The 144,179-nt window shown below is 41.9% G+C and overlaps 6 protein-coding genes across 13 annotated transcripts in view; 3 read left to right on the forward strand and 3 right to left on the reverse strand.

The window, feature by feature from the left end:
* Positions 1-5,936: 5,936 nt before the first annotated feature.
* Positions 5,937-74,060, reverse strand: satb2 (SATB homeobox 2). Of its 7 annotated transcripts, XM_061723187.1 has the most exons (15): positions 73,820-74,060; positions 67,000-67,138; positions 53,226-53,444; positions 46,333-46,518; positions 35,944-36,070; positions 32,504-32,627; positions 31,126-31,228; positions 30,561-30,614; positions 29,909-30,489; positions 27,294-27,506; positions 27,088-27,174; positions 26,262-26,414; positions 22,032-22,226; positions 9,126-9,332; positions 5,937-8,289 (listed from the first exon to the last, which is right to left on the reverse strand). In XM_061723187.1, exons 3-15 carry the CDS (start codon positions 53,398-53,400, stop codon positions 7,801-7,803), a joined length of 2,694 nt encoding a protein of 897 aa, XP_061579171.1. In that variant the 5' UTR covers positions 53,401-53,444; positions 67,000-67,138; positions 73,820-74,060; the 3' UTR covers positions 5,937-7,800. The 7 variants fall into 7 exon arrangements, with proteins under 7 accessions (XP_061579171.1, XP_061579172.1, XP_061579174.1 ...); XM_061723188.1 differs by lacking the exon at positions 67,000-67,138; XM_061723190.1 differs by lacking the exon at positions 73,820-74,060 and having other exon boundaries at positions 9,126-9,311; positions 67,000-67,646.
* A 27,680-nt stretch (positions 74,061-101,740) lies between these two features.
* On the reverse strand, positions 101,741-110,479 carry dnajb11 (DnaJ heat shock protein family (Hsp40) member B11). Its single transcript, XM_061723194.1, has 10 exons — positions 110,308-110,479; positions 109,780-109,936; positions 108,022-108,119; positions 107,047-107,179; positions 106,771-106,913; positions 104,823-104,905; positions 104,698-104,755; positions 104,479-104,590; positions 104,147-104,306; positions 101,741-102,698 (listed from the first exon to the last, which is right to left on the reverse strand). Exons 1-10 carry the CDS (start codon positions 110,379-110,381, stop codon positions 102,634-102,636), a joined length of 1,083 nt encoding a protein of 360 aa, XP_061579178.1. The 5' UTR covers positions 110,382-110,479; the 3' UTR covers positions 101,741-102,633.
* A 2,350-nt stretch (positions 110,480-112,829) lies between these two features.
* tbccd1 (TBCC domain containing 1) lies at positions 112,830-121,154 on the forward strand. Its single transcript, XM_061723210.1, has 9 exons — positions 112,830-112,970; positions 116,309-116,373; positions 116,461-116,727; positions 116,965-117,123; positions 117,304-117,420; positions 118,614-118,863; positions 118,955-119,141; positions 119,226-119,756; positions 119,840-121,154. The coding sequence occupies exons 2-9, from the start codon at positions 116,311-116,313 to the stop codon at positions 120,048-120,050; spliced, it is 1,785 nt and encodes a 594-aa protein (XP_061579194.1). The 5' UTR covers positions 112,830-112,970; positions 116,309-116,310; the 3' UTR covers positions 120,051-121,154.
* Positions 121,155-122,195: 1,041 nt separating this feature from the next.
* Positions 122,196-123,700, forward strand: crygs2 (crystallin, gamma S2). The gene is made up of 3 exons (XM_061723218.1): positions 122,196-122,306; positions 122,500-122,742; positions 123,289-123,700. The coding sequence occupies exons 1-3, from the start codon at positions 122,298-122,300 to the stop codon at positions 123,559-123,561; spliced, it is 525 nt and encodes a 174-aa protein (XP_061579202.1). The 5' UTR covers positions 122,196-122,297; the 3' UTR covers positions 123,562-123,700.
* A 4,079-nt stretch (positions 123,701-127,779) lies between these two features.
* Positions 127,780-137,709, reverse strand: lcmt2 (leucine carboxyl methyltransferase 2). Of its 2 annotated transcripts, XM_061723208.1 has the most exons (14): positions 137,550-137,709; positions 136,401-136,525; positions 136,197-136,278; positions 135,928-136,108; positions 134,085-134,241; positions 133,739-133,928; positions 131,479-131,586; positions 131,312-131,399; positions 131,016-131,243; positions 130,704-130,916; positions 130,003-130,100; positions 129,665-129,852; positions 128,389-128,524; positions 127,780-128,260 (listed from the first exon to the last, which is right to left on the reverse strand). In XM_061723208.1, the coding sequence occupies exons 1-14, from the start codon at positions 137,595-137,597 to the stop codon at positions 128,096-128,098; spliced, it is 2,007 nt and encodes a 668-aa protein (XP_061579192.1). In that variant the 5' UTR covers positions 137,598-137,709; the 3' UTR covers positions 127,780-128,095. The 2 variants fall into 2 exon arrangements, with proteins under 2 accessions (XP_061579192.1, XP_061579193.1); XM_061723209.1 differs by lacking the exon at positions 137,550-137,709 and having other exon boundaries at positions 135,928-136,056.
* A 1,659-nt stretch (positions 137,710-139,368) lies between these two features.
* The window catches only part of rab5b (RAB5B, member RAS oncogene family), a 7,211-nt gene continuing 2,400 nt past the window's right edge, over positions 139,369-144,179 (forward strand). Inside the window, exons 1-3 of the mRNA XM_061723225.1 lie at positions 139,369-139,488; positions 142,403-142,698; positions 142,802-142,953. Of these exons, the coding sequence (XP_061579209.1) occupies positions 142,533-142,698; positions 142,802-142,953 (318 nt within the window). The 5' untranslated portion in view covers positions 139,369-139,488; positions 142,403-142,532. The remainder of the gene's footprint in view (positions 139,489-142,402; positions 142,699-142,801; positions 142,954-144,179) is intronic.

Genomic DNA, 144,179 nt, shown 5'->3' on the forward strand with positions numbered 1-144,179 from the left:
ACGATAGCAGAAGCTGCAGGACATGACCTTGACTGGCTTTATTTTCAGCCTCTTAGTCTTTGTTGTCTTTAAAGACTAAATATCTGTCTAAAACAATTAACTTGTAGGTCCTGCTTTGATTATTTTTACCTTAAAAGTTGTTTAAATTTCTGTCTTTAGGTAGTCTTTAACCACAGTGGAAAAACCTCAACAACAAAGATGTGTCGACATGATGTAGCAGCTGATAAGGACAATAGACCTTATCAGTTGTTGAAGACCTCTCAGTACCTTTTTGACAGACCAGCTATCAGCACCATTTGAGCAAAAAGCAGCCGATTCAAATCAACAGCTGATTGATTGGTGGAACGCTGTTAAGTAGCTGTAAAGATCCACAAAACTGCGTTTGTAGTGTTCGTTGCTGCAGTAGGTGGCCCCTGAACTGCATTTAGTCTTGATCACAAATGTTCTGTAAAAAACTGTTGTGTAGAGTCGAGTTCAAGATCTGCAAAATGTGTAAATCTATGGGAAGGTGTGAAGAATTACATTTCCTGTCCTCACACCTGCCGGCGGAGGACAGATCCCCTTCAAAATGAATCAAAAATCATTTGAATTTCCTCACAGACATCCCATAAGGACTCTCCCGGGTGCCTGCAGCCAGCATATGAGAGAACCACAGGCCTCTGGGTGGTCTGCCTCCTTCATTACCGTCTGCCTGTCTGCATGTCTGTCCTCCGCGCAGAGCCGACTCCCATCCAGAACTTCTAATGCAGCCACTGCTCGACACGAGGAGACTGATAAAAGTGCAGCAACACCCCGCAGGCTCCTCTGGCCTTTTATGACACGGCACATGTGTGAGAGGGAATCTAGACCTGCTGCCACCCTCCCCGCCCCGCTCCGTCACAAATGCTGCTAATGACTACCAGTTCTATAAGACCCCAGGCAGGAGGGGTTAAAGCCCACCAATTGAGCGAATAATGACTTGAATTATGAGATTTAGGGATGAAGTGGAAGGATAAGAGGATGGGTGGTGTTGAATGAAAACCAGAGGTGCTCACCGCAGAGTTGCAGAGCAGACATGCTCTTGTGCCGGGGAAGGAAGATGCATCCGTCCCTTAATGCCTTCAGCGATTTGCATTTCAGTCATGAGAAGAGAAGGAGAAGCAGTGACAGGCCCACAAATATTATTACTGGAACAAATCACTGACAGGAAATAACATTTTAATCACAACACTGCTGAAAGCTCATGTGGTTGAGAAAAGCATTTCCATTCAGATTAAGTTGCTGTCTCTTTAAAAAGCCTTCTTTTGCATAATGTTTCCTGCTGCGTTTCAGGCTGACGAGTTTGGAGCATTAAAAGGAAAATATGCTTCCCAGTGTTTATCAGTTTTGGCGATAGCAGGCGACAGTTTGATGATGTTTATCCTTAGTAATTTCATTTCAAGTTGAGTTAGCCTGCAGAGGAATTGGCGGATTTGAATAACATTACCATCCAGATTGAACTGTTGGCCACTTATTAGCTTTATTTTGCATGATATTGCATTTTATTTAGTGAGATTAGCTCCCTCGTTTGGGTTGTTTATCTGAAAACTCGGTCCAGGCTATGTCTCGTCAAAGTTTGGCTTTTTAATTTCTTGGAACAACCATCACACCCTTCTTCAGTAATAGTGATTTTAAAAGCATATTCTTTTACTATATAAACAGGAGGCTCTATTGTCATCTGCAGTTTCCAGGAAATGTACCCAGAACGTCCTCTGGGGCTGTATTTTTTTTTCCATCACTGGTTTTTCTTTGATTGTGTACAAATGAAGCAATATTTGGTTCCTGCGGCCACATAGCGGACTCAGCCCGGACTGCCCCCCCCACCCGAGGGCCGAGCCCTCTTCAAGTCTATACACAATGCACAACATTGTTCAAAAGACAAAGCGCTGCGAAGCCTTTGAACATCATCAAACGAGTCATTCTGGGGTTAACTTGGACAGCCGAACATAAACTCAGAGAGGAGTGATTCATGCTGAAATGGATAACAGGCTTTGGATTCACTTTTTTATGAAAATGTTGATCAAATGAACGCTGAAGGGAACCTGAAAAGCTGCTGCGTCTCAAAACTCCTTTTTTTATTTTCTTCTTTGGATATCTTGGTTAGCTCAGTTCTGGTCTTGTCAGCCTACAGCAGGGCGATGTGCTCTTCAGGGAAGAGAGAGAGGGCCGCGTATCTCAGCAGGCATAATTATCCTGCAGAGGCACTCAAACTGTGAGGCGATTGTCTTCAGTCGGGGAAGACGAACTCAGTGGCGTTGCTTTTAGAGGAAAACCCCCACCCTCCCCCTCATCAACTATACTTAGGCACTATTGTTTACTTAAAGAGTCTTGATCCAGCTGCTGGTGGAAGGTTAAACATCAGCATTGTTCTGATTTTCAGCCTCATCAGACCAGAAACTCATTAAAGTTGATTGTCAGGAACCCGGATAGCTGCCAGGCTGTTGTTCCGGCACCTGTCTGCTTTTTGAGTTAAAACTCACCATCGTATCTCTTTTTAAGTCCCCTACCAGTTACCTTTGATGTCTCAAGGTAAAAAATACAAAAGCATCAGTGTTGATACTCATTTTCATGCATATGTTTGATGCAGATCATGAAGTTGTGCATCACAGAAGGTCAATGAAAAGAGCATAATTCAAAAAGGGTCTAACATATTTCTGTCCATTTGGATTCTCTGTTTTAATAGAAAAACATTGTATGTGTTGTCCAATAAGATTCTATATTACAGATGGGCAGAGCCGCCTGGGAGATTTGCGAGGCCCTGTGCGAAATGGTGGGGGGGGGGCCTCGCGCAAAATTTTTGGGTTTTTCGGGTCGGATTGAGTGTCTATATGTGCAATTTTAACTCTCCAATTAGCAAAATACTGGATACCTTCCCCTGCCTCATCATCATCTCTTGCCTCGACGCGGGGCCCCGCGGCTGCTTGAGACCCGGTCGGATCTGTGATTTTTCTCAAATTTATTCTTTAAAATTATTAAATTTTTTCAAATTTATCAAACGAGCCTTTCAGAGAGGCATTAAACTCCTCCATTTTCTTTAGTTTTTTTCTTTTTTCATGGATGGAAATTTTCTGAATCTGTCTCGTCTCGTTCTCTCGACATTGTGTGGCAGTTTGTTCCAACTCCACACGTCTGGATCAGAGCAGCTTGTGTCTGCGCTTGGTCTGATCAGTTGTATTGAAAAACAGACATGCGCATCATTGCACATATATTTATTGATATGCACAGACTAGTACACATTTAGGTCTGTAATGGAACGTGTCTGTTGATATTTATAAGGGAAAAAACGAAAAACAAAAACGAAAAAAAAAAAAAAAAAACGGCCCATAGCGCGAGGCCCCGTGCGGTCGCACGGTTCGCACACCCCTTGCGGCGGCCCTGCAGACGGGAATCAGGTTGATCTCAATTCAAATTCAGATGGATTGTGAATAAAAGATAACCGTAGGTGCTAATTTCAAAGTCAGGATCCAAAAAGCTGATTCTTTAAGGCGCAACACACACAACTAGCCACCCGCTCTCGGCTCCAAAAAACCTCCACACTAAATAGTGCTGAGAAATGAAAGGAAGGCAAACACATTAAGATATAATCGTTATGAAAAAAGTCTCTTGACTTTTCCTTTTTTGGAAACAAAATCAATCCTTCTGTGGACCAACAATTGTGCCGCTTACCTTTAACAAACGCCAGTACTGACCAGGGAAATGTACAAGGATAAAACTATGTGGAGTTGTACCACTATCTCCTTAGTTTGATGTCAAATATGTGGCGTATAAGTGTATCGTTGCTCAAACACTGTCATGCATAATGGAGGCATCAGAACGTGGCTCCAGGCATCTGTTGTTGCCTTGAATTAAACATATAAATCACCCACAGCTTTACACTGAATCATGTGTTTTCTATTTTTAACTGTTAACTTGCTGCCAAATCAGTGGCTGAAAACAGTGTTTAACAAGTTTTGCAGTTAGGGTTAAGTTTTTCATAAACGGCATTGTTTTTTAGTTTAACGATAATAGTTATTAATATTAGGATTATTGAAATGAATGGTTTTGGGAGACGGCCATTGGTTAATCCCACTAACTCTGTCCTACTGTTGCAAACGCCACCACAGTAAATGTGTCGGAGAAAAAAAAAACATTGGTACAAAGGTTGGTATCAACTGATAAACTGGTGCTGGTTTTTGATTGGTCAGTACCAAAGTACAGCTTAAGCTCGGCAAAAAGTGAAGTGTAGGTACTCGTGTCAATTAATTCATGTGCTGGTACAATTATTTATCACAGTATTTCATTTTGGACCCAACATCCTCATAAATTCTCTCTTTCTTTTCTGTTAGCTGGTGTGAAATCCAAACTCCTGTCGAGGAATTCATTACTAGTGTTTGCAGAATTAAATGATTTCAGCATAAATTAGCCATGTTTTGCATGTCCAAGTATGTACAGTATGTACACTCATGTGTCTTTCCTTGGCCCTGGCTGGAGGGAATCTGCAACTTCTTGGGGGAACCAGCTCCTTAAGTGGATTTCTGTCCAGGTTCTGTTACGGTTTGAGGGTGGAGGCCAGCGAGTTCATGACTGGCGTTCTAAACGTGATCACACCTACATGGATGTCTTCCTTGACTTTGATTAAAAGATAACATTACAGGAAGTCCAAAAGGACAGTATCTGATGAAGAAGACACAGCAACAGCAGCGCACTCATTGACCTCCACCTCAGTCAGATTCATTTAAGCACAAATCCAGTGTGCGACCGTAGCAACACGCAGATACTCTCCAGCGGCGCTTGGCTCTTAACTTAGACATGCCTGCAGAGATGTTTCACATTGCAAAGCAGGTTATGTTTCACATGTGACTGATTCTTGTTCTTGAGCCACTTTATTCTGCAAATCACAGGTGATGAATTTGTCCTCAGCAATAATTAATGTGACACCATTAATAACCGAAAATCAATAATGAATCAGTGGATTGATTATCATAGAAGCGTGTTTACATGCTTCACTTGAGTTTTGACCTCCTGAGTGTGGGAGAACTTCATTAAATGTGATCTAAATGCAATTTTCATGTTGATTCTGATTATTTTCAGCTCTTTCATGTTTGTTCCATAAACCTATGCATAGGTCAACAATAAATACTGTACACCTGTCCCTGTTTAGCATTAAAGGAATATTCCAGAATTAAATCCATTCTTGTTTTTTCTTATCGGATGGTGAGGTGCGTAAATGTCCGAGTCAAAGTTTTGTAGGAGAACAGAATGTTTCTGCAGCAACATGCCAATTAAAGATCACACGTTGAGGTAACCAACGGTATAGGCTCTTTAAAGCCTCTGATGAGGCAAAAAGAGTGCAGTTTAACTGGGTGTTAGTGTGGATAGGGCCCCTACAGACAAACCAATGTCATTTTCAGTTTGTAAGTGCACAGAAGTGTATAAAAATGACTGTACAGGCATCTCCGCCTGGTTACTGCCACCTTGTCGTGAGTCGACAACTTCAGTCAATAGATGCAAAGTGAGGAGAGTTCATGCCCTCTGCTTCCAACACTTCACCTGTTTTGTCGTACATGTTTAATTACTTATGCAGCGCTATGCAGGCAGAGGCCGATAACTCTCATATTTGTGTGTCCTTTTGGCAGCAGTTTGCATGAGAACGGCAGTTGACTTGTATGGACCAGAGGCAGATCTGCTGCACAGTCCATTTCATGCACTTTTTGTACGTATGCAAAGTTAAAACGACCTTGCTTTGTCTACAGGGACCCTTTTCTCACACGCCATCTGGTCAGAGTAACTAAAATGTAAAAAATCACAAGGTGTATTGCTTCAGAACAGTATTTATTCACTCCAAATACACCAGTTAGAAGTCTCTCAAGCCACACATCATGATTCTGTTTAAAATAACCAGTAAAGTGAATGTGGTGAGTTAAATAAAAACAAACTAATTTTGAATTCACAAATTTTAATTCACTTCAACACTGATGAACTAAGATTTCGTTGGAACTGCGTTTTGAGAATAACCCTGATTCCTGTCACACAGAAAAGCACAATATCATCATACGGAGTAATCATTGAAAAGGCAGGTCATCTGTTCGAGTGTAGCAGCTGATCAGGACGGTCACGCGGGACGCGGTCCCTGCTCAGGTATCGTTTCAAAACATACTGTACATTTACACGACTGCACCAGACGCTGGACGAAAAAGTAGGAACGCCGTTTCTTAAATAGTCTTGTGTTTGAATTTCTCATCGAATCGTCCCGGCCCCCCCCCCCCCCTCCACTGGCTCAAACTTTTGAAGTCACGCAGCAAAAACGAAAGTACAACAATTACAACAGATCCCGTGTCGGGTTATTTACACACATAAAAGTGAAGAACAGAGTCGAACTTTTCTTTCATGGCTCAAAAAGTAGATTGTCATCAACTGCAGCAAAAAGAAACACACATTTTGCTCTCGGAACTATTTCTCTCTTTTCTTTTTTTTTCGGGGGGGGGGGGGGAACAGAGCAATAAAAAAAAAAGGCATAATACAACAGGACAGGTCAGGTTTTAACACTCAGTAACTGCTTCTCTTTATTTTCCTTCGCCTCTGCTGCTTCCTCCTCGCTCAGGGCAGAGCACTTTGTCCTCTCCAAACAACCGCCCAAATCTGAAAACCAATATTTCAAACCATGGAAATAAAAGCTAAAAATAGCACGCCATGACAGCAATTCTAACCATAATAACAACAATAATAACAATAATGATAATAATAATCATGGATAAAGATAGCAATAAATAGGGTTGGTGAAGTTTAAGTGCGGGTAGGTGTGGTGAAACACAAGACTGTGGGCACCAGTTAGACAGAGGGAGGGGGGGTGGAAGGGGTGGACTACCGCACATAAAGTGACAGATTGTTTGGTTGCTGAATCTCTGCGCTGTCTTTCCCGCCTTGACATTTTTTTTAATTTTTTTTTTTTTTTTCCCCCCTCACCACACATTCGTGGGCGGTGCCGGGAAGGGTTCAGGCCCGAGCGTCCCTCCTCGCCACATCCTCTCGATCTGCCGGCCGCCGCTCTTCTCAGGGCCTCGCTTTTAATACTTGCACGCCTCGAGAGGAGGGAGGGAGGAAAGGCGAGGGGTTCATCACATCCATGAAATATCAGTCTCTGTGAACAGTAAGTGCTAGACAGGGTGTCAACGTGAGGCTGGGGCGGGATGCGGGGCAGCCACTGGCCTTTCTTTTTTCTTTTCTTTTCTCTTTTCAATGAAATAAAGCTTATAGATACACCAGCGTGCGTCTTCTACCTGCGTCCTCCGGCGGGCAAAAGCAACGTCAGTGTGTCTCCTGAGGAATTTGAGGGTTTTGTGAGTCTCTGAAGGCCCCAGGTCCTCTCCGCCCGACGGTTTGGGAGTGCGTCCTGTGTGACTGTGCTCAGACTTCATCGGGGTGTCGTTTGTGGTTGATGAGAGGAAGGTCATTTGATTGTTTCTGCTTGTAAATCGAAGGCATGAGCAGCAAAAACTCTTATCTGCTAGTTCAAATCAGGGTGACGTATTAAAACACTTTTGGGGAAAACAGTCTACGACCGCTCGCGTAAACCTGCCGTCTCTACTGAGGTAAATTCACTCCACAAGTTGAAAACTGTCCCAACAAACCTAGTATTTCAGTTGATTTGTTTCTCGGTCGATGTGCCTGCATAGACGTTCGTGTCTCATACAGCTTTTCTTTTTCTTCCATCCTCCGTGTGTTCAGGACGAGATCCCCATTAGTGTTTCCTGTTTTTCCTCCGTTTCTCTTTCGCTCTCTCCTCGACTCTCTGTCCGTCAGTCTCTACCTCTGGTAGTCAGTCTGATCTCGGGGACTGGACGAGGAGCTCCCGGGGGCCAGAGGGCCACCGAGCCGCCCGTGGCCCTGGTCCTTGCCGTCCTCCTGAGCCGCGTTGGTCCCTGAGGACGACTGGCTGGAGCTGGAGGACGACGGAGGCGGGTTCAGTCCCCCCGTGCTCCCGGCGCTGGCCTCTGTGGGCGGGTAGATCTCCTCGGCTCCGTCCTCGCTGGACTCGGGGTCCTCCGAGCCGGAGAGGAGCTCTTCCTCTCTGTACTCGCTGACGTCCACTCCTCCGCTGGCGGCGGCGCCCTCGCCCAGCTCCTTAAGGCGGCCGTGGTGCTTGACGTGGTAGCGCTGGTTCTGGAAGAACTTGATGATGGTGTGTTTGGGGAGGTCCAGCTGTGCAGACAAGGTGTGGATGGCCTCCTGGTCGGGGTACAGGCCCACGTCCTGGATGAAGCTCTGCAGGATGCCCAGGGCTTCCAGGGAAATCTGGGATTCACGTAGGAATCGAAAAACAGACGAAGAGAGTTTGTTAAAGCCACGCGACTCATATAAAATCGATTTCCCAATTCTAAATCGATTCTCATATTAATTCCTAAAAATCGATTCATATGTCTAAAGATCAATTATTTTTTTTTGGGGGGGGGGGGGGGGTTTCTTTTCTTTTTTTTTGTATTTTTTTTTTCATCATCACATTACAACTTTTGGTTATTTTTTTGTTTATCCCCAAAAAAGGAATGTTTTGTTGGACACGAGAATAACTGGTGCCATATTTTTGCCTTTAAATATGTTTAAAGGTATGAAAACATTAAAGTGTTAGGTTATAATTGCATAAATTGTCTATATTTCATTACTTGAGGTTACATTTGCAAAAAATGCTAAAAACCAAATGCTCAAAAATTAAAAACCAAAATAGACGGAAAATGGAACAAATAAAAACGGAATGTGGGAAAAAATAAAACCGATTTCATCCGTCTCTGTTTCCTCCCTGGATCTGTTTGATAATTCTGACCCACATGATGTTTCTGAAAGCAGTTCTATCAGCACTCTGGGAGCTGATTGGTCCTTACAGCATCATTAGCTGCCAATACTTGCTGTTTAATCTCAATATAATACTAGTAGTAATATTTTGCATAACTACAGTCATATAATTCATGCAACAGCTGAAAAAACTGTTTTAATAACACTAACCTAAATAAATATCTGAATCGAATCGGATCGAATCAATTCTTGATAATCGATTCTGAATCTTAAGAATCTCGATCCCCAGCCCTATGTGAAAGTGCAGAAGGACCCACGAGAGAGGAAAGAAGAGCTAACTCTACCTTAGTGCGCGACCGTGGCTTCTTGTTGCTCCCGGCGCTGCCGACGGCAGCAGGAGGACATCCGCCCGTCGCCCCCGCTGCCGTGTTCTGCGACCTGTCCTCGTTCACGGCGGCAGGTAGCGGCTCTTCACGCATCGGAGACAGACGGTGCTCCTTCATGGGCGTCTGAGCCGGCCTGTGAAGCGCCTGGCGAGAAAGACAGTAGAACTGATTAAAGGGGCACAGTGACCCCTGAACAGGAATACACCCAAGTGTCGGTTTATATGTATCAGTGATACATCTGCATGCATGCATGCTGTGTAAGTTCTCCTGTTTCCTGCACATATCAAATCTACGACGGAGTATTAGGGCCAAACAAAAAAACAAAAAAAGGAAATTACGAGAATAAAGTCATAATGTAATGAGAATAAAGTCCTAAAATTATGAGAATAAAGTCATAATATTACGAGAATAAAGTTGTAATATATTATAAATATATAAATATAACTTCACAAGATGCTCAATATTCTTCATTTTGACACAGGGAGAAGACTGCTCTTCCTGTTAGAGTTCTCATAAATTACCACTTTATTTTCATAATATTATGACTTTATTCTCATAAATTACCACTTTATTCATTACGACTTTATTCTCGTAATGTCACAACTTTATTCTCAGAATTTTACGACTTTATTCTCGTAATATTACGACTTTATTCTCATAATATTACGACTTTATTCTCATAACATTACGACTTTATTCTCGTAATGTTACGACTTTATTCTCGTAATTTTATGACTTTATTCTCGTAATATTACGACTTTATTCTCATAATATTATGACTTTATTCTATTACGACTTTATTCTCACAACATTACGACTTTATTCTCGTAATTTTACGACTTTATTCTCATTATATTATGACTTTATTCTCGTAATTTCCAATTTTTTTTTTGTCTTAGTTTGGCCCTAATACTCCGTCGTACAAATCTTTATCTTGCAGAAAGAAATATCAGAAGAGTTGGTATGATGCAACACATCTTATAAAACAGCCAGTCACCTGCCCCCCCCCCCACCCTGTTCTGCAGACGGTAGCCGGGGCTGCAGGGTGGACGAGGGTTTCACAGCCCACTCGGTGTCACGGACTATTAACCTGCTCCAAGGCTGGTATTCAAACTGCTTTTTGTCCTGTATACCTTTGTCCTAATGTGTGTAAGATTAGGTCTAGTGAAACGCCAACCAGCTGTCTGCCAGGAAGTGTCTTATTTACAAACCTATGACACCCCAATCACTATTTAACCAGCCCATTGAAAAGCTGTGAGGGACAGCGGGGAGGGCGAGGAAGGACAATGACACTGAATCATTTTGAATTGGTGCTGCTCAGATAAGGGGCTGTAAAGACTGCACGGGGGTTATACGAGGGTATATCAAAAGAATTGTCCAGAAGGCCACAACAATGCAGTTAAATAGGATTAATGAAAATGAAAAATGACAAATCTATTTCAAAAAATGACATAAACGTTTTCAGCTTTTCAGGGTAAGAAAAAAGAAAAGTCCCCAGTTTTATCTTTCGTGGCTGTTGGACATGAAGGGGGTCATATCTGTGTCCATTAACATTCCCATTTAACTGCTATGTTTGATCAATTTTACTTCAAAGTATCGTGACCTGATGTTTTACATTTTCACCATCTGAATAATCCTTTACTGAAATGCCACATTTTTAAAAAGTGGCATTTTGGTGGGTTCTTGGATGAAGCTTCAATCACTGTTACTAGTGAACTTAAAACAATCAAACCAATGAAGAGACTCCAGGCCGAGCTGCTGACTTCAAACTTTTTAAAAGCACAGATCTTAGGTCTCCACGATCTTGCAAGTTTATCCACTTAAACTCCTCCTCTTCCTCTTAAGGCAACAGCACATCCCGCTTTGTACCTCAGGTACAGTCCGCGCCCAACACAGTTAAACCCAAGGAGTTCAACTCATTAGATTCCATCTGAACTTTTAGGGGTGTGATCGATCAAGAGGAGGTCCCAGGGAAGTTTAGAGAGATCCTGCTGGGTGGGCATCATCCTTGAAGAACTGGGGGAGCAGGTTCTGAACACCGCTGCTTAAACTGTTTAACCTGAACCAGGATGATCTATAAAAGATATGGATCGGCTGCCTATCAGTTTCATTTGGTTAGATATGGAGTTACAGCGAGTACAAATACACTGTAAAACCTGATAAGTTAGTTGAACTCAAACGGTTTGAGGAAACCGATTGCCTAAAACCATTTAAGTTTTTTAACTCAAACAATTCAAGTGTAAAAAAATATTCCATTTCATTCAGTAAACTGAACTTAAAACTCATATGTAGTATTTCCTTCAGACGTTTAATGTGTCTGTTGGTCACGTGACTGATCATGTGTGCAGACACATTCCACTTTTCTTTCTTTCTTTCTTTCTTTCTTTCTTTCTTTCTTTCTTTCTTTCTTTCTTTCTTTCTTTCTTTCTTTCTTTCTTTCTTTCTTTCTTTCTTTCTTTCTTTACATCCATCTTTCCTTCTTCCTTCCTTCCTTTCTTTCTTTATTTCCTTCCTTCCTTCCCTCCTTCCTTCCTTCCCTCCTTCCTTCCTTCCTTCCTTCCCTTCCTTCCTTCTTTCCTCCTGCTCTCTCCTTCCTTCTTCCCTTCCTCTTTTCTCCCTTCTTTCCTCCTTTCCTTGTTTTCTCCCTTCCATCCATCTTTCCTTCCTTCCTTCCTTCCTTCCTTTCTTTCCTTCCGTCCATCTTTCCTTCCTTCTTCCTTCCTTCCTTCCTTCCTGTTTTTCTTTCTTTCTCTTTCTTTCTTTCCTTCCATCCATCTTTCCTTCTTCCTTCCTTCCTTTCTTTCCTTCCATCCATCTTTCCTTCCTTCCTTCCTTCCTTCCTTCCTTCCTTCCTTCCTTCCTTTCTTTCTTTCTTTCTTTCTTTCTTCCTTCCTTTCTTTCTTTCCTTCCTTCCATCCATTCAGCCATCTTTCCTTTCTTTCTTTCTTTCTTTCTTTCTTTCCTTCCTTCCATCCATCCATCCATCCAGCCTTCCTTCCTTCCTTCCTTCCTTCCTTCCTTCCTTCCTTCCTTCCTTCCTTCCTTCCTTCCTTCCTTCCTTCCTTCCTTCCTTCCTTCCTTCCTTCCTTCCTTTCCTTCCTTCCTTTCCTTCCTTCCTTCCTTTCCTTCCTTCCTTCCTTCCTTCCTTCCTTCCTTCCTTCCTTCCTTCCTTCCTTCCTACCTTCCTTCAGACTTATTTAAACCTTTTCATATTAGCGCTGATTGCATCCCAAACTCCTCCTAATACCTGCTTCCTCCTGTGCAGGGTTGGGGGGAGGCGGGGCCAATCACACTTTGATTGGGTGAGAGGTTGGGTGCATTTAGAGCCGGTCACTAATCCATCCCAGAACCACAGACAGACGAAAGCAAACATGCTCAACAGCTTGAGAGGAAACCACAGTTCCCAAGGAAAACCCAGTGAGGATCTGAACCAGAAATGTCCTGCCTGTGAGTGACACCTCTAACCCCCACGACGCGGCTGCGAGGCCTGTCATGTCCACACGGGCAAAGAATCAAAAGCACCGTCTGCAAATATTAGTGCCGGCTATATTTGTGTTTTATTAGATGCTTCTTACAATACTTTCCAGGGTGAGCTTCCTAACTGTTGGACTGGTTATTGCTGTCGTTTTTTCCAGTTTCATAGGTCGGCAAAAAGTAAAGGAAAGAGTCTTGTACAGCCTTATAAAACCAATCCAGGACAAGAATTATGACCCCTTCTCTCTGCTAAACCCGTTGGCCCGAGATCAGATTATTCAGTAATCTAGGTTAGGCCAAAAGGAGCTCAATGTTTAGCAGGTTCTGCAGCAGGATTGCTTCCCAGAGCTTCAGGACATGCATGTGAGGAGGTCTGGGAAGGTGTGCTGTTTGTCGTTTTGGTGGGTGGAGCTCCGGCTGAGGTTATCCTCCGACGTTCAGGAGGCTGCTTGACAGCAGGGAGGGCAGCAGAACGTGTCGGGAGAGAACGTGAGGGACGATGGTTGTTTGTCAGAAGGTACAGGCTGTTGTGAGAGCGCTGCGGTCGTGTCCCGCCCACCCGCTTTAAGACCAGGGAGGGGCCTCCCCACTGGAATGCCCAGCTATAAATCTGTGGTGCATTAAAATTAAAGGACCCACATAAAGATAATAGCCATTCACTTTTCTCCCCCTTTCTTCAATAATAACAGGGTATTACTTAAATAATACCGAGGGCAGGCCAGACCGTGGAATTGCTCTGACTTTATTCACAGGGGCTTTATTTTCCAGGGGGAGGGAATGACCAGTTTACAGGAATTCAGTCACTTTTTCCTTTTTTGCTATTTTTCGGCCTCCCTAATCCGAATCTTCTATTTCTTCCCTGCAGAGTGACGGTTATAGATATTGAGAAAACACTGTAAGAATGCAAGAAAACCAGCAACAGAGGGAGAAGAAGACTCACAAAAAAAGAAGAAGAAAAAAGATATATATCCCCGGATAATGAGGACCACACAGCTGCACACACACACCCCCCCTTACAAACTTACAGAGACACTTAATAGCTAAATTGAGGGTAAACCGTGGGGCGGATTGTGAAACCCTCCCCGCCCCCCCTCCCCCCATTCCCAGACCTTCAGCAGCTCTGCAGTTATTTAGGTTGACAGCAGGGACTCTTGGATCACACACGTCTGCATCCATGGCTGGTTCTGCTCTCGCTCATGGACTAATGATGATGTCAGAGAGCAGAGTCAAACACACACAACTTCAGCTCCAGTGCTCTTGTTACTGAACTGTCCTCTCGTACGTTGACGACCCCCACCCCCCCCCCCTTTCACCTCTAATACATCAGGACAATAATGAAATGGGGCTGCTGCTGCCAAGCCAACACAACTCCACGTCCAAATCAGCCCCAAAATCGTGTCCGATGCCAGGCCACCCCCCCCCTAACACCACCACCTCCTTATGTCCTCCTGCTCCTCACAACGGCCCTCCCACCGAGACCCCTCCACACTTCACATTTTCACTTTCCCTCTCCGTGTCTCGTTTCCATGTGAATCTATTAAACTCTGCGGATCTCCGCGCGTTATCTGCAGGGTTTTTTGGCACGAGCTCGGCTAGCGTGAATCTGACTCTGGCAGCGTTTTTCTCTTCACTGTCTTTTACTGAAAGTGTTTTCTGAGTGCGCTGTATTGCAGGATGACTGCTGGTAATGAGCGTGGCCTCGTGGGAGGCGCTGCAGTAACTCTTGGGTGTGTGAGTGAGGGCATATAATTGAGGTGAAAATTATTAAACCAATCTGCTCTCTCTGGTGAACTTAATTAAAATCTTAAAAGCAGTGAGACGCAGTCCTCTTTTGACGCGCGTGCTGGCAACGTTTACTGGAACAGGCTCATACGGGATGACTGGCAAGCTCAAGCCAAGAAGTGAATGACTTACAAAACTTCCCACTGGAACATTTTCAGATCCCGTTTCTCCTGACATCAGGGAAGCATGTTTCTGGTGCAGGCAGTAGTGCTGTTTACTAACCCGACACCTCCATGGTCAGGGCTTGGTGAAAGTCTGGGGCAGAAACTACTCAGTTACGGTTAAGATCATGGTTTTGGTTTTAAGAAAAAAAAAACCTCCAGAGCGAGCGTTAGGGAAAAATTGTGGCTAAAAAGGGATCTGCATTAGTCACTTTAAAGTCATAAAGAGAGCTAAAAGGAGAAGACTTATGCCCTTATGTGAAGAAACATACGACATGTCTTGAGTTTCAGTGAGTACACTGACCCAATAAACCACCTGAAAGTCTTTTTGTCCTCATTTTCCAATAGCCTACATATTCGTTTTCCTCTTTCGCTCGGACGAGTTTAATACAAAGAAAAACAATAAGGCTTTTAATATGATTAACATCGTCTACTGAACAATTCTACCTAGCAGCCGTATAAACAGGTCTATCAAAAGCACAAAACTATCCTGCATCATATATAAAATCAAAAGGTTTATGCAGGTACAATGAAACTGTCTTATTCTATGTACTGAAGAGTTTTGAATAAAGAGAGTCTACGGTCCTTTAAAAGAGATATTTTTCCAAAAGTTGATACAATTGACAAAGGCTTTAATGATGTATATTTGCTTGTTGCTAAGGATACAGTTTAAAAAGCCCCTTAATGACCATATTATATATACCTGGCCACAGCATCTGCTTAAGGAGTGGCGTTAATAACTGAACACCTCACAGCTTTGCACTTCTCACTGCTGCAGCACCGATTAAAGTCAGGTGGAGGTTTAATGAACGCTGACGTTCTTCAATTGGTAGTGGCTTTTGACACCCGAATAAAAGCACAAAAAGAATCATATTACGTGCATTTCAAAACATAACCCTCATTGAGAACTGTTGAGTAACTCTTGTGAGGCAGATGGGATATTGATTCCCTTTCCCCGTCAGATTTCCTACAATCTCTCGCAGCAACGAGCGCGGCACAGTCGGTAGGGTCTGACGCATTAGCAGGTAGGTTGTTGCATGAAGCTGCATGCAGGAGAGAGTCTCACAGCCGCGAGCATCACAGCTCTTCTGCTGCGTCAATATTCCTGAAAAACTCTTCTTTTTTTACTTTCTCTTCATCTCTCTCTTCCCCAGGCGTTCCCCAGCCCTTCATCCCTCCCGTTCTCACGGCAGCGTTCTGAGTGCTCCAAAGTAAAATGAGAAAGTTTTCTTTTAAACGTAAATCAAGGCAAATTACGACACAGAACTATGAAAGAATTATAAAACATGAAATATTAATCTCCTCCTTAATGAGCTCAGGTCCTGCAGGACCTCCAGCTCTCCCTCTGTTTGTGTGTGTGTGTGTGTGTGTGTGTGTGTGTGTGTGTGTGTGTGTGTGTGTGTGTGTGTGTGTGTGTGTGTGTGTGTGTGTGTGTGTGTGTGTGTGTGTGTGTGTGTGTGTGTGTTTGTGACCACCAGAGACACCATTAACACAGAGATAAATATGTAATGAAGGAAAAATCACTTTTCTTTCTGCTTTTCTGCATGACTTCACCTTTCCTGTTAATCAGTGTTTTAGTTTTGTTTTCCCCCCATTTCCCAGACTCTGTCTGTCTGTCTGTCTCTCCGTCTGTCTGCCTGTCTCTCAGTCTGTCCCTGCCTGTCTCTGTCTCTCCTGCACTTGAAGTATCCGTGCGGTCGCGAGCCTCGAGGATCAAGTCTGCTGGAGGAGATGAGTCACTGCTCATTTTTTTATTTTACTTAAATAATGTTTCTTTGATGAAAAACTCCACGCACACACAGAGTGTGTGTGCAGTGTGCACTGAGTCGGGGGTTGTACATGCACTTGCACGCACACGCTTGCATTGCTGCGCTTGTTCCCGCTCACACTGTGTGTGGTATTCATTCCATTTATCTGGAATTAAACAATTAACTTAATTGTGGTTCACCAAGAAGAGGAGACTCCGCCCTGTCGCTGCAAATGGGAGGCCACTAGGATCCAAGTACACACACACACACACATGCACGCACACACACACACAACCAACAGAACTTTAACATGTTTTCAGGAAAACGGCAGCAAACTAGCTTTTAAATGTTTATGTCTTTCTATTCAGCAGTTCCATGCCATCATTTAGAAATTTACAACTAAGTGATTCAGTAACTTTTTCAGGAAAGCTGTAAAAATGTGATTTATAGTTTATTAGATCCCAAACGGGAGTCGTGAGCAGCAATGTGCGTAGTATAATATTGCTTTAGAGGGAGAGATCTTGTGACAAATATTGCAGTTATAAAAACTTGACCTCTTATACTCGCGTTAATGTGTAAAATACAAAAATACAATATGTTTATATGACCGGTTGTTAAATGTCTAAATGTAGTAAATGGAGTAAATATTGAGGGAGTCAGGTTTTTTTTTTATGTGTTCCTTATCAAGTACATCCTGTTATCACTCGTATGGGAGATGAAGATAAATGATCTCCAAGGTCATTTTATGTTGCATTGTCTTTAAAGTTGGCCTGGCAATGAACTGCGGTTTTCAACAAATCTTAATGTAAACGCGATAAGAAAGTAAAAGTACGCTGGACTGCGTCAGGACGATTTTTATGATCATTTATTAAGCTCCACTTTTCAGACACCTACGTCTTTTTGTCTTAAAGAGGAAGTGTTGGGTGCTTTTCTTAGGGTCAGTCTGACCCGTGGCTCTCACATCAACAGAAATCAGGCCTAACTTAACTTTGTCCACTTTTTAGAGGAATTAAAAGAGTCATTGTTTTCTTAACGTCAGTAGCTGCATCACCTAAGTGGATTTTTTTTCTCATCAACATCGAATGAGAAGAGAGAAATTGCTGAAAGTTCACAACGGTAACTTGGATCATGCTTTAGCTGCAGAATCTCCTCTCTTTTGGACACGGTAAAGACTCTATCCAAAGATAAAGTAAAAGGTAGATTTCTCTTCTTTCGCTGATAACGAGCACGTTTTTAACTGTCGGTGCCATAAAATCCCCAACAGGAAGAAGACAGTCAAAGTTCTTCACGGCGCAGAATGTTTAATAAGCTTCTGTATTTCTGTAACTATAACATTCTGGACACCTCACTGGCTGATTCCCTGGATGTGAAGCCGCTTTCTCCCTCGTTTCAGAGAAAAGTGACATCAGGAGAAAGTGACCAGCGGTGATCTATGCGACAGAGGAATCAAACATACGACGTCCAACTATGAGTCCACAAACATGTGCTGTTGGTACAATCACATCTTTGACTAAGCATAAACCTGCAGCCTCAAGGCTCCAGTGTCTTATCAAGTGACAAACAATTATCTTGACTTTCATGGTATGAAAAGAGGATAAAATAACTTTCAATTGGACGTTATTCAACTGTATAAGCAAATATGTTGGCGTGGCAACGTGGGAAAGGATAGTTACAGCCTTCCACACTTGATGATACCTTTGCTTTCTGGACACAATCTCCAACACAGTAGAGCTGCAAGATTAACTTTCTTATCTGGAAGTCTTTTGGTTTCCTAAAATCTACAGGAGACGACTGATGTTTTACCCTCAAAAACACCTTTTCTAACCCTAAAGGTGGCATTAGTGAAAAGAGTGAAACCCTCGCCTACACACAGTTAAAGTCCAGCACACCTGCGGAGATGCCGCCCATCAATAAAACTGTAATGAGTTCACTCGTAAAACAGACATTTTAATAGCTGTCTTAATCATCTGTCATGTAAAATCAGAGATTTACAGAGAGAAATAAAGAGTACACATGCAGGGTATAGTTCAGTTCAGCTAAAGAGTAACCGAGGAGGTCGTCACTTTGCCAACACACTTGAGCGGAGAGGCTCCCAGCCTCTGTTTATCGACCCTCAACCGCCTTAAACGCACAGTTTGATCACGTTGAGACGCTGCTTGTAAAGTTTACTGCCCACCTTCTATTCATCCTGGATGAATCTGTACGACAGTGACAGATTCATTAAGACTTTAAGACAGCGCCGCTCATAGATCCAACTCGCCGCCATTTCACACCGCCACAGCCGAGGCACCGATACCTTGCTCCAATCTCTACTTTCATGAGTCATACATTTAATTTATGAACGTGGGACCAAATCAAATTTCACTGATCGTCGGGATTTGTGAGCACGTCTATAAAAAAGCAGAAGTTTCGGCAGTTTGCTACACCGGACCTGACTGGTGTGTGTTAACACGATCCCGGAGGAAAGACATCGGCAATGATCCCGGAGATGCAACCTGCCAATCAATCGATGTCCCAGCACGCTCACCTTAAGGTGAGATCATGTACTGCTCAGAGAAAGTCGATAAAAGCTATCTCTCAGACTCTCAGCCTCCACATAGAAAAAGGCTGGTGGCATGTTTGAAAGGGTCGCCAACAGAAAACCTCGGGTTTGAAGAGCTGCATCCCAATAAAACACCTTTTGGAAGGATAAATGGGACCAGAGTGGAGATGTCTGGTCAAAATGGGACAGCATCAATCACAGCATATCAACACCTCATGCAACATGCAGGCACAGTGGTGGAGGGGTGATCATTTGAGCTTGTGTTCCCTGCAGGTAACTGTGATTTTTTTGCACACGCTACTTTCAAGATATCGATAAAGACTTTCTTTTTCAGTTACACAACAACTCCCATGACGAGCCAGGCACACCGGCCGCTCAGCTCACTTTACTCTCGATGTACATATGGCTTTATTCACTCTTTTTCTATATCTGCTGAATCCTGTGCAGGGTCACGGGGTCTGCTGGAGCCTATCCCAGCTCAGTACAGGCCAGGGGCAGGGTACACCCTGGACAGGTCGCAACTCCGTCGCAGATATTTATGCTTTTATTATTGTTATTATTCCCATTTTTTTGTGGATCATAGCTCATATCTTTGATATATTTGTACTAATCTGTTTGTTGGTGTCTCTTCTCAACAACTGCAACAGGTCGAGGTAGCTAGATGAGTCCTGTTGCAGTGGCCTTGCTCTGCTCGGCGTTGGGAGTTCTCCTTTCCACTGTTGCATCAAGGTGACAAATGACTCCAATCTGTGGGGTTAAAGCTATTTTCTTTTTTACAGTAATTGGAATTAAATTAATTTCAGTAACTGAACTGAAATGGAATCGAATTGTCACATACTGTAGTGTAAATACTGTTTTGTCTGGTATGATAAAGGGACTGTATGTATAATTGTGTTTAACAACATTTAGTGCATCTGAAGGCCTTTTAGGTTGAAGGGGGACACAAAGAGGGTGGAGGAGCCACTGGCAGGTCTTGTTCTGGTCCGGCACTGCAGGGGTCTCAGCCTCGGTGAGCGGTCACACACACCCGCACAATGACTTGCAGCAGAAATCAATTTAGCAAAAACAATAAAGAAATTATTTATAAGCGCGGCCCCTGCCAAATTAGCTGTGGGACACACTTAACTGCTGGGGCTGTTTGAGAGCGAGCAACCGGCCAGTTGTGAAGAAATGTGATGCTGCTGAGGTTACCGACGCGTGCACACACACACACAAACACACACAAACACACACACACACACACACACACACAGCACCTTTAGGCTTAACAGACACTCAAACGCCCAGTTGAGCCCAAACACACACATCAGTGGTGTGTGTGTCCACGGCGCTGCGTCACCTCAGAGGGCAGCACCGCTTTCATTTTTCATGTGCGTTCGCGGCTGGTTGCTAACAGTTTAGAGACCATCCTTTTGTACGAAAACCAACAAGCCCCACACATCGTCAAGCATCGGCATGAGGTTGTGTGTGTGTGTGTGTGTGTGTGTGCGTGGGGGGCAGATGGGACACATGTGTGGTCTGTGGTGGCAGGCTGGCTGGAGCCGGAGGTTGGTGGTGGCGGACGGGGGGGGTTGGGGGGTTGGGGGGGTCTGAGGACAGCTACACCAACACCTCGTTTGCCATTAATAAATCACCAGCGCTTCACCACGGAGTCTCTCAAAGGGGGCGGGGCAGAAGGGTCACATGGATGAACTCCGTGTCTAGAAGAAGCAGAGGAATGATCTAACGGTGCCGCCGCTGCTTCCTCCTGGCAGCCCGCTAGCAGCAGGCTGCTGCAGCGCTGCGTAGCCAGGCGTTTTTAAATATGTGCTTGTATTTGAAAAGTTCCACCAAAATGACACGATGTGCTCTCCAACCCTTCAAGCTCAAGTCCAAAGCTCAGACCTCGACCGTGAACCCGGAAAGCAAAGTGCACCGATCCTACAGACTTGGAGAAAACATTCCATCAAATCTGTAGAAAATGTGAATCGGAGAATCCAGCCGCAACAGTTAGAGTTATCTCAGATGTCACCTTTTTTCTGTGCTGCTAATTAAAACGCTTTTGAAAAACACAAAAATGTATTTTTATTTACAGATCTCTGATAAATGCTGATAAATGTGTCTTCTTCACGACATGTATGAGTAGCGTTCAACAGTTATCCAGTTTACATCATAATGGCACATAAAAGAACAGGAAAAGACAGTGCAACTATAATGATATGTCAGAAAAATGAATCATCAGCCCAACTAACCAGCCAAACTTCCTCCCAGAGCTCTGATCAGGCTTTAATGTCTCCACCAGTTATGCTTAACTTTTAGCACTATGACAGAGTTTACGGGCCACATACCGTAAGGGGGAAATAACATTTAAAATTAAAAGAAAAGCAACATAATATTACGAGAGTTAAGTTTTAGATTCTGGACTTTAGCAGATTAGTAAAGAAGGACCCGGGGAGGAGGGGAGGATATCTACACCCACGTTGGCATGAGAGATGAGATCAATCCAGCTGTTTCTCATCATATTAGCCTAACTATCAGAGCCGCCCTAATTCTGACCAGGAAGACGAGCAGAGAGATAAAGCGGGTGGCCTTGGTGTGTCTGCAGGAGGGTTCGAGCAACGAACGAGGCCGCCGCATCACCGCGCTTCCTGCATCGATCCCCCTCAGCCCCTCCACCCGCCCACCCCTTTCAAAAACTAATGGGGCATTTCCTCCGATGCCACACCACCCAGCAACACTGTTTACCCTTCATCCCAGCGGGGCACACTGGGACGCGCAAACACCAGCGCACACACAGCGAGATCAAACGGCGCGCCGCATACTTTGTGGCGTGCATACGAGTACATAATAGCGACAGATGTGGCTGGACACATTCGGCGGGGTTTGTCCTCGAGAAGTTGTTCAATATATCTGAGGGCAGAGCAGTGGAGGTGGTGAGGAGCCATGTGCTAAACAAACAAGGTGGCCGCAGTGTAAATAAATGTTTCTGTTCCTGGAAAAAGGAGCTTACTTAGACGCTGATCCAGAATCAAAACAGATTTCAGAAGGATGCAACTATCAGAGATAGATCTCCAGAGTGGAAGAGAAGTTACTCTCAGTTTTAAGGGATGTAAATGTTTAAGATGAGGTGTCGTGCAGGTGAAGTCTGTTTCCCGGGCGTCTGCCGGCTCTGACTCACCTGTGCGTCCTGAGGCAGGTGGAGGACCGTGTGCAGCCTCTCGGTGTGGTGATGTCGGGACTCCTCCTCGTACGCCAGGTCCCTGTCCGCCTGCGGCAGCGTCAGGAACCTCCGAATGGTGCACAGGTTGTCCCAGAGGGTGCGGTTCTCGGGGCTGGGGTTCTCCTTCCACCGAAGCAGCTCACACAGCCAGCCCTGCAGAGGAAGAGGAGCTGAAATGTCAAACTGCAGTACTCATTCAGCAAATAAAAGTACGCGTACGCAGTTCACCTCATATACATCCTCTCTTCCTGAACTATTTCATGTGTACGGCTGTGCAGTGAGGGCTGATTGAGAGCAGCTTTGAATTCAGGAGAAAAGTTCCAGGATGTTTGATGAGGAAGAGGAGGGCATGGAAAGATGGAGAAGATTCAATTATATCTGCTAGACTGCCTCGGTTTGTGACACCAGCTGTTGTGCTCAGCCAGCCTCCTTAGACAGCATGCGTGGCTAATAGCCTGATCATCTCCCTCCTCCTCGTTCTTGGTCGTCGTGGCCAGCTGCAGCAGATGGGTGCACTGAGCCGTGACCCTCTGCCACCCCCAGAACTGCCCTCCTCCCCAACCTGGGGGACGGGATTCACAAACTGCCACACAAAGGCGGCGAGCGCTCGGTACACGCGCATCTTTGCATCTGCTGCAACACCCAGCTGCACCGAGAGAACCTGAATTGGTCAAATTATGCTAATGTCCAATAATATTGTGTCGGTCTTTGGTACCTCGGGAAAAGCTCCGCAACCCAGCATAACTCGAATAAAAGCAATAATACTAAGTCTATTATTATTTCATACCGAGAAAGACCAGGACTTACGAGAAAAGGCATTTGCACAAGACTGCCACAGGTTTCAAGTGTCTCCAAGTGTCCTCCTATCTTGAAGCAACACGGGCACCTGGAGACTTCTCAACCTCCTGCAAAGATCTCGCAAAGGTTCTCGCAATCTCAGGTCCACAATACTTTGCAAATCCTGTTTCTTGTGCATTTGATACCCAGGTTCTGCTATAACATGGGTAAACCTCATTTGTTTGAGCCTAGGTTCATGTATCAAGATGATAATTCAATGTTAGAACGTACTACAGGCCCTTTAGACTGCTGTATTTCCTGTAACACCTGACTCCGTTGAGCTTTTCGCCTGACATGCAGACGGATCGCTACACTGATTTAAGCCATCCATCAGATTTGATTCAAGCTTCTCAGTTTTTCAAGACACTGAAATTTATTGTTTTCAACATGGATTCAATGTTTAGTTCCGTGCTGTTTTAATGTTGTACCTTGTGTTTTGATCCTGAGTTTGAGCCGCGAAAGCACCTTTACTGCAATCTGGAAAGCTTACTTTGATCCACGAGTAAAAACATATGTTGATAAACCTTTGAATTGAAAGGAATTACATAGATTTAAATAAAAAAAGAGTGAATCACAGCCCAGGAGAAGCAGCTGCAAATCAACAATCCTAAATAAAGTCTAGAAAACCCTGCAGTGCTCTTACATGTACAGTCATGAAATACAATCTGAATCCTCAGACTGTCCGAGTCCAAGGTTTTAGGATATAAAAATCTACTAAAATGATGATGTGAAGTCAGATTATCAGTATATATCACATGTCAGTGTCCCTGTGTTATTAATCATTTGATGTACGCTGATGTCATTCTGTCTCCTACTAGTGACGGCTTTCAGTAACTGCCTAGTTGTCCTGGTGCGCAGTTCATCATCATGTTCAACTCCATACGAGGTCATAAAGACCAGTGGAGGGTCAGAAGCTGGGGGTCCTTCCTCTCATAAATTCAGATGCTCGGGTCACATGATCAGGGATGACTGATGCAATGACGATGTTGACCCAGAGAGCAGTTTGGTCAGAACAATATTTGTTTCAAAAGGTACATGATCAGTTTTATTGCTGTATTTCATTCACATATAGAGTAAAAAAAAAAGTGTCACTCATCACTCTGACGCTTGTTCATGTACACTTTTTCCGACTTGAAAGTAACAGCAATTTTCTTTCCTCCTCAAATCACTGAGCTACAATATAAAAGGTTTCCTGCTGTTTTCTAAACCTCTTCTCAGACAATCAGCAGATGAAAGATTTTAAATTATTATTATTATTATTATTATTTTGCCGAATCCCCTTTTGTTCTGTTGGCGTTTCTTCCAGCTTTTATTACTGGACAGATTTATTAAAACATGACAATCGGTGAGCGTTTGTTGCTGTTCAGAAACAACACAGTGTCCAATTCTACAGGACCTCCTCAAGTACGTTCATTAATAAACACAGACACGTACAGCTCGGTTAAACAGCGACCAGCAGATTAACGAGAGATGCAAACAATCAGAACGTTTGTTAATCAAAAGTCTGTCATTTATCAACAACGGGGATTCAGTATAAACAAGAACGATCTCACCTGTTCAAGTAAAATATTAAAGATGCACTATTTGACATTTTAACTCAGACGTTTTTTTCAACCTAAAAGGCAGCTAACAATACAGTCTACTGTCCACTTCAGGAAAATATCTGTAAAATAACTTACTACACTAAGTGAGGTCATGTGACCTGCTGGTGTATCCCTGTCCCCTTGCCATTTGGTAATGTTATATATCTCCACGCTCTGAGACAAAGCAGGGCAAAACGTGCGCACTGACGTCATATTTCTCAATTTCTTAAAGTGTGTTGAATGAAAAAAAATCAATAAATAAATAAACTGTTGTGAAAAGCAAAAGAGGAAGGTTTTTGGCACAGCCTGTTTTGCATGATTCCTAATTGGAGGTTCAACTTAACTTCAATTTTCTCCAGTCGGTGAGAAGTAAAGAGGCTTTGATGTGTTCTGATATCATTGTCTTTTGACTTTCAAATCAACCATAGCTTTCTTCAGTCTCATTTCGAGTCAGTTTTCTTCCTTCTGCAGTAAATAATGCTGCAGTTGGCAGTAAATTGAGAGTGCAAAGTTTTGTAGATTTGTTTATTCCGGTCCTCGAGGGCCGCTGTCCTGCATGTTTAGATGTTTCCCTCATCAACACACCTGATTTAAATCACTGCATCCTCATCAGCTTGTCATCAGGGTCTACACAAGTCTGTTGATGACACAGTCATTGTGTGTTGAAGAAATGAAACATCTAAAACTTGCAGGACAGCAGGATTCAGGGACTGGACCCCCCTGGTTGATACTGATCCTTTTAAATAATTTCTCTTTTGATTTAGCTTTCTAGAAGAAAAAATCCATCACATGCATATAAAAACAGAGCCAAACAAACATAGAATAACCCTCCTTTTGTCTGCATCTTTAAGGCGTCAACTGTTTAACACCCGAGCAGAGTTTGCACCTGGTACAAAGCCATAGAAAATCTGCCCTATAATCTTTAGACTCGTCAATTTTACTCAAAATTATAGTCGTTTTGCTAGAAATAGTATTGCGGTTGGTCATCCAATACTAACTGTTTCTTTCACATGGTCATGTTTCTGTACGGGGTCAGAAAAACAAGGGCTTACAACATGATCGCTATTGTTCTTTAAGCCAGATCGCAGGAGAACGGTCTGGTTTGTTGAAACAGCTTTGTAGCACAGCCCATGACCCTGGAGCAGGCCAAACTCAGTCTCTTAGTCACTTAATAGCACAACAAGCCATATTATTATACAAATGCACACCCCTGTAGAGTTTTAACGGGTGTAAAATGTAGTTATGGAGACCAACACCATTTCTCAGCCAGGCTATAAGCACGTTTCTGTCTGCTGTAGAGTTGTTAACGGAGACTGACTTTTAGAGCCAAACCCCAGCCGGTGCATCTTTTTCTTGCTTACTCGTTGTTTTCAGAAGAAATCTGGATGTTGGCCCCTGGACACTACACATTTTGGCCTTGAATTCCAATGAATGCATTCATCTGTTCTTTACAATCACACATTCCCTTCATTAATGTCATTAAAACGTCTGTGTCCAAGTCAATGCAAAATTGTCCAAAGAATTTTTGCATTTCACTGTCAGTCACAGTTGGTTGGAGTTCAATATGAATAGATACGTGGATGGGATTGTGATCATGCACCTTTTCAAACACGTTTGTGTTTCGGGCCTCTCTTGTGTAACTTTGCTGCACTTCCAGTTCAGTTATATTCCAGTAAAAGTGTTCATCCCTATATGTGATTGTTGGTAGCAGCAGTAAGGGGTGAAAGGGACCCGGAAGGAGAAGTGACTGCTGGCCCTCTCGTCTCACCTGGCTCTTGTTGGCGGCCACCTTGGCGAACAGAGCCTGGGACACCTTGGCTCTCTTCATCTCCTGCTGAATCTCGTCATAGATGCCCGACGTGATGTTGACCAGCGACTCCAGCTTCAGAGGGAGGTCTGGGGCGGGACCAGGCGGCTTGGGCTGGGTTAGAGGATCAACACATGAGCAGAGTGAGTGGAACATCTTCAAACTTAAAAAAAAAGAAAAATGACGACAAGAGTATGAAAGGCAAAAAAAAATCAGTTAGTACTTGGAGCTCACGGTTTACGTTTTGAAACCGCTGCAACATGCAGGGAAAGGTTATCAGCTGATGATCGGGAACAGAAATGCTATGTTCTCGGCACATCTGCAAAACATGTCTCCACTTGACTTTTGTTTACAGATCGAAGTCATTAAGTCCTCCTCTTTTGTCTTTTTGGTTGTTTCTGTTTGAACAAGCATGTATTGGCTCTCAGAGAGCTTGTATACACAGCGTTTGAAGTCATCGACGAGACATGTCGAGGCCAGCTCGCTTACATTCCCTCAGTGTAAACGATGCTGAGATAATTTTACATAGCCATAATAAGAGCGGCACACAGATTCACCCACAGCCATGAATGGGCATCTGTCCTGACATCAGAGGGAGCTTCTTATCAGTGACGTTTGCTGAATTGTTATGCGAACATGGAGGGACATTTCCAAATGCTTTTTTAAATGCGCTTTTTGTTTACAGTGAGTTTGAATGAAGGCTTTGAAGCTTTTTTTAAGGTTTGAAGACATTGTTCACGCTGCATTTGACTTTAGGAGGGGAGGTTAAAGATTGCAGAGGACTCACAGAGTTTGAGATCTTGGTCTTGTTCTTCCAGATGGAGGCCCAGGTATCAGAGGTTATCTGATCATCCAGGCTCCTCTCCCACACTTTCTATGCACACACACACACAATCAAGTGTTTGCATCACTGTAACTGCCTGTCGAACTGTGTAAATCCCTAAAAAATAGAAATCAAATCTGCAATGTGACAGGACATCAATGACTTCTAACCTGTGAGAGGCGAGCGCCACCAGGGCTGGAGGAGTTGGAGGCAGGAAGGCCCACCGATGGGTTCATGGTGCGCTCCCTCTCCTCCTGGTAGATGCGGTCTCTCTCGCTCTCGGGCAGGTTCAGGAAGTTCTGCATGGCCTTCAGGTTGACGAGCAGCGACTGCGAGGCCGTCCGAGGGTCCTCTTCCTTCCTCAGGATTTCTGAGAGCAAGCCCTGACCAGCACAAGCATCCACATATGTCTCAATCTCTCGCCAAGACTGAACATCTCCACTCTTTTGTCATGGTGTTTTAAAAAAGCACAACTGTGCAGCCTAAAGACCTTTTTTTCTTTCTTTTTTTTTTGTTTTTAAGCAGATACAGTCTGCCCTTCAGTCAAATATGATCAGGATACTGAAGAAAAGCCCTCATAGCAACCAGTTTTAGCAGAGCATGAAGTCAGACTCTCTCCTCAATCCAAACCTCTTGTCCTCTTGCAATCCCTAAAATTCCGTTTTAAATCGATGTACTTCTGGTGGCGATTGAGATGTAGAGGCTGAATATTTCTACTCGGGATCTTGGAAGTCACGGTACCCTGTCTCAATTACATGTTTTGAAGTCGCTCATTGAATGTTCATTTTGGAAATCCGGGGAACCAGACGATTCAGAGAGATGATAGTTAATCTCTGTTTCTGTCCAGCCGGCCAATCACAGCCTCGTATTGGCTTGGTCTCCCGAAGTGAGCCTGAACAATGGACTGCAACGTTTGATTGTCTATAACAGGGGTCGGCAACCCAAAATGTTGAAAGAGCCGTATTGGACTAAAAATACAAAAAACAAATATGTCTGGAGCCGCAAAAAATGAAAAGTCTTGTATAAGCCTTAGAATGAAGGTAAATGGCGTAAGGCGAAATGTTGAGAAAATAGTAAAAATGTCAAGAAAAAAGTAAAAATGTCAAGAAAAAAGTGGAAATGTCGAGAAAAAAGTGGAAATGTCGAGAAAGAAGTGGAAATGTCGAGAAAAAAGTGGAAATGTAGAGAAAAAAGTTGAAAAGTTGAGTAAAAAGTCAAAATTTCGGACAAAAAAGGAAAAAGGAAGAAAAAAAGAAAAAAAGGAAAAAAGAAAAAAAAGAAAAAAGAAGAAAGATAAAAGAGAAAAAAAGTAAAAAAGTAAAAACAGAAGAAAAAAAGGAAAAAAAAGGTCAAACATTTTGGAAAAAGTTCCTGGAGCCACTAGAGAGGCGCTAAAGAGCCGCATACGGCTCTAGAGCCGCGGGTTGCCGACCCCTGGTCTATAACTATAAGCAGCAAGTATGTCTTAGGTTATGCAATAAAGTATTAATTAAGTAGGTTTTTTGACTAAATATCTATTTAGGCTAAATAGCTTGGGGTTAATTAAGGGAAAAGAGACTATCTTCATGTTTAAGATGCAGTAAAAATTAAATATTTGAATAAAAACTACATTTGTGCAACTTAGTCCAGTTATGTAGAATAAACTTTATATTTTTGAAGGAGAAACTTTATATTTGACATATTTCTTTCATGTAATAACGCACACATCTATCAGGGCAGACACACAAAGCTCAGTTCGACACACCTGGCCCCCGGACCACGAGGTCTGGGAGCCTCCTCCCATTACAACCATCTAATGGGGCATGCAGTAACCGCTTTAGCACAGCCTGAATGCATCAGGTGCTCGAGCCGCTGTGACGGAGCGAGGGTGGTGGGGGTTCAATGACCCGGCGGGCGACCCCCGCTGGGCTACTGCTAATCACACTGAAAATCTCACGAGGGGGGTGAATACGGGTGAGATAAGGCAGTGGGAAAACTGAGTCCATCAGTGACGTAAGTGTCTATTTATTCCTATCAAATGCAGCGGTTATCTTCCTTCACCTGATGTGTTTACAGCTGTGATCCATTCACTTGGAGAAAGTGGAGGACATTTTGATCTTCATTTTAGGGCTGGGCGATATATCGAGATTTTAATATATATCGATATATTTTCAAACGCGATATGGTACGAGACAATATCGTTTATATCGATTTAAAAAAAAAAAAGAAAAAAAATGTATGATTTTGATATAGCTTATTTTGTGACAAATTGACTTGAATCTTTTATTTGAGATTTGCACAAATGTTTTGTTATTTGCACAACTGTCAACCTCAGTGGAAAAGTCTGCCTGTTACTGTCTACAGTACATTGTATTAATTGCACAGTGTATTTGAATTGAATTGTTATGCAGGAAAGGGATATTTGTTTTATTTTATTCAAGAAGCATTTTTATTCTATATATGCAGGCAGTTTATTTTTATTTCATTTGTTTTATACATTTTGATATTGTGCAGACCTCTGTTAATAAAGGAACCTGTGTGACATTTGGCACGAGGCTTTGTATTAAAACTGACTGTTTTTGTAAGGGTTTGCCTCAGAAAAAAATGAAGCTAACAGAGATGCTATGCTATAATGCTTTGGGGGAAACCCCAATTATGGCACAGAAAAAATATCGATATATATCGAGTATCGCCATTCAGCTAGAAAATATCCAGATATGACTTTTGGTCCATATCGCCCAGCCCTACTGTTAAACACCACCGACCCCCCCCTCCACCCACTGATGTCCCACCCGTCGGCTCCTACCTGTGTGCGGTTGAACGCCACGCGGGCGAACACGGCCTGGGAGACGCTGGCTCTCTTCAGCTCGTCTCTGACTTGCTGATAGATGTCGGAGGACACTTCGGCGGCTGACGGGTTGCTGCCGGGATGCTCCCCGCCCTTGGACGAGCCCCGAGGGATGGGCGGGTGGTTGAGGAACTGCTGGTTGAGGGTCTGGGGGTGCTGGTGGGCCAGCAGGCGGCTCACGGCTAGCTGCTGGTTGATGAGGTGGGCCATGGCCAGCTGTTGGCGGACCATCTGAGGGGAGAGCTGAGGGGACAGCAGCCCGCCCGGCCCCAGCAGGGGCTGCAGGGCGCCGGGCGGGGGCGGCGGGGGAGGGGGAGGCACCTGCCCCGTCCGGAGAGGAGGGCTGTGATGGAGGGGGCCGTGAGGGGAGGGCTGCTGCTGCTGAGGGGGAGGAGGCTGAGGAGGCGCCTGTGGATCCCCAGACCCGGCTTTGAGGAGAGGACTGCCGGCGTTCAAGTGGCTGAGCTGAGCCAGACTGGTCAGGTGAGGAGGGGGTCTCTGTCCCAGCATGCAGAAGTCTGCCATGTTGTCCCGCTCAACTGGGGAAAGGAGAAGCACGGTCAAACCTACACTTTCAATAAAATACTGCGCCAGATAGATTTAAGCTTACTCTTAATGTCAGCAGGGTCTCGTCCGGTCCACATTTTCTCCAGATAATCACCTGCTGGACAAAACAAACGGACAATCAGTGGCAGCAGAGGACCACAAGTTCAGGTCGAGAAAATTAAACAGGGTAGAGAAAATTAAAAACATGTGGTGCAGATCATATCTTGGGCTCAGGTCTGAAACAGTCAGTTAAAGCAATACAAAGATGTTTTGCATTTTTTAGCTCAGAGCATGGAGGTTAAGTCCCTATTATGACACTGTCCAAGATTTACTCTTGTTCAAGCTCTTGTTTTGCCACTTCTCTCATTTTCCTCTTCTGTTATGAAGGTGAACTTATGCATGAGGTTATCTGGAGCGTTTTGCCTTTTTAATTTATAAGTAAGGTTCAGTTTTCAGTTTTCAAACCAGCTCTGCAGCACAAGAGGAATTGTGCACAACTGTAACAACTTGATGTTTAACCTCTTTCATTTTAGTCTTTTCTAACATGCAGCGTCATCAATAAATAAAAGTGAAAAGCAGATTTCTTGCAAACATGTTAAGACAGTTGGACCACAGTCTACTGGCCTCACCTTTGATTTTCTTGTATTTCTTGTACCAACGACCAAACTCCTGACATTTGGCAGTGGAGACGTTGGCGTAGTACGAACTATTCACTATGGAGGAAATCATACTCTTGGAGAGAAAAGACACAAAGATAAGTAATAATGGAGATAATATGAAATGCTCACGCAACAACCACATGGCATGTACACACACAAAATAAGAATAGACAAGCATTAATCATGACTAGAAGCCACCCATGAAAACTCAAAGCAATGCAGCGCAGAGAGGGAATCTGCATCAAACACACATATGCTTGCAATTGATGCGGCGATCAACACCCCCATCAGAGATCCATTTAGACACAACATGCAAACACATCGTACACATTATGAGCACACAGTATATCCAGCTGGATGAGGGGGCCGCCCTTCACATACTATATGTCAGATGAAGCTTGATTAAAGTGTTGCAATGATCAGAACGCTGTATAGCTGGGTCATTCCTGAATTCCCCGCTGAGCAAATGGATGTAATGCAGGCAGTGTTCAGACATCAGTGTGAGGTGTGATGGTGTAAAGGCGTACTTAAGGATCAGGGCTGGGGATCGATTCAAATGTCAAGAATCGATTTGATTCCGATTCTTAAGATTCAGAATTGATTATCAAGATTTGATTCGATCCGATTCGATTCGATTCCGATATTGATTTGGGTTAGTGTTATTAAAACTGTTTTTTGAGTTGTTGCATGAATTATATGACTGTAGTTATGCAAAATATGAATACTAGTATTATATTGAGATTAAACAGCAAGTATTGGCAGCTAATGATGCTGTAAGGACCAATCAGCTCCCAGAATGCTGATAGAACTGCTTTCAGAAACATTGTGGGTCAATTATCAAACAGATCCAGGGAGGAATTTTTCCCACATTCCGTTTTTATTTGTTCCATTTTCGGTCTATTTTGGTTTTTAATTTTTGAGAATTTGGTTTTTAGCATTTTTTGCAAATGTAACCCCAAGACAGTGTATACAGTAATGAAATATAGACAATTTATGCAATTATAACCTAACACTTTAATGTTTTCATACCTTTAAACATATTTAAAGGTAAAAACATGGCACCAGTTATTCTCGTGTCCAAAAAAACATTACTTTTTTGGGGATAAACAAAAAAATAACCAAAAGTTGTAATGTAATGATGAAAAAAAAATACATAAATAAATAAAAGAAAATAAATAACCCCCCCCCCCCAAAAAAAAAATAAAAAAAAAATCGATCTTTAGACATATGAATCGATTTTTAGGAATTAATATGAGAATCGATTTAGAATTGGGATTTTTTCAACACAGGCCTAGTAAGGATCAGCTCACGCAGAGCGGGAAAGCTCTGTGGTTTGACCGGCTCTTACCTGGGACAGCGGACACTCTTTGGCCAGCGTGCTTTGGTTCATCTCCTTCAGCAGCTCTTTGAGAGCGTTTCTGACGGTGGCGTGGTTCCACTGCTCAGAGGGAAGGTCCTCCAGCTTCGCAAAACTACATTGAGACAAAATTTCAAACGGTCTTCAGTCTAGACTAAATATTTCAGATCTGCTTTACAGTATTAGACAAGACAGCAAATTCATCGTAACTATTGAAAATCTTTTTTTCTGAGTACTGATTAAACCTACAAAAATCCATCTGTAATTAAAAAAAAAAAGATACATATTTAGTTGTTTCTGTGTCATGAAAAATGTAACAAGGTGCTTGACTAATTCAGTATTCTGGAGTATAAAAAATGCAGTTTAGCACTTCCTCCCACCTCCACACCTGTGAAAGGGAGCAGCGGGGCGCCTGTACTGATTAGGCACACATAATCTCAGTCAACAAGCACATCAGCATTTCTTTCTTCAATGAGAAGAGACATTCTTGCAGCCCGGGACACAGGATGGACCGAATCAAAGTGAAATTCTGATGTAATGTGCTGATTTTTCTTGCCTAGGCTGGCCTTTAAGAACTGGCATTATATGCATACATCATGATGAATTAGATTTATTATTAAATTAATCATTCCTGTATGAAAAGTGCTATATAAATAAAGTTTAATTTGATTTGATTCTTGGATATAACTGGATCAGATCTGGACCCTGTAGGACTGGAGTTAATTGGTGCAAAACTGTTATAATCGGGCTGCATTTAAAAGTACAGTAAGTGATTTCTGGATGATGTCACATCTACAGAAGAGCATCAGGGCCACTGAGGAAGAAAATACAATTCTGAGACTAAAGTCAGAATTCTGTCTCTTGTCAGAATAGTATTTTTGTTTTCTTCTGTGGTCCTGATACTCTTCAGTGCACATCTGTTGATATTTTAAAAAAATGTGGGAGGGGGCGGGCTGTTCCCTTTGTTTCCAGATGTGTATGAAGACCAGATTTCTTGTCTGTGTTTGTTTGTTTTTTACAGTATACTCATGAGATGTTCAGCTGCTAGATGACGAGGAGCTCTTTCTTTGCTGAACGTGACAAAAAGTGTTTGCAGTTAGAATTGCTTAGCCTGCCTTTAAGTGTACCTGCACTGAATGATATGTGTTCTCTGTGAAAAGATTACTTTACCTGTGAATTGACACTATAAAATGTAGTTAGAAAAAGGCAGATGTTGTAAATCAAGGAGTCCCAGAAACCAAGGAGAGTGCTCCTTCTACAGAATCTTAACTTTTACAACACAGTAACGATACAAGTTGAAGACTTGTCAGATCCAGTCGCTCCTGTCTCCTCTTTCATTCTGCGTTTGTGTTAATTGTTCTCTGCCTTCGTGTTTCTTCACATCACACAATCAGCGAGAACAATATAAACTAGATCCAAAGTGTTGCATGTGATGTAGGTCTGCTTTGGTGATGGACCAACATCAGCCATTAAGTGAAACAAGAGTGCAGAGCCAATAATGACGATGATGGATGGACCTCGCTCCTGACTGCCAGCCCTGACAGATTTTCTGCTCCTGTATGTTGGCATGATTGGTTTCTTTGGCTTGGGTTTGGAAGAAATAACCTTTGAATCTGTGATTGTTGAATTTCTCACTTATACAGGGGGTCTTTAACTAGTCTGGCACATCGAATTACAAAGAAAGACAATAAGAATCTGGCATTTTCAGCTTAGCAGATATGGTACAGCAACAACGTCAGAATAAACATCCTGTAGTTTTAGAATATGTTATTCTCTTTGCAAAGGTTTAAATTATTGGTCAGCGTCAGGTATCAAAGCAAAAAAACCTATGGAGATTATTGAAACACCTGAAAGTGGGCTAAGAACTGTTATTGAAATTAACGATCAGCTAAACATTTGGTGAAATCTAATTGAAGAATATCAGCAGTAAGTGAACAGTAAGGAATTGATTCACACTTCCTCCCATGATTTGCTTCATTTGGTCCTTTTTTTAAATTCGCCACAGAAATGAAGACCAAATGCCACAGGAAACACCTGAGCAAAATCCGTCGTGGCAAAATGTGCAGAATCTAAGCAGATGGTTTAGATGTGAGCGGTACAGATGTGGAATTCGCTGGGCGTATTTATGACAAAAGTCCGCCTCAGCCTAAATGAACACCTCCAGTGTCGCCAGCTATCTTCCAAAACATCAACTGCGAACCGCAGTTTCCTGTCGAGGGCCATTCTCTCTGCAGTCTTACCGTTTTTTTTATCTAATTTCAACCTCAAATAAATCATTTCAAATCTGAGCACGAAGCATACCGAAGCTCTGATCTTGCCATGGAAACGCGCACAAACACATCAACAAACCTGGCTGGTATGCAACAAGACAATAACAAAAATAACCCTCTCATCTGGACTTTATCTGTCTTTATCACGATCTGGCCTCACTTCTTCTCTGGAAACAGGAGCTCCTGGCATATGGACCCAGATATCAGATAAACCCCGTCTGAGCTTTAGCATTTCAGTATCACTAGGGTTGGGGATCGATTCAAATGTCAAGAATCGATTCGATTCCGATTCTTAAGATTCAGAATCGATTATCAAAATTGCATTCGATCGGATTCGATTCGATTCCGATATTGATTTGGGTTAGTGTTATTAAAACAGTTTTTTGAGCTGTTGCATGAATTATATGACTGTAGTTATGCAAAATATTAATACTAGTATTATATTGAGATTAAACAGCAAGTATTGGCAGCTAATGATGCTGTAAGGACCAATCAGCTCCCAGAATTCTGATAGAACTGCTTTCAGAAACATCGTGGGTCAGAATTACCAAACAGATCCAGGGAGGAAACAGAGACGGATGAAATCGGTTTTAATTTTTCCCACATTCCGTTTTTATTTGTCCTTTTTCGGTCTATTTTGGTTTTTGATTTTTGAGCATTTGGTTTTTAGCATTTTTTGCAAATGTAACCTCAAGACAGTATATAAAGTAATGAAATATAGACAATGTATGCAATCATAACCTAACACTTTAATGTTTTCATACCTTTAAACATATTTAAAGGCAAAAACATGGCACCAGTTATTATCGTGTCCAACAAAACATTCCCTTTTTGGGGATAAACCAAAAAATAACCAAAAGTTGTAATGTAATGATGAAAAAATACATAAATAAATAAAATAAAAAAAATAAAAAATCGATCTTTAGACATATGAATCGATTTTTAGGAATTAATATGAGAATTGATTTAGAATTGGGAAATCATTTTTTTCAACACAGGCCTAAGTAGCACTGTAATGACATCTGCTGCGGGGTGGACCAGGTGTCTGACACGTCATTATGACCGCTAAGCGTCTTCACTTCACCCTGTGCAACTTTGTTTTTAGAACTGATGGGTGAATTTTGAGATGTTTGGCGTTTCAGATTGAAGGCTGAATCTCACCTCTGCAGTTGGATGCGTAGTGTGACCATGTGGTAGACCTCCATCAGCATGTCAGCAACGGTGGCTTCTGGGGCGTCGGTCAGGAAGTGGATGGGCAGAGGGTTCCACCTTCCCACCTTGATGATGCCTGCGCAGAGAAAGAGAGGATTCCTGTCACCTCGGATTTATCCTGCAAAGCTTCCCAAGCATGGCACATGCACTGAAGAGGCCACTTACTACTATATGAATAAAAGACGGCACAGCATGTATTACTCATGAATAAATACAGACAATGCTGTGGGGGAAAAAAACCCAACTTAAGAGTGATTAGTCTTGTTTTTGCTACACTTTAACAGAGCCTTCAAATCTCGTAGTCTTCGCCTTTTTGTGCGTGGAAAGTGATGAAACACTAATCTAAAATATTTCTCAACTGCAGTTTGGTAAAAAAAAAAAAAAAAAAAAAAAAAAACCTTCCTAATGGACGGCTGACAATTCTGAACACATAAAGTCAGAAACACAAACCAAACAATGTTATAAATTATTTTTTCAGAGGATGACTTTGATGGTTTTAGATGGATGAAAAGATTTTTTCATCTTCTTAAAACTTTACAGAAAGTGAGATATCAAGGCCAACTAGAGACCATCAGAAGCTGCAGATGTTTTGGTTCTAAACCAATAGCATGACCCGGTTTTGCATTGCTGCAACCCCATTCCACCTACATCCCTTTTTTTTTATTTATTTATATATTTATTTTTTTCTCAAGTCCATAACCCCATACACCACGCACTTTATATCTCTACTCTGCACTTCATAGCTGTGACACTTTACATAGACACTTGCACTTTACTTTAGCCTGCTGCTATAACTTATAACAATAACTTATAAATTATAACTTATGAATGTAAAAATACTATGAAATGTGTTATGTGGTTGGTTGTATTATTGTGATATTGGTCATATTATTGTACTATTGTATTTTTTTTAACTGAACACTGTATTGCTCTTAAACTTGCTTGTTTTTATATTCTAGCCGGGGGGACTGCCAATGGGAATTAGCCAATAGGCTACATTTGGGTGCATCTGCTTTTATTTTGTAAATACATAATGATGTGCACTGTCCCTCCTTACCAAATAAAATAAATTGAAATTGAAATTGAAATTTGAATGCAAGCTGCAGCGCGGCGGCACTGCACTCCTCTGCTCCGCAGAGGGACGTCCTGCACAGATCCCAGCTGTGATCAGCAGCAGTTACCTGTCTGATTCTACTGTGCATCGTAGCCAATGACAGCCTGAGCCTCGTACGTTCATGTTAACGCCGTCATAACTTGACAATTTAGGCAACAATCACTTTGACCTGTTTAAGAGAAGACTGCGTTTGTTTATTTCCAGCCAGCTCCAGGTCTTATCCTGCATCTGCTTCCTGCAAAGCTCCTTGAGGAACCGGGATAACGTGGCATGGAAACACCTGATCCAGGTTTCTGAACATTCTCCGCTTTGGATGACTTGATGAGAAAATGAGACACAACTGGACGCATATGACGAGAAACCCCGGATACTTTAATATCAATGTACACAGCCACGAAAATCACCAGGTTTCATTTCCTGAACATAATCAAAACCCGACTGAGACTGGAAGCGTGTGCATGTCAGTGATTTAGGTGAGACACAATATCACAAAACGCTCCGCACATCCTCACGCAGCGGTACCTGGCCGTGGAGGGGGTTCAGCTGGATTTGAGCGGTGAAAAATGTTGTTGGATCTGGTGTCTGTCAGGGTGACAGCCACCAAGAACCAGCCAATATCAAACCTTTTTTTTTTTTTTTTTTTTTAAATTCAGGGGAAATGTAAGCATGCAAATATACAAACGAATACACGCAGAGTGAGAGATTCACATACTGGGGTTTTTTCATGGAGGCTGGCTGGAGCTGTGAAAACTAAACAAAGCTAATCGCATTACTATCCTCTAAATGAGATCCAGACGTGGCTTGAGAAGTCTCCCTTCGTCTCTCTCTCTCTGTCCCCCTCCGTCCAACCCCCCGCCTCCCCTCCATCCCTCTTTCTTTTTTCTTTCTCCCGTCTCTGGAGCCCTCTGTCCTCTGATCTTCTCCTCTCAGTGTTTACAGCTAAGCTATATCTTTGTTTCCACTCAGGCTGAGCCGTGTTCTTAATTATTTGGTCATACAGAGGGAGCGTCATTAAAACACCATGCAGGGAGCGGGCTGAGCCCCTCCAGGCTAGGAGAGGAACCCGAGAGGAACCTCAGACCGCTACGGAGACATTTGAGAACCCAAACAGAACCGGGACAAGAGCAGTTATTGTCAGTTACAGTTTATCTGGGCCAAATGAAAATGTCAAAGCTTTGCTTTCATTCTGTCTGCAAATGGGCTGCGCTCCACGTAGAAGAAGACATTAATGATCGCCTGGAGCAAACAAATTCTGTTTGGCAGACGGAAAAGTTGTCTGCTATTGTCTGATCAGTCAGCTGAAAACAGATCTGATGCCTCGGTTGATTTTTCGTATTAAAATCTGTGTCTTTGCGGTTGTTTGTTGACTAGCGATCCGCCGTCTGTCTACCAGCCGCTGACTGGTAGACAGACCCGCGGGCCAATCAGAGGCCGCTCTGCACAACCCGTGGCATCCACAATCTCAAGCACGTCGCAGCAAAATAACAAGCCACTGGCAGGATTTTGGAGGATTAAAAGGCTCATCCAACCGCTGATGTCTGATGAAATTCGCACAGAAAAACAAAAGAAAATGGAACCAGTTAAAGGGCTGAATGGGAGAAATACTTAGCAAAATAACAAAGAAAACTGCCAGAGCTGGAAAAATGTGTATTTAGTCCACAAGTATCAGTGAATTACATACACATGTAAGTTTGTTGTTGTTTTTTTTTTTTTTTTTAAATGGACATTTAAGCTAAGCCCTTTAAGCTTTGATGGGCGCTGGCTTAAGACTCCCATATAACAGCTGAAAATGTTTTCACTTTTAAAATCTTTAATACGGCTCCAAGAAACTACAAATGTGTGCACCGCGGTGTATTAACTTGGTCCTGATGGCTTCAGCTATTAGTCTGCAGCGACTACCAACCGGCGGGACTTTTGGCTGGTCTAAATCAGCCCAGAAATCATTCACAGTGCAGAAGACATGGAACCGGGAAAGTGTTGCATAAATAGAACTGAGTTATGACTTCTTGGGTAGAAAAAGATAAATGAAACCTGAACTTGACTTAAAAAAATGTTCCTAACTTGTCAAAACACTGTTTCGTGTAAATATTTGTAGGAGATTGAACCTCAGAGTTTTGTCTGAGAGACATTATAAGCTGTTACTTTGTCATTTCAGTTTGGTAAATTACTCTGCTTCTCATCATCTTATGGTTTCGCTCATTTCCTGTCTTTGTCTCCACCTCCCTCACACAAACTGCTCCTACTGGCCGTCTCCTGCATGCAGCGTGAAGCCCAGTTGGGTGGAAGCAAACGGGTGAATAAGCAGACAAACACAAACTCACAGAGGACACATGACAGCACACGGAGAGGTGGACGTGTACTCGCTGGCGTGCAAACACACACGCTCACTCGGCTCGCAGTGTGATGCATTAATAATTGAAGCATTATTTCTGGTCTGACGTTCAATGGGGCTCTGCCTTTTTGCGCACATTCAAAAGTAAAAATCATTGTTCCCATTTCCACATTAAAATTCCACCTCCCGGAGACGAGCTTTCATGTGGCCGGCTGGCGGCTTGGCCCATGTCTGAGTCTCACAAAGGCGAAGCCACACTGATGTCTTTGACTGCTCTCATCGGCACTGGTGCTGGCCTGCACACATGGATGCACGCGCGCACACGCTCGCAGACACACGTGTACACGGGCCCGAGGTCCCACGCTGCAGTGGCTCCTCCAAAGTGGTTCCAGGTTTCTCCACCGGCACACACCGAGGGAAGCCCTATCAGCTTTACTCATCCCTGTGTGTTGTCCTCTGCTCAAACGCCTCCAAAGTGTTCCCGACGCAAACCGCTTAAAACGATGTGAAAATGATCAGTCACAACACATTTTGTGAAGTGTATAAATTTAGCCGGGCCATTTAAAAGTAATCAGCCAAATACAAAAACAACTTCCAGCTGCTTCGTTGGGTTTTTTTTTTTTTTTTTTACACTTAGCTTTGTGGCTCTAAGACAACTCCGAAGGAGCAAACAGTGACAATATGGAATAAAGCTGCTCATATCTGTTTCATTTCACTGGGGAAAAAATGCTTGGAATAATCATCTGTCTTGTGCAGCTCAACCTAGACGGCTGCTTCCTACTGGATTTGATGTTTTCAAAGCATTTGACCATTTCATGTGACCTCAGAGCAACTTTCCACTTTTCTTTCTACCAAGCCGAAACAATCCGGGTAACTTCAAGCCGTTTCTCTTCTTTTATTTTCATGTTTTTTTTTTCATGGAAGGGAGGCACAGGATAGATTAATTCAACTGACTCACAATGAATTAGTTTGAATTTTGTGGCGTGAAAAAGTCTGAAACTGTGGCGTCTCGGCAGCACTATCTTCTCCTCTGAACCAGAAACTGTTACTAACAGGTGGCAGGAGTTTGAAAGGCCTCCTGGCGGTCTACCGAGCCGGTGGCAGCTGCACGAGTTTACTGGTTCAGACATTATTATTGAGCTTATTGTTGAGCAGATTAGAGGAGAGTTTCGATAAAGACATATGGCGGTCTTCCATCCTTTTTCCCCGCATCATTTGTTCAACCAGAAAGATAAAAGGAAAAGTATTTCTTGAAATGAGAAACATCTTCCGTAGCAGTAACTCACTGCAGATATGAAAAGCCATGAAACAAAGTGGTGTCCGTGGTGCACGCAGAGACGTCGCTGAACTGCTGAACTGCTGATCTGCTGATCTACTGCACTGACCCTTCAAGGCCTCTTTTGACGTGGCACCGTTAACCGTTCGCTGTCTAAAGCCATAAAGTACAGGTCTGTTCCCATCTATTCTATAAAAGCTTTCAAACCCTTATAATTGAAATAAACAATATCTCCCAGTTAATTACTGGGCTGAGCTAATTAAAGAAAGGCCATGGGCCTTTAAATACACCGCTGGGACACAAGAATGCAGGACACAATTCAAACAGGGAGAAAATAGCTGGGACTCTGTGTAATTTTGGTTGTGAACCGCAGGGGAAAAATGTATAATTTAAGCCAGAAATTATTCATTTAACATAAACGCTTGTTTTAAAAAACAAAACATATTCATTTGAGAGAAGCTTGGGAGAAGTGTGTGTGTGTGTGTGTGTGTGTGTGTGTGTGTGTGTGTGTGTGTGTGTGTGTGTGTGTGTGTGTGTGTGTGTGTGTGTGTGTGTGTGTGATAGATACTGCTGCTCGATGCAGGATGTAAGTGAGTGTAAATGTGCTTCCTTGCATGGGTTAAGTCTGTGCAGATGATGGCCTGACACACACTGATGAGACACACACTAACCTCTCCCAATACTTGGCAAAAACTCTGAGGATAAAGATGTTTCTAACGGCATTCATCTGCAAACCATAGCAAACACTTGCCACACCATTCAGGGGGCTTTTCGCTGGAGAATAACGCTCTTCTAAGTGTTTGCTTTTCCTGACAGACTGTTAACTACAGCTCTGGATTTTACAAGGAGCAGCAGGAATGGCTGTCAAGAAGGATGTTTTTCCTTTCACCGTGAGGACAAAAAAGCTAATAATAGTGAAATAGAATGGATTTCTTTTCTAACATCTGAGATGTTAATCTGAAACACGCAGCTGCTTCGTTCCGCATCCTTTAAATCTGTCTTTGTTGTGGCGGTGAAACATCATTTATATTTTCCTATTTTTGAACATGAGTCTATTTTAAGCTTTTCCCTCTTGAGCTCCTGCAGCGTCATGATAATCACAGCTGTGCTGACAATATTAGTGCATGGTGTCAAATGAATCCAATGAACCATTTCATGATAGTTTCTTGATGCAAATAGCATATCTGGAATTGTCAGAAAGGTCTAATCTTTCTCCGTTTTTACGTAGAATTAAAGCTACAACATTGCCATCAAAGACACACCACCGTCCTGTTTTCACCCTTAATCAAAGTTAACGAGTGTCTCTGCACCACCACGACAAGACGATGACCGGTGAGTGAGTGAAGCGTCCATCCAGGCATACAGTACATTTTAATGCTCAGATGTTCTACTTTGTTTGATGTGGGACCCGCGATGCTGCATTTGCAAACAGAAACCTTTCATTTTGGCCATGATAGCTTGCCCCAAAAAATCACTGCATTTGTGTTGATGGAAGTTTTCTCCTTTCTTCACACCCAGCATGACTTAATTGGCAGTTTCTGTCTCGGCTGTGCTACATTACTGTACTTTGCTCAGGGAGGCCTGGCCTGTGACCCAGTGGAGAAGAAAAAAGAGATTTTTAACACATGGTAGATGTTACAATGGGCAAGACGTGATATTTTCCTAACCTTCATCATAAAATATATCCGTCAACCACATTTTTAATCGTTAAAAGTAAACAATGATGCTTCAGTTGAAAGTGCCGGGTTGGATGCGAGGGAAACTTTTGTGTCATGCACTAGAATCACGTCTTTAACCTCCTCATGTACTAAAAAGGGACTTCAGCTTCTCTCAACACACTTCTTCAAAAGTCTGTGTTGCCTTTGTGGTGTTGTTTATTTTATCGATTTTGCCTCGGGAATACTCATCCTTTCAAGAGACTAAAACAATCATACTTCTGCTTCATCCGGATCATCGAAACTACCAACTTTGTAAAACTATTACAACCCTCCATTATTCAGACAATCTCGTTTGACCATTTCTAGCAGAGCAACGCTTTTACAAATGAAACCCTGATGTCTTTATTCTGACTTTGTCTGTGAAGGTTATGAATCTCTTTTCTTTTTAAGGGATGCTGAATGTTATCTGAAGCTGTAAATGCTGGAGCATTGCTGTGTGGATGTCCTGTTTCAGGTGGGCTGAAGGACTGATAAGAGCTACAGGCATGGAGGCAATAAAGGGATTACCTGCAGAAAAAAAACAACTAAATACAAGAGGTGACAAATTAAAGGAAAAGCTGACCCTTTGACCCCGACGGTGTATCATATCATACGTGAGGATATTTGCACAAGTGGATTTTTTGGTTTTCTATCAAAAGTATGGTCATGTTAACACAGGGATGCACACATAAAGAGTAGATAACATCTGCATACTCAAACAAGACATTATTGGGATGACACATACACATGCACAAACACTTGTTGGAGATTTTAAACAGATGGGGATCTTCTACCAATTTTGGTCTATTTTTGGGTCTATTGCAAATGGCATTTTGCTGCCGGTCACTCTGTTGTTACATATTTTTATATATATATATATATATATATATATATATATATATATATATATATATATATATATATATATATATATATATATATATATATATATATATATATATATATATATATATATATATATATATATATATATATATATATATATACACATACACATACACATACACATATATACATATATACATAAATGTATATGAGGCAACTTCCCCAGATGGGACTCGCAGCATTCTTGAGAGAAGACAGCAAGTAAATGACACTGTCCTGCTGCAATGACTACCATGTGTGTGACAATAAATTACATTTTTCTTTCTCCCTGCCTCACAAACATTCTCACACATATTCCACACAGACAGTGTATTTTTTTGTCTTGCAAGAACATTCCTGTCCAGCTCTTTGTTGTGTCTTTAATGAAATTTACAGGCTCTGTCTGTGTCTGTGTTGTGTTTTTGTTGCATTCTTGAGCTTATTGCCACTGTAATAGTATAGCGTCGGCTTTGATACACAACTTTACGTCCAGTTTTCTCCTTAGATCAATGATTAGAAAAAGGCTATTTTGTCAAACTGTTCTCTTTTTGACCCATGAGCTGTAATGCTGTAAAATGAGAGACACTGACTTTTAATAGTCTTGATGAAAGTTGTCATACTAACAAAAAAAAAGGAGAAAAGAAAGCAAGCTCATTTTGAGCTGATACCGCTTTTTTGTCCTGCTTTTTTGCTATTGTTCTCTTTCGGGACCACTGAAATGAAATATGTATGTCTGCCTCATCCGGGGATTTTCTTTTCACCATCAAAAACCTGCGACACAAAGGTTTTCTTCCTAGTTAATGGAGAAGATTTATGTTAAATCTTGCAGCACTTTGTTCGTTACAAAGATAAAGGCAAACCAGAAAGTCAAAGTCCTCAAATAATCAGTCCAGCTCTTCAAGTTTAAAGATGTGTCAAAAATATGCCTCGACAAAGCTGCTTATTAGCTTAGCAATAACATTGGAAACCACTGGAAAGTTGCTCTGTGCAATGATAAACAGAATCCGACATCCAATATGTTAATAAGTAAGAATCAAATGTACTTTGATATTGTTGTTGCCTCCACACAAGGAGCCCGGCTGTTTCCCTCATTTACTGTGTTCATGTTACGTTAAGCTACAAAGCAGTTGGTTATATCTTATAACCGTTTTTAATTAAAACAAAGCTAAAAGTAAACTATAATCAAGCAAATTTCCGCTGGATCATGAATGCAGCACTTTAAGTTTTAAATTGTGTCTTTGTGTTAACCTTGTGATTCAACAAAGAACGCCTGTTAGCTTAATAAAATCATTGTAAATAGATGGAATAAAAGTAGATTTGCTCGTGCAGAGATTAAGAAAGTTCATTGTCAAGTATACATGAGAATATAAAGTACTTTTGCTTCACTTTTGTTACTTCTAAGCAGTAGTCTAGCTGTTTCCCTTGTTTGTCCTATTGCTATGCTAAAAAGCAATGACCAATAGGCTATTTTTGCATATTTATCATACATGCAACATACAATAGTGATATAAATAGCAGCTAAAATGTTAGGATTTATTGAATTTAAAACTTCTAAATCTGATTTACAATCAAAAGGTTCAGGCTCTGAGCGTATTCAAAGCGAAAAGCAAACCTAGTGAAATAGGCTGCACGCATTTGCTCAATATTACAGCATAAAAAATAAATATTACAGCAAAAAAAAAAAAATCAATCCACTACCTCAATTTTTAAATTGTGTGTGAGGAATAGTTTCTTTGCTTGGGAAATATGTCTTTCGTCTGATTTTTTTAAAATAAATATAACTAGACACAACAGCTGATTAACTAAACAGACTGGAAAGAGATGGAAACAACTAGTTTTACTCTGTGTGATGATGATTCACCATCAAGCATGTTAATAAGTAAGAACTTAAAGTACTTTGATGTGTTTGGTACCTTCAGACAGGACCAGGATAGGATAAATACTGTTTGCAGTATTTACGCTATACTTACATGCTTTTCTTGTTGCTTTTTAACTGAACATCTGGAGCTGTGGTCATTTTTCAGGTTGGAAATGCAGCTGTGACTGCTCTTTATGTAATAGATAATAGATATAGTATTTTTTTTATCTGATGTTAGTTGAAAAATAAAAAGCCACTTAAACATAAACCTGGTATTAGAACTGCACTCATTATCGGCCGATACTCAATGTTTGGGTATCGGACCTGGTATAGGAAATAAAACATGTATGTTGGTATTGGTAACATCTCTAGCAAAGGTCATGAGTGGTGATGAAAACTGGGTTTATATCTACAACAGGGAGACTGAACATCAGTCTTTTGTGTGAAAGTGCGTACATTTTGATGTAGTTACAGTAGTTGAAAGTCCCCCATATTATATATATATATATATATATATATATATATATATATATATATATATATATATATATATAACAGAATTAACACAACTATGGCTTTGTTTCGGGCCGCTCTGTGGCGCAGTGGGTTAAGCAGCGGGCCATATATTGAGGCTACAGTCCTCCTGCAGCGGTCGCGGGTTCGAATCCAGCCCGCGCACCTTTGCTGCGTGTCTACCCCTTTCCAATCTGCATCTCCAATAAAGGGCCACTAGAGCCCAAAAAAACCTTTAAAAAAAAAAACTATGGCTTTGTTATCAAAACCTCTGAATTACTAACTCATCAATGGCAACACTCTGTTGCAGTCAAGCAAAATGATTGTGAACTTGGTTTTCACGCTCTTCAAAAGTCATTTAACAAAATTCATATTGGTTTTTGTTTTTATTAAAGGGTCATATTGTTATGGTGTATGGGCACTTCTGGCTCACAGGCTGTAGCAGCCAAGTTGTGTTTAAAAAGTGAAATATCTGAAGTTTAAGATCATACTTAATGTCTTAATTCTGTGGATTAATACATATTCACATATGTGTCCCTGTCAGATGAAGGTTTTACATTACAAAATATCTGTAAAGTCGAACTCTATAAACCTGAAAGGTCGACTGTCTTTTTCCTTAAGAGAAGTAAAAGAGCTGAAGCTGTGTATGTTTGAACAACTGACCGTGGGCTTGTGCAGCAGAGCTATGGGAGTAGCCGAGGGCCAGCAGAGCCGTCTCCACCAGCTGAGAAAAGAGAATATCCTTCCTGACCAGCACGAACTCTGCGTGCTCCTCCCGTCCCTCGCATCCATCCGTCGGAATCCCTCCATCCATCTGCTCCACCACACAGAAGACCGGAATCATCAGACCTGGTGAAGAGCACCAAAAGTTAAATTCATTCTTTTAAAGCCTGACTTTAATAGTCAGTGATCGCAGTACCGATTATCCGTCTCAGACAACAAACATGTGGACCCCATTCATTGTTGGTGAAGCCTGTAATCACTCCAGGCTTTCGCTTTTCACCGTTGGATGTTGTAACACCTGAAATGTTCAATTCACTGTAGTCAACCAGAAATGTAAAGTCAATTATAAGCAGTGCTATGCAGGCTATGACAGCGCTGCTAAATACTAACAAGGCATAGGCTTGCCACCCGTCCCTTGAAATACGGAATTGTTCCGTAATTGGGAATTAAAAGTTGCGTTACGTATTGAACCAATACAGACACATATTATGCTCTTATTTATTTATGTCATAATATAATATACAGGTGAAGGTCGGAAAATTTGAATATATTGCAAAACTTCATGCGTAGTAAATTCAACTTAAGGTGAAACAAATATATTATTTCCCACTACATGCAAAGTGAGATATTTCAAGCCTTTATTTGTTATAATTTTGGTGATTATGGCTCACAGTTTATGAAAACCCCAAATAAAAAATCTTGTAACCTGTAGGCTATATTATACATCCTGGCTGATGTGGACATACGTAGCATAGGAGCATAGGCTATTTCAGTTGCTATATGGTTGGCTGTCTGTACAGTCATGCAAGTTCAATGCTATTAAAGCACTTTAAACTTTAAATCAAAGCGTTTTATTTTTTCATATAAAATAAATACATTTCTATGCATTTTAGAAGTTTTGGGGATGTACCGGTACCTTTTTTTGGCGCCTGTGCTGCTGAAATCGGGGTGTCCCTTATTTCTATTTGTGAAAGGTGGCAACCCTAACAAGGCAGCCGCAGGTGTTAAACGGCCTGTTAGTTTGGTTAGGTTAGGTTTTCATAATAATCACACTCCCAGATATGCAAAACCAATATACAAAAGACCTGCTGTGATAACAGCAACTGCCTTCATTAAAGAAATTGTAACAGATGCAACAATGCTCAATGTTAACGTGGTTGCTAACGGAGGTACAGTCAAAAATAACGTCCTTGAATACACTGTGCAGCTTTGTTAAAGATTAGAATTCAAACCAGGTGAAAACCAAACCAGCTTTTCCCAAAAAAAAAACCAGCACACGCATGTACACTTCAAACTACTCTTGTCACGACCATGGTAGTTATATACAGTATGTTATATTTATCTTTGTGTCATGGTATTTTCAGGCATCGTTGGCATGCGGATCATGAGTTGATAACATCTGTTCACACCTGGCATTGAAATCCATCCCAACATGCATTAGTGACTACTCTTCTGCTATCAGGAACCGTTACTATGGAACCAACTACCAGTTTGGGTGACACTACTTCCGCTTTTAAAACCAAACTTAAATCGTTTCTATTTAGTAAAGCCTTTAGTTAGTGTAAAAATGCAGTGTGTTAGGGCCAGTAGTCATAGCTACAGTTACAGGACAAGACTAAAATAGTTCATCTCAAACAGAGCTTCATCCTAGATATGCTGCTATAGAGCTACGCTGCAGGGGGACTCCAACATGATCCAATGAGCAACCCTCAGTTATTAATTATTAATTAAGTATCTCATAACCATCATTGTTCTCCATTGTTCTTGTAGTTTGTTGTGTTGGTCTGCCCTCTCCTTTTCTCTTCTGTGCATGTTTGCAGGCCAGAGCTTCAGGAGCTGCAGTCCCCCCTCTCACCACCTCAGTGTCTGCTGTCTACACCTGTTTATATAGTCGTCCCTGTAGTCCACCAACTAACCATGTATCAGTCACATGTACCTATAACTCTTAGTTCTCCTGCTCACGGATTATTAATATTAATAAATCTTGTCTTTTGTACTTTTGACAATATATCTCTCCCTTTCCTCTCGCTGTTCTGCATTCTCTCCTTCCTATCTCCCTTTTCCTCCTTCGGCAGGAGGGTCCCCCCTTATGATTCAGGTCCTGCTCAAGGTTTCTTCCCTCCTAAAGGGGAGTTTTTCCTTGCCACTGTTTGGCTTAAGGTTTTACTCCCCTAGAGGAGTTTTTACCTGCCATTGTATATGTTATGTTTATGTAATAATTGCTCAGGGGTCATGTTCTGGGTCTCTGGAAAGATCTAAGAGACAACTTGTGTTGTAATAGATGCTATTAAAATAAAACTGAATTGAACTTACATTGATATCTCAGTATCGTAGGATGCAGAAAAGAAACATGTTCATCTGTTTGCACAGTGGACATTAGGAGGTGATCTCTAAACGGAGGCTGAGAACTTGGACCTCAGTCCCGAGTGCATTCACACCTGCATATAATGTGTGTTTACAGAAACGCAGAGTTTCATTTTTACTTTTAACGTAGTTATTTTGTTAGAATAAAAAAAAAGAAAAGTAAATCCATCTAAAATGAACAGAAAACAACGCTGTGAAATGAGCCGCTTCTTACAATGTATTTCTTATTTAACCTGACACACCAGATGGTTTTGTTATACAGAAACATCTGGGACTTTTTCTGTAGAGAACGTTTTATAAATGAGCAGAAGCTCTAGAAAAAAATAACTTAACATGAACAAAATGAAACATCCTTTTGTCTCCGTCTATCACAAGAAGAACTTCAGCCAATCGCATCAAATCAGGTCAAACATGGCCACGCAGTGATTCATCCTCATCTAAAACTGCTCTGAACTGATCATTACTAATGTTAGCAGCGAAACGCTTAGCTCAGCAGTAGAAATCTAGTACCCTTCTGTAGTTTCTTTTGGAGATACTGGCATCTCTTTGATGTTAGATCTGATCTTTGTGTCTCCAAAACTGACGCTCCAGCAAACAGCAATTAAAGACTTACAGACTAAACTGTTCTCAGTTTATGGTGCGAGAAAATGCAGTCAGTCCTCAACCAAATCTGTGATTCCCTCAATCGTCTACTGGTGGACGATTCTTCCAGTTAACCTGAGATTTTTGTCCCCACTGTCACCGAGTGCTGTTCAATGTGGAGATGTTGGTTTATCTCCAGAATGCTGTGAGCTCTTGAACTTAATATTTGAAGTGTCCAAAAACAAGGTATTTTTGGGTCCCGTATAGTTTAAATGAAATTATTATAATATTTTAAAACCTTTGTGAAAAGATCCCCTCGAGCTAGTGAAAATGGGATTTCAGATATTACGCAGTATGAGATGTGCAAGGGTCGAGCACAAATCGCACCTGTGCAGAGCAACCAAAAAGCTCTCCTGAAAGTGGTTAATTGATATAAGCTAGCAGTTTTGAGTGGATGCATGACGTAGCTTATGATATTTCAGAGAAAAGCTCTGGCTTTGGTTGTATTCATGAGATGTAGGAGACAAGCTGCTGCAAAGAAGAGAGTGTGGCTCCTGGCTGAAGTTAGTTGGGGGAGTTAAGGCTTGTCCTGGAGCTGGAGCTGTGCACTGACCCTCATCAAGGTGCGCTACATGCTACCTGACGCCCTGTTTGGGCGAGTAGCAGAGGAAGTGAGGATGAACTTCACAGAACTTCGTCACAACAGAACGGAGCGTGTGGGATTATAACCGTCGGGTCTGTCAGGCACTTTGCAAAAATCACAGAGCGCTGAACCCAACTTGATATGTTGTGCACACGGGTCACACTTGCATCTTTGAGATCGACTCATGGCGGATACATTCTTCATCGGCGGAGCTCAGCACTCAGCGCTCACCACGTGCCACCTGGAACTTTCTCAAGAGCTTTTGCAAGTAGGCTCAACATTTTAGGAAAAGCCAGTTATTCTCTTCTCATATGTCGTATTGTGTCATATTCCCTATTCACTGGCAGTGTACGTGTGTTATCAAAGTAATTGTTGTCACAGCTCTGTTTATATAGCCTTCATTAAACAACATGCAAGAATATGTGTGGAAAGTATAAACCAAAATTATGTTGGTCCATTTTTGGAAAGTTTTAGTTACGAGTCTGAATCATTGTCTCTTTGCAGCACGGTTGTGGAGTCCTTGAGACTTCCCCTTTTAATCTTCCCTTGACAGGGTTCCTGTTAAGGTGTCGTTGGGGGGGGGGGGGGGGGGGGTTTAGGGAAAGACATGAAAGTATTTTTCTGACTTCTCCACTGTACTTGTGGTTTTGCCAAAGCTCCCAGCTTTCCATCACCTTGAGAATGATGTCATAGCATTTCATCAGTGTGTCATGGCAGTAATGCCAAAGCTCCTCTTTTCGGTCCTACATAGGTTGCACGGGTTTCGACAAAGAGGCAGTTTCCGAAGCCCCGGGGAATGAGACATGCCCTACATGGGTCCCTGCAGAGTAAGAATGGGATTTACCTGATTACAGGGAGTTTAACTAAATGAAACTTGCTCCTGCTCTCAGTATCTGCTTACAGTAAGAATCTAATTCCAAAATGTCCTCCTCTTGGCTCCCTGCGCTCATATCAATCCTTCCTCTCCAATATCAGCCTTTTTCCTAAAAGGCTTTTAGTTTTGGGCCACCTGTCAACTGCCAATTAATTAAAGCCTTCTGAAGAAATGATGGACTGAGAGCATTAGGCAGCGTCCCAGCTCTAATAATACTGACCGTGCTTGTGTGTTTGGTCGCGTGGCCGCCACACAATACCGAAACACGCACACGCATGTTTTCCTCCTGTCCAGAGCTCACGTGCACGTCAACACAAACACTCACGCGGCATTAGCTCAATCCCGATCCAATACAGCCGTTGTTTTAATCAGTCAATTCCTACATTTCTATTTCCTCCTCATTAATCATTCAACTCCCAGTCTTCCAGGCTCTCATGGAGTGAATTACACACTGGAGCACTGTGCCAATTCAACTAAGTGAATTTCCCCCAACAGGGAAATATAACTGTCAACACGGAGCGGCTCCCTCCTCTCCCTCCGTCTCCACCTCTCAGATCCAGTGTCCGACTGGGTGATCTGGTTTGGATGATGGGAAGTTGCCTCGAGCCTCTAATCCCTCTAATATGTACGGGGATGAGTGAACGGGGATTTAAAGATCCGATATGTGTGTTCTGACAATGTGTGGAAATTGAATGCTGCTCTGTCGCGTACATGTGCACCCCCCCCCCCACCCCTCTCCTCGCAGCAGCGCTGTGGTTTGGAGGAGACACATCCAGTTTCCTGTCTTCAAAGACAACCCGTCATTATTACAGGCCAACACAGGAAACCTTCCTCGCCAGGCCTCCGCCATCCATACGTCCTCTTCCTCTTCGCGTCCTCTCTTCTTCGGCACTTTCTTTCTTCTTCCCCTCTTCTTGTGGTTGAAGCGGAGCCTCTTGTTGATTTGTTAACATTTTCTAAAACTTCAGATGGATGTATCTTTACAAACTGCTCCAAACAGCTACAAAAATGTTTTTGTATTCGTTGAGCATTTGCAGAAATACTCCGAGATGAACTTTCAGCATACATTTAGAGAAAAGGGACCACATAATGTCAAATAAACTGATTGATATGTCATTGTTCTGCCGTGCGTTTAGACGTGTCCACCCAGCATGTGCTTCAAAGTCAGAGTCCATGTCCTCTGTGATTTATAGCTCCGTTTTGGGGTAAACAAACCGTCCCGTATGTTTGTCCCCGCGCTCGGAGACTTAAAGACACTAAACTCAAACATCTCTTATCCTCCATTGTGCCACAGTCTTCCTGCATTTCATCACGCATTTCTTTCTTCTGAAATCATCATAAACGAGGCAATTACAACCAAAAGAAAGAAAAGAAAATGGCATTCGTTCTTGACTCCTCCTTTTCTCACTGGTCACATCTTGGAGATTATTCCAGTATTACCCGCAAACACAGTCCTCTGAGCCTTGCAGTTTTATGGTTTTTTAACATTTAATGGGAGCTTTCATGGGGTTTTTTTTGCCTCTCAACAGTAAAAATATGTGCCTATATGTGTTTTAATGTGGGTCGAAGTAAATTGTGCTCTAAATGTGTTTTCACAGAAGCTCAAAGCGGTCGGGCTCATCACAAGTGCACATGTACGGCTCGAGAGGCTCTTTACTAGGTTTTTCTGTTATTTATATTCAAATTCAGAAACACTTTATCAATCCCCGAAGGGAAATTCATTCAGACTACAAACCTGGTGTTTCAGAGAAACCACATATTCATATTTTCTTTCTTTCTTTTGCAAATCTAAAGATTGTTGGAGGGTGGCCATATTTCTGGTAACACATGGCTGCACAAACACTCAGACATGGCGGATTACTGCATACCCACCACACACACACACACACACACACACACACACACACACGAGTGCACACACAAAGAGGAACTTTCACAATGAGTGCAGGGATCGATAACCCAGAGTGACTTGTATAAATCTTGTTTATATGGAGCAATCTCCTTTATTTGGTAAGCCACAGTTCCCTTGCTGACTTATGGATTGACAGCTTGAGGTTCTCCCAGCTGAACTGCCACGCGACAATATGGCACACGGAGCCAAACCCGACCCTCGGCCAGCATGTGGCTCACAGCGGAGCCAGCGGTAGCCGTCGGGTTTGGTGGCTCAGAGCACACAGGCCCCCTGGGTGGAGTGGAACGAGCCAAATTCATGAAGTGTAGCAGTAATTGGACGCAAGGATGCCTGAAATTAATTTATTAATTTGAGTTGTTTCAGATTTTTGGTTTTTATTTTATTTTTGTGGACATTTTATAATGTTTGCCATTTTGTTGTGATCTGGTTTACACCTTTGGGGTCAGTTGAATCCTTACCTCCGAGTGGCCGCGGCGGCGGGGCTCCGTTGTGGCGAATGCGCGGCCCCGTGGGGCTCCCGTTGAGCTCCAGCCGGCCCTTCTTCCCTGGCGGCGGGAGCCCACCGAGGTCCGGGCTGCCTCCCCTCCGCTCGGGGCTGTCCTGGGTGACGGGACTCTCCCTTCCTCGCTCCATCCTCCTCCACACTCCCAGAGGAGCCCCAGCCAGAGAGAATGAGTCTGGGGGGGAGTCAACAGGAAGGAAACAGTGATGAAGGATTGAAATGTTCTGTAGTCGTAACATTTTGGATTTCTTTCAAAACAAAAACTCGGATGAAGAGGCCGAAGCCAACAATCAACTTTTCGTTGTTATGAAAGCTTGATATATTTTACTCCTCTGTGCCACAGAGCCAAATAAACTGTCTTGCTGCTGTAAACACTCACTTTTACACAAATGTATACTTATCCCAGGCTGAAAATAGTCCCTGGCAAATGTTCTGAGTGACTCATCTTTGTTAAAAACTGCAGACTCAGATAGTTGTCAGACACTAACGGGATTTTAGAACAATGTCAGAAACCCACCGGTCTTCCAATCTCAACGCCCACACCTTAAATATGACACCTGAGGGTTTCTGCAGGGATTCTGCAGGCAGACACAGATGAATCTGACGGGTTGTGAGATAATTAAGTTAGTTTTTAAAACGAAAAAATTATATAAAATATATTATTATATTATAATAAACATAAACTGGATATAACATAGGCTGTAACTTAGTTTAGGGCTGATTAGGTCTAAGAAAATGTCATTAAGGGGGATTGTTCAGATGTGCAGGGTAGGGCTGGGCGATATGGCAAAAAAAGTGATCACGATTTTTTTTCCCATATTGAACGATCTCGATTTTTAATCACGATTTTTTTTAAATCAGAAGATCCCCCCCTCCAGAGATTAGTTTTTTTTTTATTAACAAATAAAGCCAATAGCATGTTTTAACAAGAATCCAGAATGCTACCAGTGGTACCCACCGAAAAAACTAGGGATGCACCAAAATGAAAATTTGAGGCCGAAACTGAAGCGGAATAAAATTTAAAGACTTGGCTGAATACTGAGTACTGAATAGCCTACGGAATGCGGTTGTTCACAGTTTTTCATTTATTTTGCCATTTTTTTCACAATTGCATAGATAAAATTGCAATGACATTATTAAAAACAAAAACAGTAAACTAATATGATTTGAGCCACTGTCAAGCAGCTGGCGATGCGGTTGCTTAAATTGACCAACAGGTGGCGCTCTAACATCACTGTTTGTTTACTGTGCGTGACTCTGACGCTGGTTGGTAATTAAGGAGTTAAAACTCAATCGCCACTTACAGGACTCAGTAGCCAGCAGAAACGGCAGTTTTATTACATTTATTAACTGTAGTACCGCTATTATGAGAGGTTATTTCTCACAGTATTAGCCTAAAGGGACTTAAGGCTGATTTATGGTCCCGCGTTACACCAACGCAGAGCCTACGGCGTCATCTGGTGAGCTCTGCTTGTTGCCTCCGCGCTCCGACACATTCACTCCGCTGAGCGCGCACACACACACGCACGCACACACACACCCATGTCGGGGCCGCGGAGTTTCTGAAGTCGGCGGTGATCAGAGTAATTTGTGGTACAAGCAGAGCGAATCACAACTTTAATGAGTGCGGTTCGAATACACAATACATCCATCACGAAGGGCATTTTGTGAATCCATCACACCCTCCTCCTGTACGCTCGGAAGAAGTTGTCCGGCGAAATAAATAAATAAATAACCGCTAACCGTGAGTCCCGGTCGGCTCGAAGCTAAGCTAACGCTAGCCTGCGGTTGTTGTCTTGTAGTTTTATTCTCTCTGGTCACGCTTGCTCCCACCAGTGCAGGGGAGGCAGATGTGACTACTTTAATGCCTATGGTCATGCAACTTGCCGTGGCATGTCATGCATGATCAATTAATGCAGACAGCGCGGTGCCAGGAAAGCGGGTTGTGATTGGTTGTCGTGCACTTTGCTGCAGCATGTTTTGCACGTGATCGAGAAAGTAGACCCACAGCTGATCACCGTGATCGAACTTAATTTGATCGCGATCACAAATCGAGATCGTATAATCGCCCAGCCCTAGTGCAGGATACTGTGACATCACCGAGCGGGTCTTCACTAACTTTAACCAACTTCGGGGAGTTGTACTAATAAAAACCGTTGGTTAGACTCTTTTTTTTTCAAGCTTTCCTTTTTTTTAAGTTTAATGATTTCTTCTCTTTGCAGCTTCATTCTGAGACAGAAAGATATAAGCAGCCCGTGCTACCAGGTGTCACCTGGAAAACAACAGAAGTATATTTCTAACAGTGACTTTACAGCGTTTGAAATTCCCATTCCCATGATTAAAACAGCTAACATAAAATTAAGAATGCTTAAATGAAACTCCTGAGTTGGCTTAGCGCCGCCCCCATCCATCAAGAGTTTGAAAGAGTTTGTCTATACTTTACATTGAGCTGATGAAGACTGATGAAGGTGAAGACTGCCAACTATGGAGTTGCAATCTGACCTAACTGAATACAGTTGCACAACAGCCATAAAAAGACAAAAAAAAAAAAAACAGAAAAGAAACGGGATACTGTAAGTACTACTTAAGTACTACTGAGTCCTCGTCAGACAGTACATTTGATACGTGTTGTATTGTGCCATTTCGTGTTGTTGTATTTCTTAAAATGTTATTTATTTTTATGGAAATAGTTGGACAGTTCCTGTAATGTATAACATTGTATATTTGATAGCAGTTAATATAATGCATGTACGGATTACAATAATAATTTATAATACTGACACGACCTCAACTCAAAACAAAGCTCTGAATATCCATGGTCATTCTCTCCCACAGCTCAGCAGCCCATAAAATAGTATTCAAGCTGGACCCTAATTCCTAAATGTACTCAGTCTTCAGTTCTACAGCAGTTTCACACTAAATTTATCAGTACTCTTGAGCCAACGAACAGCTGACGAAAACTGGATAATAATTATCATCATTCATAGTTTTGTTCAAGCAGTAAAGAGAACTTTAGTCTGAAGGAAATCTGAGGCTTTGCAAAGATTAGATCCAAATTCGGTCTGCAAGAGATGATCATCAATGAGAGGAAATAATGTTTTTTTGGACTGTTAGTGTGGACAGTCTGCTCTTGAGTTTAGGACTGTGCGTGGACGTCCGGAGTTTCATGTCCCACTGATACGTGCAAATGGGAAAGTTCTGAATGTGCATTTCTCTGGAGTCTGGAGATGATACGAAGACGCAAGGGACTGAAGTGACCAGGATCAGAGTGAAGTTAGGTCATGTGACATTTCTTTGTCTGTCTTAATCATTCCTTTTGTGATTTCAACCGCATAAAAACAGGTAAAAAAAACAAAACAAAGAAAAAAGCTCTCCACCTATGGAGAACCTCCAAATTTCTCAAACTTTTGAACAGAAGACAAGGTAACGACTCAATACACTCCAGGGTTCATAAACAACCTAAACAAGAGACAGAAGTGGAGACAGACACCCGGGGAGGCGGCCCTCCCTAATGAGTGTTTGTTGGGATCGTACACCGGCGTCATAATCACCGCGACTGTAACACACACACATCGAGCCCCGAGACTCAGCGTCCCCTGATAGAGGAGCATCAGCCAAACGTCTAATCTATGTAATGCCGTCAGCTGCTGCACCGCCAGCCCTGAGATGGGGACCAGCGCCAACTCACTTGGGCCAAATGGACTGCTTCTATTACTACAACAACACCTGGACAACATCTGGCAGCATGTGTGACCAACGGGTGAAGAGAGGGAGATTACAAACCGTCTGTGGAAGGGGAGGCGGTTTTTAAAAAATTTATGTTTATGTTAAAGTATGGAAATGATGGCCGATAGTGACCAGATCTGTGGGTGCAGAAACACCCGGGGCCTCTGCGTGGAGTGACACTGAGCAGGAATACGCCAGACCAAATGAGGGAATCTATACTTATTGTCTTGAGTGCAAAATATTCCACAGCTTTTGATTACCAACGACACCCACGCCCCGACCCCTTAACTCTTCTGCAGCTCCAGCTGCTGCAACTCCCAACAAAAGATTTTCACTGCCGTTTTTTCTCCATTTCCCCCCCATCCCTTTTATCTCCTTCCCTTCCTCTTTTTCTCTTCTCTACCTTCTACACACCCACTCCAAACTGGAATAAAAAAAAAAAGTAAACAGGCTCACAATCCGAGAAGCATTTACAGCTTGTGAAAAATGTCAAAATGAATAATAATAAATTAAAGACATTAGCTTTGGCGTGATTAAAAAATGTGGGAGGCAACGAGGCCAAGAAATGCAAGTGGCAGAGTTTAATAAAAGAGCAAACAAGTTCAAAGAGTTTAAATGTGAGCACAGTGGTAGCCATAACTCACTAGAGCGAGGCTGGCTGAGAAAGGGGGAGGCCCTGCAAATAAATCCAAGCACCAACGGCATTGTAGCTACAAGAAAGAATACAACAGAACATGGAAGGACATTTACAGCCAGCGCTGCTTCTTAGTGCAACAGTGAGTGGAGCTGCACCTGAAAAGGTCAAACAGCTGTTTCCATCGAGCTTCCCCTCCTCACATTTGGAAATAATCCTCCCAAGAATCTGACTGCATCATGGACAGGTCCGGTCCTGCTGCAGCTGCTTATCGCTACCGAGACCCACCCTCACCGACATCTCACCATCTCACCCACCGAACACACACACACACGGATCCCCAGCATCACCTCCATCTCTCCACACATTCTGCTTCTATTGCATTTCATTTGGTATTTGGCCCGGGAGATAAAGAACGTTGTCACGCCGTTCGCTTCTTCCTGAGATAAGACGTTTGTCCCACCTGAACGGGAGCAAATGTCACCACAGCGAGTCAAGTTCGGGTCACAGAAGTCAGAGGGAGCATGTTTTTGATTCGTGAGAAGTTATTTCCACAGGGCGGACCTCAGATTTCAGATGTCTTTGTTAAAAGTTAGTGGGCTCCTATCAACATGTAAAACATTGCACAAGAAATCTCTACATCGAAAGACATTTTCCACGTCTTTATCGCTGCTGGCAGAAACATTACAGCGTGTCATGGAGCATGTATATATTATTGGACTAAAGCCTCCCCCTAACTGCCATAAATCGTGCTTACAGGACGTGATTTGCTGGAGTTTTAGAGGGCTAATGTTTGAATTTGTTGGGTGATTTTTTTCCACTCTTGATTAAATTCGTTACATCCTGTTAGACATACATAATTGTTTTCAAAATTTCTCATCACATCATTATTATACTATCTTAACAAAAGACTCCAAAACATTACATTTCAGTATTTTCCAACTGGGTGGAAGTAAACATTTAACTGTACATTTCTACATCTACTATAACTATGGTACTTTTTTGGTGTGTATACCCGCTAATGTAATTACAGATGTAAATAAAATAAACCTAAGCTTTTACTTTTATACATATGTGGCAAGTGTGTTGAGAGATGACATTCAGCTGTTTTAAACAACGGTTATGCGTAGATTTACAAGTGTACGAAGTTACCTTGAATGCACCATAAGGGTATTTAGTACAAAGCCATGCAGATTTCAGAATTTACAAGATGTACTTTAAACGCACCGCGGTTTTCAGTCAGGCAGGATTCGAGCTTTTCCAGCTTTAACAGCCTCGCCTGTCACTAATTTCAAACAGGGTAGCATTTTAATTGAGTTCTAGGTCTCTCACTGCACTCTGTTAGGGTAGCCTGCACTGACAAGTAGAGAATAAGTCGTAGGTCAGACACGAACCACTGAAATCATGTGAAATAGTCACATATACGTGACAAATCAACATCATGGACCCCATTTGTTTATTTAAGCGAAGACACGCGGTTAAGGTATGGAAAAGTTACGCTTGAGCCAAACTTTCTGTAAATGAACATGTCCAAGTTTAAGTTTAAGTCCACGCTTCTACACAGCAAAATAGTAGAAGAGCTGTCTCTACAAGCGAAATTGTTCCTGATATTATGGACATGCAGCTTTACTTGGGAATGTGTGTCAAAGCAACACTTTAGTCTGCCTAGCGGTTACAGTAGTTACTCTGTCAAACACGGTCTTTCAGCTTCGTCCTTACATGTAGTGCAGTAGCTTCACCATGTCTTCATTGCTGTTTTGAGTCACTTTGGCCCTTGTACATATAAAACGACTTTGAGAAAGTTGGTTTGCTTCTGCTGCTCAACGCCACGGTCAGGCTGCAGCTCTGCTGCTCCAAGACACGGTCAGGCTGCAGCTCTGCTGCTCAACGCCACGGTCAGGCTGCAGCTCTGCTGCTCGAAGCCACGGTCAGGCTGCAGCTCTGCTGCTCGAAGACACGGTCAGGCTGCAGCTCTGCTGCTCGAAGACACGGTCAGGCTGCAGCTCTGCTGCTCGAAGACACGGTCAGGCTGCAGCTCTGCTGCTCGAAGACACGGTCAGGCTGCAACTCTGCTGCTCGAAGCCACGGTCAGGCTGCAGCTCTGCTGCTCGAAGCCACGGTCAGGCTGCAGCTCTGCTGCTCGAAGACACGGTCAGGCTGCAGCTCTGCTGCTCAACGCCACGGTCAGGCTGCAGCACCGTTAATCCAGACTGAACCCTGCCAGTGCGGAGGCAGGTCAGTGTTTCATGTTACTTTAAATTTCATTGTTTGGACAAACTCACATTTGGAATTTCATTTGTCTATTGATTGATTTCTTTTGCAGCATTTTAAATTTTTTTCTTTTTCTCTACTACTTTCATCTGCTCTCAACCCACAAGAATCTTTCTGGAGACCTTTATTGGAAATCCCCTAACCAACTAAGGATATTATCTGCTGTGTTGATCAATCAGTCGCGATCAAGAACTCATTCTTCATTCATAACTGCCAAACATTTGATAACTTCTCAGATGATTAAGTGATAATAAACTCTGATGTGGCATATTTTGAAAAGAAAGCCACACATAAACTACCATGTACGTGTTAATTTAAAAGGAAATGCTGATTTATTCTGAGATTTGTATCTTCGCCGTCCCTGCTGATCTCCAGCAGGGATCCAATCACAGCAGGACTCAGATCATTTAAAACCTCCAAAACAGGCAACAAAATCTAAAAATCACACCTAAATAAATGATAACCCAGAAAAGATTAAATAATTTAAAACTGAGGACTTTTTGTTGCATGTCTTTAAAAAACGTATTTGTTAATCAGAATTTAAACATTGCAAAGATTACAGCAATTGTGAACATTTCAAATTTCAGCTGTACTTACAGATAACATTCTAAAAGCAAGTAATTTTCTGCAGAAAAAATTTAATAACATTTAGCTTAAAATAGTTTGATTAAAATACAAAACGTTTACTTGTAGCATGGTACTGTCATGCAGCCAAGATGCAACTTTTAAAATGGAGGATTGTGTTTTTTTGTTGTTTAAACTAAAAGTAAGTTACTAAACAGCAATAAGTTTGCTTTTGTCCTTTGTTGTATTTGGTGCCTTGAATAAAATGTTCCACTTTCCGTAGAAAATTTTAAAGAATGAGTTATGATGCTGTAAATGTATTGATTAAAACTTGCATAATAAATGTTCATAAGTCTTCAGCTCAGCTATTATAAAAAGATTTCAAATCTGTGACAGTTATAATGTGAAGCTTTAATTTAATTTAGCAGCTTTACACCAAGTTAAATGTGTAACACAGTAGTTCTGGGCATATAAGAGATCCTACCCAACTCAGCAGAGCTAAGGGGAGGGTACCAAACCTTATTATGGATTTTTGTAGAGCACCATATTACCTTTGTTACAGCATTACTTTTACAAAAGTAACTGTACTCACAAGTACTGAAAAAAATGTGCCCAGAGCTTAAAATGGGAACAAATGAATATATTATTCAGTTTGGAGTGCCTATCAATTTAAAACCTTCCACATAACACAAGCGCATCAGTTTATTTGAAGTGGTCGGCTCCGGAAATGTCTCCTTTACTCGGCTGTTCAGATATCCAGGATACTGTGACATCCGGGACCCACAAATCTGTGACGTGACAAGTCCACATCATGAGGCCTTAGCGGGACCACTGAGGTGGCAACACAAAGCTGTAGGACAGATACTGACAGGGGTGCAAAAGAGGGCAGGAAAGTCTCAGACTCCACCCAGTAAAACCAGCTCCTGCTGTTTTGACTAAAACAAGTCAAAAAGTCGCCATTGAGACTCCAAGAAATTGTGTCAATGAAGAAAAATGTCAGAATATGTTTGTCTGTTTGTTGCCACATACTGCACCGTTTTATGTTGTTGATACTTGAGCTTGGTCTTCTCAGGTATAATGAAAAGCGAGTAGCTGAAATTACAGCATGTAAAAATAAGAATTGGGCCGTGACCCTGCATGAACTGTCATAAATGATCCTCTATTGTATCTAATTATTATCAGTGTGTTGAGCAATAGGCCTTTATTCTGGGGACGATGAAGACAGCGTGGCGCTGCGTGGTGGGGACATGCACACCTCCGAGCACCAGTAAAACCCTGCATTTAGCTCTGTGGATATCAGTGTTTATCTGCGCTCACATCCTAAATATATCTGGGCTGTATTGTTTATAAGCTGCATGACAGTCGGAGCAGTTAATAAAGAGGCGATAAGTGGAGCTGTTGCATATCTGCCTTGGAGACTAAGAACAAATGTAATGTGTTTTTGATAAGGAAGGGGTCGAGACCTGTTTCCCAATTTATGGCTTCTCGGAGTAACTGTCAGAGACACTGAGCTGAGCCGCGTTGCTGCGTTGTGCCTGCAGGGGAAGCTTCTGGCCTGCACACGCAGCAGTTCTGCTGTGTTCGTCGCTCTTTTTGTTTTCGTGATAAGCCACTATCAAATTCCACATTATTATACGTTCTAGACATAACAAATGCACAGCGGCGAGATTTGCAGAGCAAAAATGTGGACACACCTAGCAAAATAGAAGAGTGGGACAGAACAACAAACACACCTATAAACAGAGTGTCCAGCTCAGAGACGTAAACACACACAAACAGAGGCTTGTGTGTCATCCAGAGGCGGCCGTAGCGCTGCACGGCGCTTGTCTGCTGCTCAGGCCTGTCTTTGTCTCACCTGGGGCATGTAAACTTCAACTTTCTGTTTCACCTGTGCTCATCAACTATCAGATAAGAACTATTTCCTGTTTCAAAAGTGATATTACTAAAGTTCTGCTCAGCATGAGAGTCTCGAATTCCTCCTTTCTGAGATTTAACCCACATCAGCACATCTCAGCTCAGTTTATGAACAAGTTTACATGAGCAGATACACAAGAATAGGAATGTGTAACAGAATGTTGCTCTAATTGGAGAAAGAAGTTGCTGAAGAAGAAATCGAAAACTAAAAATAGAAAAAATCCGAGGTGGCTCATCATCTGACCGACCCACTCAGACCTCACGTAACACACGCAGGCTTCCACCTTTCAACACTTTCAACACACTTGAGGTGTTATACTTAAAGAATAAATATGGATAAACAAGAGGGCAAAGTCGCTACTTTACTATAAAAGCATTTTCCAGGAAACGCTAACCATTTCATCCAAGCCTGAATGAGGTGGGAGAAGAGCTCCTGTGTCGTCGGTGCGTTCCCCCGCAGCTGTGTGAGCAGCCTGACCTGCAACAGCGCATTAGTAACGCACCAACTCATCTCAGGCATCGTCGCCACTCATTTTGCATTTGCAGATCTGACAAACGGAGCCTTGATACTTCCACATCACGGTAAAACAAATGCAGGTCAGAAAAAGAGTTTGTCTGTTGTTGATAGTTTACTTAATGCATTTCAGTTGAGTTGTATTTTGTTGATAATGTGAAAGGTCACGCTCTGGTTGTTTAATTGTCTGCAGCTATGTGCTGAAATGAGATATTAACACGAACTAAAACATAATAAGAACCCGGATCTGCCTTCTTTAGGTAAGTGTTACATGTTATATGATGTTCTCCGTCAGTGTGGGAAGCAGCAAAAAAAACGTGACAACATGTTTCCCTCTCCTCTGCAGCAGAAAACAAGTGTGTGTCCTAATGCTGCCTTCCAACTTCACACACACACACACACACACACACACGACTTCAGTGAGATAAGGCTGAAGCATACAGGAAGCAGAGGGCGGTAAACACACACACACACACACACATTTCAAACAAATGTGGGAAAACTGAGCGAAAAGCACAGCAGCTGAGAAACTGTGCAGGTTTACAGGTGTGAAGCCGACCGAAGAGCTGGTGAGAGTCGGGACTGACCTCTAACGCCGCAGAACCACACACCTCCAGGTTTGTCAAGGATCCAGGCTTCTGCCTTTAACGGGGGAAACTGGACAGAGACGGCGCAACCTGCCCGGGCGTTATTAGGACTGATAGCAGGGCAGAGCAGGAGAGGCGTCGCCTACATGGAAATGTGGCGAGATACGACCGCTCTTCCCGTTCCAGATCCACTTTTATAGCAGGGTTATCAAGCTATTGGTTAATGCTCGGCTCTGCAGCGCTGATAAAAGGAGGGGGGAGCGATATTAAGAGCTCTGCTGTCAAATGGACACGCATGCAGAGTGTGCATGTGGGGAGGAGCTGCGTGTTACACAAGACTGAACGGCAGCAGAAACGCACCGCTGTAGAGACCCCGAAACGGATCATTTCCATCAAACAGCCTCTTGGTGGGACCTCTCAAGTCTTTCTATTTTTCAGTTAATAGATTAAAGGTCTCTTTCAAAGTGGAATATCACAGTCAGCAATCATTCTCATTTCTAGCACTCTGGTATTTCCTTTGTCTCAGGAAATAACTAAGAAATGCCTGCTGTGTATCCCTGAATCTTTAATGAACACATTCAGTTTTTCTCATTTTTCCAAGCAGCAGTCAAAACCCCCCAAAATACTGATCAGAGAAAGCTAGGAAATCCATCAAATATTCAGTTTAGAAGCAGGAAGGGTGATTTTACTTTATGAGCTTAATGCACTAATAAGAAAATAGTTCCTTTTATTTGGTGCAAACAGGCACAGCAGACAAAGGGGATGCTGACCTTCAGGCAAACAATAAAATACAGTAAATCAGCTTCAGGCCAGTTGGCCAATATCTTTCCTCCCTGGGTGCAAAAACTCCTGAAATATTTGAATCTGTTTCAGCTGAAAACTCTTTTTTGTTGTTTTATTTCTTTGGGTGACGTTTATTGATGGAACCGTAACAGAATTCACATGAGTAAAAACAGGAGTACCAGAAGAATTTTTCTTTTTATAGCCTGGAAACAAAATGCGGAACAACAAGAAGGTTTTATGTGCCGAATCATGAGCAAATATTACTGTTCAAGAAGGTTACATTATTGTGGAATTTGCTGTTTATGGTTCGTCAGATGTGTAACTGTGATGTGGGGAGAGCTGGTGTGAAGGGAAGACGAAGACAAACACACACACACACACACACACACACACTTGAGGCGACACATGGGCCCTTCTGCCAAACATGTTTGGCTCTCTTGTAAACATCTCGTTTAATAACGCGGGATAAGGAGCGAGCATTTCCAGCCTCACCCTTCCATCCAGAAAACACACATGGCGTAAACAAGTAAACACACACACACACACACACACACACACACACACACACACACACATACACACACACACAATGAGCTGCACAAACCACAGCCAACGTGTGTCCCAGACTTTCACACTTCCGGGGACCACACACGGACTCAACACAGCAGGGACGGTATCAGCAGACACACACACACACACACACACACACACACACACACACACACACACACACACACACACACACACACACACACACACACACACTAGTCTCACACTAGCTCTGTCTGTAAGAGCCAACTTGACACTAAACCAGCAGAAATGACGCGGCGGTGACGTCACGGCCGTGCCCGCGCATCCCTGCAGCTCCTGCTCCATCAAATCTATAGTTTTAAAAGCGCGTGCACGTTTTACAGGCCACAGAGACGCAGGTGCAACGAAAAAAGTCTGCCGACATTTCAGCTTCAGTTTGAATTCTTGCGACGCGGGTTGTTTATGAAATGCTCTGCCATGAAGTGACAGGGGTGAGGAATGTTTCCAGTCCTCCTAAGTATAACTTATTAAACTGCATGACAGTGCACACCGAAACCCATTGGAGTCGTGAGGACACGAGGCCTGCGCAGTTCAGCTCAAGCCAAGGAAAACGACTTTCCCGCTGCCTGCTGTTTTTGGATTCTGTTGACGCACCATGCTCCTCACCTGTGTGCACAAAGACTCCAAATTCAGTTTTTATTTTTAATTTGAAATCTGTGTGCACGGTTATTAAATGAATTCTGACGAAAGAAGGAAAACTCTTTGACAGGGTCATTATTTTTCATCATTGCACCTCCTGGAATATTTTAAAATAAACGATTTTGCAGGAATTAATGACGCCGAATTATCTGAGTTTTCCCACCAACTCGTTACCTGCGCAGGTGAGAAAGCCAACTAAAAACATAGTGGCAATTCCGTGGACGGGAGCAGTGGAAACCCGCGCGGGTTTGGGTTATAGAGGAATGGGTTTGAATGGTCACGCCGGAGGATGCGGTTTTAATTTTCTGGTGCGTAGCCTATAGATGAATTCTGGCCCGCGCGCAAACTTTGTTGTAAAAACTCACAAATGGTTGCAGAAGAGCCGCGGCTGTCGGTTTGCGTTGATCGTTCGGGGTGAAGAATTGCTGCTGACGTGACGCTCTGCAGACGGACTGTTTCTCATTTGTGGCCTTTCGGCTCCAGACCTCCGCGGTGACGCTCCGCCGTCTCCCCAGGTCCTGCTGTGTGTGTGTTCGGACGCCGCGGAGGCTGCAGGGCCGCGCCGGCGCCCGCGACCCCATACCTGCCCCCAAATCCCCGTTTAACGCCCGTTTTTCTGTTCAAGTCGTCGGTGCAAATAAACCATTCACGGTGAAGGGGGGCTGTTATCCCAACACGTGTTAATAAGTCACGCTTTCACATTAATTAGTCATTAATTGTGTTCATTCTTTTTTTTTAAGAGTTAAAAAGTGACAAAGTGAATTCATGGAGTAATAATTTCACGGTGACGCCTTTTATTTACCTGTGTTTTATTTTAACACGCGCATAAATGGGGGTTAAATGATTTTTGTGTGCCCAAAATTACAAAATCAATCTATTTATTTTTAGAAAATCCAAACATTTGGGTATTTAAAGCTGCTAAAGCAAAGCAAAGCAAAACGAAAAAGGTACATTAAAATAATGAATTAAAAAAAGATATCAAGATTTTGTTCTATTTAACAGCAAGATTTTGTGGTTTAATTGTAGATTTAATATTTGGGCAATATTGCAAATTTGATGCATTTGTACAAGAAATCTATCCGGCCATATTTAAAAATTTTAAAAATTGAGAAAAACACCCTTATTTTGACAGCAAGAAAAACTGTGAGAGGCTTAATTTCATTGTTATAAAATATTATACATATTAATGTAAAATGCGGACCATAGGTATAAATATATTTTATTACAGTTATTTTTAATTACTTTATAATAATAATTAATTTAACATTATTAAAAGTATCTATGATATGCTCAATAATATTAATAGTAATGATAATAATAGTAATAGTAGTAATAATAATAATGACGTTAATAATAATAATTTGCAGCAACTTTAAATTTCTCTGCACCCTGGTGTGTGTGTGTGTGTGTGTGTGTGTGTGTGTGTGTGTGTGTGTGTGTGTGTGTGTGTGTGTGTGTGTGTGTGTGTGTGTGTGTGTGTGTGTGTGTGTGCGGGTGCGGGACTCACTGTTCACCGCGTGTCTGTAGCGCTGCTGCCCGCTGAGGAGGCTCTGTCCATTGATCAGCAGTAGTGAATCCAGGGCTGGCTGTCGGTTCGGCTCCGGGGGAAACGCGGGCGGCAAGTCACGCTGGTTCTTAGCTCGAAGCTGGACTCGGAGCCGGGCCGGAGATCCACAGAGGAAAAAGTTAGTTACTTCTGTGAGATTGTGTGGCTGTGAAAGGTGTGCGTGTTGTGCGTAAAAGCAGTGGATCGGAGTGCACTGTTTCTCTCTACTGTCGCGCTTCTATGACACCCGCCTGCTCCTTTCTGAACTCATGGCTTCATCCCCGCGGGAAAGAAAAATAAAGAAACAAGAAAAGAAAAAAAAAGAGCGACGCAGCAGCTCGGATGCACAACACACTGCCCGGCGGGGGGAAAGCAAACCAAAACACAACCGGACACAAACGTGACCGAGAAGAAAAGCAGCGGGCGCAGAGGAGCGTTCTCTGATCAGACTGTGTCACTTTCAATCGTAGCTGTGCCAACGGGCGCGCTGACTGATAGAGGGAGGAGAGAGGGGAGGAGAGACAGAGACCGGGGGGAGGAAGGAGGGAGGGAGGGAGGAAAGGAGGCGTCAGTCCGACCCGTGAAGACGCCGTGTGGGCCGGCTCTGGCAGGAACATGAACGAGAGGTGACCAGGGAGGAACTCGTTCCGGATCGGGAGAAGGTCGCGACCTGCAGGCGCGAGTCCTTTTTCTGGATCTCACGTGCAACAGACATCAGAAAGAGAGAGAGCGAGAGAGAACGGTCTCCGAAACGCTCTTGCTCCATGCGTAAAAGAGGCTCTGCTATCAGCTTCCGACCCCGCAGCGCGCACAGGTCGCTGTCATCCTGCTGATAATGTGCACGAGCTGAAGTCCACGTTCTGATGCGCGTTAATAAGTAGCCTAATAAAAAGTACAAAAATTATCAGACACACACGCCTCCCCAGCGTGTCGTTATTAGATGCCAAGCATGGTGTTGCGCGATCGTTATTAATCATAAACCTGTTGACAGACAGATGTCACCGGGCTGCAGGACTGTGTCTGATTGGTCAAGAAGCTAAACTACACTGGACTGACAGAGGGAATATGATCTGAATGCTAAATATTATATTTTATTGAAACTTAATTTAACTCGGAATAGGTCCACATGCGATCGAGATCTGTTTTGCAAGGGATAGATGGCCACAAGACAAGCAGCAAATACATTTAGTCTCTGAAAAGATTCATGGAAGTAAAAATGTCATTGGTTTGTTGATTTGATGAGTTAATTGTGTTGGAATTCAGCGGACAAAGCTGCAAGCTTTAATCTAAATAAGATGGAGCTCTCAGACAACACGCAAAAACGCACTAATTCATCAGTCTGGACTATTTTCAAGCAATTCTGTTGCTCATTTTCTTACGAAGCTTATATATTGGAAAAGTGGATGTCCTTGCTGTCTCCTCCAACAAGTGTGCGTTTCTTGCGCAGTTTAAGAGCATGCGCAACGCAAATAAAGTCGCAAGTCAACCGAATCTGCGGTTTCGTGCGTAAAATCCAAAACAAAGAAAGAAAAGTGCTCCAACTGTGGCCTGCAGGAATGAAAGCTTGACGTTGCGCAGGGTTGTTGGAGCATTTAACGTTTGAGAAGAAGTGTTTAGTCAACCTTCAGAAAGCCTGCAGGAACTGAGATGTTTAATTAGAACATCATCTGCAGGGTGACGCTCCCCGGTGTCGGAGATTTACGCGCCGTGGCTCGTTTCTCAGTCACATTAAGTTGCTGATGAAGACAGCTGACAGCTGCTCCCAGGGACACCCTGCGTCTCGCCTCTCATTCGTAAACATTTTTGAACCTGATGTTGCCAATGATGGTGGCTGCTCGCAGGAGCGAGCGCGGGCCTCTGAAACACACGTTTCTGGAATGATGACATGCCGAAATAAATCTTTTCTAAAACTGGGTGCTTAGAAAAAAGAGAATCTTCTCATGTGCGGGTTGTCATTGTAAAGCTCCTGTTGATGTTTTTATTTTTTTGTAACGTGTCCATCAGAGGCCCAAACACTTTTTTTAATTCCTGTTGTTAACCACAAACTATTTGGGATAATGTGTTCATGTGTTCTAAAAAAAAATATGATTATTATTTAAGGTATTGCGCATTTGCTTGATACATTTCTACTAGATTTTTTTCCCCTGTATTGTCCTCGTTTGAAACACCTATAGGGGTTATGGGTGTAGGATACAATTTCTCCTAAATCCAGTGCATTTTACAAAATTATGCTTATACAGTTAAATATTTAATTAAAGAGTTTGCAGATTAGACAAAGAAGGGAGAGAAAAAAAGAGGTTTCCTCTTGACATGATTTCTCTCAGGTCAAGAAAAAAAAAGACGTTCCAGATTATTGTTTCTTGTGTTTTGGTTTTGATGAGGGGCTGAACGTGTTGTGTTTACTCACAGAAATGTTGCGTTAACCAGCTGCAACATTTCAGCTCATCACGCGGAAACACTGCAGCAGGCGTCCTGAATTATTGACGCCGCCGGTGGAAGCGTCTCCATCACCCTCCCGTATCTACTCTCCATTTCTGTGGGGATGTGGGAGTCCGGCCCAAACAAGCGTGAAAAGCTCCGCAGTGCAGCCAGGCAGGATGAAATATTGATCCGTGAAATGACCCCGATGGAACTAGCATAAATCAATATGACTGGAGACTAATGTGCGGCCGTGCGCGCTGGCCGCGCAGGTAAGGCCTCCACACGCACCCCACCCCTCGGGTGGAAAGAAAAAAAAAGAGGAGTTACGCGCTTTTATTTATTTCACATCCAGGGAGCAGACCAATTTATAGAAAGCGATCCTGTGATTTTACGCAGAGCACAAAACTCATTTAGAATTCAAGAAGTCAGCGGAATCATTTAGAGAAGAATGCGTCTGGCTTGGATCAAGCAGAATGACGCACTAACAAATAAGCCCAGTTAGTTTGAGCCTGGAGTTTACACCACAGAGGAGAACTGAAGCAGAATAAACAACACTTCTCATCAGTTAATGAGACGGGCTCTCTCTCACGCATCTCATTTTGGCCTTTTTTTTCTTGCTCTGATAAGAGTATAGTTCTTTTGCTCCTCCGGCCGTCTGTCGTGGACTGTGGCGAATTGAGAGAAATCTTTCATGGCAAAACAGAGAGCTCTGCAGGAAGGAAGGAAGAGACGGAGAGGAGGGACAGAAGAGGCCAAGCCGTTCACGTGCAGACTCCGATCTCTCACTTAGAATGAGACGCACTTTTAAATGTCGTTGGCACCCGGACACCATGAACTGGATGCAAGTGGTTCTGGTGTTTGTATGAGCTGCGACTGTGAGCGGAATCTGTCAGACAAATGGGAAGCAGAGAGTTTGTGGCCTGCAAACCTGCAGCCCGCATTAATGCAAGCACGAGCCAGCCTGCAAAAAGGGCACGTTTAATTTTTCGCTTTTTAAAAAAAAGCATTTTAATAGCAATTCGTCTATGATACATTCGGTTCCTCACATAACGTTAAAGCATTATACTTTAAGCTGTAGAATCAGAATAGAGAGAGATACATTTTTTAAATGATTTTAAAATATTTCAGAAGCATAGGGAACGAAGAGAGACAGTAGCAGCAGTCTTGTATTTCCAGGCGACTCCCCCTCCTCATGTGGCCCGGACGCATTTATTCATGTGAGCGACATCCGTGATGGACGTGGTGATGACACTGCAGCCATGCTGATGTCCACGAGTATTAAATCCACCACAAAAACCGCACCAAGCTCCAGATGTTGACTTTTTAGGATTTACGGGGCCTGCATATATGCGTGTCGTGCACATCAAAAGCCAGAAAAGGGGAGCATATGGTATCAGAATAGTGTCACAACTTCCAAAACTGACAATACGGACATTATTAAACCATGATAACAAAAGTTATTATTATTATTATTATTATTATTATTATTATTATTATTATTATTATTATTATTATTATTATTATTATTATTATTATTATTATTATTATTATTATTATTATTAATAGTGTTGTTGTTTTTATTATTACATATTTATAAAATTTGCATTAAGACACGAGAAAAGTTGTATTTAAGAATTAATAAACATATATTTTAAAAATTAATCAAATGCATATTTAAAATAAATACATTTATACAATTAAGTGAAATGAAATCACAAAATAATCATAAAATGAAAGAAATAGTATATTTATGACAGCAAGACGTATATAATGTAACAAAAGTTATGACAATAAATCATATAAAAATTAAAGGATTATTTACGAAAGTAATACAACTTTTAAATAGAAAATATATAATAATGAATTTGTAATAAAATAAAATAATGACTGGATAATAATGTATTGTTCATTGGAATGTTAATACATTATTAATATAATTAATACATTAAAGTTATTTAATTTATTTATCATTTAAATTAATACAATCAAAAAGATTTTTTTTGAATGAAATGCCATATACACATAAATCAGTTAAACAATTACAAATATAAAATGACGCGATTGTTGTTATTTTTGAAGAAAAGTGTGGCATTATGTTGTGACAGAGCCTTAAGTTTTGTTTTAAATTAATTTTGATTATTATTATTATTTATTTATTTTATTTTAAATGGCTGTGCTTTGAATCAGCGTTAATTGAATTCGAAAGTAACGCAATCGTAACGAAACACAGACGTGCGACGAGAAACAGGCGATTAAAAAAGAGGAACCGAGAAAGAAAAAAACTCGAACCCACAAATATAAATGTGCATTTATCAGGTTATTGTCCACTTAATTGCGGAAATGAGGAACTGAGGCCCTAATGCGACCATACTCTTTCCCCGTTTTATTCGTGTAATCCGTTAACACTCGCATTTGCACGGGTCACTTTGATGGTTTCCGTCACTCAGGCGCGCAGCTCTGCTCTGATGGGGAGATTAAAGAGGAGCTGATGGCGCAAAACGGCCCAAATGGCTTGTTTTTCTTATTTCCGTCGGCATTAATTCGTCTTTTAGCGCACTTTCAGCTCGTTTGTAAATTGCTTCCATGCAGAGGTCACGACTCCAGCTCCTTTATGGCTGCTCCGCACCATTTTTCATTGGCTCGCGGTTTGTCCTCTCAAAGTCTTCAGGAGCCCCAGAAAGTCCGCATCGAGACCTGATTTCATTTAAACTAATTGATTTATTTAACCCAGAGTTTAACTTGAGTTTTATTGCCGATTAGCCCCAAAAATAGTACATTTGCCTAAGATTTAAAACAACACGCAAAAACTGTGTTAAAAATGTTACATTTTCAAGTTCCAATAAAAGCCATTACTACTCCCACTTTTAATAATGATTATAATATTAATAATATTAATGAAGAAGAAATCTATGTCATTAGAATTGCAAGATTAAATGGTTTGTAATTCTTTAAGATTATTAAACCACTTTAAGGTGTTGTATCATGAATGCATTAATAGTGGGATCAGTTATCTGGCTGACAATCGGTCCACACTTTTGGAAAACTTTCGAAATTATTCAAAAGTAACAAATAAAAGACTGGTTAGAAATAAAAATAACTTTTCCCTTTTTTCTGCCTGGGTTTCTAAGAAGGAGTAATTCCTGACAGATTTGATGTTTTGATGGTTTAACTTCTGGAGCAATGCTGCAGAGTATAATCTCGTATTATCAGTCATTTGTACAGGAAATCTTTTTGACGACCGGGCAAGCCTAACTTTTGAACATCAATGTCTTCAGTGACTTAAAAACATCACAATGCAGTTTATAAACATTATAAAAACAGGCCTGCGCTTAAAAAGCCTTGTTCAGTGGGGAAGATATGTCATTCTTTTGCCAGCATTTTAGTTCAGCTGGAATTATTAAGGCTGGCTCCTGATGACTTCATTCTCTTAAAGTCAGATCTAAAGCACTTATTGACTCATCAGAGACAGTCTGAGCTTGAAAGTCCAAAAGAAACCACACAAGTTTCATTTTCAGAGACAGCAGCTATCTCAGCCTCTCGGGGTCTGGCCTCTCTGAGCTCTGACATGCAACACACACGATTGTTTTCCTTTCGGTAAAAGCCCTCGCTGGCAGCTCCGGCAGCTTCTTTCCCTCCCAATAAGTTCTTACCTGAAATCAAATCCGCCTGTTCTAACAAGGAGGGAGGGAGCGAGGCGGTTGTGAGCGTCAGCACTCTGCACTATGTCATCGGGCACAAGTATTTGACAGTTGGAATTATCTGTAAATACATCATTAAACTGTGCATGAGTCCCCCTCTTGTGCCTCACGGTCCACTTCTGGTAAGATTTACAAATGATAACATAAACAGAAAGAAAAAGAAATTCAATTCTCATTTGATTGTTGGAAGAGGGGGGGGTGATTGGGGCCCAAAACAGCCCAGATCTCCGTAATGAGGTTTGGAGAGTTAGCTCAGGGTTCACTCAACCTGCCAGGGCGAGAGGGCTCCACACGGACGCTGCGCCAGCCGCTGGTGAGCTGCCCAGGCGTCCACCTACCTGCTGCGTGGTAAATCTATTAGGAAATGTGGAAAAAGGAGGTGAGCCTAATTCCTCCTGCAGCTCGGTTTCAACGGTTGAAACCCCCTCTCTGACAGTCAACAGCTTTTACTGTGAAATCCAGCCTTTTCCTTAACACACACACAATCACAATTGAGCAGCCTAATGGACAGGACAGCCTTGCCAGTGAAATAAAATTCTCTCTGGCTCTTAGATCATTTATTCTCACACTCACGCTCAGCAAGAACGTCTCTCCTAATTCACCCTCCTTACGCACTCACACACACATGTACGAAGCCTCGTTGGGCCGGCGGCCTCGTTTACCTGAGAACCTCGCGCCGGGAGCCCGCTGATGGTTGCAGGAAATGGAAACTGATACGGGTAAAAGCGTTTGGGGAGTTTCCTGTCACGAGGTCAGAGGTCACGGCGCCGGAACGCACTGTAAATGCTCACGAGCAGGTCCTGCCCCGAAGCGCGCTGGTGCTTCAAGGATCCCCGGCTCAAGTTGTCCTCCTCCACTGACACAAACATCCCATCTCCAGCCCGTCACTCTCCGGGACACAGATGAGAACAAACGGCCTTGTGGGTAAACAAGGGTGTGGGGTAATTTCACTTTGCAGGTCCCCCCTTGGTGGGCGGGGCCATTCATTCAAAATATATGTCAATCATTGACTGCTGGACACCAATGAGGAAGCCTTTGTCTCTCAGAGTAAATCCCTCTGATTTCTCTAAAGGAAGTCAATGATTGAAAACATGTATAGGGACACCCATGTTGGCAAGTATTTAGTGTGTCTGTGTGTGTGAGAGACTCCTGAGTGACTGTCAGGGTGATAGTGATCTGGCTGGCTGTGTGGAGGGTGCAGGGTCAGAGGTGACCGCAGCGCTGTGATCTTGTGTTTGTTATTGCTATGCTGCCCTTGGACGGGTTAACATAGCACACACTGCATCAGCTGCTCTGTGCACTTCCTCTCTCTCTCTCTCTCTCTCACACACACACACACACACACACACTGCTCAGCCGCCGGGCCTGCGAGAGGCGTCTGAGGGTCACTTCCACATGTGTTGATGGCCCCTGAGTGAGTTAATCTAAACTGGTGAAATGTTATATCAGAGCGCGGGGAGGACAGGAGCTGCTGTGGACGCTCTGGTCGCTGTAGCAGAAGGGAGCAGATATATGTTTCTTTTCTCTACGTGAAAGGTCAGGCCCCGCTAATCTGAAGACCAGCTTCTCCAATTCTGACTGTTTCGTGGCGTCAGCTGAATGCCGGAGGATTTCTGTTTCCTTTTAATTTAACTGCAAGTCAAATAACTGGTGAAGTTAGTTTGTAGCTCTGGAAGACGCACGAGAAAATTGAATTTCATGCCGATCAATTTTCAGAGTCTGACTCAAATAGTTTTCTGTCCTTTGTCACTTACGATGGTTATTATTATAATTTCAAATATGTATAAAATAGATTTTATATGTAATTAAAAGTATGTGTTTATCAAGTGGAAAAAAGCAATCTTTTTTCCCCATACATTCAAAATATCCTTTTTATACCGAAAGCAAGCAATAAATAAGTGAATAAATAGGTGCAGGTGTCAGGGAAAATTTAGTTTTAGGTTGAAGAAATTCTTTATTTTAAAATGTATTTCTACCTTTGGAAAAAAGCTATAAGTGAAAAAAGGCTTGAAGACGTAAAAAAAGATGAATATGTATTTTTTGTGTAAGACTCATCTTTTGTTTTTGTAATTCTAATTTAACACACAAGAGGGTAAAGTACCCAAATTCCTCATTATAGATGCAAAAAATAATAACAAAAAAAATTGATAAGTGTAATATGATGCATTGATATTGATTTTTCACATCGAATAAAAGTAGATGTTTCAGAATGTCTCGGTTAATCCAAGTGCATAGTTATTCGTTTGTCACATTTTCTTGTTGATAAATTTTGATTAAAATGAGTCTGAGGACCAAAATATCACATACGATTCTAGGAATATAGTTTTCATTTCACGGTTAAAGTGATTTTCACCTTTAGGATACAAATAAATAATGTTCTGTGATCAAAATGAAAAAACACCTGCATTTATAGAGATTTCGGTGCTGTAAAAGAATAAGACATCTCATTTTTTTGCTTGGGCTGAGACAAATGATTTGTCAAGATTTGCCTATTAGATCCGTGCACTCTCCTCATGCAAGTTTAGTGTGTATGTGACGGGTGTTGCAGGTGAACCTGCAGGTAGAGGTGGGGCTGCAATCATCAAGGAAACAAGCCCACTGGCCCTGAACTCACTAAAGAACATGCACTAAAGATGAATAAAAAAATATCGGACGTGGCAGGAAGGAAAAGGTGAGTTAATATTAACGTGGCGTTTCCTGGATGTTTGCATCTGAGGGAACAGAAGGAGCTAAAGAATCATGATGGCCATATTTCTGTGAGACTGCAATCGTCCTTTCATCGTTTCACATATAGCATGTGGTCCCCGTGAATTGCTGCCTTGTCCTTCAGATAAATCATCAAGAAAAACCCTTCTGCCTATTTTGAACGCTAACAGAGGTTGGATTGTGTCACGCCCATAAGCTATTTCTACATTTGTGGATTCTTCTACGAGAAACATTGAATAGTTTTTGTTTAGGCTATGTTGTTGTGAATTGTTGCACATTCCACTGCAATCAGTTCAATAAGAAAACATCAAAGATAAGTTGGGTTGTGGAAAGTTAAGTTGTTTTCTGCCGTTACGATCTGTGGAATCTAGCAGGCTAGTGTTTGTGGGGTGTAGCAGTTGGTCGTTAGTGCTGGTTTTTTGGGGCACATTGCATTCTCCTATTTTTACGCTTCTCTGTCAACTTGATGCAAATGGAAGGCCGTCGAATCGACCTTTACCTCTTGAAGTTCTGCGTTGAGGCGGAAGTGTCATGAAAGCCATTCGCCACCAAAATGCTAGCGGCTATCGAGTTTCAAAGGGATGTTTTATGAAATCCCCTGTAACTTGTTTGTTGAGTGTTTTACGTTTTGGGTTTGTTTAACTATGAGAGAGGGCGATGTCGGAGTTGGAGCTAACCAATTATCAAAGGCTTTTATTGCAACGGTTGCCATCTAACCGAAAAAAGTCGTGCAAGGAGGTGGTCTACCTGTCTAGCAAAAGGGATAAAGTGGAGAAGTGAAGTGCTGGAAATCATTCAGGGCAACTGACCAATCACAACTCGCATCAAGGCATCATTGGAAAATGTTGGTGGAGCACGACGTAGAGCTCCGCAGAGGGGGCTCCGTTGTGACGGAGAGGCGCTGCATCGGCATGCCGTCAATACGATGCGGAGGCATGAATACGGGTTAGGTCACCTCAATGTTCTCTGTGCTTCTCTACAGGGCTTTAGAATGTCCATTGCATTGTGGGGTGGGGTGGCCATGTCGGTAGGTAAAGAAGTGGATAGTAAGCAACAACTTTAACATGCGGGTAGAGAGAAGACTAGTCATAAAACTCCAAAAATAAACACGAAAACAAAACAGTTAAATAATAAATAGTTAACAAGTGAAGCGCGATAGTATCAGTTGCATAAGATGAAGCTTTTAAATAGTTCCAAAGAACATAGTACTGATCCCACCGGCCGCAGAGACACCCAGTGGGTTTCCTTATCTTATTTTTGATGCGAGTGCATATACAAACGTGCAGTCTGCAAATTGAGGCACAAGTGCAATTTACAAATGGGTGGGAGCAGGAATTACAGGCCTTCAAGCCCACAAACTCCTTTAATACGCTCACTTTATTTGTGTTCGTATTTAGCATGTGTTTTTAAAGTCTTGTGCTGCTCATCGACATAAACTACTGTTACTCAGGCACATCTGCTGTACACAGACTGAGGAGAGCTCATTTAACTTGTTGCTTGCAGGCCCCAAAGCCACTTGTTTAATGGTTTAAAAAGTTTAAGGAAGAATACACCAAACACCACATGAGACTAAGAAATAACAGGTTTGTGATTACATTAACGCTTTGAGCCAACCACACTGAGTGGATCATCCACCCTTCGCCCAGAGGTAACCCACTGAACCCCACTCTTGATAGGTATCGAGGGTATCGGGATTTGAGCTTAAATAGTTTTCCACAAACACAATCAAAAGCAGTGGTCTTGGCCATAAACCGAAGAAACATGAGGAGGTCTCCAGGAATTCTTTCATGCTGTGCACATCAATCTTTCACGTCACAGTGTGTTGGACATGTTTATTACCTAAAAGCAGAAACAGCTGATCGATTGTGAATGTAATGTTTGCTACATCAGAATTGAACTGTAACATTAGTTTCCTTCTGCTCTTGGGAATAGCTGAGAGTAAATACTCTGTGCAATCAAAAAAAAAATCTTCTAGTCATTTACACTCATTTTTTCTGATGCATGAAACTCAAATTGGGGAGTAGCAGTGTTTGTTAAGTCCTGCATGTACGTCGCTTCAAAGACGGCAAACCATCTCTTGAAATGTTACTGTTTTGTTTGTGTATTTTCAGGTTAGTTCTGACGTCTTAAGCACCTCTCTGAAGTGGTAGTGTAAGGACGTCAATGCCCATAACCTATTTACACACCAATTTGGAAGTTGGAAACAAAAATCATTTAGTTTCTAAAATCAAAAATGTATAAATATCCTTGATCTGGTAAAATTTTCAATGTCGACTACGCATTTGTGGGATAACAAATTTAATGTGGTAGGTGCTATTCAAATTATATTTTTTTGTTATACCATTGATAGTTCTTGGTTTCCATTAGAAGTCACGCAACTCAGAAAATGTGTTAATCAAGAGCTTTGAGAAGCTTTCTGGACACTTGTTTTCACTACAGTAAGGGCCCGATTTACTAAGATCCTAAATAAAGAGTACTAAATTGCGTGTGCACTGAAAAAGTTTGCACGTGCTGTTGTGTGTTTTGCGGGTGATCAACTAAGATTGCGTGCGCAATTGATAACAGGTGCAAACAGCAGTATTTAAATGAGGTGTTGCGCGTCTTACGGTTTGCGGCGCAAACTTTGCGCCATGGAGAGTCTGGATGGAAAGCAGGATATAGTCGCAAGCGCAAAATGAAATTTGACGAGTTGGAGTTAGAGATATTAGTGGAAGAGGCAAATTGTTGTGCCGTATTCAGCACCCCTGCCGTGAAAAGCACCCCCTCGTATATTCAATGATAAGTAGACCAAGAAAAAAAACAACACACTGACACTTCAATATATTTATATATACACACTCACACAAACACATACTTAGGAGTTTATATTATATATATTTACAAATATTATGGAAGACAACACAGTAAGCAGGCTATTAATTAATGACATCAATAACCATTTACCCGATTCTTGTTATCTGTGACTGTGATTGTGGGAAAGTATGACTATTGTGGAATCCATGAGCGCATTTAAACATGAATCATTAACACAAAACTGGACGCTAAACAGAACGTGACACAGAATGAGAATATAATTTTTGTCAGACGAGGGGGTGCTTTTCACGGCAGGGGTGCTGAATACGGCACAACACCGGGGTATGACTGCAGAACAAGTATAGGCGCACCATAAGAAACCCCTTTTTCTCCATGAAAACACGTGATTTATTTATTATCACAAATAAAAAAATGAATGTGCCTCCTGTGGCAACCTTTTGCTGAATAATACTCGATTTAACATTCAAATAAAATATTTCTCCTTTTGCATGTGGAGATTAGCACCTTCCTTTCGAACGTATTAAATACAGACGCAATCACAATCCCCGCAAAAACTTTCAGGCTTGGTAAATCTCATTGCGTTTGGTAAATGGAGATATTTGCATTTTCCCCTCCCAATATTTAGCGATTTCTGGCGGGTACGCCCCATATTGATTATTCATCAGGGCAAAAGTACTAAATGGATTGCGTGTGCTATTTTGCGCATTTGAGAGACGCAGTCCTCTTTGCACGCTGTTAGTAGATCAGCTGGCACTTTGGTTTGCGGGTGCTGTCAAGTTTGCACACGTTTTTACACACGCAAACCTTTAGTTTTCTCCCACTAGGGGAGTTTTTACCTGCCATTGTTTATGTAATAACTGCTCGGGGGTCATGTTCTGGGTATGGGTCTCTGGAAAGCGTCTAGAGACAACTCTGTTGTATTAGACGCTATATAAATAAAATTAAATTGAATTGAATTGAATAGTAAATCAGGTTTAAATAATTGTCCATCCATCCATCCATCCATCCATCCATCCATCCATCCATCCATCCATCCATCCATCCATCCATCCATCCATCCATCCATCCATCCAGGGTTGGGTTTTTGGTCAGCAACGTAAGCAGCAGAAGCAGAAAGGCCACTGCCTCCAGTTTCTCCAGGAATAGGAAGCACCTAACTCCCAACCCAGAGACAGCATGCCACACTTAGATAACTGAGAACCATGAGCTCAGATTTGGAGCTTCTGATTTTCATTGCTGCCACTTCACATCACACTCGGCTGAAAACTGGGAGCTGGAAATATTCCCTTAATAACAGCAACAGTGCCACATCATCTGCAAAAAGCAGAATTCAAATCCCAGCACCACCAAACTGGACCGCTCTGCTCCTTGGCTGTGCCTAGAAATCTTGTCTATAAAAGTTATGAAACATCATACTGACTCGTACGGATAATAAAAACAGAGAGTTGAATGTCCCTTGTCCGGACTTGGGATACTAGGGCCCCAACCCGGAGCCAAGCCTCTGGGTGGGACTTTTAAGAAAACGCCTGATTGTCGCGTCCTTTACCCGTAGCTCATGGTTTCACTCAAAGATTCAAAACTAGGGAGCTAAATCAGGGCCATAGTGTTTGTGTAATTGAAAAACGGGAAATGAATTTGCCACTGAAAGTCAAATTTTCACCTTGGAATTCCAAAAGCTTAAAGTTGTATTCAGATTGGCTGAGAATGCTGTTTCATCGGAAATATTGTTGTTGACGGAGTTCCATTGACTTAAATCTGTAAGGGAGAGACGTCATTTTGCGAAGCAGGATGAAGGGAAGGATTTAAAAGGATAAACGTCAATCTTTTCTGTGGCTCCCAGACGTATTTATAAGGGTCAAATAAAATAAAATCCTGCCTGCCTTCACAAATTTGACTGCACCAAACAATTAGTACTCAACCTTCAATGGCTTAAGTTTCTCAGCAGAAGACGTCAGCTCTTGCATGATGTGATGCATGTAGCTGCCTCAGCCTCCAGATCTCCGTGTGGTGCGGAACAATCATCGTTGCAGCCACATCAGAGCGCCGTGCCGACTGCAGAGGTATGCGGATGCAGTCAAAGGATAGCTGTGTGTGCGTCACACATCTCCTCCGAGTGTGGTGGCCGCTGCCCGCCCACCCACCCACCTCCCAAAACTTCATATTTCAAACAATAAACAAAGACCTGCTAATACAGAACACATTCGGAGGGAGCACCAGCGCTGGACATCCACCTCATCAGTCATTATTTATAGTCCGCAGAGGCTTAAAATCAACATGTTCAGGAACCAGGGCCAGGCCTCATAACTGCTGTTCAAATAATCACAGCACAGATACCAGATATAGATCACTCCTCCTCAGCTCTTGGCTTCCTCTCTTTCACATCCCTGCATAATTTCCTCTTTTAAAAAAAAAGAATAAAAACCGGGGTGGGGAAGCCACACATACATCACGACTAAGATTTAAATATTTTTTGAGGTGAGACGGCACCTGTATGTACCCTGTTTCTACTGGATGGTTTATCCGTGAGCTCACGTGAGTGTTGACGTGTTGTTGCCCACATGCTTGTATAGATATTCACTTTTCTGTGTGGAGTGTTTTTCTGAAAGCCAGAATGAGATGAAAACAAATGTGAATCTTTAATGAGTTGAACGTGACTGATGAAGCTGCTCGCAGGGAACAGAAGCATTAGTGTGTATGGTGAATGGCCTGGTTTGGCACATGGGCTCTGTGTGTGTGTGTGTGTATGTGTGTGTGTTTGGGAAAGACTAGGCAGATGATGGGAGGTGGGATGGAATCAGTAAAGGTCTGACATTGCCAGAACCTGCCATGTGTCATTTATTAACGCGGTAGAGTTGCAATGATTTAGTTGACAATGCACCACACAAAAGCTATGAATCCAAGTTTGTGCGTGCGTGTGCATGTGTGTGTGTGTGTGCAGATTAATGATCCAGGGAAAAGACAGATACTTGTTGACATTAACCGAGGTGCCAAAGTGATATCACAACATTGTTTTATTTCTCACGGTGCTGCTTTTCTTCGTATTATTTGAGAATATTGAGACCGACAGCCAGATGACTCATGTTAAAAACTTTGCAGAATCGGTAAATAATAAAATAGAAATGCAGGACGGCAACCGGTTGGACATTGTTGTAAAAATGACGGTGATTGTAGTAGAAATGCAATCCTATCCTACTGATTTGCTTAATGCTGCAATTTAAATCCAATCAGCTGAAAGCAATGAATACTAAAAACAAAATTCCACTTTCTCGCCAGCAGAAATGCCTTTTTGAAATTATACAATAGGTTTGGAATAAGTTTCACAGAGTTTAAAGAACTTACTCAACTCACAAAAGTCTAAAACCGTTCAAGTTACAGACAGGAATATAGTAAACTCCAGAAATGTGGAACCACTGTAAGTCGGGTTTATTATCTGGATCAAATGTGTTGGCTTAGCTGCACAACAACTGATAGTAAAGTGCTCGTACTTACAGTACGTCTGTATACAAGGTGAAAGGGCCGAGTAGACTAGACGGAGAAGTGAGGGCCGACACTTTTCTAAAATCGAAGCGGGACCTGTTTTATCTCAGTGCGAGAGAGAGGGGTCTTTGTGGGGACAAGGCCAGGCCCGTTGTTGTGTGGCGGAGAGGAGAAGGAGGAGGGTGAAACGAAGCTGCCGCAGGCCTGGGGGTCCGCCCGCCCGCCTGTCTGTCTGTCTGTCTGGGAGCTGTGGAGGGCCCAGCTCCAGGGGCTAACTGATTAGCCCGTAATTTGGAGGGCTGTCTTGAGGTAGCAGCCCCCTCTTCGCCCACCACCGCCTCCACCCCTTGGAGCCCCTGGGAGGCTGGAGTTGGTGCAATAGGATCCTGATCAACACACACAAAGACACGCATGCTTATGAAATGATGGATAAGCAGACAAGGCGAGAACAGGAAGGGATGATTTAAACAGCGTGCCAGAAGCCTTTCTCCCTCTCACTGTCAAACTGCAGGCGCAGTGGAAGGAACTGCTTTCACTCTCACATCACCACCAAAGGTCTTTTGAATTATGTGTTATCAGTATTTAATTGGATCAGCAATGGATCATGTGACTAATGGTGTGAAACGTGAATAACCTAAGAAGAATAGGAGCTTTTTAGAGGCCAACATCCTACCAAGAATCTTATAGGTTATGTGTTTATACAGTAAAAAAAAAACAGCTGATATGGCATGCTTTAATATTATGGTGGTATTTGCAGAAATAAAAAGGGTTTGAGCCCTCAACCCAATGTTATTTTATGCCAGAATTGTGCAGCTGCACCACCTTTAGCTTGCTTGTATACTAGGTCTTTAAAGGTGTGCAGTGGGATGTTGTCTATACGAATATGTTATGATTGCAAGTTCTGTCATCCATATATATATATATATATATATATATTTATATTATTTTAAAAAGACAGGCGCAGGGATGAGCACAGCTGAGCAGGCCCCTAGAACTGATCGTGGAGAAAGAGATCCTTCACAAGCGCCTCATCGTTATGGACAATGCCTCACACCCCTTACACAATCTACGAGTCAGACAGCGAAGCTTATTTAGTGGGAAGCTTCTACAACTCAGCACTAATAAGAACCACAACAGGAAATCATTCCTGCCCACCACCATAACACTTTGCAATGACTGGTCTCTGTGTTTTGAGACGAGGGTCATTCTTAAGGACTTTTTTCCAAGTAGCACTGAATAGAATATGTACAGAATATACTCAAATTATGCTCTATTGGTCTGGACTGAGTGGCACTGTGGTGCAATATCCTTACACAACTACTAACACAAGGAACTCAAACTCAGCTACACTTTCAGTGATAACTAAAGTAAAATTTGTCATTCTGAGGTTCATCTATTTTAATTTTCTATGTTGGAGTTATATTGGTTGGCTTGACTTCTGAACTGTCAACTAAAATATTGCAGCACAAAGCTATATTTATTTTAACTGTAAGTGTACAAACTGACTTCTGGGGTAGGAAGGAAGGAAGGAAGGAAGGAAGGAAGGAAGGAAGGAAGGAAGGAAGGAAGGAAGGAAGGAAGGAAGGAAGGAAGGAAGGAAGGAAGGAAGGAAGGAAGGAAGGAAGGAAGGAAGAAGGAAGGAAGGAAGGAAGAAAGGAAGGAAGGATGGAAGGAAGGAAGGAAGGAAGGAAGAAGGAAGGAAGGAAGGAAGGAAGGAAGGAAGGAAGGAAGGAAGGAAGGAAGGAAGGAAGGAAGGAAGGAAGGAAGGAAGGAAGGAGGAAGGAAGGAAGGAAGAAGGAAGGTAGGAAGGAAGGAAGGAAGGAAGGAAGGAAGGAAGGAAGGAAGGAAGGAAGAAGGAAGGTAGGAAGGAAGGAAGGAAGGAAGGAAGGAAGGAAGGAAGGAAGGAAGGAAGGAAGGATGGAAGGAAGGAAGGAAGGAAGGAAGGAAGGAAGGAAGGAAGGAAGGAAGGAAGGAAGGAAGGAAGAAGGAAGGTAGGAAGGAAGGAAGGAAGGAAGGAAGGAAGGAAGGAAGGAAGGAAGAAGGAAGGTAGGAAGGAAGGAAGGAAGGAAGGAAGAAGGAAGGTAGGAAGGAAGGAAGGAAGGAAGGAAGGAAGGAAGGAAGGAAGGAAGGAAGAAGGAAGGAAGGAAGGAAGGAAGGAAGGAAGGAAGGAAGGAAGGAAGGAAGGAAGGAAGGAAGGAAGGACGGGCGGAAGGAAGGAAGGAAGGAAGGATGGAAGGAAGGAAGGAAGGAAGGAAGGAAGGAAGGAAGGAAGGAAGGAGGAAGGAAGGAAGGAAGGAAGGAAGGAAGGAAGGAAGAAGGAAGGAAGGAAGGAAGGAAGGATGGAAGGAAGGAAGGAAGGAAGGAAGGAAGGAAGGAAGGAAGGAAGGAAGGAAGGAAGGAAGGAAGGAAGAAGAAGAAGGAAGGAAGGAAGGATGGAAGGAAGGAAGGAGGAAGGAAGGAGGAAGGAAGGAAGGAAGGAAGGAAGAAGGAAGGAAGGAAGGAAGGAAGGAAGGGAGAGGAAGGAAGGAAGGAAGGAAGGAAGGAAGAGAAGGGAAGGAAGGAGGAAGGAAGGAAGGATGGAAGGAAGGAAGGAAGGAAGGAGGAAGGAAGGAGGAAGGAAGGAAGGAAGGAAGAAGGAAGAAGAAGGTAGGTAGGAAGGATAGGACGGAAGGAAAGGAAGAAGGAGAGGTTAGGAAGGAAGAAGGAAGGAAGGAAGGAAGAAGGAAGGAAGGAAGGAGGAAGGAAGGAAGGAAGGGAGGAAGGAAGGAAGGAGGAAGTGAAGGAAGGAAGGAAGGACGGGCGGAAGGAAGAGGAAGGAAGGATGGAAGGAAGGAAGGAAGAAGGAAGGAAGGAAGGAAGGAGGAAGGAAGGAAGGAAGGAAGGAAGGAAGGAAGAAGGAAGGAAGGAAGGAAGGAAGGATGGAAGGAAGGAAGGAAGGAAGGAAGGAAGGAAGGAAGGAAGGGAAGAAGAAGGAAGGAAGGAAGGATGGGAAGGAAGGAAGGAAGGAAGGAAGGAAGGAAGGAAGGAAGGAAGGAAGGAAGGAAGGAAGGAAGGAAGGAAGGAAGGAAGGATGGAAGGAAGGAAGGAAGGAAGGATGGGAAGGAGAAGGAAGGAAGGAAAGGAAGGAAGAAGGAAGGAAGGAAGGAAGGAAGGAAGGAAGGAAGGAAGGAAGGAAGGAAGGAAGGAAGGAAGGAAGGAAGGAAGGAAGGAAGGAAGAAGGAAGGAAGGAAGGAAGGAAGGAGGAAGGAAGGAAGAAGGAAGGAAGAAGGAAGGTAGAAGGAAGGAAGGAAGGAAGGAAGAAGGAAGGTAGGAAGGAAGGAAGGAAGGAAGGAAGGAAGGAAGGAGGGAAGGAAGGAAGGAACAGACAGACAGACAGACAGACAGACAGACAGACAGAACCGAACGACACGAACAGTTCGTCCCATTCTCTTTATACAGTCTGTGGTCCAAAAAATCACTGCATCACTGGACTTTTATCCAAAATATGTTAACCTCAAACTCTATAAATGTTTTCCCACAAGTGGTCACTGTTTCATCCGTAGATTTGCTCTGATCAGTGCGCTTGCGGTTTCTCTGGAAATACTTCTGTAATTAAAGAAATCTTGGGCCTCAAACACTGGTTTTACTATCATTCTCAAGGCAGCAGTGTAAGCTACAAAAACATTCAGAAGTACTGTGTTTTGGGGATCTGCAGCCAAGCTGAAGGTAATAGATGACAGTGACACATCTGGCACTTACTTGTGTTTGCACAATATCCGCGCTCCTAATTTGGTGACAGCACATAATCAAATTTGACTGGTGGTAGATTTATCTTTTTAGGGATTTTTCGCTCATATATAGGTGTTAAATAACACTATTGCATTGTACCCAGTAGGACCCCAAATCATATGACGTGTCTGGAAAACAATTGAATAGTTCCCAACAAGTGGCCTTAGTGCCCTTAGTAAATACTTGAAAGTTATTTAGACAGTTAGGGCTTTTAATAAATGATCACATTTGACTAATAATAGTTTGCATTTATATAACGCCTTTCAAGGAACCCATGGTCTCTTTACAATGGTGGAATATTATTCATTCACTCCTTATTCCTTACTTGGTGATGGTAAACTACATGAATAGCCAGAGCTGGTCGGGGGCCGGCTGACGGGAAATGTGGCAGCCAATCCGCTTCAACGGCCTCTCTGACCACCACCGGAACATTCATACACATTCACACACTAGCGGAATGACCCGCTCCACCACCTGAGCCACTGCCACCCCCCGACTACTATGAATTAACATCCTAATTAACATCCAAACCAATGACTCTTTTATGATAGTCCAGTGTTAAATGCAGAGACAATGAGCTCTCCTTTGGCATCTATTCGCAGTTGTTGTGTGATATTGGTCAGCCACTCGCGGCTCCAGCTGATTTTCTCATCAGCGTCGACACAAACAAAGGGGTTGCGCAATAGAGTACGTCACAGCAGCTTCACCCCAACCTGCCCACTTCTCACCTGGATGTGGAAAAACAAACGAGACAAAGCGCGTGGAGGCGGTACGAAGCATGACGAGCCGTCCCGAGCTGGGGCGCGCTGAGTAGATACTAGTCGAAAAGGGCCATAATTGAAAGTTTGCCCTCATTACCAACTAGTTATAGACCTAGTGCTGATTTTACTTCAGGTGTATTCCTTTAGGCATGATAGCACTCACAATTCCAGCTTCTCTCTAGTTGTTTTATAGTGTTTGGGGGTTGTCACCCAAAAGGGGGCGTGGTCACAGGTGACAGTTTGATCTGTGATTGGCTGTCACCCTCCAAGTAAGTTTTGAAAGATAATATTTTCATTGAAATGTACAATGGTTGCTTCAGTCACAGGGCAGTTTTTGCAATTTTACAAGCAGGCTTCTGCTTTGCATCTATGAACAGATGTTCACCAAAATTCTTTGTGTCCGTGTAAATTTATCTTTGTTAATTTTTTCACGTTAATGTGGCAACAAAACTTTAAAGGGGACCTATTATGAAAAACAGGTTTTTTCTTGCTTTAACATATATAAGTGGTCTCCCCTCAGCCTGCCAACTCAGAGAAGGGAGGAAAGCAACCAAATTCTGCAGTGTCTGTACAGCCGCCCGGATGAGCCGTCCAGTGTGATGTGGATCTACGAGCCGTTCAGATTCTGCTCCCGTTGTTACGTAACGACGGGTAGCGATGCGTGAAAACACGCCCACAACTAACTCTGGCTGGAGCAACAACAACAACTCCGCCGGCCGGAGCATTTTTTCATTGCGGTGTATCGCGTCATTCAGGCAGCCAATCAGCACGGTGCCTCATTATCATAGCCCCGCCCACTCAGAATCCTTCATAGATAATGAGGTTAGAGAATGGGAAGATAAAGACATGGCTCAGAGGCTGAATTTCTAATTTATTTAGCAAAAACAATCAAAAGCTTGACATTAAGACATTCAAGGCCTGTATACAATAGGTATTAGATGCCATAATAGGTCCCCTTTAAGGTTAAAAAGTCTGGAGTAATTTAAGAGTATTAGTTGGCAATCTCAAAATATTGCTGACTGTGATTCCTTTTATGAACCGTAGCTTGATTTCACTGCCACCATCTGGAAAGTAGAAAAATAATTACAGGTATGAAACTCTTAATTGATACCACGTATTTTGGCAAATGTGGCTGCAGAAGAAAAAATAAATAATTAATCGTGGAATAAATAATGAAAGAGTATAATTTATATGTAATCAGTGTGATAAGAGTGTACAGATGACGGCCCACCTCGGTGAACTCGTCATGTTTCAAGCGTACAGACTGCATTCTGGCTGTAATTAAGGCAATATATAATATTTATTGCTGGCAGTTTTAAGCAAAGAGGCTGATATTTATCCAGTAATTACAGGCACTAAAACTCAGCCCGGCTTTGTTGTCCCTGTGTTGTTTGGCCATTGCCATGACACTGTGTGGGTCTCCACGGTCAACAAGCAGCATGCAATCTCCCATTAGATCAGATGCTATTAGGGCAGAGAGGAGTCACTGAGCAAACAGCGTCCCTGCCTTTAAAACCGGGTTATCTAATCTAGTAAACGGGGATGAGCTGGACTTTGGAGTTCACAGACAGAGAGGCCAGTCTGCCCATGAGTGTTGTTAGGAGCGAAATGCCACTCAAGATCAGACGAGTCTTCATTGGTCGATTCCAATGATGGCGCTCATGTGGGGCTTTACGATCTGGATCAGATAAGAGGCCGGGGGGGTTTCTTTGTTGAGGATCAGATAACGTCTGGTGCTGATGAGCAGAGATGGCGCTGAGATCCCTCAATTAGATGTGCTTCAGTGGAAGGTTATTCTTAAGGCGGGTTTGCAGCTTTAACCAGCCAGTTGTTTTATCAGGACTCAGTGAGGAAGACCTGTTTCCTCCCCGTCAATCCTCCGAACCCAGATACGTTTCTGGGTCTGTTCTGCTCCCACCGACCTATGGATACATTACGAGATAATTTTTTTTTCTTTTCTTTTTATTCCCCTTTTGTCTGAATTTATATTACTGATTAATACTAAATGTATATATATATATATATATATATATATATATATATATATATATATATATATATATATATATATATATATATATATATATGTATATATATATATATATATATATATATATATATGTATATATATATATATATATATATATATATATATATATATATATATATATATATATATATATATATATATATATATATATATATTTATGTATATGAAGCATTAGTGTGCAACCCTTTCTGCTATTCGTACTAGTTCCTGTGCAGAATTTGGTTTGCATGACTACTGATTTGAACAAAATCAGCTCAAACTCTTTCTTTCCTGGTTTTCCTTGTTAGTGCAAACACTCCTATCTTTGGACAAATTGAAGAATGATCTACATAGAATGAAGCGATTAAAAAGATTTTCAGCTTGAATTTGAACATTTTTACTAATGGAATTGGACATGATGTGATTTATTCAGGCACCATTTGAAAATTGAAAATGCTAAATGTGACATGGTTTTCGCATTCTGTTGCTGCTATAAACAGTCATATTATTTTGTTTTATTTAACAGAAAATTAAATTCCCCTCAAACTGCTGAGTTTTACTGTTCAGTAGATGATTACATACCATTTGTTCTAAATTTGTGAACCAATCTTCCTGTTGTCCCCGTATAAGGTCTGTCTCTGACAACGATGGCCACCGTTTCCATCAAGCAGAAATCCTCCAAATCAACAGCCATTTGCAGCAGCGCAACAACTGTGGACCCCCCCCCCCCCCATGTCACATTTAAATCACATCCTCAGAGTAGAAACAATTACAGCGACCACAAACTGTTATGATGCACACGCTGGAATGTGAGGATTGTTTTAACTCTTTCCACCCTGAAGGTCCTTGTTCTGGGACCAGGCTGTGTCTGCAACCTTTTCTTTGTCGGTTTGTTTGTTTTCTTTGTGAGCCTGCTGTCTGGTGCGTCTGTGATTAAAATGGCTGCAGCAATGTTGTTCTCCGTTGCTGTGCGTTGAACTTGAGAACTTTTACAACATCACTTGTTAAGATGCTGGTATTTAGGTGGATGTCCAGATTTTATTTTTTTTCCGTTTATTTTATACACTGATTGATCAGTTTATTCATTTATTTGAACCTTAAGCTTGTTGTTTTTATTGAAAATTAATATGTGTCTCTGAGCTGAGTTTGGCTGAATCATTGTCTCCAGTCTAAACCTCCAGTCTAAATTAGGGGATGTATTTTTGGATAAAATCTGTTGTCAGGAGTTCAAGGGGTTAAGCCTGACTTTTTTTTTCTTTAAAAAAAAGGGGAGGGGGGGTTAAGAGAAGTTGAACTGCATTACAGTTGGCACAAACTTGTTAAGGGAAGCCACCTGAGCTCAGCCTCATTCATGCCTGTTAGACGGTGAAAAGGATCCCCACACAGTGAAAGCGTTCCAGTAATCTTCCTCTTTGTTTTGTCTCACTTATGTCCTCATCTTCCCGGCGGCTGGAGTGTGTGAGTGCAGGCTCGTGAGGCAGAGGTGGCTGTGTACGAAGGCTCTGCTTGGCCCAGCTAGCCTGCCCAGCATCAGGCTAAGTGGCTCTGACAGCCCACCACACAGTTGTTAACTGTGATCCACCACCACAGGCCCTGGGCAGCCCCGTGCCGAAGGGGAGGGTCCACCAGAGGGCTCTGCTCCAAACACAAAGACTGCTTTCACCTTTCACCGCTTATACCTTCCTCACCCCTGTGCGCTCACCGATACATATTTATATTATGTCTTATGCTGAGCATGCACGTTTCCTAATATTGGACTGCTGGGAAACTGCTACTGCGAACATTTCCTGTCACTCGTGTTGCACAATTGAACGCATTGAATGCATTTAAAGGGGGTATCTGTGAAGGTGGTGCATATGTACGGACCCCTGCTAAACATACAGCAGCGCCTCATCAGCTTTGTGTTGCTTATGGAATGCTGTCCGTATACTTGTGGCTTTCATCCATATAGGTGGTCTGCAGCACTGTTTGTCCTACGCTCGCCCTCCTGCATCCCAGCCGCCCCTTCTCCTCCTCACAGGATGTGGGCGACCAGTTCGCCATCAAACAACAGCACAATACGGGTCATTAGAAGGCAAAGCTAGGAGAGAAATAAATAAATTCGAGTGAGGGGGAGGGCAGAGGGAGACAGAGAAGGGAGGGAGAGTGAGATCCATAATGACAGTTGACTATGTTTAGACCCCAGAAAGACATTGGGATAAACAGCAGCTCGTCCCAGCGAACAGGAGGGCTCTAAGTCGCTGAATTCAAAACCCCCAAAGCCACTTTTTCCTGCCCACATCAGCCATAATGAGAGCCCCGCCGTTCAATTGTTGAATAGTTGAGGCTTTTGCCTTTGAGGTGACTGGCTTTAATATAGAAACGCGACATACACAGTGGAGCAATGGACGTCCCCAGCAGTGTTCAAAGCTGCGGCGGGACAACGATACGGCTGACATGCATTATTCCCTACAAAAGCTGCCCTTTGTTTGCTTTATGCTCAGATCCCACAAATTGTAGGCTTTGTCCGTCAACATTTCTTATTTCAGACAGTCCTTTTTTCCCTTCCTGCCCCTCTTTGTTTTGTCCTCTCAGACCTTGGCACATGTTGGTCTTTCATGAAACTGATAACTGCAAACTCACTGCGACCAGTGCAATTAATTTTCTTTGGCGTCTGTTTGTTCCTCTATGTGGGCTTTCAGGTAACTTCATATCAATCACAATTGTTCCTTTCTATGCTTTGATAAAGAGTGTCGCCCCCTCCCCCAAGTTAATAATATAAAAATGATCATAAAAGGTTATCCGAAAGGAAACAAAAGGCACAATATTTGTATTGTCTTGTGAACAAAGCTATGAAAATGCATGAATGTTTCTCATGTTGGGAATTTCTGACTCACTTACAGTAACGTGTATTTTATCTCTAGGTGTCCCCCACAAAAGTCCCCCACAAAAGAGACCAGCACAATAGGTTTGGTAGATAAACGGAAATATTACAGTATGCCGTCCATCTTCGTGCCAAAAGAGTTCTTTATTTTTTCTGCTTGGAGTATTTTTCTTTTCACTCAGTCTTTCCACACAGAAACAAACAATAAATAAACGTGTAAAGAGTGTTGAAATGTCAATTCCATACAAAAAAAGTTCAATGTATTTTTACTTGAAAGTGGGCATGTTCTTGTTTCACCACCGTCGCCGTCTCCTCCCGTTTCCTCACTTCTTAGATGAGGAGGCTGGTGTCGTGTCTTCCCTTCAGTGTATATGTACTGGACCCACACACACACACACACACACACACACACACACACACACACACACACACACACACACACACACACACACACACACACACACACACACACACACACACACACACACACACACACACACACCACACACACACACACACACACACACACTGTCAGACAAGGATCAGGACACTTGGTAATAATTAGAGGAAATAATGGTAGTGTGAGGAGAACCATAAAATAATACAATTTGACAAGACTGATGGAATATTAGGCGTATTTCTAAAGGAGTTGTTTTTGCAGTGTACACTAGAAAAAAATGTGATCATTACATCAGTATGACGGAAATCTTTGGCAGACTAAATCACAGCAGACAGAACTTCTGATAGTCAGGCGAACACACCAAGGGAATGCAGTTGGATTTGAGTTGATCCCGGCATGTAAGCGTTCAGCTGGACTGAAGCTGCCCTGCGTTTTCTGTGTTTGCTCCACAGTTCCCAAAGTGTACAGGACAATGCAAATTACACAAAGCTGTAAATCTGTCCAGACCACTGTTTACCATCCGATTTGCTGCTGCCAGCTAAACTCACGTTTTATCTGTTGTTTTGGTGTGTGGCGTAATAGATCAGCAGGAAGACGCTAACAAGCTGAATGTGGGTATTATCGCCCCCCGTGGAGTTACTTCACAAAGAAAAGAGTTCCATCAAATGGCGTGGTCATACCATAGCTGTAAATCGACAAAACTTCATGCAAACATGCTGTTTGTGTTCTCAGTATGTAAACTTAAACATGTGGACATTTACTACTTGAAAGTTTCTACTATAATAAAAGCATGCTTTGATAAAACAAAACAGCTTCTAAGACCAGATTCAACTATTGTGTGTACCTCGTTTCACATCGTTTCATCTTTCAAGCCCTACGTAAGACAAACGTTAGCATTGGCATGGCATCATTGTCAAAACACAATGATGTTTTTTAAATACTAATGAAAATCAAGCCAAAGTCACCATTTGTATATGTGCTTTCTTTAAAGATTGAGAAATAAAGGTTTTTCAGACCCTAAAATACTTAAACCTGTTTTTTTTGGGATGGGGTTTCCATTGCATTTGGTCTGATGGGTTAAAGTAATGAAACCCCACAAAATAAAAGCATTCATCTTGGTCTGAGAGAAATATCAAATTTGAGCCACTTCCTCATCACTTGCTCATCGGTTTTGAATCAATGTTCAGGGAAAGACTTTCTTCATCATCATCATCCTTCAACTGTCGTCGAGATCCTAGATGTCACTTCTTTCCATCGGGTCCTGTCGGCCATTGCTGCTCCCAGTTCTTGGAGTGTGACTTTCTTGCTCCGGTGATTTCCAGTGCTTATGTTGGCATGTGACTCTAGGAGGTGAAGACACTTGTTTTGTTTCTATAGGACCATTTTCAGACCAATAAAACAGGTAATAAATATGATCATTAGATGACTGGTGCCTTTGATGTGAGTCAGGGAGGGGACGTGGAACTGTACAGCAGTAACACAGCTACGCAGCTCCACGGCATTTTGACAGGGTTGGGTTCAGGTTAGGTTTGGAGAAAATATAACACCTTAGAAAAGATGATGAGTGATGGGTACATATAACTAGGGGTGGGCAAAAATATCGATATGGCAATATATCGCGATACTTTTCAAGCCGATTCAATATCGATATTCAAAATTTGAATATCGATTTTTTATTTTTTTAATTTTTTTTTTATCCCCGATTTTTTTTCCCATTACATCACCCAGTGCTCCTACCTAAGTGACAGTCCTGGGCATTGCCACTCTCTTCATTTTATAATTTATTTTTTATATAACACAATTGCCTGTCCTTAAAAAATGAAAAATAATGGACAGAGGTTTATTTATTTATGGATTTATATCTATACTGACTGATCACTGTGCCTGTCCTTGGTTTTAGTACCCATCTTTCTTGTGTTTATTATCATTTGCCACATAATTAAAGCAACCTCATACTAAATTTAATGTTAATTTCATATGATGTAAATAATATGAAAAACATATACAAATATGTTGTAACTTTAGCTTGTATAGTTATAATAAAACATTGTTTTGACTCAGTTTGTCCCACGAATTGTCACTATAATCTGATGAACGTGCAACTTGGATTTTAAGATCCATCACTATCATCTGATGTACATATATACAACTTGGATTTTAAGATCCATCACTATCATCTGATGTACATATATACAACTTGGATTTTAAGATGTGTAATGCATTTTTAAATTTTTCGGTGAACTATGTAGAATATAATAATCGGGATATCGCATAATCGGGGTATCGCAATGTGTATCGTATCGTGGCTCAAGTATCGTGATGCGTATCGTATCGTGAGGTCCTTCCCAATACCCACCCCTACATATAACAAATCAAGTTAACACTTTCATTTTCAGCGTATAACTGAAGAGACACCTCAAATCAAACCCCAGTCATCCATATTATATACCGAGTTCTTCCTATTCAGGGTCACGGGGGTCTGCTGGAGCTGTTGGACAGAAAGAAAGATTATCCCCTGGACACGTCACCAGATGTAAAAGGAAACCGGGTTACCTGAAGAAAGTCCACGCAAACACGGGGGAAAACGTTCAACCTCCTCACAGGAATATCTGAAACAAGATTTGAACCGAGAACCCTCTAACTGGGGCAGTAGTGCTCCCCGCCAAGCCAGCCAGAGTGTTACAAATGACACACACTTTCATCGCACTTCAAGGAGATTTAATACTCACATTAAACTTCTGAAAAGTTTTCAAAAGCTACATCATCTTTGGGAAACGCCGAAGAATTCCTCTGCTTTGAGTAACGGCTCATCTAAGAGGTTAGGCACCATTAACAAAGCACACTGCTGAGTCAGAGGAGGTCAAAACAACCTATGGTACCAGACACACACACACACACACACACACACACGCACGCACGCACGCACGCACGCACGCACGCACGCACGCACGCACGCACGCACGCACGCACGCACGCACACACACACACACACACACACACACACACACACAGTGAGCAGATTGCTCAATTAGCTTCCCTTCAGCCGGTGCCTCTCTTAACCCTGCAGCTACACTTAGAAGTCATTATATTCAGGGTCTAATGTGATCCCTGCGCTTAACTGCATCAACAACTGGCAAGTGCGCACATGCACATATTTTACACGCCGACCTCTGTAAAATGATTTACGCGGGCGTGTGATTGAAGAGACAATGCTGCCCTCGTGTGCTCCAGGAGCTGCAGTTACAAGTGGTAAAGCCGTGTCATTTGTGGGTGGCTGGTAAATCCCCGACATAACTCACTCAGGGCTCCAGTCTGAGAACCACAGCCCAGAGCGGGTCACAGGGCCCTGAGCACGCAGACCGGACCCCACAATGCTCGCAGCAGCTCACGTTGAAGCAGAGGTTTTTTTTATCTGAAGGTCAATTAAAAGCCGCATTCCAGCACAGCAACCTTGTTTAGGTTCCAGGGTCTTTTAAGGCAGTGGTTCCCAACCTTTTTTCCTTGGAGCCCCCCCCTACTTGTGTCTAAGACCAGCCAGGCCCCCCGACCCGTACGTAGGCCTACTAGCACCAAAAAGTGATTCGTTACAAATCTTTAATTGAAAAAATGAACATTAATTATGTTTTTTTGATACATTTCTCTTTGGTTTACCCTGTATACATATGACTTTGTTTTTCTCACTTCATTTTGTGTCACCAATGTATAAAATATGCACAAAAAGTAATTGCAAGGACATAAAAATATTTCTGAAAAATGTCTTTTAATACGAGAACAAAAATGTTTTACTTTTTTCCTTTAACAACCTGTCGGAGTAGTAGTAGTATGATTAAATGTTGAATAATAATATAATAATAATACATTTTTAAGTTTTTATCCTGCTAAATAACTTTTTAAAATGACCAAAATATATTTCTAAGTGGGTTTATACAGACTTGGATTACAGTATTCCATTAGTTGTGTTATTGTGATTTTTTATTAATTTAACATGCGCAAATATAATTTGTACGAGTGCATAACCTCAAAGCAGACAAAGTTTCGTGCCCCCCCAGAGATCTCTGGCGCCCCCCCAGGGGGGCGCGGACCCCAGGTTGGGAGACACTGTTTTAAGGAGTCCTCTTATCAGCCCCCTTTCATTTCTACTGCAGGAACCAGGGTCCAAACGGAGTACTCTGGGTACCTCAGCTGTTTCACCCACCAAGCGCAAAAGATTTTCTGAAGAAAAAAAAGCAGAAAGATGGGCCCTCGATGAAGGCCTGACCCTCGTGTACTTGGCAGCTCATGAAGGCAAAGTCTGGGCTAAAGTATCAACGAGGTTGTCAACGTTATTTACAGCTGGAGGGGGTGAAAGAAAAACAGGAACGAGAAAAATGGTTCAGACTGACAGACGAGCAAAGTGCTTTGACCAGAATGCAAAGGCAGATATGTCTGGTGTTAGTCTTGCAAAGCCGTGACTCACGTGTAGAGCAGATCGGTGGGATGAGGTGTCCCCGTGCAACACTCTGAGCTCCTCCTCCGCCCTACCAGCAAGGCATTACACACTGCATGCAGCGGGCATGCATTTAATAAGAGGGGTTGCATGTTTGTGTGTGAATAGCTATATCAAAAACCAGAGGTGTCAAAAGTATTCACATTCATTACTCAGGTAGAAGTATAGATACTAGAGTTTAAAAATACTCCTGTAGAAGTTGAAGTATCAACTCAAGTTTTTTACTCAAGTAAAAGTTTAAAAGTACTGGTTTCAAAACTACTTAAAGTATAAAAGTAAAAGTAAAAAAGCCATTAAGGACAAAAGCCATTGAAAATGAATGCATCTTAGTATAATGCAAATATATTAAAGAACCATATATGTGTACTATAGAGCATTAACATGTGTTTCAGAGAGCAGGAGATATGATGACTAGTCCTATAAGTATTGTAATGGTGCAAAAAGTCAAACTTCAGAGGCATGTTATCATTTATCCTAACCTTTATTGGAACGTACATCCAAGTTTAGTTGCAGGAATCTGAGGGCAACGGATGTAAGAACAAAACTGGACAAGAACATCTGAAACAACCACAGCCAAATTCACTTTATCTGGATGGCACCATTTTTTTTTTTTTTAATCTTTTTTTTATTGAATTTTCGGCACAACAAACATTAGCATTGGAAATGTACATATGATTTATAATGCCCGGATGGCACAATTTAACTGGATATTTTTTTTTTTAAAGGCCGAAATGAAATAGAGTAACGAGGCTGTTTTAAAAATGTAAGGAGTAAAAAATACAAATAATTGTGTAAAAATGTAAGGAGTAAAAAGTACAGATAATTGCGTGAAAATGTAAGGAGTAAAAGTGAAAAGTTGTCTGAAAAATAATTACTCCAGTGAAGTATAGATAACCAAAATTTCTACTTAAGTAAGGTAACAAAGTATTTGTACTTTGTTACTTGACACCTCTGTCAAAAACACATAGAGAAGACAAGGCCTAAAACATCTGTATTAGTATTTACCATTGCAGTAAGCAGAAGGTGCAGCTGTTGTGGCCTGAATCTAAGAGGACACATGAGCTGTGAAATTGAGCTGTGAGGTAAAACAGTGAGACGTTCCCTCTGAGCAAGCTCACAAAGCTCCTCTTCTCCTCCGTGGAGCCTCTTCGCTCTGAAAACGACTGTGTGGTGGGCTAAAGAGGAAACTCCCTTCACCGCAGCCCTGCTATCTCTGTGGGAGTTCATTATACACACAGACCGGCCACACACACATGAACACAAGGATACGCGCACACTCATTCATAAACTGTGGGAGATTACTGCACGCTGACTCCATGACAGGAACACTGGTGGGCAGATGTGTGCGCAGCGCTCACCGCACCATAAATTAACCATCGTGATCATTTTTGTGGACATCCCCTGCCCGAGCCATGCAGACGGAGTCCCCAGCAGTCTTCCACCCACGATGCCTCCACCCACTAGGTGTGGGTGTGCTTGTCAGGGCGGAGGGAAGGAGCGCTCACATGGCAGCAGTTACAGTAAGTAAAGCCACAGAGGAGGTCAGATCACGGCCGGGGGTTACACTACTGTCACATGGACCACACACACACACACTTGTACTCACAGGGCTTTTAAAGAAGACATGCTGTGCTGTGCACAAGCTGAGACAATATCATGAGGTCTCCATGAAATGTTGGTGACATTCTTTGGTCAAAATGCCACAGAGATGCAGCTGATGGAGCGAGCTTCTCTACTCCACTGCAGCCCGTCCTCCTCCTCAGGATGCTTTTCTTTTGGTCCTAAGATAGGAACCGTGAAGCGGCATAACAACCAGCGAGTGAGTGATAGACAGGTCAAACATCTCATTGCAATTCTTCACATACCAGCGGGTCAAACCCTGGATCCTACTTTTGCTCCATCCCTCCGTGTGTTGTTTCAGGCTGCATTGAAACTGCACAGCTTTCAGTGTCTGCACGTTTTGTGCTCTTCAACTAAAAACAACTTGCTATCTTGTAATCAGGAGTCTTGAAATCATCGTGCTGTTCACACTATGTGACTGGTGGATGACAGAAGAACACACACTACATATTCTGACAGCAACTTGGTCACCTGACTGTTTCGTTAAGGTGGATTTCCTATGCGTCTTTATAATCCATGACTCTACTACTACTACTACTACTGTCATTTAGCAGATGCTTTTATCCAAAGCGACTTACATCTGAGAGACTCTGAATAAGAATAAGCAGGTATAGATAGTGGATGGATTTCTGCCATTTCAGTCATTTCTCAGAAAGGTGGTGTACAACCCTAGGTCTATAATGAGATGCTAAGGAGTCTAGACTCAATAACTTTCATTCAGAAAGTGCTCCAGTCCTTTACTAAGACCAAAACATCAGTCCAGATCTGAGGTCTTTACACTGGCTGTCTGTCCATCAGAGGACAGATTTTAAAGTTCTGATGCTGGTCTATAAAGATCTGAATGGTCCAGGACCAGAATACATCAGTGACTCCTGACCCATTATGACCCTTCCAGAGTCCTCAGGTCATCTGGATCTGTTTTTTTATCAGTTCTCAGAAACAGAACCAGACATGAAGGTGCTGCATTCAGCTTCTATGCTCCACATGTCTGGAACAAACTCCCAGAAAGCCTTAATCAGCCCAAATACTCAATTTATTTACATCCAGGTTGAAGACTCACCTGTTCTCAGCTGCATCTGAATAAAGCTCCAAATCTGCACTTTTAAGCTTGAGTTTGAAAACTTAATCATATCTAATCTATTTTTCTTGTTTCTTTCTTTCTTGTTTAAATTTTAAATCATGTTTTTTTTCTTTCTACTACATAATGTTTTAATGCCTCTGTAAAGCTTCGAATCACCACGTTGTTAAATTGTGCTGTACAAATAAAGTTACCTTGCCTAAAGACCAAAACCTCAAAGCAGTTCTGAATCTGAATCTGAATATTTGTTTCTGCAAAATGGCAATTAATGTTACGTCTCAGCGGAATTGATCTTTGTCACCATAAATTGCTATTTTGAAGTCTTTGACAAGACTCAAAGATGTCATTCCACTCAAGTGACAGACAGATTTTAATTTAATTTTGTAAGTGTACAAAAATAACACTTGCATAACAAGGACGTTATTTTAAAGGTCTGTGTAACTCAGATACAAAAGAATTGAGTTAATGGCCTTTGCTTTTATAGCATTAGATCAATATGATGTTATGATGTTAAAGACAGGCAAGTGATAGAAGAAAAATTATCCTCTTTTTGCATTTATTGACAGAAGTTTGAGCAACACCAGAACTCAAATGGTATTCATTTATAGTAAGGTGGCAGCGGGAGATGACTGCAGTTATTTTAATAAACTTTCTGTACATTTACAATGTTGAAATTAATTTGCAGGGCCTCTATTCACACTATCACTTAAGTAGAAAGACATTTTAAAATCTTTTCAGGGGCTTCAAATGCCTATTTATGTTGAATTATTCGCCACCGTGCTAAATTCAGTTGGACTTTTCTGCAAACACATATCCTTTTCTAATTCTGATCAAAGTTTGATTCAAGTTGTTTTGGTCCCGAATGAACATTTGCTTTGTTTACCATCTAATAATAAACCTGGGGCCTCCTCTAAAGGTAGGGTAAGCAATTCTTTGGATGATGTCACATTGATATTAGAACAAAAACACCAACAAAATATGCACCGTCTGCTCCCCCATCATATTAATTCATTTCGTTTTTACAGCATACCCAATAAAAAAGGTGACAGTCAGCTTAGAAATCCCAGAATTACGAGACATTTAATTAATTGATGGAAAATACACCGTTGCCCATACAGTTGAAACATTTTTTCTTTCAGAAACGACCATCTCTTTCATTTATCTTTTTAATCACAATCATTTCATGTTTAGAGGTAAAAAATGTTTTATTGCAACTTTAAGGGTGACAGCTCCTTGAATTGATGATCAAGAAAGCAAAAAAAAATGAAGTTCCAACCGTCTTCCTCCAAGACGATGAATGCAGCATGTGAAGGTCTGGGTGGAGATAAAGACATCAAGGCTTCCTCTTCCATCACTAAATAACATATTTAGTGAGTTGTTGTGTTAATGTTATATTATAGTATAAATAAATGCTCTCAAACACAAAAAAAAATGTATTTTTCACATTTTCTCTTTAGCATTATCACACTAATATATTTAGATCTGTAATATTACTAATATAACCACAAAAAAGAACAAAAAACAAAAACAGCTTTAATAGATTTTTCGTAACCAAGACATTTCCCAGAATTCCTCCAACACAGCAGGGTGGGGGAAGTTAATTGCTTGCTGGACAAACTTCTTGTTTTGTCAAGCGTATTTGTGGTCTTCACGTTCCAGGTCATGTGACTGAAGGAAAGTGGATGAAAGTCAGAACATTTGGAGCTTTGAGGAGTGTTGGGGCTCATCATCCAGCTGCAGTATGAATCCACAAAGATAAACAAGCAGAGGGTGGAGCATGGGTGGTGGAGAGGATGCTTCGTCATGTCCACGGCACTGAATTCCTTCCTCCCATGCAGCCATAAGGATCCTCCAGCTCTTCAAGTCACATCAACGAGACCATGGGGCAGAAAACACATCTTCATCTTTGACCAGGTTGAAAAAGAGCAATCTTCTGATGTTGTGCTCACTTTTGTTCTTAGGGTACATGTGACCCGGTCCACATGAACTCTCTCACAGCCTCTTGGACTCATCTTTCCTCAGAATTAAAAATCTGACTTCAGTAAATTGTCCAATGTTTTACTATCACAGAAAACCCAACAACTTCCCGCATGAAAACATTGGTGCGGGTTGCAGCTGAAGCTTTTCAAATATTAGCTGCAGGTTGATTCGGTCTAAGAAACCTCAGATGATCCCATCAAATCAACTGGGAGTGTCACCCAAATCCAGCTCTAACAAACTGATGGACTATGAGTGCCTGAGTTACTGAGCTGTGTTACCTTCCTAAGCTTTTTAAATGTCTGTGAATCCTCAAACTTTTTCTCTGACCATGAAGCTTAAAGTTTAAGATATACTGGAAATAATTTAATTGATGAAACAAATAATTTAATTGATGAAACATCTAATTTAAAATTTGTGTAAATCAATGTCTTGGAAATACTGTTAATAAAAAAAACACAATTATTGACTGACACCTCTCACATACCTGTCCACGAGCAGAACCCCCTCATAGGTTCCTCCAAACTCAGTGGAAACGGTGAATTATTTCATTGATTTGAACATGGCGCCACCTGCTGGTGAATTTCTGGCATGACATAAGAAGTTGGTATAAATCTTTATTTGTCCATCATAAAAACACGAGTCCCTAGAACACTAGAAACGGCTGAATAATTCACATTTGAGGCCACGACAATCATGAAACTGGAAGGCCGCGCTACAGTTAAAGGGCACCCAGAAAACCATATTAATCCCGGCCAGTGACACCCAACAGGGATGCCGAGTCATTGACAAATTATTATCCAGGATGGTGTTGGAGGATGAGCAAACCGCCACTGAGTGAAAATTACGGATGAAAACCCGTTCTTGCTGTTTAATTTAAGATTAAATTTGTCGGTCAGCATGGATTAATAAAATACAAACACATGAACTTTGTTCGTCATTATTTACAAACTGTTACTGAACAGGGACCAGATCGGAGCAAGGTATTCTAACAGGTTGCACGGATACTGTCATGGAACAGACACCTGATAAAATGAAGAGAAAACTAGGGTCAAAGAGAGCCACGTGAGGACTCTGACATTGTTCATCAGAAAATAGAGGGGTTCATGTCTTTTTGCCAGTAGCGCCCCCTTCAGGTGACCAGGTATCACTCCAACAAAGTTGTTGTCTCCAGAATGACTTGGGGAATTGACACATCGGCAGAAAATGTCAAGCGAATTTAGCTCACCGCTCAAATACAAACCAGCGAACTTGATTTTCAAAAGTGGAAAGGAATGAAAACTGTTCAGCACATCCTTCCTGTTCACACCCCAGACATGAAAGATCTGCAGCTGCTCCTGACAAGTAGAACATTTAAAAAGACAAAACTAAGTGGATTCAAGATGTCCTGAGAACAATCTGGAAATAATAAATACACCCTGGCCAGAAACATAGAGATCTGAACATGTGTTTGTTGTTGTGCGGCGCGGGAATCAGTCCAGACGGCAGTGTGGTGCGTTAGTATCCTTGTAGTCCGTTGTAAACCTTCTGTACAGAACTTTGCTTCAGGAGACTCCGAATACCTGCAACAAAACAGCAACAGCTGATCAGTGAACAGGCAGAAATAACAAGATATTGAAAATAAAAAAAGATTGCTCTGTAGTTTTTGGGGTTAGTTAGCGGTAGCTTAGCTCAGACTATGATCAGATCTCGAGATTTGGGTCGATTGCTGCTCGTGTTTTGGTCGGCTCTGTGTCGGTTTTGTGTTTTTTGTTGCAGATTTCCAGTGCTTGACGTGTGCCTCCGTGTGTTCCTGCTTCCTGGATTGGCAGTGGATGTCACCCCCGCCACTCCCCCCCCCCCCCCAAAAAAAAAAAAAAAAAAAAAAAAATCACTGGGTTAGTATGTGTATATTTATGTATGTGTATGCATATGTATGTGTATATATATTAAATATAGTAATAATGCACATATATATGTCTTTGGTTTCTACCGTCATGGTATCAATCATTAATATGTGTGCAGACAAGGTAAAAAAAAATAAAAAAAGAGAGTTGGAAATAAAAAGAACAGAGGGGAATGTGTTGACTAAAACAAAACAAAACTCCATGATTTGAATAAAAAACATAATTTGACACATAGTTCTTTAAATCAAACAGCTTTGTTGAAATGCAGTTAAGTTAGTACTCCTCTTTCAAACTGTGTTTTTGTTTGTAAAAACAATAAAATCATCTGATCGTGGTGGATCTTTGGAAGAGGCAAATACAACATCAGATGAACAGCAACACCATGTTACTGTCCTATTACACATTTAACAAAAATTAAACCTAAAACAATTAAAAAAAAAAAAAAGAAAATGCTGTACGTCACATTCAAAAACCTACACGTCCTATGGAAGCAGCCAGGAAGGTACTTAGTATTGCCCAATAAGATTTTTTTTCCCTTTTTTTATTCCTAGTTTTGGCTTCGTTTTTGTGAAATAAATTATAGCATGGAGAAAAAAGTTACATGTTTGTTTGAAGCATTTTTCTAACAATAAGACAAAGTATAATTAGATGATTTTTATTTTGCTTTTACACTTAGAAGAATAAATAATTCCAAGATGAGCATGCCAACTCATCCATGTGTGAACGTACTATTTTTTTCTTTCAGGATTCATTTTAAGACCCCCCCCCACAATTAACCATTAATTAAGTTTGTGCATCCTTTCCTTGTAAGATGATTACATTTATATTCTGATAGGACAGGAACTGATTTAAGGATGATAAAAGAGTTTAAAACACAAGGCAGGGAATTAGATTCTACAAGCTCTTATTATGGCTGAAGGGAAACAACAACTAATGGACCAGACTCTTGCATCAGCATTGGTCATCGAATGTGCTGCATTTGTTTCGGCCTCATAAACGGAGCACATGCTACTTTAGCAGCTGTGTCTGAGGAGGAGATCGCGTGGCCAGCCGGGCTGAAAAGCTTTTAACTGCTTTAATGTACCGACTCTACGCTCTGCACCATAAAGGAAGTTGGAGCTCACCGTCTTTCTGCTGGTCATCAAGCTGCGTCTGAGGAAACTCCACATCGAAGCTGATGATGAGTGATCCTCTGATGTTGATGTTGTCAAAGTTTGGTAGACCCTCTCCTTTCTTCCACATTCGAGCACCGGGCTTTGTGATTTTGTCTCTCACTATGTGGACCTTTAAGACAAAGGCAGATTCAGCCGTCAACTTCAGCTGTTGCATCCAACCACAACTATCTGCTTTTTAATATACATTTTAAAAAAAAAAAAAAAAAAAAAAAAAATTTTGACTCTCTGTTTTGGAAAAAAAATAAAAGCCCAATTTAAGCCTTGCAAAATCTATACAGAACCTTGTGTCCATCCAAATGAACGATGTCCATCTCAAAGCCGACGAGCGCCTCCACCAGAGAGATGGTGACGTTGGTGTACAGGTCGTCTCCTCTGCGTTCAAACATAGGATGCCTGAAAGGGAAGGGGACCCCCAGATCAGCTGATGCCGACTCACTGACACCAGGCTCAACAGGAAACCACAAAAAAAGGGGTACACAGGAAATAAAGCCTGTTCTTACTTTAACACTTTGATGCGGAATCGCAGATCTCCAGGTTCACCGTCGATGTGAGGTTCACCTGAGAGCAGAGGTCAAGTTTAGGAACGGGTGATCAATAAAAAAAGATTCAGCTTCAAGGCAGTTACCTTCTCCAATGAAGGGGTACTCCATCTCATCCCTCACTCCCTGCTCAATCTCCACTTCCAAGGTCTTCTCCTCGTTCACCAGCCTGCCGTGGAGAAAACACACAAGTTTGTTCAACTTCTATTGTGTCTGTTCATAAGCATGCAGCATCCAAATTAAAGCAGGCGTATAATGCAGTCGTTTCAAGATACTGATTCCACTTAATGGTTATGATAGAAATCTTTTATCTGAAATAAATCTGAGTTGATAGATGTGTTTGATATGCATGAAAATACATGATTTAAGGACAACAAGCCATCACGGTTGTTACACACCACAGAAAGCAGAGCTGAAGTAACAATACGACCAGAACAATCATCGTTTCTACATCCCATAAAGTTTTAATAAATCCTGCACTTTATCGTCAGACCTTCTATACGTGTTTGGCTTTAAGACACTAAAGCAACATGTTAGAGTAGATTATTTCTGTCTTTATGTCCGTGTGTGTCTTCAGTCAGTCACTTAAAAATGGTTTCCTTCATGCTGGAACTCTCACTCCTGAAGAACTAAAATAATCAAGAAATATCTAAATACTTTCAGTTTAGATGCAAAATAGTCTTCCCCAAAGTATTTTAACAAAAAATAAATAAAATTAAAGCTGACATTTGTTTACTGGTTTAAACCAACTTAACCATCAGCTGAATGGAGAAAAAAACACTTCATTGATTGTATGTACATACAATGACATTGGAACGCTACTCCAGAAAGGGGCATCACTGCACACATTCAATTTTATTTTTCTTAAAAACACCTCACTCACACACTTAAAGAATGTTTGACTTCATTTAAGACCAATGGCTTGAGGTAAGAAACTTGTAGCCGCTCGTCCTCATTGTCAGACACGTGTAATGTCTCTGAGGACAGAAGTTCAAACAGTGAACGACCACAGAGAGAACAATCTTGTGCGATCTTTGTGGCTTTAGAGAGCAATCCATAGTGTTGTCCATGTTTTATATTCCTTCATTTTCTCATACAGTTGTGATTTTACTCTCAAATCATCTTTTGTCCCCCTGCTTAGTATTTTTGACTTTTTTTAATAATAATAATAATAATAATAATAATAATAACTTGCATTTATATAGCGCCCTTCTAGGCACCCAGAGCGCTTTACAGAAATCATTATTCATTCATACACATTCTCACCAGTGGTGGTAAGCTACATTTGTAGCCACAGCTGCCCTGGGGCAGACTGATGGAAGCGTGGCTGCCATATCGCGCCAAACGGCCCCTCCGACCACCACCAACCTTCATACACATTCACACGGGGCAAGGTGGGTAAGGTGTCTTGCCCAAGGACACTACGACAGCAAACTGGGACAGAGCGGGATTCGAACCGCCGACCTTCCGATCATTGGACGACCCGCTCTACCACCTCAGCTACTGCCGCTCCTTTTTCCCCTCAGACTACCCTCAGAACTCTTCAAATTAAAAAGCTCCTGTTTGTAAGAATCATCTCTGCTACTTTTCTTTCAAAAAAGCGGCTGCAAAATGGATAGGACTTTTTTTTAGCAATACGCACATAGAGGAACCACTGGAGCTGCTGCACACTCTGGCCATCTGCTTTTTACACCGACAGAGGAATATCACATGCAAATCCAAAATGTATGACTTAATTTGAAAAAAACATCCATGCAGGGTATTCCTCCATTAAATAATGATTCAAAATGGTTAAAAAGAGGAATAACTGCCCCCTAGATAGCTCATTTGGTTGAGCGGGCACATTAAAAATGCAGAAGCTATTGTTCTCATGCATGTACCGGTAGTCCAGTTCTTACAGGCAAACCTGAGATCTAAAACATGACAACTGTCGGCAGTCTGATCAGGCAGAAACTGTTTGATTACATCCAAACCCCTGATATATAACTTCAGCTCAAATTGACAATGACCGTGAAATTCGTCACAATAACTCACTTGACGTTGGGACACTCATCGCACACCGTCTCCTGGGTCATCTGGAAGCGACCCGGTCCGAGCTGCGTCGTCCTCATCTCCTGCCTGCAGTTGCACTTCCTTTTACCAGAAGCTTCTTTGGCTACAGGTTTGTTACGCACAACCTGTGCAACAAAACAGGTTCATAAAAGCTTACAAAAAAAAAAAGGCAGGAAAGAAACTGGAAAGTTTCCCGTTGAGAGACAAACTTTAAAAGATGCATGATAAGTGATAAGGCATTATAAGAGTTTTACACACCTCTACAAAGTTCCCAGAATACACCTCTTCAAGTGTGACCTCCAGGTCGAGTATGATGTCATTTCCTCTGGGGATGTTCCTGTCCTGCTGCTGGCGGTTGCCTCCAAACATAAATCCAAAGTCACCAAAGAAGCTGCAGTGAAAGCAGAAATGACACATCAGATCCCATTTTTAAATGATTCATCAGCTCCCTGCTTCCACACTGCATTCAAATTCTGGTATACTAAAGCACATGCACAGCAGATATCTTGTCCTCTAGAAACGTGCTAATCTCCTGGGGCAGCGTCCCGGAAGGGCAGACATTACACAAACAACATGCAAAACATCTGAGCTCAGAGTTTTGGTTTCATGTTTCCGGGTTCTGAGGTCAAATGTGTCAGATCTCTAATGTGCTTCACTTGACTGAAATTTGGGGCTGTCCTCTGATTAAGATGGAAAATTTGCATTTAAGAAAAATATAGTCAATGCATTCAAGTAATTTGAGGGCTAGTACTGACAGGAAGCTAGTACCGTCTCCGACAAGGACGAATAATGAGAAGAGTGTGAAAGAATTCATGACGTTTTCCATCCATGTTTCTCATGTGTATAACCAAAAAACGTGTTTTTGTTCTTCCTCCAAGTTTAGGTTCTGGTTTTATGATCACTGCTTTGTTTATGACAGCCATGTGGAGCGTAGCCTATGGCACCACCTGCTGACCACTCAACACACGAATCACACTGCCTGATGGACACGAGTCCTACAAGCGGTCACTACGAAAAGTCCACGTTGAATTTTGAACTTTGAAATCTATGATCTTCCCTCTTTATGCATTATCCACTTCAAGTCCGAAGTCGTTTTTAGGACAATGTAAGAATCAACTAAATCTTTAGACTTTTTAAATGACTGACGCCTGCAAGTTGGCATTGTTTTATGTGATTTGCTGCATCCAGTACAAAACAAACAAAAAAAATCAAAGTTTGATCCATAACACCAACCTGGAGAAGATGTCGTTGTGAGAACTGTGGTGACCCTCTTTGAGTCCATCTTCTCCATACATGTCATACTGTTTCCTTTTCTCCTCGTCTGAGAGGACCTGCAAAATAACAACCCGTCAGCTTGTTTTTCTGTTGCCGGCATACAAACCAGCTAGAAGTAATCAAGTGGCAGGAAAGGAGCAGTTTTTCAATGAAAAATATTTCCCAGGGGAAGGAGCGTCACATTAAACCAGCAATGATCTGTCAGAACCCTCAAGCGTCCTGGTGTCATTAACAAGATAAATGTGCCCCAGACAATGAAGCATTGTTTCGGAAACAGCCTCCTGGAACCTGAGGGGTTTCTGAGCAACAAGACACAGTTGTAAAAGTTCACTAAAACCGTAATTTCTCAGCATCTGAAACCTATTTAAAAAGAAAAAAAATATTAAATAAATACAAGTTGACAGTTTAAGCCTTTGTTTTGTATTCTACATCAACGGCATTCCCCTGATGTGCAAAATATTGTGTTCAATATGCATTCAAGTGGCATTAAGGCACAAAGGGATACAGATTATCTTCTGCATGTCGTAGGCAGATATGCCTGGTGTGATGTCTCTGCTTGTTTAACTGACTCTCATGTCACCTTAGACAGTTGGCTGAGGCACATGGCCACCATCCCAGAGTCTGATTCTGCTTAAGGATTTTTCTTCCTTGTCATTTTTCCCCCCCTCTCAACTTTCACAAAGTTCATAGCACAGATTTTTTGCACTGTTTGTTGTTTCTTAGCAGGGCTGTTTTTAATGATTTCTAATTTATATTGATTGGTCTCTGCTGAATTTGTTTCTTTTTTGTGCAAAGTGCCTTGAGATTATTGTTATTGTGAATTGGCACTGTACAAATCAAGTGAAGTGAATTAACGCATCATAATTTATAGATGGTATTTTGGCTTGTGAAAAATAATACTTCCTCATTGTTATAATATTTCCTGCATTTCAAGTTTTTAGATTATTTGCAAAAACAACCCAAAAATAAATAAAAAAATGGAAATAATTGTGAACTACAGTGCTAATAATCTGTACACTTAAATACTGATTGATATAAAAGGAGTTGGTGTGCTATATATATAAAATAACTTTATCAAATTACCTGATTAATTATTTTATTGACAATATTTTGCCTTTTTCCATTTATTATAAATATCCAAACCATTTAGTAAAACCCTCACAACAAACGAGGAATAGAATGAGCTCTTTGAATAAAATTAATTTAGCTTGCCATTACATTTTTATCAAAGTAGTTACTAAATTGCTGTGTATTCAACAGCTCCAGAGAAAAAGTTACAAGTATACCACAGAAACCATGATCTGAATATGCTGCTTACAAAGACGGGAAATGTGGAAATGAAGTCAGATTGTGCAGGTTTATTTGAGGGAATTTGAGATGCAAGCCTCACCTGGATCCACTCCCACACATCTATATCTGTCTTTCATAGTGCCAGCTGTGCCGCATCTCAGCCAATCAGCTGCGGCCACACGGTCTAGTCCACCAATCACAGCGCTCGTAGCGTTTCCATCAACAACCAAAGAGCAGGCGTACAAAAGACTCGAGTAAAGAAGCCTCAGGAGATTCCCCACAACAAATACATATTTATATTAAATATCTGTAGTTAAGTTTTCTAAAATTAATAACACCGTGTTCCTTAAAACATGTTTAAAGCATAAACAACTTTGCTGCGCATCCCTTCTGATATGACAATAGAGACAATAGCTTTAGACTTACCTCATAAGCTGCCCCTAAGTCTGCAAATTTGTCTTGTGCTTTGGGGTCGTCTTGATTTCTGTCGGGATGTAACTGTAGAGCCAACTTCCTGTAAGCCTTTTTGATGTCCCTTATCGATGCTGCCTTGGTCACCCCCAAGATACTGTAGAAATCCCGACTACAGAGGAGATAAGACACAGAGAAGATAGCAACATGAACAACCAGTCCAGGACAAGGAAACACTCACAAACAGGTGCTTTTTTCTGGTGATTGTTCAGGCCAGCCAGCTACAGTCCCAGAGCAAGAGTCATTCCTGTGAATATGAGCACTGTGTTATGAATGAATGAGTGTTAGCTAACTAGTCCAAACATGATCGTTCAAGTCCTACGTGTTATTCACATAATTCAAAAACACAACCTTAAGCACAGCACGTTTTGGAGACTTTACTAGTGTCAGCCTGCTCAGTCAGCACCGGCAGGCCGGTAGACCAATCACAGCGGAACATGTGTACCAGGCGGCTGCTCAGCCGCTGTGAGGCTGCTCTCTTACCCCGCCAGGACCGCCGTCACGGCGTACAGCAGCAGGCAGCACACGTTACACAGATTCATCCCTTTTTTAGCCATGGATTCCGGTATTTATGAAGGAGGTAACAGTAAAGAAAGTAGAGCCGGCTCCTGCAGCTTGAATCCCCGCGACCACTAGCTTCCTGTCAGCCCCTTAGCCCCGCCCACCGCGGATAGCCACGCCCACATAGGTTAGCCCCGCCCCCCGCTGGTTAAAGAAACACCGCTCAACGTTACTATCAACCATACCTGTCAAGTCTCTCGTTTTCGCCGGGAAACTACCTTATTTTACCCCTCTTTCCCACAGTCCTCCCGTATTTGTATTTTCCCGTAAATTTCCTATTTTATAATATAATAATTTTCAAACTGCAAACTGAATTGTCACTAACCTCGCGAGAACTGCTGCTTGCTGTACCCTGGGGAGCAGTTCTCGCGAGGTTAGTGGCGACACGGTAACAAACTCGGAAGTCCGAACAACAAATCAGAGATGGATGGATGTAATGAGAGAGAAGGCATTTTTGTCAAAAGAGCGAAGACTTCGTGTAAATATCTCTAAATGGGATATTACATTTACTTTCCTAAAGAAGAGCAGGATGGGGTAATTTTAGTGTTTCTCACAGGGGAAGGACCGATGTCAGTCAGTGAATAACAGAGAGCCACATGAGTGAAATGACAAATTAAAAGAAAATGTAAATGTTTCACTTGAAGACAATCTGAAAATATAAAAAAAAAAACAAGTGTGGTTTAATTCACTTTTGTGTTTTCATTTAGGCCCTATTATAGGAATTACATACATAGGAATGTCCACAGCATTTCAGTGTCAACAAAGGTCGGATTATCAGATTCTAAGCACATAATTGTAGATTGCAAGTGATTGACAGATAGTTATTTTGAATTTCTCGTAAAAATGTCTTAAAATGTAAGATACTGGACCTCGGTTGGGCTGGTGGGGCTGCGGCGGAAAATTTCCCATATTTTTAAATCTCAAACTTGACATGTATGCTATCAACACGCTCCAATTTAATTGAATGAATGAATGAATGAATGAATGAATGAATGAATGAATGAATGAATGAAAAAAAGTGTATTGGTCGCCACCAAGCATGAACACTTAGATCACAACCAAAGGGTCAGGGCTGAAGCCTCGGCTTGTGAATGCCCCCCCCCCCCTCTAATATTTCAAAATGTTCTTTTGTCTGACATGTTTGAGACATTTTCCTTATATGAAATACAACAAATGAATAATAGCTAACAACAACAAAGAGCATATGCACATATACATGCATACCTATCTCAACATACCTACACATATATCCATACATGTACATACATGTACATACATATACATACATACATACATACAAGCACATTACTTATCCACACACATATGTACACACTACACATGCTTACACTTACATAAATGCATGTATCTGTACACACATATGTTAAAAAAAGGATTACTTAAGTGTTTATCAAAATAATACTCAATGTACCCATCCTTTTGTTTCTTTTCTTTATGACATAATTCCATTACCCGGGAACAAGTCTGTAATTATCCATCATCATGTCTTTATACCTTTTTCACCGAATTCACCGAAGCTTGTTCTAAACACCTAATAATTAAGGTATAAACACTATCTTAATAAAACATTAGTTTTTTTTCCTGAACTGGTTCTCAACCAGAGGTGGTAGTAACGAGTTACATTTACTCCGTTACATTTATTGAGTAAGTTTTGGGAAATTTTGTACTTTTAGGAGTAGTTTTGAATCACTATACTTTTTACTTTTACTTGAGTAGATTTGTGAAGAAGAAACTGTTACTCTTACTCCGCTACATTAGGCTACGTTGAGCTGTTACTTTTCTTTTATCCCTTTTATCCACGTACGCCTCAATCTCATGACATCACTGGGTGATGCTTTGGGACAAATGTTTGTTTTTGCATGTTTTGTCACATTTACACAGACTCAAACACACACAGAGTTTCTATGAGTTCATGGGCTTGTTCTAGTTCTGCCTGGTTAAAAAAGAAAAGTACAAAGGCTTAATTTATTTTTTTATTCTGTTATTATTTTATTTATTTTATCATTTATTAAAGTACTTGAACTTACTTTAAGATTATTTTAATTTAAGCTATTTTTTATTAATTTTAATTTATTTTATTGATTTAATTTGCCTGAAGATGATTATTTTGTGCTTTTGTCTGTTTGAATGGTTGTGTTAAAAAATATAAATCAGACGTTACTCAACAGTTACTCAGTACTTGAGTAGTGTTTTCACCAAGTACTTTTTTACTTTTACTCAAGTCATTATTTGGATGACTACTTTTTACTTCTACTTGAATCATATTATTCTGAAGTAACAGTACTTTTACTTGAGTACAATTTTTGGCTACTCTACCCACCCCTGTTCTCAACTAGGGAAATGGGGTCAAGCAGAATGCTATGCGCGCCCCCGCGGTCTGCTGCGCGCCCCCGCGGTCTGCTGCGCGCCCCCTCGACCTGCCGCGCGCCGCCGCGTCTGCAGGGAGCGCGAAGAGCAGCCGCGGAGACGAGTGTCTGGAACAACCCTCCGCCGCCTCGGCGTCCACACCGGTCCGGGGATGCCTGGCTCGTAGGTCCGGTCAGCTCCACGGACAGAGGAGACCGACGGTAGGAGCGTTAGCCCGCTAGCGCGGCTAGGCTAGCCCACTCAAGACCACTAGTTAACTTTGGTCCGCCTGGAGATGTGGGTGTATCATCCCGCCACAACCAGAGCTGGTTTTATTCACTCATCTGGATTAGTTTGAGCTCGGAACTAGTCTTGGTTTTCCTGTCAAACTCCAGGTGTGGTTGTTAGGAGACCTCAGCTTTACTGCACTAAAGGACAGTTTATAAACAAGTAAAGCACGCATACATACTATATTTACTCTACAGCAGAAGTACGGTTTTTACAATATCTTGTTTTTTTTATATATACAGAAAATAAGAATTGTCAAAACAAAGCCAAATCTTTGTCCCATAGGAGTGAATCCTTTAGTTTAGTTTATTTAAGGATCCCCATTAGAAGCACACAAATGTGCCTCTAGTCTTCCTGGGGTCCTGGACATAAACATACAGTACAGTGAAAAAACAATCAGACAGGCTGCACACACCTAACATGATAAAAACATACATTTAAGAGTAATACAGATAAACGTGAAGACAATTTAAAAATAATTAAGAGAGAACAAAGACAATCAGACAGGCTGATTGTATAACAGACTATACCAGACACAGAACATACTCAACCGACAAATAGTATAATCCACAGAGTACAAACAAATAAACTCACATAAACAGACATACATAGCCACATCTGAGGACATACTTCTCTTACAGGACTGTCTCAGAAAATTAGAATATTGTGATTTTCTGTAATGCAATTACAAAAACAAAAATGTCATACATTCTGGATTCATTACAAATCAACTGAAATATTGCAAGCCTGTTATTATTTTAATATTGCTGATCATGGTTTACAGCTTAAGAAAACTCAAATATCCTATCTCAAAAAAATTGAATATTCTGGGAATCTTAATCTTAAACTGTAAACCATAATCAGCAATATTAAAATAATAAAAGGCTTGTAATATTTCAGTTGATTTGTAATGAATCCAGAATGTATGACATTTTTGTTTTTTTAATTGCATTACAGAAAATAAAGAACTTTATCACAATATTCAAATTTTCTGAGACAGTCCTGTAGTTGGTGAGATATTTCTTGGTCAGTTTTTTGAAAGTTATTTTGTTATTTAGTTTATCATGTTCCTGAGTTCAACTAAACAAATGAGCCATAGCCTCTCAATGGGAAATACTCCAGTGATAAATATGTTTTAGATGGGGACATTTCTTCTGCTTTAGACTTTTCTCTGTAGGGATTGCCAGGGCAAATTATTCTCATATCTGTGCCTGTCCTCTGACCTTTCCCCTCACACCAACTAGTTGCATGTCCTCTTTCACCACATTTATAAATCTCCCCTTTGGCCTTCGTCTCTGCTGCCTGCCTGATGGATCCATCATCGACATCCTTCTGCCAATATATTCACTGCCCCTCTTTCGCCCACGTTCAGACCACCTTTATCTGGATTCTAACTCCAAAACAGCCCACCTGAGCTTTCCCTCCGATGTGCTCATTAATCCTGTCCATCCTTGTCACTCCTAAAGAGAAGCTCAGCATCCGCAGCACTGCTACCTCCAACTCTGCCTCCCGTCGGACTCAAAGTGTCTAAACCATATCACATAGCTGGTCTCACCACCGTCTTATAGACCGTCTCTTTGACTCTTGTTACAGATCACTCCTGACACTTTTCTCCACCCACTCCACCCTGCCTGCAATCTCATCTTCACCTCTTAAACTTCATCATAGCACTCTCTTCCCTTTCATTAACACACATGTACTCTGTCTCACTATGACTGACTTTCATTTCTTTTCTTTCTACTTGCTTTGTTAAACATGTCCAGCACATACCTTTTTAGTAATATAGCAGACACATTTGGACCTTATCTGTGCTACCTTGAGCACATATGGCTCAGTAATGGCCCTGGCAAATGATATTTGGCCTATGTCCATGAACTGGATCAAACATCATAGGTTTTCCAATGTGTTGTTTGAGCCAGATGTGGCCCAAATTGAAAAAGGCTGTTTTGAACTGGGATACAACAAGTGTTATGAGGGCCAGTTGTGGCCCAAAGAGAATAAATAATTTGGGTATATCTGCCTGGATATGTGTCTGTGTTCAAGCGTCAAACTTACTTTGGGTCAATGTCATCAGTCAAAGCCAAATAAGGGCTAAAAAAAAATGCAGATTTGAGCCAAGTTTGGCTTGTTTGGGCAAACACTCTTTGCTTTTTTGGAATTTATTTAAATATGAAAGAAATAATAAATTAAACAGCATTTTTCTTTTAGACAGTGTATTGGATTGCTGGGGGAAGAGTCCCTGATGTCTACCAAAGTGGACAGTGTGCAACTAAACATATGAAACCTTGAATATGCTAGAAAACTACTTTTGGATACTCAATGCATGAAAGCATTGGAGCCGCGGAAAAGGTTCACATGGTGTGATGGATCCAGATTTAACATTTTTCCAGAGTGATGGGCACATTAGGGTAAGAAGAAGAAGAAGAAAGTGGCTAAAGCTATCATGTCATTTGCCACCCCGTGGGGTTGCTTCAGTTGGTCAGGTATAGCAGTGGTCAGTCTCCCATCATCGGTACAAGATGTTGGTGAAAAATGTATGTAATTCTGGTGGGTTGAGATAAGTGATGTGACACTAAACAAGGTTGTCCAAAGGACAGTAGATGCATGCTGTGATCAAAGCTACAGGTGGTCCAACAAAATATTAGTGTATATGACATTTGTTTATCAGGCAGTGTCTAATACTTTATAGATGCTGAAAGAAATACTGTGTAGCTCTGTAATAGGATCCTGAGATACGTCTCTGTGTTAAGGTGCGGGTATGCTTCTGCGTCACACACACGCAGAGCACACGGCGCACCCGTGACGCCGTCACGAACCGTTCAGACTTCTCCGTCTCTCCATTTGGTCGCGGTGCAGTACCCCCCGCGGCCACTAGTTAGCGATCTTTTTCTGAATGGTTTATCCGACTTTTTCCGGTCACAGTAAATCAAAGAAATAAGGACAACTATTGTGCAAAAAACAAAAACAAAAAAAATCACATATAAACGAAGAAAAAAGCCCTGGAAGTTCACTACTGATTCAAACCGGAAACCGGAAATGCTTCGCTTTCAAACGAACCAATCACAGCCCTCTCGGTCTGCGTGTGGTCGGCGTCTCCTCGACGCGTAGTTACAATTTTCGGGAGGTGCACGTCACTGACGGCGCATGTGACGGCGTGTCCTCTGCGTGTACAAAAACCACACGCCGTAGACACGGCGTCGTTTTGACGCAGAAGCATAATTCAGCCTTTAAGTGAAACCGTCCTTACTGCATTTTAAACATCTCTTCTTAGACATGGAGGCAGACGGCGTGAGCATATGGCCACGCATGGAACCCTTCCTACTGGGTGCCTTACAGGTGAAAACCCTCTTAGAGCTGTTCAGCAAAATTATACCGTCCAAAAGACGCAAACCTATTCTTTAACTGGAGCCACTACCTTTGCAGGTCGCTCCTTCCTCCAAGCTCGGTCTTCACTACCTTCGGAAGATGGGAACCTACGTGCGAACGCGGGATGGCTGTTTCCCTGTTTTGGGCTGGCCCATGTGGAGACACATCGCTTGCGGAAAGCTACAGCTTCCAGAAGACCTTGCGTGGCTCTACTTTGAGAGCTTTGACCTTCTCATGGGCCACACTGCCGAGGAGAGGTTGGAGTGGGCAGAGTGTCTGTCGCAGTGCTCTTGCAAAAGTGAGCTGGAGCAGCAAAGGAGCAAGGTGCAATACATGTTTGGAGTGGAATAAAGTTTAGATACATATTATGTGTGTGTTTACCTAATAATGTGATACCATGGCTTATCTTTTATGTTGACTCTCTGTTATATCTTTCTCGAGTTTGCGTTGCTCAGTGTGCTGTTCTGTTTTGCCAGAGGCAGAGGTTATTGTTTTAACCGTGCTCTCAGATTTGAGGAGATGTTCTGCACTGATACTGAGCCCTTGTTTCTTCGTCTTTAGCTGTCGGTGGACACACTGCAGTTCCTCCTCTTCCTCTTCATCCAGCAGCTGAATCGTGTGTCTCTGCGAACGTCTCTGATTGGAGAAGAGTGGCCTAACCATCGCACTCGCTCCCCGTCTCCATCAGACCGAGAGGCCAAGACAAGTGCTCAGAACAAGGTGCTCTGTGCTACGAAGTACACAAAACAGACCAATAATGTTACTGCGTGTTTCACAGTTGACTGTAATTGTAATCCTCCCGTCATAGTCAATGCCAGGCTTTTATATTTTAAAGCTGAAAGCACAAGTTCTTTGATGTGTCATTCATGGCTGCTCTTTGTTTCTGGTTTTGATTGGCAGAACTGGGATGATCAGGCCCACCTGTCATTCGTACAAAGCAATCTGGCAGGGATTTTGGAGCTGCTGGTGGACCCCGGCCAGCTGTCACAATCTGGACAAGCCCAAAGAGACTACCAGGTCTGTTCACAGTTAGCACAGATTCTGTTAGGTTTCAGCAACAATCTGTGTTTAAACAGTGTGAATGGAAGAACTGTGGAGAAACGTAGCTGAACAACATAACCTGGTCTGGGCCAAAGAGCCAGATATTTCCCCTAGGTAATGCTCTGTTCATTGTTGGATATCCAGTAAATCTAATCTGGGAACTCTGTATTTTTCAAAATACACCAATAAGTAGGTGACAAAATTAATTTTTGCAAGAATAAGTTAATGTCCATGTGGTGAAATGTATTGTACTTGAGACCTGTGTTGGTGACCCTGAATTTCTATAGGCAAGGCAAGTTTATTTATATAGCACAATTCAACACAATGTGATTCAAGGTGCTTTACATCGACATTAAAGCAGCAAGACATAATTCTACAGTTAATAAAATTATGAGAAAGGGAGGTAAAATAACAAATAAAATAATAAAAAAAGTAAAATAATAAAAAGCACAAGCTGTTAAAAATAAGGGCAGTAGAGTACAGCAGGTAAGTATTTAATTTAAGAGTAGGCTTGAGTAAACAGTAGGCATGAATGCAAAGCATGTGTCACAACTGTTTAATCTTTAACATCCTGTAAGCGTTCAAAATTGACTAAAGCTGGGGGCATCTTTCTTTCCACTGTAAATGAAGTTTGTCTGACATCAATCCTTTTGACTGACAACCACAAAGTAAAATGGTGAAGTCAAAGGAGGTCAGAGCAGAAGGCATTATAGAGGATAACAGGGATTATAGAATTGCATAAACCAGGAATATCTCTTGAAGCCACTTAAAAAACAAAACAAAAAAAACAGCAGTTTCCTTAAAACATTTTTGCGGCAGTGTGAGTTATTGGAAGTGGAGCTCCTTTGCTAAATTATGGCAGAAGAGAAACGCTCACTTTACATCGAGCAGTAAGCTGGACATTTGACCCTTGAATAAAGTGTAGTGTTTCATCAGAACAAATCCTCAAAACAAAAATAAAACGTGACTATTCATTTCTTTTAGTAAACAGATCTCATTTAACCGTTCCTCCTTTGAAAAATAATAATTTGAGGAAATCACTAAAGTTAAATTCTACCAACATCCAGTCCGAACTGTACATTTGTTCTTGTCTTCTGAAAATTCCATTCAAAAATTTGAACGCAACTCTTCCGCTGCCCTGTAGCTGACCTTTGAGTTGTATTCATCAGATATCTGTGGAGTCTGTGCGGAGCTTGGGCCTCCTCCTGGAGGGTTCAGCCGGCCACGGAGGAGCCGTTCAGCCCATCCACCGGCTGCTGACCGAAGGCGAACTCCAGACACAAGCTGGCTACTCCCCCCAGAGCCGCTCCTTCCCTCTGCACAAGCTCCTGTCTTGTCTCCAGCGCAGCCTCGGTCTCAACCCCTTCGGGATCACCTCCTGCCTTCGCTCAGGAAAGAAACTAGCCTGGGCGCAACAAGGTGTCGCTGACTTTTCTGGCATCTTTGTCTGTTTCTGTCCTTGCCAGGGTTACTCTTTGACTTTTTTTTTTTGTTTGTCTGTGCTTTCTAGTGGAAGGGGCCATGAAGAGAGCCAAGATAAGCAGAAACACCCACACAGCTCCACCTGGCAGTAAGATGGTGCTTATGTCCCAGGTCTTCAAACAAACTCTGGCTAAAACCTCAGACAAATTGACCGGTGCCAACATTAAAATCCACAGATGCTCTGATGCCTTTATTTACCTGCTTTCACCTCTCAGGTAAGGCTCGTTTCTGTGGACAGAACATTTTTGAGGACACCGCTCATCAATCACATTTTTCTTTTTCTGCACACGTTATTTTAGATCTGTGAGTTTAGACAAATGCCGTAACACCACCGTGGTTCTGGGTCCCGTGGAGACCAGTATTCACATGCACTGCTGCCAGAATGTCAGGTTGGTTTGTGTGGCCAGAAGAATCGCAGTCGGAGCCTCTTCCCGTTGCACCGTCCACGCCCTGACACCCAGCCGCCCGCTGCTCCTGCCTGGAAACACAGACATCACCCTAGGTCCTTACCACACTTTCTACCCCTCCCTGGAGGACCATATGGCCAGCGTGGGCTTGGCGGTGGTTCCCAATGTCTGGGATCAGCCCTTGCTTTGGGCTACCGATTGCCTTGCCAACTCTTCGCTCAACACGTCCTCCAGCCCAGACACTGCCTGCTATCGCCTGCTGCCGCCATCACAGTTTCACACCCTGGTTGTGCCGTACCAGATGGAGGGGGATACGTGCGAGGTGCCTGGCGGGCTGCCTCCTGCCTACCAGGAAGCTGTGAATGAAAAGCAGAAGAGGATACAGACCTGGCAGAAAACGGTGATGGATGCCCGACTCACCAAGTAAGTCGATAAGACCTTCTTATTTCCATCAAGCTGAGGAATACATTGTATGAAATTAAGGTTTATTGTATGTTTGTCTGCAGGGAGCAGAAACAACAATTCCAGGAGCAGGTGGAGTTAAAGTTCCACGAGTGGCTGATAGAAACGGGGCACCGGCAGGAACTTGACAGCCTGATCCCGCCAGTGATAACCTCTGTTAAGGACTTGGACAGAGCAGAAAAGGACACCGGCCGAGTTAAACCAACCAAACCGACTGAGACCGAAGAAACGGGACAGCCGCCCGTGGTTCATTGAATTATTGTGTTAATTTTGTTTTGGGGCATATTTTCCCGAAGCCGGTGAACTGAAACAGCCTGGCAGTGACCACAGACAGGTCAGACGGGCGTGAAGCTGCCGGTTCAGTTTTCATAACAACCTGGGGTGTGGACATCTCACCAATTTCCTCCCAACAAAAGGCAGCTACACCTTTTATCCCATGCTGAGGAGGGAGTGGAGCAGAATGTTGCAGAACAACTTGGTGCAAGTCAATCTTATGAGACTGAAGACACGGGGGTGGGGCACATGTTTAGCTTTTAAAGGAAGAAGATTTCTGAAAATATGCTGAAAATAGGAAAGTCAAACTTTAGGAGAATTGTGCTATAAATAAAAATCTATTTTTTTTTTATTTCAAGTGGGAAATTGAGGTGTTCTGCAAGTTCAAAGCATTTTGAAGCGTTTTGGAGACTTGACATCACTTGGGTCCTCATTGGAGGTTGCTGCGCTGAGGCTCGGTGTGGCTTAGGCCTGCAAGAACCACAAATGCCTTTGTCTATAAAGTCACAGCCATTATTTCTTTTTTCCGACAGACTTCCTTTTGGTAAATAACTAACTTTGTATTCTCAGAGAGGGAAACCTAAGTAGAGAGCCACGGAGAACATTGAACATATTTAATTGTTTGGGTGGAAAGAAGATGCTTGTGCACCCACAGCTCAGGTCATAGTATTTATTAGAATAGTAGAAAATAATTTAAGACTTTTGTTTCTTAATTTTCTCCTTTCTTTGAAAAGATTAGGCAACATTGTTGGGGATGTGTCCTAATTGTATTTTTGTATGAATATATATGTAATTATCAGTTCTGAAAGATAATTCCAATAATTCTGTCCTACTCAGAGCAAGTTTGAACATTTAAAACTTCCAAGTGTACTTAAGCCAGTTCTTCACATTTGGCATTACAGCCTGTTTGATTTAATTACATTTTTTTTTTGTTTACATAATGTATGTGTATTATATGGTTTTCGAAAAGAATATGATGTTACTGTAAAACTTGTGCACTTTTCTGCTGGTGTTTACAAGCAACAATCCTCATCTGCTGTACGAAGAGGACAAACTGGTCCTGGCAAAATAGATAATAAAAGTTCTGCCTGATAAAGTGCCTCCTTGTTTTGTTTAAATATTCAACTTGAACAAAATAACAGGTTTCAAATTGACATGAACGATGATTCTTAAATAAATGTACTGAAATACATGAACTATATTATCGTGATTATCAGCATTTCTTCTCCACGTTGATCTACACAACCTCAGACGTAGTTTCTGATTTCAGAGGAGAAGCACCTGCATATGTTTGATTCTGTCCCCTCAACATGGCTGCCACAGGGCGGTAAAGACATGACTGAAAACAGTCATCGGTTTTCTACAGTATTTCTCCAAAATGACATTTTATGAAGACCGAAGAAAATGATCAACTTTTAAAACAAGTTAAATGGTTTCAATTAATCCAGAGAAAAAAACAAGATATTTGAGATTTTTACTGTAATGCAAAACATTTAGTTTGATCACTGTCCTAACAACATCTGCAGCATTTGTTTATTTATTTATTCTCCCTCGAAAAGGCTTCAGGTTTTGACATCCTTCAGACATTGTGCATGCATCTCTGGAGCTTTGGAAGCAAGATTCAGGACGTCACAGACTTACCAAATAAAATAGATCCAAGTCCCAGTCGGTTTCAGCTCAGCAGATAATTTACACTAAACATTTAATTTTAATTAACATTTAATCTCATAGTAATTTGTAAATATATATTTATGCAATTTTTTAGCTTTTAAGATGTTTTTTCTGAAGGAAGTTTGGCAGTGCGATCACACTATTCCTACAGAAGTTGCACGTCTGAATACTTCTTCTAGATGTATCTACAGGCCAGAGAGGAAGCGGGTCCTCGCCAGGTGGGGGCGAGCTGGTGGAGCTGGCATGAGTCACAGTGGGCACTGGACCCAGCCCGCAGAGAAGTGGGGGTCAATAAACGCATAACGGTGCCCGGCCATTATGCCGTAATCCTTCCCCGCTTTTCTGGAAAAACTGAATAGCACTAGAATCACTGACTCAATTTTTGGATCTCATTTTCATGACAAAGCGATTGTTCCCCTTTTGCCTCCACTGTTGCTGTTTATGAACATGTGGGCAGCGGGGGTATAAAAGGCACAGGCTGAAAGGCCGAAGCGACACCGAGACCTCAGCTGAGCCTCCACCATCACCACCGAGGCAATCCCAAACATCACATCCAAGATGGGCAGGGTGAGTTCATGTTCACGTTGAGAAGTGCAGGAGGCTGCACATCTCTGCGTGCTTTACCGGGGCACCGGCTGCTTTCATCCAGGTGGAGGCCGAAGCTGGGATGTTTGCCGGAGTCCTGCTACCTTCCTTTCTGTTGTTCTGAATGCAAAGATGTCTGACTTGTCCTGACATGCTTGTGCTCGTCCTCCTCCAGATCATCTTCTACGAGGACAAGAACTTCCAGGGCCGGCGCTACGAGTGCGACAGCGACTGCTCAGACTTCCATGCCTACCTGAGCCGCTGCAACTCCATCCGGGTGGAGAGCGGGGCCTGGGTGGTGTACGAGAGGCCCAACTACATGGGCTACCAGTACGTCCTGACCAGGGGAGAGTACCCAGAGTACCAGCGCTGGATGGGGCTCAACGACCGCCTCAGTTCCTGCAAGATGATCCACTTTGTAAGTGATCTGGCCTCCTGGTCGGGTTTTTGCTTTTCCTCGTTCAGCGTTTTCCACTCCGAGAACGTATTAGAGCCTCAGGCAGAGATCATGGTATAGTTATCGAAGCTACCAGCAAAAGTAGAGCTCGGTCAATGACCAATACGGGATTTGTGACTGAAGTGACCCTGACTTTCCAGCCTCTGATACAAAAATCAATGCAGCGAGCTGTTTGTTTACAGCTCTGCTTTAGTCATTAACATGCAAACCATGTTTGACTGTCATCATTTATCTCGTATATGGAGTAAAAAATACCAGATTTAGTAAGAAGATGATCTAAACAGCCTGAATACCTGAAAATCTCTGTTAATAGTTCATCATACTCCAGAAAAGCTACGCTTCTGCTCGCATCTCATCTCCCTATATATCCCCCCTTCCCCTTTTTTCTTACCCCACATCCCATCCCCATTCTTTCCCAACCCTCTCCACTAACTGCCCAATCGCAAACCCCCAAACACCTCCCCGTTACCCCCCTGCTTCCCCCCCCACCCCTCCTTCACCTTCCAGACCAGTGGGACCCAGTACAAGATGCAGCTGTATGAGAAGGCCGACTTTGGGGGCCAGGCCGTGGAGGCCGTGGAGGACTGCCCCTCGCTCCTGGAGAAGTTCCGCTGGAGGGAAGTCAACTCCTGCAAGGTGTACGACGGCTGGTGGGTCTTCTACGAGCACCCCAACTACCGCGGGCGCCAGTACTTCCTGGAGAAGGGCGAGTACCGCAAACCTGGTGACTGGGGGGCCGTCAGTCCAACAGTTCAGTCCTTCAGGCGCTTCACTGAATGATTGAAACCAATTGAACGTAAAAAAAAAGCATGAGCTATATCAGGGCATTAAGAGCTGACATCTGACTATGACTCTCTTTGGCCTATGTTGTGATTTTGAGCTGAGGTTTCAAAAAAATAAAACTGTCCAGCAAAGCAGATCGATCCATGTCTCTTATCTGGGTGTTTTATACATGATTTGTTTAATAGCTTTTGAACTGTCTATAGTATTAGATAATAGAGACCATATTTCTATCTCAGATATAATTCAGGAAACGTTGGGTAACGTCCAGTTTTTAACATTTTTAACACTCAGTGTTCAACAAGTTTTCAGAGGAACCTTTAAAAACTTAAGCAGAGTATCCAGTTTTCAAAAGATTAAAACAATCATATGATTTAGTTACTCCTGAAGCCTTGGAGCAAAGAAAGAACCTCCACACTTCTGATTGTGCCAATGTTTCATTCCCTCTGGACCTCAGTCAAAAGTAGTGTTAACAGAACTTCCTTGAAGTGATAATCTCAAGTCGATCATTCTTTGTTCGATTTTCGTGCACAAAAGGTGTGCAATAACTTTTTTTTCCCTCTGGACGAATCCAAGTAATTGATCACAACCCTAAAAGAAGCAAACAACCATGGAATATCTGACACAGGGGAGCTCATTTTCACCATCTAAAACAGCGCAAACTTCACAGATTTATAGAGGATCAAGCGAACACCATTACCTTATCAGATATATGTACACTATGTCACTTTTGCACAAGTTATTTTACAGCGTTTTGTCACTTCATTTTCCTTAAAGCAGAACATCTGAATTGCAATACTGTTGCAAAGCAGACCGTGTTGTTTGGGCCAAGTACCTTTAACTGCTGTGACATCAAGTGACATTTGGGAGATTTGAATTAAGATGGTGAATGCTGGATCTCCTATGGGCCTCATTCTGAGTAGCTGTTAGCCTATAGCTCCCCATCATTTAAAAATGGAGCATGCTCAGTACTAACGCTTCTGTCTACTACAGTTAGGACACTAACCACAAACCCATCCAGGTATTATCTGTACCCACTTTCTCCAACATCAGCTCTCCTCGGGTGGAAGGCAGGGCTACATCTTGGACCGGTTGCCAATCAAATCCATGGTCACATATAGACAAACAACCAAACACACTCACACTTCTCCTATGGAAGACTTTGAGCCATGTCCTTGTGAGGAAGCTGAAGAACCCCCGGAAGGGAACCAGGAACCTTCCTGCTCTTAGGCAACAGTGCATCTGTATCATCCAAACCCTCTTCAAACAAACCAAAAACAAACAAAATAACCTAACAGCCCCAAGTCTTTGCACTGGTCAGTCTGAAACTCACCTCAGTAAAATGCCAGACCAGCTAGCTTTGCAATATGGCTACTTTTGAAAAAGCATGTTATGTTCAGCATTAGTAAACAACAGTTACTGTATGTATGAGAATGTACTACACCTCTGTAAGAGCGATAACCCAACCGGAAGCTGGTCAGCGTGGTCATGTGACTAGCTTCCACTCTTAGCGGCCTACTGGATTATGTGGTGCAGTATGCAAGATAGACTGGTTATTTGCACGACAAAACTTCCGTGGAAGTGTTTCTGATCTACTTCAGTGTGAGCACCTGCTTCCATCCTGCACACTACATGTGGGTAAAGTAGTGCACACTGGACGAGTTGAGTGCAGTTTTGAAAACGGAGTCTTTTACAGCTGAAATCAGTTCATCACAATGCAGAGCTCTTCCATCAGCACTGAAAGACAACAATTTTGCACAGTCAACTGACTTTTCTCACTATCTAATTTTCACCTTTTTGATTTTTATTACTTTGGTGAATGTTTCCAGTAACACTCTCTCTGTTTGTTTTCATCCCTTGTGCTGTCTGCAAGTTGAAACTGTGAACTGAAGTAATTTTAAATCAATATGAGATCCAAGGACCAGCGCATTAAGCCTGGTTGACATGACTACCACCCATGATGCTTTGCAATGTAAATGACAATGGGGAAGTATAAGTGGAATGATTTTCTTTTAAAGAGTACATTTAATGAACCCATTAAACATTACTTTTTTCTGTATTTAAGATGTATAATTTAGGTGTGTGACAGGACCTCATTTTTTTAAAAATCCTGAAAAATAGCTCAAAGATATGTCATTCAGTCTTAGAGGCTACTCTGATGCCACAGACTCAGATCTGAGTAGAATTATTCAGTCTCAAGTCAGGTCTCCATCACGGAGCATGTACTGTTTCACACTAGCGAGTTACACAAACCTGATTTCAAAAGATGCACACTTCATGGAGCAGAGGGCTACGGTCAAGTTGGAGTGCTGACTTCTCTAAAAACAGCTGCAAAACACGGTAGAAAAGGGTAGTGTGTTACTGTGTGATGTTTTGGCTGAACCACATTGCAATTGTTTCAGTAAGATCTCAGGAAATTGCACTAAACGGAAACAAAGACATCCTCTATCACGCCCATACAACTAATAACAGTGTTTAAGTTAAGGCATTAATATACTGTGTGTGTATGTATGTATATATATGTATGTATATATATGTATATATATATATATATATATATATATATACACACACACACACACATATACATATACACACACATACACACACACATACATATATATAATAAAATTCACATCATAACAAATGTGAAAAGAACAACATTGCAAAAATATACATTTGTGTCTAATTTGTCACAGTAAGATGTTCCAAAGAATGGGGGCAGTGATTGAAAAAGCGTGTTCTATTTTTAAGTCTAGATCTGGGAACACAAAGGACCATCTGGCTAATATAATCCCATTACTGGCAGGAATATGAACATGAGTAAGCTTGGACAAGTATAGTGGTGCCAATCATTTTAAAAACCTTCTAAACAATCATTCAAATCTTCCCTAAAGCAGACAGGATAGCAGTGGAGTGATATGGTCATGTTTTATGGGTCCCACTTAAGAGCACAGCAGCACCATTTTTCACAAACAGGGACAGACAAAGAGACAACTGATCTAAACCAACATACAATCCAATAGTGTGGTAATAAAAGCATAATCATTATAAATGTTAGTAAGGTTTCGCTTTGGCCGACAGTCTCAGCTGGAATTGATTCACTTTTACAACAGAACTAACCTGTTTATCAAATTTAATAGTGCTGTCAAAAAAGGTTTTTAACAAATTGATAAAGGGGCCGAGACAGTTGGCACACTCTCAGCTGGTCACCACAACCAAACGTAACAATTTCTGTTTACTTTTGTTGAAACAGAGAAAATGAATGCCAGAGTATTTCAAATCACAAAAGCAAGAACGTCTGCTGAATATTGGAAATTCCTTGATTTTTACTAACGGACAAATTTGGATATTGTCTACAGCACAGTGAAATTAAAACTGTAGTTCCTAAAAATGAACCCCAAGGGAGGCATAAAGAAAACGGTAGTGGGCCCAGAAAGGAGTGGGAACCCCATAAGAGAGGCGCCACAGAAATAACCTTACAGATCTGTATAGAGAAACACCTGTCAGTTAGATATGACTTGAACCAACCAAGGATATACATTTTATGCCCACACTTTTCAAGAGGGATAAAAGAGTGAATTGGTCAGTTGTATCAAAAGCAGCAGTTAAATCTAAAACAGCAGTTTCCTGTTTAAAAACCCTCAGAAGAGCAGTTTCAGCACTATGGCCAAGATTAAAACCAGACTGAAATGTAATAAAACTCATCTAGGAAAATTAAGAGAGAGATGTAAACCACTTTTTTTTTTTCTTTTCGGGTGGGATTCAAAATTTGACAAAATATGAGAAAAGGCAATCTCTGTCCAGACTGTTCTCCTACGTGGGTCCTCAATGGTGGAACAAGTTGATAGTGAGCCTTCTCTCTCTACATTAAAGACGCTCTTGAAAACTCTACTCTTCCAGTAATGCCTAAACTTATTTCTCTAACTTTTTTACCCTCTTACCATCCAATTGACCATGGCTGGATTGTTTCCCTGCAGATTACCCTCGGACACTTAGGTGACTTGAGGACGTTTTTTTTTTTTTTAAATATCTATGAAAGTTCTCAACTTGAAAGGTTCGAAGTAGGTTAACATGAAAAAGTGACCTTACAATTACAATAACTACAGAAGTGTTTTTCCTGTTGTCCATTAGATAAGAGCTATACAACCATTGACATACCATGTAGAAAAATACATGAAAAAAAGAAGCATGAGGAGATCCCTTTTTTCCCCAAAATATAATATTTTTTATTAGAAATATATAAATATGTACATACTAATAAAAGTGGATTTCAAGAGGAATCAGAGTGATGAAACTTTTATAATGATTAAAATCCTTTGTTTTTATCCATTTATTTTTTCATTAAATCGTGATGATGGGATGTCAGAAGTGTATGACAACAGACCTGATAAAAGGTCCAAACCAGATGGAATTAGCCATTTCATGGATTTTACATGTGGGTATTCCAGTTGAAACATCTGGATTTAGTCTCTTCCTTTTTGGAAGAAGCAGCGGGGTTACCATGGTGATATTCCCAGCGCGGCAGGCTGCCTTACGCCAGAGCGGGTCTGAGGTCCACAACGACGGGCTGCGGATTCAAGTGAGTCCCGAAGGAGAAACAGTTCCCTCCCCCTCCGATCAGGAGCAGCTCGGGGTGTTCTGTGTCCGACAGCTCGGAGCAGAACGAGTGAAGCATCAAAGGCCACGGCACCGAGGTCTACAGACACACACGGTCACGAGTCAGACCACCTACTGCATCAAAGCTTTCCAGGAAATGAGAAACACTCAAGCAAACTGCAAGCAAACTGCAAGCAAACCAAGTGTGTCCAGTAAACAACAACTGACCGTATCCAAGCTGAACTCCAGGCTGGTGCACGTGCTGAGGTCGATCACGGCAACGCCTGGGACTCCATCTGAGTGCATCCAAACTCCACCCACCACGAGCAGCTTGTCTCCAACCACATGGGCACAGTGGGAGTATCTAAAACGAGACACACAATCACAAGACCTCTGATGAAAGGCTTTCCTTTTTTAAAAGCAGATGACGGGGAACTGCATCTAACAACCAGAGGTGTCACAAAGTGACACCTCTGGTTGTTAGATGCAGTAAAAACTCCCCTAGTGGGAGAAAAACTCTCCTAAACTCCTGTTTGGCTTAAGGTTTTTCTCCCACTAGGGGAGTTTTTACCTGCCATTGTTTATGTAATAACTGCTTGGGGGTCATGTTCTGGGTATGGGTCTCTGGAAAGCGTCTAGAGACAACTCTGTTGTATTAGACGCTATATAAATAAAATCGAATTGAAAAAAATTGAATTCAAATACTTCGTTACCTTACTTAAGTAGAAATGTTGGTTATCTATACTTCACTGGAGTAATTATTTTTCAGACGACTTTTTACTTTTACTCCTTACATTTTCACGCAATTATCTGTACTTTTTACTACTTACATTTTAAAAACAGCCTTGTTACTCTATTTCATTTCGGCCTTTAAAAAAAACTATCCAGTTAAATTGCTCCATCCGGATAGAGTGAATTTGGTTGTGGTTGTTTCAGATGTTCTTGTCCAGTTTTGTTCTTACATCCGTTCCCTCAGATTCCTGCAACTAAACTTGGATGTACATTCCAATAAACATTAGGATAAATGATAACATGCCTCTGAAGTTTGACTTTTTGCACCATTACAATACTTAGGCAACTAGTCATCATATCTCCTGCTCTCTGAAACACATTTTCATGCTCAATAGTACACATATATGGTTCTTTAATATATTTGCATTATACTAAGATACATTCATTTTCAATGGCTTTTGTGACTGTCCTTAATGGCTTTTTTCCCCCTTACATTACTTTTACTTTTATACTCTAAGTAGTTTTGAAACCAGTACTTTTATACTTTTACTTGAGTAAAACACTTGAGTTGATACTTCGACAGGAGTATTTTTAAACTCTAGTATCTATACTTCTACCAGAGTAATGATTCATTAGTCAGGGGCGGCCAAAACGCACAGAATTTCAAGTCGCACCAGCCCTAATAGATGTAATCTCACTCCAAACTTTTCATGAAACTTGAGAGCCCTGGTAATGAATGTGAATACTTTTGACACCTCTGCTAACAACTCACCTGGGAACAGGTGGGGGTTGCACATCTATTCTCTCCCAGCAGAATCCTCTTTCATTTGGCCTCAATGCCACCGTGTCTCCCAGTGGCAGCCCTCCCCGGCCGAGTCCTCCAAACACCAGCACGCCTCCCTGATATGAGCAGGCTGAGTGGGAGTGACGAGCCGCCGGTGCTGCGCCCTCTACTGGCAGCTGATGGTAGAGCACGAAGCAACCAGAGGAACCGTCAGTGAGCTCAAGACTAAATTACTCAGGACCAGAATTAATTTGTGAAAAGTGATAAGAGAAAAAGGGATAAAACTATGAAAGTGCAACATTAAAATTTCTATAAAAGATAAAAACCTCAGTCCAGTGCTGCTGATCCAGACTCAGGAAGGAGACGTCACCCAGAACATACTCAGACTGGTTCTTCCCACCAAACACAAAAAGGAAGTTTCTGTCTGTAAAATATGAAAAAAAGCCTCATTTGATATGATCACATAGCCAAAATAATTACCTTCTATAACCTTTTAATCCAGTTAAAAATGTCACGTGTTCAGGGAAAGATGAAGCAGAGTTAGGACAACACCAGCGTGCTGAAACTGATGTGGGTCTGCAGCAGTGAAATATTCCAATAAAACAGCATCAGGATGTTTTACTGCTGCTCAAACTTAAATGTTGAAGACTCAGATGGAAAAAAATGAAGGGAAAAGAGAATGAAAGAAGAAAGACTTAAAAAATTTAAAACTTAATAAATGAAGGAACAAGTTAGTGATGATAAGAAAGGGAAGACAGGTAAAAAAAAATGAAAGGAAAGAATAGAAAAAGAAATAGCAAAAATATAAACAATGAACAAAGAACAAGTGTAAATTGTGGCTGTTTGACTCCGTTTTAAAATAAAAATAATTGAACCATAAAAAAAAAAAAAGACTCATCTTTGAAAATGAAAAACAGAAATAAAAGAAAGTGAGAGAATCCGTGAGGAAAAAAAGAAAATGCTCAAGAAACAGATTAAACAGAAAATGAAAAAAGTGAATAAAAAAAAAAGGAGAGAAGCAGCTCACCTTGGTGAGTGACCACGGCGGCAGCATGTCTCCATCTTGGTGGCGGTGTCTCTCCCGTGCAGACCACCGGCTCTGCGCTGGCCGTCGCTGGACCACAAGCGTCAGGAGTCACTATGAAAATGCTTGTGGTTGGGCTGAGCGGAGAGGAGCGGCCTCCGTACACCACCACTCCTCCACCGGGAAGAGGGGTGGCCGTGTGGTAAAGTCGCACGCCTGCGATAAATGAAGAACACACGTCTTCAATTTTTCAGGGCCACCGAAAACAGTTTTTTCCACATTGGAGGCATGCTGGGAAGAATCAAACCCTCTGACTCAGATCTACTGATGTCTCCACCCTCGTGGTCCTCCAGCCCTCCTGGCCTCTGAGCAGAACTCTGGTCTCTGCTCCTCGTCCTCCTCTGTTGGAGCCTCCAGTCAGCAGCACCTGCTCTCCGCTGATCCAGGTGGAGGCCATCCCCAGGCCCTCCAAACACACGGGGACGGTCCGTACGTTCAGCGCCGCTGGACTCCAGCGAGGGCTAATGGTCCCTGCTGGAGATGCTGAGCCAACAATATAAGCTTAGTCGCAGAACGACACCCTTAAAAAACAGAGATGGTGACTTCGTTACCTGGAGCTGGAGGGAGTAAAGCCTGTTGCATCAAAGAACCCCGAGATGCGGTGAGGATGAAGTAGTGGGAACATTTTTGATGCCACTCCTGATGGGAGACAGAAGCGTTACCACCTGCTCACAGTTTTTGATGTTTTTAATAGTGCAAAGGACTCGGCCGAGCTGACCTCATGTTCGTCGAACGGCTCCAAGTTCTCCACTCTGCCTCTCTCCTCCTCAGAGATCAACCCCAGGTAGAAGTGATTCATATCCAGACACACGCACTGCTCCCAGCCCTGAAGATGGAAACAGAGACGTTTCATCAAATAAAGAGAAACTGACCACAGCTATGTTTTAAATGATCCTGGCCTGATGTATTAGCCTTGGACCAAACCCCAGCCATCTAACTTGGTTGAACCCCAAGTAGAGCCGAGAACCCGCCTGGCTGCTAGAGGCTCCGAGTTCATGTCGCTCTCCACTGACTCCCATTAGGGCTGGGCGATATGGACCAAAAGTCATATCTCGATATTTTCTAGCTGAATGGCGATACTCGGTATATATCGATATTTTTTCTGTGACATAATTGGAGTTTCCCCCAAAGCATTATAGCATAGCATCTCTGTTAGCTTCATTTTTTTTTCTGAAGCAAACCCTTAAAAAAAACAGTCAGTTTTAATACAAAGCCTCGTGCCAAATGTCACACAGGTTCCTTTATTAACAGAGGTCTGCACAATATCAAAATGTATAAAACAAACGAAATAAAAATAAACTGCCTGCATATATAGAATAAAAATGCTTCTTGAATAAAATAAAAACAAATATCCCTTTCCTGCATAACAATTAAATTAAAATACACTGCCTGTTACTGTCTACATTGTATTAATTGCACAGACTTTTCCACTGAGGTTGACAGTTGTGCAAATAACAAAACATTTGTGCAAATCTCAAATAAAACATTCAAGTCAATTTGTCACAAAATAAGCTATATCAAAATCATAAATAAAAAAAAATAAAAAATTTAATCGATGTAAACGATATTGTCTCATACCATATCGCGTTTGAAAATATATCGATATATATTAAAATCTCGATATATCGCCCAGCCCTAACTCCCATGTTAAAATGTCTTTAGAGCAGAGATAAACATATTTACATCCCTAAAAGGAAATGATTGAGACCAAAAGAACATTTTGTTCATTTGATTTCACATCCCTGACAACCCTGACAACACGTGAAAGTAGATACTCTACTGTAAACGTCTGCCGGCAGCCCTGCAGATATTTCGATGGGGTTCAGCTGAAGGAGCTGGTGGCCACTGCTAACTTTGACCGACAAACAGTGGGGGTGTGGCTTCCTGGGCAGCTCGGCTACAAGTTGTATGAAGAAAAAGAGCCTTTAAAACGGCTCTTCACAAACCAGTGGATCACATGGTGTGGGTCTTGGACGATTCAACCTTCATATCTGACACAGACGCCAGAATTTTCAAAACTGGGACTGGCAATATAAACTTCAGAGAAATAGTGAGATGAAGAAGAAATGGATTAGTTTTGTGAAGAGTCAGGCTGAAATGCAGAAGATGAAGGGACTTCACACCGTCACGCTACATGGATTTAGGAGCAAACTTTACAGTCTCTCGTGGTGTTTTTTTACAGGACTGGGTCTGCATTTACTTGGTGGACTAACATACACTAGATTCCAATAACACACTAAATGAATTTTGAAAAGAACTGATGCTCCACACTTTGTGAAAAAAAACCAAGTTAGAGGGGAAAGAGGAGTAAAAGTAAGTCTTACTGACAACATCCAGCTTATTTTCACCTGGTAGTTTGCAGATGTCTGGCATTTCATCTCGAAGCAACTTGGTTCAATTAAATCAAACCCTTTTTCTTTGTTTGTCCTAAAAGATTATATTATGTGAAAATTCCCACTTTTGAAATTAAATCTGCATCAAAAAAGTGAGACGACGTGAACTCTGTCTCCAGCAGGGGTTCAATCATCACAAAAGCAAGAAATTAAACAATTGCGTCACGTTGAAAGTGCGCACTGCAAAAACTTATTTCTAGTTTCTCATTACACTTAAAACAAAACTCATCACTGGAAAAAACAACTTTTTCACCTGTTTCAAGTAGATTTTCACTTAAAATAAGTAGAAAAATCTGCCAGTGGAACAAGATGTTTTTGCTTGTAATGAGAAGAGAAATCTTGTCCCACTGGCAGAGTTTTCTACTTATTTCAAGTGAAAATTTACTTGAAACAGGTGAAAATTGTCAAATAAGTTATTTTTCTGGTAATGACTCTTGTTTTAAGTGTAATGAGATTTTTTGACTAAAAATGAGTCATTTTAACTAGAAATAAGACAAATATTCCTGGTAAGATTTTGAGTTTTTGCAGTGCGTCTATTTGTTCTGTAAGCAGATGAACTTATGAACCGTGAACTGGTGTACTGGCCTTGTCCAGGAACCTGCGTGTCTGTGCCGAGGTGTCTGGGTACTGTCGCAGAGCATGAAGAGTGGAATTCAGTTTCAGGAAATGATCTTGCATAATGCGGCCGAAAGGGTCGTGAGGATGGATCTGCTCGTACATCACAAACAGAGACTGCGGCAGGAGCTTCGCTGCCCAGCTGATCACAGCGTCGGAGCTGGAAGACACACGACACACAGTCGGATTACGAGGAGACACCCGACAACAGAATCCTGATTACGTCGCTCCAGCTCGACCTCGTGTGAATGTATGTCTCCCTGTATGTTAATTAAAGCCCAGAGTATATGTTGCAGATGCGTGCCATCAGCCGTACCGCTGAGTTTCCATGTAGGTGAGCACCACTTCAGAGAGAATGAGAGTGGGGGCAGCCCAGTCCAGCCCCGCTGCACCCAGAGCCTCCTCCACCTGCAACTCCTCTCTCACATCCACACCCAGCAGGCGGTACTGACCGCTGGAGATGCAAACCGGCCCTGGAAGCACAGGAGGATAAACGGTACACAATCAATCAATCATGTAGAATGAAAGAGAACCATGAAAAAAAAAAATACAACCTCAGATGTCATTTCTTATAATTTCAAGACTTTGACCACTGACCATCACACCTGATTGTAAAGTGCTCAGGATCTTTAGCTCTAAAACAAGCCCACATCATGCCCCACCTCTATGCTTGACAGTTAGAAGGTGGGCGTTTGTCCTGATGCTTTTTAGTTTTTTCAAACCAAACTTGGTTATGGTCATCATGGTCAAACATCTTTACTTTGGTCTTGTTTGTCCCAAGGTCATTGTTCCAGAGGTCGGGTACTTTCTTTCCGAAAATCTGCATCCAAACTCTGGAAACCCCATCCAGGGAAGCAATACTTGATACTTGAGCTGCCACGAACATGAACATTTTAAATATAACCGAGGCCTGTAAAGTCTTAATTGTAGCACTTTTATTGTTTTCTTCTACATTTTTTCTGAGCTTTGTACGCTCCGACTTCAGTTTGAATATGAATAGAAGACTTTATTGATCTCTCAGAGGAGAAATTCAATCGTGCAGCAGCCAAACACACACGCTCAACGGTTTATACAAAAAATGTAAATAGAAATAACCAATAAATAGCTAAATAATAAAAAAGAGCAATATAAAATGTAGAAAAATGTGTAATGTACAAGAGAAAAAACGGATAATATTTACATGTGCAAAAATACGTGAGGTATTTAGTGGGCAAAGGTTATTGCACTTTCAAAGAGACAGGTTATTGCACTCGGGTGGCTACAGTTTGTTATTATAAAGTCTGATGGCTGTGGGGATGAAGGACCTGCGGTAGCGTTCCTTCTTGCAGCGCGGGTGGAGCAGTCTTTGGCTGAAGGAGCTGCTGAGGGCTCCCACAGTGTCATGTAGGGGGTGAGAGGGGTTGTTCGTGATAAAGTTCAGCTATGCTGGAGCGTCCACTCCTCGGAAGACTGACTGTTGTCTTGATCGTTTTTCCACTCGTGAATAATCTTTGACACCGAGGACGATCGACTCCATAAAAGCCGGACTCTTGAAGTGAGCGTCACCAGCTTGTCAGCTGGATCGTCACAGTGTGGTTATGACCCGTTCATCTAGATCAGGTGTGTTAGAGCTGGGAAGCCTCTAAAACCAGCAGGACAGCGGACAAGGAGGACCGGCCTTAAAGCACATAGTTTGGAAATGTTCTTATAAGCCTTCACTGACTCATGGAGACCAACGATTGCTTGTCTGACCTCACTGCTGGGATCTTTTCTCACTGGCTCTGTGTTAGCACACACCTGAATGTGCCGAAGTGCCAAACTGATCAAGCTTGCTTTTTTACCCACATTTGCTGTGGATCATTTAGTCAAGACTAATTCACTCGCATTGCTTGGCTGTAACAGAGCATCTGAACTCTGGAAGCTGTAAAGGGAAATGTCCCTTTTCACGCATCGCTTGTACATGTCAGCTTCGTGTGAAATATATGACAGCATTATAGTTGATATGTTGCCGTTTGAATGGATTTGTCTTTACATAATTTTAAGACCTGATAGACCAGATGTGCCCCCCGATACAGTATATGCAACTGTAAAAGAGTGCATTTTATTTTTCATATAACAACATTTTATCTGATAAATGTATTATTTTTTTTTCCTTCACCCAAAAAGGAAACATTACAAACCTGTAAGAGAAGGTAAACAGGAGTCCAACATCCCTCTCAGTGTTCCATTACAACCGATCAGGGCGGCTTTGCGTCGCGCCACATCAGGAAAATCCACCTCAAACACAACGGCGCCGTCCAGAGCTCCATCTGCACGCAGACGAAAATACAGCGAGTCGAACCCTGCGCCCAAAGATAAGATCTGCAACAGCAGATTTAGGGAAATATGACGACACAGGAAGTCAGAAAAGCACCTGCAAGCTGTGTCGGATGGTATGTTGCTAACTTGCCTGTCTTTTGGGGCATTTCCCAGCAACCTGAAGGAACCTCCTCACACAGTAATCCACGGCTCTCCAGCGCACATAATAGCCCCTAAAACATGCCAGGAAGCACAAAAGAAGAACTTAACGTCTCACACTGCCGTATTCAAGCATGTGGTAGCTCTGCATCACACAGAGCTGATCCAGCTGTGAAAGACCGAGACTCTTGCTCACCTGTTGATGAGAGGTGCTCTTCTAGACGCTTTGCACACAAAATGTTGGAGGAACTCGTCCCTGAAGTAACCCTGCGCTGCAGCCGACACCTTGCTCACCACGCTGCTGTCATTGGTTCCCTGAACCTGAGTTGAGCAAGGAGAGAAGTGTCACAAAGCCTTCTGGTTCTCTGAAGCGGCAATCAAAACTCACTTTTTACATCATATTTGAAAAACGATGCAAGCTTCACACATTTATGCTTCATGAGAGAGACCTCTGCACAGAATCAGGTAACCGTCCATTTCACTTGATTTTTCTTCGTTTACCACCGCAGACAGCGTCACATGAGCGTGTGCTGGATTGTGTGAAACTCCAGTGACGCAAACGTGAGACAAAAACTTCTCTTTGTGTTGTCAGTTTTTTTTTAATCCATAGAACATAAGACCATGAAACTGGTAGACTTTTTCACATTGTGGATTCATTATTCTGATATAGTGGAAACATGTATGTGTGATGAGTTAGTGCAAACACCAGCAACATATTTTTAAGCAGTGTGAGATAAAACACTGTTGTGTTTCCCTGCAACATCCTTTCTGACACACAGCTCCAGCCTCTTTTTGAAAAATCTTTCTTTGGTCAAAACATCGCAGAGATACAGTTCAACCATGCTTTTACAGCTTTGTTCATAGCTGGTTTTAGTGGGGCGGAGTCAGTCTCACTCACACACTCACTCACACTCACTCACACTCACACTCTCACACACACACACACACACACACACACACACACACACACACACACACACACACACACACACACACACACACACACACAAATAAAGGTGAGGAAGATGACTGATTTAACTCTGATCCGAGTATGCTGTGTCAGTGTCGGACAGTCCTGAAGGGCTCTCTAAATAAGTAGCTGTCAGACCTAAATCGTCCCAGTCAACGTGACCGAGAATATTACAGCATCCTTTTTGATTTTCTTGTCATTTCACACTATCAAATGTAAGCTCTAGAGCAAAAATACTTATATTCCCCCTAATATTGTGACCCCTTTAATAATCGCTACGCTCATGTGCATCAACATAAGTGATATAAATAGCTTATGTTGCACTTTGACTATATAAACAAACTAACACTTCAGTGAAGGTTTAACATTACTTACAGCCTCGTCGCTTCGCTTCTTCTGCTTCTTTCTGTTCGTGCTCGGCATAGTTTTGTTAAGCTGTCACACCACTCTGCAGTAAAACACATGTAGGACAATCTTTTAAATGTCTTGATGTTGATTTTGACTAATGGGAACACTGGCTGAAGTTTAGGTTTAAACATCCTGCACGTGGCTGAAACACATCCGGGTCGGTTTCCAGCTGCTCTCTGGCGCCCCCCGGCGGCCTGGGTGTGCAACAACAACGGAGCTACGGGTTTTATTTAAAACTCTGACGTCACATGCAGAAACCCCCTCTGAGGTTCGTTTCCTTTTTACGTTTTTCTTCTTTTTTTAATATGTGGAAGTAGGGTGAGATAGCCTCTGATCATGAGCTCTCTTGTAATGGTGGCTATGTGATGCCCTCTTTCATGATTAGTTAATGATATTTGATATGGAAAGGCAAAACTGTTTTTTTAGATGCTCCAAAGCTGAACTCTGGCTGCAGTATCTGCAGCCCAGAACCAGAACCTGGTTTAAGAGTTCAAAAAGCAATAAAAGTTAACTTGGACATTAGGTAACATTTTACCAGGGTGAAAAAGAACCATCAGAGAATCTTCTAGAACAGAGGGTTTATTATTATTATTATTATTATTATTATTATTATTATTATTATTATTATTATTATTATTATTATTATTATTATTATCACCATCATCATTATATTGTTTAATTTAATACTTTTCTAGAAACCTCTAAAGAATTAGTTATCTGAAGGTTTTAAAGGTATAATAATAACCATCAAATAATTCATCCAGCTGGATCTGCTTAATCTTATTCGGGGTCACAGGGATCTGCTGGAGTCTCAACTCATCTCAAGGTCTGAAGTTGAATGAATAAACTTCTAAAGACCTTCAGTTAACCTTCCTCACAACATGTACTTGTTTCTGTAGCTTTCTTTTTCATCAGAATAACTTTCAGAGAAAATTGCAGGACTTGAGTTTCAGTTTCATAATGATCCATTCATATTGACGTGCACTTTTAAAACAAATATAATTAAGGAAGTGTTTGGGGAAACCGTCCTTTGTCTCAGAAATGTATAACAAACTGGACACAAACATTTAAGAAATGTCTTTCCAGGTATTGCCTAAAGTTTGACCAACAAACCTTCAGATGCTTCAGTGTTTTGTTAATGATTAGATCACATGTGCAGCCCAACAGAAATCTGTAAACCTTTCATTCAGAGTGTTCACAACAGTGAACAGCTATTCAAAACTGATTTCTCCTGGATGGTTTAGCTGCACGCTTCAGCGGAAATCAACGGGCCATCCCATATCCATTCAATGCATTGTATTGAACCAAACCACCATTTTAAGCTTTTCATCGGTTTCTCTTAATATCTGAATCCATTATGAGAATCTTCAACAATTATTAAGAATGAATGCCCTCAATGGGAACAATTCAGCTTCAGTCCGTCATCATTAATTTAAGATAATATGACATCCAAGTAAGTGGAATGTCAGTGACTTGCTGAAAAATATTTAAAAAAAACATAATATTCCATGTTCTTAAAGGTGAATATCTGCATTTGAAAGGGGGGGGGGGGTCTTTTGATAATAGGTGTGAAAGGGCTAAGGAATGTTGCCTGCTTGGTTAATGAGTTCAATACTTAATCCTCTTCATCCATAATTATAGTTTCATCTGTCATTTGTGGCCTATGGTTGCAGTGTGGGTCACAGATTTCTGTTTTTGCTCATTTGGTATCAAATGCCAAAATAAAACAAAAACAAAAGGAGAAATGCCCCCCACCCCCCCAACGCAGGTTGACAATGCGGCAGTCAGCGCGCATGCGCCGCATTACAGGAAGCGTCAACGCTCCTCTCTCTGCCAGCTGAGAGCAGCTACATTGACAACAGTGAAGGCTGCGACACCTGCTCCGCTGAAACGCTGCTGAAAACAGGTAAATATCCCGTCGCTGGGCTCTTAGTGGGAGCGTGTTGTCAAGGACAGGTATTTGACCAGACATCGCAGTGTAAGGTTTCAGAGTGGGTTTCGTTTCTTCGGAACCGAGCGGTGTCCCGTTAGCACACGAGATAAGATCAGCTGAGCTGATAGCGCTCATGGAGGAGAGGGGGGGTCACGTGGTCCGGGGTGCTCAGGGGGGTCACCTGCCGCAGTGATGGAGGGCTGCCGGGGGGTCGCTGAAGCCTGATTTATGGTTCTGCGTTAAATCGACGCAGAGCCTACGCCGTATGGTGCGCTTCGCCGCGTAGCCAACGGCGTAATCCACGCGTCGTTTTAACGCAGAACCATAAATCGGCCTTCAGTCATCGCTGGAATGGGCCGCTGTTCTGCGCATGTCTGAGTTTCTGGCTGGTAAAAATGCAAAGCCAGACAGTTGGAGCTTGTGCTGCATGTCACATCTCCATCTTCTGTGTATAATCTAATCTGTTGTCTTCACGGATGCTCTGAAACCCACGTCTGTGGTGAGATGGTACCAGAACACAGTGGTCATTGAGAGGAAAAACAAGGACATCTCCTTTCCTCCATGTGAAGATCTACATTATAACATTCTTGTAGTGTTTACACTGCAAGAGCTTGTTGTTATCTTGGGTTGTGTGGGACTTTATCAGAACTCCACCCATCCTTATAAAACTGTAATCTTTAGTATTCATGGAGGCAGATGAAGAGTCTTCTGTTACTGGTACTGGTAAACATACAGAAAAGTGTTTGGGATTGAGGGTGAAGCCTCAGAGGTTTCCTTCTCAAAAATACATTGCTGTCTCTTGTCAGTAAACGTATTCAACAAAGGGTCAAAATATTCCTTCACAGTATAGCTCCTGTCATGTAATGTCCACATTGACCTGAGGTTTCAGAGAGAACAGTGAAAACTGCTGTTACTGCTTGTCGGGCGATCATAACACTTTTTTCTTTTTGTCATGTGCAGCAAAATTTCTCATACACATGTTTAACCTTGTGGGCCACTTTAATTTACTAACCTTTCAGGTCATTAGAGGACAAAAGTCCTGTCCCAAAACTGCTAAAAAACATTAAAGATGAATTTTATCCCCCACTTTTGTATTTCTTTGCTCAAATCTTCCAGTCCATGTCAGCCCTGATCCAAATAGCCGAATTTCGATCATTTTAACCCTTAAAATTATCATTTGATTACATGTCACTAAAACAAAATGAAACATTGTGGGACTGGAGATAGTTTTTACAATATTACAGACTAGTAGAGAAAAAAAGGTCCAAGTGACTTTCATTAAAACCTTTAAAAAAAAGTTTATTTTTTTTACATTTCATAGCTATTACACAATATAATCACACATCATGTAATGGCAGGGTTTAATTTTGGAGAAAAAAAGTCACATTTGTTATTTTTAATGTTTACCATGAGATTTCACCAATTCTTTATTATATAGCTGTAAAAATGAGTCATTTCCTAAGGATATAACAAAATGGAAAATATAAAATAGTGCATCAAAATCCATGTTGTTACTAATCTTTTATAATTAAGAATGATCTTTACAATAAAGAAAAAAGTAATATATGAAAAACAGTTTATTGAATTTTTTCTTTTTCATTAAAAACAGTCACATCATGTAAACATATCTGCATTTAAAGGGTTCAAATAATTAAAATGATTCAATATTTGGTAGTTTTGATTATGTTTTTAATTAGATTTGTGCCAACAGAAAAAAAGGGAAACAAATATTGATCTGTAAAGCTTTTATAGCACTTTGTTTGGGCTTTTTTTTGTCCTCTCACAACCTGAAAGGGTCGTGAATTGTTCCCAGTGTGTTGCTGGAAAAATGACTTGTGGTCAACACAAAAAGTCCCAGATGACCTACTAGGGTTAAACTAATGCTTAGCATTGAAAATTACATTTTTAAAGTGGGTTAGGGATGTAAAATTTGAGGACTGCAGGACTGCAGCATGAATCTTGTGGTTTTAGATTAGATGAAGCTGCATCAAATGTCAAACTGGATTATTCAAAAGTGCCATTTAAGACCGACTTAATTTGTTTATCATCATTCCAATAATTAATTCAATTGAAAAACACTTTATTAATCTCTGCTGGAAAATTAATTCTATAACAATTGAATTATTATTTAATTTAATGTATAATTTGTGTATTGATTTCATCTTTAAGCGTAATCATAAGATTTGGAGGATGAGTTTTAGGAATAAACTAATTAGTGAGGTCTTCCATAAGCATGGCCTATCTCCATGTGAGGATCACTCCCTATTTCTTATCTTTCCCTCTTTCTCATAGACATTTTTGTTTGCACTTCAAGCAACAGCTCAGGCAGAGAAAAAGTGGGAAAAGAAATCTCCAGATAACATTTCACGGTACAATATTAATGAGATGCATAAAGAATTAGGAGACATTTGATGTTATCCTCATTGTGTCTGATTATCTTCCCAGTTGGACAAATGATGCAGCCCACGTTTGTTCAGATTCTGCTTCAACTAAAGCTTGAAATGTGCTAATTTTCTACTCAAGCGATCAATTCTGCAACATTCACAGTCCAGCGGTTAGATTATAGTTGACCACAGTAATACTTTAACTCTCATATTCTATAAATATGTTGCACCCAATCGTGTTGTGATGAACCTTTGCTTTGATAACAAACATCCTATTCTAATTATTCATAACATCAGTTACACTCTTCTCTAATCTAAAATGGCTTCAGTCATATTCTGGTTTGGATGGAGAAGGTCTATCTTCAGCTTCAGATGCAACAGATCTGGTTGAGTTTTCAGTTTTCCTTGATTGCATGCCTGCTAGTCACCCCTGCAGTCTTTAGACTCGGAGCCACTCTTCACTGCTTTCAGACTGTGCCAAACCAGACCTCTCCCCTCTTTAGAAAGACACGCCGGGAGAGCTCCAGACTCCTTCAGCGCAGGTCGACTGCAGTCCACTCGGGAGGTGGCGTTGCTTCGCTGATCACTTTAGGGAGGAGGCCCAGCCCCTCGCTGTCCCCTGCACAGGACGCTATGAGCTCCAGAGGGAGCGGTGGCCGCTCCAACGGCACACTCCCGCAGACCAAGATATGCCAGTTCAAACTGGTGCTGCTGGGAGACATGGCCGTGGGCAAGTCCAGCCTGGTGCTGCGCTTCGTAAAGGGCCAGTTCGATGAGTTCCAGGAGACGACCATTGGAGGTGAGGTGCTGCGCCGCCCGTCACATGATGATGGTGGACTGTTAACAACATGCAGTTGTCATCCTTTTCTCCTCTGTGTGTGTGTGTGTGTGTGTGTCTCCAGCTGCATTCCTGGCCCAGTCGGTGTGTCTCGATGACACCACGGTGAAGTTTGAGATCTGGGACACGGCAGGACAGGAGCGATACCACAGCCTGGCTCCCATGTACTACCGTGGCGCTCAGGCTGCAATTGTTGTCTTTGACATCACCAAGCCAGTATGTAGATTAATTTATCAGTTGCCTGACATGTATGACTCATTTAGCTCAACTTCACACTCAGAAAGTGAAACTGTCAGCGTTTTGACAGTCATGTGAATAAAAAAAACAAAGTACACCCGGTCTCAGTTTAAAGATGGGAAGTATCAGGACAATTTATCTGGTCCCAAGCAAATCTTAAAATAAATGAACAGGAAAAGATCAAATACAACAGCGTATTTACTGAAGAAGCTTAAATACAGAAACAGTTTATTAAAAAAGTATCCAGCACCACATGGACACCATCATAAGTAGCAATAACTTATCCTAATCCTTTTTTTTAGTATGATGCTGTTTTTCTGAGGTAGCGCATCATCATCATTTGTCAGGCTGAGGTCTGGACATTGACTGGACCGTCGCAGCAGCTTGATTCTCCTCTTCAGCTGTTTGTTTTGGATTTGCTGGTGTGTTCGGGATCGTTGTCCCGTTGCATAATCCGGCGTCAGCCGAACTTTAGCACGTTTGTCTCTAGAACAGTGCTTTTCCGTCCTGGTCGTCAGGTAGTACTGCCCTGCACGTTTAAGAAGCCGCCGCGCTCGAATACACCTAATTTCAAACGAGCGGATCAAGTCGTCAGCTTGTCATCAAGGTGTGCGCAAGTCATTTGTCTTGGAGAGGGAGAACACAAACGTGTTTCCAAGGACCAAGACTGAGAAACAGGTTCTCAGAATACTTACAAACCAAGTCCAAATCATCGACCCTGCAGCACTGAGATCTGCGGTTGGAGTGATGCGTTTATATTCTGGTTTTTTTTCTTTCTTTCACCAACAGTCTGTATTATAGCTGAACATCTCCACTTGTGTCAAAAGAACATTCTCCTAGATCAGTGTTTCCCAACCCTGGTCCTCGAGACCGACTGTCCTGCATGTTTTAGATGTTACCCTGCTTCAGCACACCGTGACACAAGTACCTGTGTCATCATCAGAATTGTGCAGACCTTGATGAAAAGCTAATTAGGACCATTAATTAGAATCAGGTGTGATGATGAAGGGAAACAACATGCAGGACAGTGTTGCCTTGAGGACCAGCGTTGGGAAACACTGTCCTAGATGTTTTATTTGCTTGTTTGCTGTGTACTGGGGATGATGTCCACTATAATCATCCTCAGAGTGATGAGCAGCACAAATTACTTCTCACGAGGCATTAAGTTGTAAAACCACTGAATTAAAAAAGGTTGCACTATTCAC

This window comes from Cololabis saira, chromosome 6 (genome assembly GCF_033807715.1).
Source record: "Cololabis saira isolate AMF1-May2022 chromosome 6, fColSai1.1, whole genome shotgun sequence".
In the NCBI taxonomy this organism is placed as follows: domain Eukaryota; kingdom Metazoa; phylum Chordata; class Actinopteri; order Beloniformes; family Belonidae; genus Cololabis; species Cololabis saira.

Coding starts and splice junctions, on each gene's coding strand:
- satb2 (XM_061723188.1), bottom strand. CDS start 53,400: ATGGAGCGAGGAAGGGAGAGTCCCGTCACCCAGGACAGCCCCGAGCGG. Junction 36,071..46,332: donor CTCTGCTGCACAAGCCCACG/GTCAGTTGTTCA, acceptor TTCTCTGCGCAG/GCATCATCAAGGTGGGAAGG. Junction 27,175..27,293: donor GTGGCGCTCGCCTCTCACAG/GTTAGAAGTCAT, acceptor GTGTGTGCATAG/AAAGTGTGGGAGAGGAGCCT.
- dnajb11 (XM_061723194.1), bottom strand. CDS start 110,381: ATGGCTAAAAAAGGGATGAATCTGTGTAACGTGTGCTGCCTGCTGCTG. Junction 109,937..110,307: donor GTGACGGCGGTCCTGGCGGG/GTAAGAGAGCAG, acceptor TCTCCTCTGTAG/TCGGGATTTCTACAGTATCT. Junction 104,591..104,697: donor TTCCGCATCAAAGTGTTAAA/GTAAGAACAGGC, acceptor CTTCCCTTTCAG/GCATCCTATGTTTGAACGCA.
- tbccd1 (XM_061723210.1), top strand. CDS start 116,311: ATGGAGGCAGACGGCGTGAGCATATGGCCACGCATGGAACCCTTCCTA. Junction 116,728..116,964: donor TGGAGCAGCAAAGGAGCAAG/GTGCAATACATG, acceptor CTTCGTCTTTAG/CTGTCGGTGGACACACTGCA. Junction 117,124..117,303: donor AGACAAGTGCTCAGAACAAG/GTGCTCTGTGCT, acceptor TTTGATTGGCAG/AACTGGGATGATCAGGCCCA.
- crygs2 (XM_061723218.1), top strand. Junction 122,743..123,288: donor CCTGCAAGATGATCCACTTT/GTAAGTGATCTG, acceptor TTCACCTTCCAG/ACCAGTGGGACCCAGTACAA.
- lcmt2 (XM_061723208.1), bottom strand. CDS start 137,597: ATGCCGAGCACGAACAGAAAGAAGCAGAAGAAGCGAAGCGACGAGGCT. Junction 134,242..135,927: donor CTGTTTACCTTCTCTTACAG/GTTTGTAATGTT, acceptor CTGTGCTTCCAG/GGCCGGTTTGCATCTCCAGC. Junction 133,929..134,084: donor ACCTACATGGAAACTCAGCG/GTACGGCTGATG, acceptor TGTGTCTTCCAG/CTCCGACGCTGTGATCAGCT.